Here is a 137,168-nt window from a genome sequence, read left to right as displayed (position 1 = left end):
CCATCTGACGGTTATAAATATGCAGAAGCTGTACCAATACTGTAAGAAAAAATTGGAATCAGACTCGCCGTTTTCAAAAAGGACATTTCATTTAGTGAAATTAGGGGAAATAGACAGAGAGAGACCTGGTATAATGAAAGCGCAGACTGTGCAGGACACTAGAAAAATCCACCAAGTATTGAATCTTCAAACCAGCAACACTTTCAAGGCTCGAAATCTGTCGTGTTTTTGCATAAAGTGTGAAGCTGGCAACCATGATTGTTTGAATTCAAAGTATGTGAACTCGTATAAAGAGACGACCCTCGTAGAACAAACAAAGTCAAGTAAAACTCAAGCAGGTGATGAATCAAAGAAGTCCACACCAGAGAAACCAAAGGCAGGTAAAACAAGAATGTCGAACGACACATATACCCCCCTTTCTAGCCATTGACTCACATAATTGGTAATTTTATTAAAAAAACTTGCCAAAAATGGGTACATGGAAGTGTTCAATTATGGAAAAATCAACGGAAACCATTTTGACATTTAAGGCCCATGTGACATTGACCTTTGACCTAATGACCCCTAAATCAATAGAGGTCATCTAATACTTATGACCAATAACTAGGTGAAATATGAAGACTTTGTGATGAATACTTTTCAAGATAATCAGCGGAAACCCTTTTGACATTTAAGGCCCCTGTGACCTTGACCTTTGACCTAGTGACCCCAAAATCAATAGGGGTCATCTACTATGATGACCAATCACTATGTGAAATATGAAGACTTTGTGATGAATACTTTTCAAGATAATCAGCGGAAACCATTTTCACATTTTAGGTCCCTGTGACCTTGACCTTTGACCTAGTGACCCCAAAATCAATAGGGGTCATCTACTAGTGATGACCAAGCACTTGTGAAATATGAAAACTTTTGATACATACTTTTCAAGATAATCAGCGGAAACCATTTTGACATTTAAGGCCCCTGTGACCTTGACCTTTGACCTAGTGACCCCAAAATCAATAGGAGTCATCTACTAGTTATGAACAATCACTATGTGAAATATGAAGACTTTGTGATGAATTCTTTTTAAGATAATCAGCAGAAATTATTTTCACATTTTAAGGTTCCTGTGACCTTGACCTTTGACCTAATGACCCCAAAATCAATAGGGGTCATCTACTAGTTATGACCAATCACTGTGTGAAATATGAAGACTTTGTGATACATACTTTTTAAGATAATCAGCGGAAATCATTTTGACATTTAAGGTCCCTGTGACCTTAACCTTTGACCTAGTGACCCCAAAATCAATAGGGGTCATCTACTAGTTATGACCAATCACTGTGTGAAATATGAAGACTTTTGTGATACATACTTTTCAAGATAATCAGCGGAAACCATTTTGACATTTAAGGTCCCTGTGACCTTGACCTAGTGACCCCAAAATCAATAGGGGTCATCTACTAGTGATGACCAATCACTGTGTGAAATATGAAGACTTTGTGATACATACTTTTTAAGATAATCAGCGGAAACCATTTTGACATTTAAGGTCCCTGTGACCTTGACCTTCGACCTAGTGACCCCAAAATCAATAGGGGTAATCTACTAGTTATGACCAATCACTGTGTGAAATATGAAGACTTTGTGATACATACTTTTTAAGATAATCAGCGGAAAAAATTTTGACATTTAAGGTCCCTGTGACCTTGACCTTCGACCTAGTGACCCCAAAATCAGTAGGGGTAATCTACTAGTTATGACCAATCACTGTGTGAAATATGAAGACTTTGTGATACATACTTTTTAAGATAATCAGCGGAAACCATTTTGACATTTAAGGTCCCTGTGACCTTGACCTTTGACCTAGTGACCCCAAAATCAATAGGGGTCATCTACTAGTTATGACCAATCACTATGTAAAATATGAAGACTTTGTGATAAATACTTTTCAAGATAATCAGCGGAAACCATGTGGTCTACCGACGGACAGACCGACAGACCGACAGACAGACAGACCGACATTAGCAAAACAATATACCCCCTCTTCTTCGAAGGGGGGCATAACAAGACAATCAGAAGAAAACCCAAAGCAAGGTCAAACAGTGAAACAATCAGAAGAAAAACCACAGACAGGTAAAACAAGACAATCAGAAGAAAAACCAAAGAAAAGTGAAACAGTGAAACAATCAGAAGAAAAACCACAGACAGGTAAAACAAGACAATCAGAAGAAAAACCAAAGAAAGGTAAAACAGTGAAACAATCAGACGAAAAACAACAGACAGGTAAAACAAGAGGACGATCAGAAACATCAAATGCAGAAAATGAACGTCAGCAGTATTTCAGTTCATTATTAACCATAATGGAACTATCAGGATCAGAAGGATTTGCAAAACTGAAAGAAGTAAGCTCAGCCTTTCATACTGAAACAAGATATGTTTGTAAAACATGTATGCCCCCTATCGGCAGCCAATTAGTCATGTGATCAGGTTATTATGCATGACTTCTGACCCAGTGAACAAACAAATTAATAAGGTTATCTAGTATCTATGGTCATGACTAGTCACAAGGTAATACTTATTATGACCCCATAGGTTGTGTGCAGCAATTTAAGTTATTTCAAATCTTACCAAATAATATATGCATAAATTTTATGAATCATGACAGCCAAGTTTATATTACATAAGACTTCAAATGTGTATACCAAAAGCATTTTAGTTTAATATAAAAATATCAACCAAGGCAACTTGAGTTGTTGAGTTATTGGTCAGAAACCGTCATTAAGTACAAGGTCAATGTGACCTTGACCTTGGAACCCTTGACCCCAAAATCAATAGGGGTCATCTGCTGGCAATGACCAATCAGCATACAAAGTTTGAAGTTTCTAGGCCTAAGCATTCTTTAGTTATTAATCCGAAACCGTTTTTACCTACAAGGTCAATGTGACCTTTGACCCCTTGACCCAAAATCAATAGGGGTCATCTGCTGGTCATGACCAATCACCATACCAAGTTTGAAGTGCCTAGGTTTAGCCTTCTTTAGTTATTGATCAGAAACCGTTTTTACTTACAAGGTCAATGTGACCTTGACCTTTGACCCCTTGACCCAAAACTCAATAGGGGTCATCTGCTGGTCACGACCAATCATCATACAAAGTTTGAAGTTCCTTGGCCTAAGCGTTTTTAGTTAATTGATTGAAAACCGTTTTTACCTACAAGGTCAATGTGACCTTGACCTTTGACCCCTTGACCCCAAAATCAATAGGGGTCATCTGCTGGTCATGACCAATCACCATACCAAGTTTGAAGTTCCTAGGCCTACGGGTTCTTAAGTTATTGATCGGAAACCGTTTTTACCTACAAGGCCAATGTGACCTTTGCCTTTGACCCCTTAACCCCAAAATCAATAAGGGTCATCTACTGGTCATGACCAATCACCATACCAAGTTTGAAGTTCCTAGGCCTAAGAGTTCTTTAGTTATCACTCGGAAACCATTTGGTCAACGGACCGACGGACGGGACGGACCTACAAGTGCAAAGCAATATACCCCCTCTTCTTCGAAGTGGGGGCATAATAAATGAGAAGTATCCATTGGAAACAGTCGACGGTCATTTCAGTTTTGCAGACGGGAAATACACAGCCGATCAGATAGCTCTGACACTTATTCCGGAAGAAATACGCACTGGAGGGATGTTGCCAGTAAATGTTACGGCGGACGGCAACTGTTTGCCTAGAACAGGTAGCATATTGTTATTTGGCAATGAAAGCGCACAAGAAGAAATGAGAGTGAGAATAGCCATTGAACAGTGTCTGAACTCGGACTTGTACATTGATAACAATTATTTGAACAGAGGCATATATGCTTTGGACAAAAATGTAGGACGGATGGAAGGAGACTATTTCTATTAATTAATAAATTTTCAATGATAAGGCCATCCTTAAAAAAAATGTTTGTTTGCAGTAACCCGACCCAGAATTTTCAAGGTGGGTAGGTAGGTCGATTTTTTTTTTTATTGAACTGTACTCACAAATAAACATGGAATTTCAAAATGCTGGACAATATATGCTTTGATAATCTGGTAACAATTAATAAATTGATAACTGAATTCTAATTTAATAACATTTTTATTTCTTCTATTAACCTTTAAAAGAACGAAACAAAGCACAAGACATAATTTTCTGATTCAAAAGAAAATTTTATTATCCAGACCATGAAAAAAAAATTTGAGTAGGGGCAAATTTTGTGAGTCGGTAGCGTTACTGCAAACAAACATTTTTTTAAGGATGGCCTAACCAATTTTGTTTCTGTGTTACCCAATTGTGTCAAGTCCAGGGGTACATACCCAATTAACATAAAAGCTTATCTCAGTGATTTTTTTTCCAATTTTCAAAACAACCTGTGGCTTTCTGAAGGGGAAAATATAGCGCCATAAAACAAACAAGAGGGCCATGATGGCCCTGAGGTCGCTCACCTGTATATAGGCCCCCACCCCCGGGCCAATTTTTACCCAAGGGCTTTTATTTGTTTATTTGAACAGACTTGGTAGACACCCATAAGAAGATGTTTCATGCTAAACATCTAAGTTCTAGCTCATTGGCTTTTTTTAACCTTTTCCCTGATACAGCCCCCTTAATTTACTGCTTTACACCCCATAATACAGTAGCCAGATAGATAATCAATAATCAATATCCTACTGATAAGGAGTCACACACTATCTCCATAAAGGGTATGATAAATTATAGGTAAAATTGGTCAAATTAGATACCTATATACTTTAACTGGAAAATAAAGTATTAAGTTGTGTTTTGACAATTTTTGTATCAATAAAAAGTTTGTAGAGAATTGAAATACCTTTCCAATGGTATAAATATCATATTTGTTGGGTTTATACAAATATGTCTACATGAGTTATAAAGTAATAAACTATATACTTGATGGTGTTTTTTTCTCCATTGTTTCAGATAGATTAGGCTACTTATGTGTTTTAACTAATGTGAAATGGTTTAATTACAAGTTTGACAATATATATGTCAAAGTAAGATTTGTAGAGATTTTGAATGATCTTCCAGTGGTATAAATTTTATATTTGTGGCTTTATAACAGTATAATTACAGTAGTTATAAACAATAAATGATGTATAATTTTTCTCTCTCTTTTACAGGGATTAGGGAAATATGGCTAATTTATTATTAATTTTTTTGGTTTATGCAGCATTCATTTTTAGTGAAATAAATAACAGTCAAGTTCTTTTTTTTACCTTTTTTTATACCAGTAAAAAGAAATCTCACTTTGTTTTTTTTATTTATTTTATAAGTTTTTTTTATAATTTATTTCATAATAGTAACTGTCATTTCTGTAATACATGTATATAACTGTTGAATGAAATATTTCAGAATTTCTGCTGTCATGGTCACATATTTTCTTCATGAATTATGAATTTAATTAAATTTTATCATTTATAGATCTAATTTGATCAAATGATGATAAAGGAAAGACATCCTCGAGTTCCACGGCCTTTTCGGCATTTTCATGTTGCCGACATCAAAGATGATATATGGGATATGATTTTATCATGTCGTATAATACACGGCCCCATGCTGTGTCTGTTATGAAAACAATAGCGCACATGAAAGAATTTAAACTATTAAACATTTCTTTGTCGGTCATTTTCTTAAAAAAATCGCCGCTGCTACCGGAAATATTTTATTGCAGGGGCCAGAGAGATACCCTAGTCAGGACGTTAATTAATCTGTGTATATACACATGTCAGCTATCATAAACCAAAACAAACATCAAATCCATTATACCATGCCTGCACGTGAACGACCCGTGATCATATAAATACTATTTATTCATTAGTTGCTATTTTTAGACACTTTTGTTCCTGTCTTACGATACGTTCTATATTTATTTCATTGACCCGCGCACTCATTAACTGCGTGACGTAAGGAAAACCCCTCACCTGTTGGTCGCTAATTATACAAAAACTTTAAATAGTAACACCATAATTTTATGCACGGAATCCCTCATAAAATGTTGATCTTTACGATAACACAATTTACAGGTCTATTATTCGGGAAAATTGTTGATTTTTGGACAGGTAAATATTGAAGTCGGCGAAAGTCGCTTCCATTGAGATCATGCATGTCGGCGATTCTCGCTTACATGCGGTAATCGATAAAGCCGTCGATTCTCGCTTCTATCAGGGAATGGTAAAAGACGGCTATTCTCGCTTCTATAAGGGAAAAGGTTAAAGAAGATTTTTAAAGTTTTTACTATACACATATAGTTAAAAACAATGTCACCCCTGGGGCAGGGCCAGTTTTGACCCCCGGATGTTAATTTGAACAAACTTTGTAGATATTTACTAAAAGATGTTTCATGCTTAATATCTAAACTCTAGCTATTTGGGTTTTTCCAAAGAAGATTTTTAAGTTTTTGCTATACACATATAAGGAAAATCAATGACCCCCCCCCCGGGCGGGGCCAGTTTTGGACCCCAGGGCTTTTATTTGAACATACTTGGTAGACACCCATTAGAACATGTTTCATGCTAAATATCTAAGCTCTAGCTCTTTGAGTTCTTTAAAAGAAGATTTTTTAAGTTTTTACTATATGCATATAGGGAAAATCAATGACCCCCTGGGGCGGGGCCAATTTTGACCCCAGAGCTTTTATTTGAACAAACTTGGTAGACACTCATTAGAAGATGTTTCATGCTAAATATCTTAGCTCTAGCTCTTATGGTTCTTTAAAAGAAGATTTTTTTAAGTTTTTACCATATGCATATAGGGAAAATCAATGACCCCCGGGGCGGGGCCAATTTTGACTCCAGGGCTTTCATTTGAACAAACTTGGTAGACACTCACTAGAAGATGTTTCATGCTTAATATCTTAGCTCTAGCTCTTTGGGTTCTTTAAAAGAAGATTTTTTAAGTTTTTACTATATGCATATTGGGAAAATCAATGACCCCCTGGGTCGGGGCCAATTTTGACCCCAGGGCTTTTATTTGAACAAACTTGGTAGACATTCACTAGAAGATGTTTCATGCCAAATATCTAAGCTCTAGCTCTTACGGTTCTTTAAAAGAAGATTTTTTAAGTTTTTACTATATGCATATAGGGAAAATCAATGACCCCCAGGGGCGGGGCCAATTTTGACCCCAGGGCTTTTATTTGAACAAACTTGGTAGACACTCACTAGAAGATGTTTCATGCCGAAATATCTAAGCTGTAGCTCTTATGGTTTTTTAAAAGAAGATATTTAAAGTTTTTTCTTTTGGTTGCCATGGCAACCAGAGTTCTGCATGGAATTAAATTCTTTGAACAATTTTTAAAGGTGACCACCAAAGGAACATTCCTGTGAAGTTTGGATGAAATTGGCTCAGTGGTTTATGAGGAGATGTCATTTAAAGCAAAAGTTTACGGACGGACGGACGCCGGAAGAAAAGCGATCACAAAAGCTCACCCTGTCACTTTGTGACAGGTGAGCTAAAAAGGGGGAAACCTGAAATCAAATTCCAAAAACTGAAAATGAAATTTTCCCAAACATTTTATGAAAAAATAATAATTTCAATTCAATTTAACATGCATTGTACATAGCAGAGGCTGTCTATAGGGACAAATTTCTGTCTTCTAGCTGATATATTAGTCAGCTGCTGTTAAGTCATCATTCTTGTTAGGAAGAGCACGAGGCATTTTAGGGGAAAATATTAGCATTTTCAGGGGAAAATATATCTATTTTGGGCTAGGGGAAACAGCCTTTATTCGGCTGTAAAATACAGTGAAAAAAATCACTGTATCTGTAGCTCTGAATTAATGAATAGTTTACTTGATAAGGATAATCATTAGACATTATAAGTTAATGATAAACAACGCTTAAAATTCTTAACTTTATTAAATTCAGAAGAGGATTGAAAACAAGTCCAAGACTTATGAAACTATTGACTCGTACAATATAAATAATTTCAGGGCTTCCACTAGTGGAAGTTTGGGGAGTCATTTCCTCCTTCATTTTGGCTTGTGACTTCCAAAATCTAATACTTTCCTACTTTACCTATATAATGTGACTTCCAATATCAGAGATTTTAAAGTCTTTGAATTGACTTCCAAATTTTGAAAATGAAAGCCCTGATAATTTTGCTGCTTATCTAAATTGAGTTCCAGTATACTCTGGAAGTCTGACTTAACAGATCATGTTTTGTATTGTTTCACACTGAGTAAGTATTTATTTGTAAAGTTTTTTCTAAAACAAGAGGCCATGATGGCCCTGAGGTCGCTCACCTGTAAGCCACCACCCCCACCCACCCCCTCCTTGGCAGGGCCAATTTTAGTCCAAGGGCTTTTATTTGAACAAACTTGGTAGACACTCATAAGAAGATGTTTCATGCTAAACATCTAAGCTCTGAGCTCATTGGGTTTTTTCAAAGAAGATTTTTAAAGTTTTTACTATACACATATAGTTTAAAACAATGACACCACAAGGGCGATGCAAGTTTTGAACCCAGGGCTTCTATTTGAACAAACTTTGTAGACACTAACTAGAAGATGTTTCATACTTATATCTAAACTCTACCTATTTCGGTTTTTTCACAGAGTTTTAAGTTTTTGCTATACACAAATAAGAAAATCAATGACCCCCGGGCCGGGCCAATTTTGACCCCAGGGTTTTATTGAACAAACTTTGTAGACACTCACTAGAAGATGTTTCATGCTTAATATCTAAACTGTAGCTATTTGGCTTTTTTCAAAAGAGATTTTTAAGTTTTGCTTTATACATATAAAAATCAATGACCCCCTGGGGCGGGCGGGGCCAATTTTGACCCCAGGGCTTTCATTTGAACAAACTTGGAAGACACCCATTAGAACATGTTTCATGATTAATATCTTAGCTCTAGCTCTTTGAGTTCTTTAAAAGAAGATTTTTTAAGTTTTTACTATGTGCATATAAGGACAATCAATGACCCCTGGGGCGGGACCAATTTTGACCCCAGGGCTTTTTTAAAGAAGATATTTAAAGTTTTTCTTTCCGTTGCAATGGCAACCAGAGTTCTGCATGGAATAAATTCTTTGAACAATTTTTAAAGGTGACCACCAAAGAACATTCCTGATGAAATTGGCATAGTGGTTTATGAGGAGATGTTATTTAAAGTAAAAGTTTACGGACGCCGAACGGACGGACGGACACCGGACTAAAAGCGATCACAAAAGCTCACCCTGTCACTTTGTAATTATGTGGCTACTCTATTGTTCTTTTTAGCCACACAAAGAAAATAGCCATATAAAAGCATTATGAAATGAATGACATCAAAGTGAAAGAACATTATATTGTTCCTCTAGCCACATAATTACTGTCCTGTGAGAACGTCCGTCCTTCCTCTTTTTAGGCCTTATTACGATGGCGCTACGCCAGGCAAAAAACGTTAACTATCTAATGCAGAAAAATAAAATGATGGCGCTACGCCTGGCAAAAAACGTTAACTATCTAATGCAGAAAAATAAAGCGAAACAAAAGGAATACGAGTCCAGGCGCCCGCCCAGAAAATTTGTGGGTATATGGAAAAATGGCTGCTCATGGTGAATGATGATGATGATTTTGATCATGAATGTTTCGATTTCCAGACAGAGTCCATTAATCTGGATAAACTGATGTTTTATATAAGAGAATAAAATTGTGTTGCAAATCTTTAAAAGTTGCTATGTCTTAAAAAAAAACATAAAGGTATTACCATATACATATATTTGGGGGAAAAATCCGGTCAGACAAAAGTTCTTTCGGTCAGACAAGAATTGAAAGTTTGTCTGACCGAATGTCAGGCAAAATTTTCAGCAGTTTCCCAAAGCCTGTCGTTCAGCCTGACTTTCTGGCGAAACATGCTATGGGTTTTTGAGCAATTTCGATATGACGTTGATTTGCTCAGAAGCAAAAATATCTCAAAGCGATATCATATTTATAACTCTAGTAATGGAGAGAATTAGCAACCCCAGCTAAAATTTTTGTTTGTGAAATGTCATGATTTTCTGGAACATTGTACCGATATATTATATAGAAAAATGATGCGAATTTGCGGACCCGAACAAAGCAAAATTTTTTTATTCAAAATTTCACAACTTTTTTAATTTTTAAGATAGTGTATTCAAACTTGGCAATCTTATAGAATTTTTGGTGTAGATTCCATTTCTGTTCTCTGTTTTAATGTGTGAAAAACACTATTGACTCAAACTGATAGAAATATTCATAATGAAAAAATAAATTTTTTTTCAATTTTATTGTTATTTTTATGCGCGGATGTGACATACTTATCGTAGGTGCAGAATAATGATTTATATATCAAATTAATCTTTAGAAAGTGAAGAATATTAATATATTTTTATATTCAACATTTTCCTAAGTTAGGTGCATAAATTACATTGACTTTAGCAGACTATTTCTCGGCACAGAGAGGTCATATGTTAAATATAAAAATAGCACCAGCAAGCTTAACCAATCATCTTTCGATTGATGCGTGATTCATTCATGTCAAACGAGTGTATATAGGTCGCATATAGAATGTAAACACATGACCATTTTACAATTAGCAGCCCTGTTAATCATCGGCCGTATTTGTGAAAATTACCAATTTTCTAGACTTCAGATTAGGAATCTGATTGATAAGTTAAACCATAAAAAACAATTTTAATATGATTTTAAAGAGAATTTATAATGCTTTCTTTTGAAGTAAAGTTTTAAAAAATCTTTCAAGAAAAACATTTTTAATGTTTAAAAGAGTGCAGACAGGTGGTGGATTTCTCCATAATTCCAGCTGATAAGCCATTGATTTATCTATCGATCGGGGTTGCTAAGAGAATATTCTGTCATTCAATCAATGCCCCGGAACCTGTCAAATAACTGTATTGGTCGAGCAATGGGCTGGTCGTTTTCTTTCTTTTTTTAAGCATATGGAAATTAAAAACAATATTTCAAGATTTTATTCAAAACCAAGGCATATAATATGCATAACACTCATTTAATTGCACGAGATCAAACGATTTGTTGTTGTTGTTTTTTCCCAACATTTGTAACGATTTTGCGACGAGCATTGCCATTGGTCGTCCGTAATTTGGTACCATCCCAAATTTTGTAAATGATGTCATATTCAAAGGCTAATTATCACTTTTTACCAATTTAACATTAATTCTAAACAAGTACAAATCTTTATGAATAAACTTACTGAAGATTCTTTATCAATTGCTTTTATCGCAGACAGCACGTGAATTTACCGCCAAACGTCTGATGCTGCTGGCTTGATTACTTTAGAACATATTCTTTTTTAATTGACCGTTTGTCTAATCGAATGTAAGAAACATTGATCAACATCGGTTCTAAAGATAGAATCTAGGAGGGTTTCAGCACGATTATTAAGGTAGGTAAACCATCATTTGTTGAACCGTTGACAAATTTTGCTAAACTTTGTTTAGTCTTGGAAGGGGTAACCTCAGATACAGTATCTGTAGAATCCGGCGTCCCACAGGGCTCAGTCCTTGGCCCGAGTCTGTTCCTCTTCTACATAAATGACATCCCAGAGGGTCTCAACGCAGTCGTCCGACTATTTGCAGACGATACGCTGGCCTATCTTGCCATCACAAACAAGTCTGACTGTTCCACCCTACAAGCTGACCTCGACAAACTAGCTGTTTGGGAAGAGAAATGGAAAATGTCATTCCATCCAGACAAATGCCAAGTCCTCACCATCTCCAAGAAAAGAAGCCCCATCTGCCATAACTACACTCTTCATGGTCATACTTTAGAACACGTCACATCAGCTAAATACCTTGGATGCACCCTGAATAACAACCTAGACTGGGGCCAACATATACACAACATTTGTAACAAAGCCAACCGCACCACCAGCTTCTTGCGAAGAAACCTCAACATCGCCTCTACTTCCACCAAAGAAACAGCCTACAAAGCTCTAGTCCGCCCCACAGTAGAGTATACGAGCACTGTCTGGGACCCCCACGAGAAGGGAGACATACACCGTCTAGACATGGTCCAACGACGTGCTGCACGGTTTGTTAAAAACAAGTACCACAACAGGTCCAGCGTCACAGACATGCTTGCAGATCTTGAATGGAAACCATTACAAGAACGTCGAAAGGAGGCCAGACTGATCATGCTCTACAAAGTCATCAACAACAAGGTCGCTCTAGACAATTCACAACTCATACCCTCCAACTCCACATCTACAAGAAATTCACACAACCTAACCTTCAAGATACCCTACTGCCGTACACAATACCGTCAACAATCTTTCTTCCCACGTACCATCAAAGACTGGAACAGCCTACCTCCAGACACTACGTCAGCCGGTACAGTTGAGTCATTCCGTACTCATCTGTCCCAACTCTATATCTAAACCACACTCTTGTCCGTTTTTAACCTGCACTGTATATATTTCTCACTATTTTTACTCTTTCTTTCCGTCTTGCGCATTAACCTGGCAGTAAACTTCAGTTAGTTGAAAGTGGCCAGTATATTGGAAGAAGAAGAAGAAGACAAATCTTATTAACATCTTGTTACGAGCCAGGCGTAACGAGAAAGAAAAGCCAGCAACAAACTTGTAACAAAAACAAATTTATTACAGAAAAATAATTAAAGAAAATTAAAATAACAAATTATGTTTACAAATACCTGAAGTCCAAATAAAAATGAAATCTTAAATGTCTAGTATGATCCTGGAATGATTCCTTTTTGAATAGCACAGTTAAATCAAAGAAAATCCAAGAACACTTTAGAATAAATTCCCACAATAAAATCCACAAGAATAATTTTAACTATTTTAAAAATAATCCAAGCTCCAAAAAATCACTTAATATCCAAGTTGAATAATACTTAAAAGGTAAATGATGACTTAAAAGATCACTGATGACTTGAAAGATAATCGAAAGAAAAATGTCTCCTATATATATTAAGTTAAGAAGTTTCTAGAATAGTCTTCCATTTTCTACAGTAATCATAATCTAGCAACTTCAACAATAAAGATCATTCCGGAAATTTCTATCTAATTATAATGCATGAGTTTTCTACAACAGTTAAGAAAGTTCTAGTACATACATGTAGTTTATGTTCTAAAAATAGAACAATGATAATATTGGAAATACCAACTGGTCAGATATAGATTATATACATGTAATATGTTGCATACATAACAATCTCAATTAAATCAAATGCATTTCCTGCTAAACTTAAACAAGCACAAGTAAAACCACTGTTAAAAAAATGACGCTCTGACCAAATCTAACTACAGACCAGTATGTTTATTACCTATTCCTTCTAAACTTTTTTGATGATATATTTGACAATTGTTTGTGTGCTTTTAGGAAAGGCAATGGATGTCAAACTACTCTTTTAAGACTGCTCGAGGACTAGAGACAGGCCCTGGACAACAATGAATATACATGTGGCAGCAATTTTGATGAACTTATCTACTTAAGGCATTTGGAGCTAGTATCCAAAGATGTCTCTCAAGGATCAATCCTTGGCCCTCTTCTGTTTTATATTTTTATAAATGACATTTTTTTTCTTTATAAATAAATGTACTTTACATACCTATGCAAATGACAACACCCTTTCTTTTCGTACTAAACATTTTGATGAACTTATATGTACTTTAGAACAAGAAAGTAACTATCTTATAAATTGGCTTCACTTTAATAAAATGCAAGCTAACCCTGATAAATTTCAAGCTATTGCTGTAGGGAAGAAAACGTTCACTAAATCTCCAGCTTCCAAAATTATCTCAAGTGAAATAACACGTGACGAAACATTAAAACTCCTTGGTATTGACATAGACCAACAATTGAATTTTAATTTTCATATAAGCAATATACATGTATGTAGCTAATCAGTTAAACATCCCCAAAAGAATAGGTCACATCTTAAACCAAACAAATACAAAATAGGTTAACAGTCTTTCATACTTTTATATATTTTATTGTCTAGCTTTAATTTTTGTCTCATGGCATTTTTGTACAGAAAATAATATCAAAAGATAGAAAAACTGCAGGAAAGAGCTCTTATACCTGTCTATAATAATTTTGATTCTACTTATGAAGATATGTTGATAAAGTTTAATATACCAACTCTAAAAAACAAGAAGGATGAGGGCTATGGCTATTGAAACTTTTAAGATCTTTCATGATATGTCTCCCGCTGTCATAACTGACCTTATTGTCAAGAAAACATCTGGTGTAAATTTCAAATATACTGAGAAATATGCTGAGAAATATATTATGTCCCAGGTTAGATCTTGCAAAACCTTTTTCAAAAAAAACTTTACTGTGACAGCCGAATATTGGTGAACGTTATGTTCAATCAATTATTTGGTTAGTGAGCGTAATAAAAATAATTTTTAAGTAATCACGATTTTTTGTTCGGGAGCTTGCATGCCAGTATATTAAATCAAAGCCCAGAAGGCGCTGAATTTGTTTGGGTCTCAGAATATCAGAAAGGTGAAGGTTGTGAGATTACATGTATAAACCAATTTGCTTGTATAGTGTCACAAATGCTGTTTCCAGTGTTATAACTATAGTAAATTGGCTATAAGACTAATTGCAACACTGCACTGATATTCAATTCAATGTTTATTTGGCTTGCCTGAACTGGGATTTGAACTCCAGACCTCTAGCTTTCAAAAAGAGTGTGTAAACCCCTCGACCACGGGGAGTTATAAGATAACAGCCTGTAGAATACCATATATTATTCTATAATAAAAGTTTGTAACCCTTAATAATTTCGATTTTTTTTTCACGGTAAACCTTTTGCACTGAAGTAAATAATAATGGAGCTGAATATAAGCATGTATATCTATAAAAATAACACAATGTTAGAAATCTTCGACCAATCGGTTACAAAAATTAATGCGCCTGTCATTTGACAATCTTTACGCAGTGATCTCCCCTTAATCTTTTCGCGTTAATGTACATATGAAGGGAAGTAACCGCTTCGAGGAGTTTGGACACTCGGTATTTGCAAATAAGAACATCAGGGCCTGAAATTTCGCTACCATTATTTGTTTGGTCTGACAACCAAAACAAATAAAAATCAAAGCATACTGTACATTACACTTGCAGCGCAAAGGAATTTAAGCGGGCGTTCATCTATGAGGCTGTCACTGAAAGACTGGGTCTGTATAGTACCGCTGGGCTGATAGTCCAAAAGTCAAAGGCCCCACTATTCTCGGTGTCCGATGTATTAAGATTCATCAGTTTAACTTTTTTATTTGAAGTAATAGATACAGTGAGAGATCTAGATCTATATAATATTCCTTTGTAAGGTCTCTTTTCATCACAAAATTTGATACCTAAATAATTTTCCTAATTATAGTTACATGCGTTAATAGAAATATTTAAGAGAAGATCTAGATCTCCCTTAACCCATTACTTCATATACACGCCTTTTAACGCCTTTTTCCCCCCCCCCCCCTTTTTGTTGTCTCAAATGGTGAAAAAATGCCTTATTTAGGCCCCCAACACTTGTTTTCGTTTGAGAAATGTTGTTAAAAAAAGTGACCACTTTTTCGGCGCGGCCCCCCAACCTAAAGATACATCAGGGGGTTGCCAGAAGGGGGATTTGCCCCCTTCTGTTTGGGGGTTTGAAGTCCCCCTCATCGCCAAGAAAATTTTGGACTTGTGAGAGGCTAAAAATGACCTCAGATTGATCATAAGGTAACGTGTAACCAACGCTGAAAAGCATTTGACTCTATCTCAATCCATTGAGAAGTTGCAGCACTTTGAAATCAATTATGATGGAAAAAATCAACGCAAAATAGTGATTTTTGGCAATTTTGAGATGTCCCCTCGTTGCCATGGTAACAGAAAATTTAAGCCTGAGCATGTTGTTGCAAGGGCAATGGTCCAGTCAACAATTGTGCCAAGTTTGATTAGTGTTGAAGCAGTTTTTATATAGTATTATAGCAATTTGAACTTGTAACGGGAGACTTTTCAATGAAAACAGCCATTTTTCACAAAATGCTCATGAAGTAATGGGTTAAAACAACGAAAATCGTTGATAAAACATATATCAATAGAAAATTGAGAGTCAGCAGTAGCAGTTGTATTATTGCCGGAAATGGGTCATATATTTCTTTAATAAGTGTAAATTTAATGAAGGTATTTGTTCACCTGCTGAACATTTATTTTATGTATTTACAATTTCTCACCCTCCTCATTAAACAAAATTCATGTGATGCCCGTTTTTTGTTGTTGTTCCTGCTTTTTGTATATACTCGTATTATGATTTTATCAACACACCGACTAACTATCTGGTAAATTTCACCTATGATATTCAGATGATAATAGTATTATTAATTTATATATTATTAATTTTGTGTCCATTAAAAAAAGGCAATCATCACAGGTCATAAATTGCGCAACAGGGGGTCTGGCCCTTTTTTGTTCATGAAATCAGTTCTGTTTTATTACCCTTTAATACAGGTGCATGATTGTATTTCACATTGAGAAAGACACGCTGAGATATTCCTACGTATTAAGTGTGAAAGGCGGCCGAAATTACCAATCGCGATATAAAAAGTCCAAATTATTTCACCTAAGTTAAAGAATGATAACATTTTTTTTTATCAAACTGGACTTATTATTAATAGTTACTCATTCATTGTGGAAAAGTTTATGATGATGAACGTAATTCTTTTAATGCTTGTACTTCTATCAACCATAATTCTTTCTTTTATGAAATTTAGCTATTACATGACAAATGTTTATGTATATATTTATAAAAGATGTACATCTGTTTATAATGCGACGAAAACCTCTTTAATATATTGTTTCTGTTTAACTAAAGTGTCTATATATATTATGCAATTTCATTTTGATAAATTACCTTTTCATAGCTTTGTTAATGTTCTATGTTAATGTTTCTGTCTTCAAGATACTAAGGCTTTAAATAAAATCTGAAATCTCGTACAAATATACACTCAGGAAAATGAATGACCTATCTGAACTATCTGGAAACCTTGACCTCTGTCTAAGTCCTTAAAACAATGACAATACTGATCAGTTTATGTCCGTGATGCATTAATATGATAATAAATATATCTAATATATACATTTACATACCAGCGTTTATGATAGAAGTGTCACAACTTTATAATATACATTCACTTAATGTAAGCATAAAAACATTTTGAATGATATACAGTTAGATATCTTAATTGCATGACCTACTTTTTCGACATAAACACAACTTCAGGCGCGAGTACATGATAAATTTAAACATTAAGTGTAATAATCGATGCAGGTTTAAATACAGAGTGGCCCCTACATCATGGGCTATCTCTGAAAAGTATTTGTTTTGGTAAAACTTGTTTACGCACTTTTACTCAGCAACCCCATTACCCTTGCAAAATGGATCACATTGTTTACAAGCGACACTTTGGCTATCGTCATATCAGTCTATTCACCCCTTACTATTTGAGCATTTGTCTATTGCTTTTTTTATCTTATTTTTACTTCCTTAAATATACATACCAGTCGAAGAATTGTATTATTTTCAAATTTCATTGTCTTGTGATATAGAAATAGCCACTTCTCATATTACAGATCATCCACTTCATAAAGATGTTGAGCGGGTCCGTTAATTCTTCACGATCTCAAAACAATGGTAATTTTATTAATGGGGTTCTAGAATATATATCAGCTTTGCTCAAGTCTCAATGCAACAAGGTTACAAAATTAATGGTTGATATGAGCTTTTATTTAAGTGTTATTGCACATTAAGAATTTGTATATCAGGACTATTTCTTCATGCTTAAGCCTTTCAGTTAAATATGGAAAAAGATAATGCTCAATATCTCCAATATGAGCAACCTTAGTTCAAAGTTCTAATGTGAATTTCCTGTCTATTTTCATATGTTGCTTTAAGTATATTAACTTATGATATATTTACTATATTTGGTAAAAAAACGATAAACAGAATCTCTAAAGAACGCTCAAAACGTCAAAATTGAAATGTTGCTCGGTTGGATTGAGCCTGTTCATAGACGGTACTGGAAATGCAAGTTACTGTCCACGCCACCTAGCACCGGCTTAACCAGAATATAACATTTAAACACGAAAATGGTGAAATTTTGAATTTAGATCATCTACGGCAGTTATCATGGAACCTTCAATTCGACACTAAGTTTTTCTGAACAAACTTTTCAGATTTTTTCTTCACTTCATCAAAGGACGAAATTGTAAAGAAGTAAGTAAAGTAATACAACGCCTTTTATAAGGTTACATGTACATTTATGTTTTTGACATTGTAAACTATGTAAAAAAATTAAAATAATATATGAATAACATTGGTTTTATTACATTAGGATATAAATTTTAAAATGTTAATATACTATGTTATGTTTCATATTAAATATACATTTTTCCATTGCCCCGAAAGTTATGAATTTGCTTCATTAATGTATAGATTAGCTTCATTACAAGACTATAATAGCGTTATGCGCGTTTTCAGTTAAAACACGTATATTCAGAAGTCCTTAGATTTATGTACTGTAGTACATTTTCCGTTATATCACATTAATATAAGAGATATATGATGAATGAAAATAATGACTTATTCGAAACGTAAAACAAAGCCAACATACTATCTTAAAAACAACAAACAGGAGCTGGAAATAAATCACCATTTTTGTTAGTTTATACAAATTTATTTTGGTTCGATTGTGTTGGAAGCTCTAAGCTTATTGAAACACTATCGAATCCGTTCCTGGAACCAACCAACCATTTTTGTCCATTTGTAGGTCATAGAAAAAAACGAGATACAAATGGTTATATTGGCAGTTGTAAAACGCTCTTCAAATATCCTGTGACGAGATATCGTGCTCGTATTGCTATAAATGTCATAGTTATAAAGTTGACTTGACATGGATTGCAGATGATCAAATACATAGTTAGAGATATCACTGCCAAATAAAAATGTTATAGATTTTTTTCTTTTAAACTATTCATAGACAGCATATTACAACTCCCTCCTGCCGGTTTAAGTATAATTCAATAATATAAATTAAATAAATTGAGTTGATAATGAACTTCGGATTAGTACATATCGACGGTTGCTGGGAACACTGTAGTAACTTCATTGTTTTGTGTTTTTAAAGTGTTCAGGAGGTGCAAAACATGCCAATTTAAGAAATAACAAAGTTTTCATCCAAAAATTGATTTGGTATTTTTGTTCAAATGGAGTGGCACACAAACGAATCTTTTCTTTTATGTCTAGAGTAATTTCATTTTATATACTTGTACAACTTTTTCTTACAAAAGTTTAAATGTATCTTATTTTCTTGTTTTCGCATCTAAGTGATTTCCGCATAAGTGTACGAATTTTTGCAGGCTGATATAAAGATTTGATGTTTACTGACTCCAGTAAAATACGGTAAGTTATAACTAGGCGTTCCTATGGATCTCAGTAACTTCAATTTGCATAGTAGATAAACATTAAGAATGGTATTTTTTGAATATTATTTTGAATTCACCGTTTTAATTTATGTTTATATACTCGTAGGATGATAAGAGTTAGTATAGTTAGTTAACACAAGTCTAGTAAGGCAATACAATTAACTGTACAGTCATCAATATTAATTGTTACTCTTTTAAAAAAAAAGATCCAAGATATACACTTGCGTATCTCCAATATAAAGCCAGATACGCTGTGTATAATAGAAACAGAATGGCTTAAACTGGTGATAAGCTGACCAGTATATAGGATGATAGGTTAAAACACCAAGGAGTGGGGCCTTGTGAGCCATTTTATTATCTATAATTATGAGCCAAAAACAGCCCTATCAGAAATCAGACAGTAATGCGATTTGCACCAAACTTACCCTCAAAGGTATAAGCGAGAGGTATATGAAGCCTCAATTTGATTAAATTATATTAAAAAGTAACATTGATTCATAACATGATAAATAATACATTTGTATGGGACCAAAAGACATTCAATTTAGTTTTGAAAAAAATAATGTTAAAACCGCTTGATCAAAGCTATAAAAGTTTAAATAAATGTTTTATTTCACCCATCTTTGAAAACGCATAATAATGTTTTGTTTAGATAGTGAAATATAGAAAATATCTCAATTTAGTCTTTTTTTTCACCAAAAGCGTCTCAAAGTGTTTCATTACTTACATGACTTATATTAAGGCTGTCTTGAACATTTTGAGATACCAGTTACATCTCTTGGTTTTGATCTCACATGATTCTATTAAAAGTACCCAATTATTCAGCCTGCCAATGAAATAAAATATAGACATAATTTCAAAGGTTGTTTTTTTCCGCTCATATAGGACTTTTTTTACTATACATATAACAAAACGAGAAATAACGATCATTGAGCGTGATGACGAAGCAACTATTGCTGTCAATGTTTTGCGGTCACTGCATGTCCACTGATTGACAGCTGCGTGATGAACGCAAGATTGATAACCTTTGCTTCCCAGTTAACCTTATTTAATTTTTCAGATGGTGAGTTTGGTAATAAATCACAATCATATTGTTCTACTAATCTACTATTTCTGATGTATTAATACATTTCTGTTATATGAAGGATTATGTGACATCGGGACAAAAACACAGACGGTACTTTTGATATGCGTCTTATTGCGAGATTTTTTAACAATAAAAAACGCGTATCATAAGATAAATACATTTGGTAATAAAAGAGGCCACCCGCAAAATGAAACAAACACCTTTTAACGCCCATTAACAAGGTAACAACTGCTAAACACATAAAACTAATATAAAATTCAATAATATTCGCTTGTAATTTGTGCTTTTTACGACATACTTCAAAATATTGTCCTTCAACATTATTTGACAATTGTAATGTCTCTATTTGGTAACTATTGTTGTTGCACTATTTACCTAAGTTTATAGCCGTTTGAGATGATGTAGTAGTTTTAAGTAGCAATAAGACATTTTCAGTACATGTATTGATAATGAATTATGCACACTGCACTGTTTGCCTAACTGATCTTTAACAAAGCTCTATTAGCTTTACTGGGGTATAATACACGAACATATTAGTGACACCATATTTACTGTTCTATTGTTGATTAATACTATGCCATTTTGATAAATTTAGTGATTATAATACTCTGTTGCTTCATTTAACCTCTTACATGTTCTCAGAAAACGTTTATAAAATATTTTCTGAATATGTCTGGTATGTATTTTGCAACTTAGTCGAAAATAAACTGATGAAAAGTATGCAAAAAGTAAAAACAAAAGAAATGCAAAAGCGTGATCGTTTGAACACAAAGGAGTAAAGACATGTACATTTCATAAATATATAGCAACAATCTGTTTAAAAAAACGCAGTTATAACTTTATCCACTCTTTGTGTAATCGTTAAAATATTTTTGTTCATAACAAAAGACTAAAGTTTTTCCCGAACATCTTAACATTTTTTAATGTAAATTCAAGTCAATATAGATATGCACATTGTTTTTTATTGTATTTATACTAAAATATTGATGATAGTGTATAGTATAATAATAACTTCATGTGAACTATTATTAATGTATATACATGTATAAATTATTTATATCCGTTATATGTTATCTGCCGTACACATGTCACTATGATAAAATAATTATTAATTATTTACTTAACAAAAGATATAAACAATTTTAGCAACTGCTTGAAGCTGTCTTATTTTATTTGTTAGGTGTTGAGACATGCTATTTCAATAAGTAATTATAAAATAATTCTTTATAATGAAACATTAACTTTTCAATTGGTCCGAGTGCTTGTAGTGTCACAGACAGATTACGACTTAAGAACTTACATTTTTAAAAATTTGATTTAGATAGGAAGAGTAATACATCACACAAGCATCAATTCTAGATAAATTTTATACATATCACTTCTCTGATTTCTTCACACATTTACCAAATTAAAACACCTTATAAGTCTCATCTTTACTGTTGAATTTATAACTTGAAAGGAATGTATACATCTCTTTTTGCTTGTTATTTGTGCAATATCATCATTTCATTATTGGCACACACTTACGGTGATGGCCATATCTCGTAGTAAAGATTTATAATAGTACTATAGTTTTCATTAATGTATGTACATGTACAGTTATATATAAATAAATACAATTAAACTCATGGACGTAAATGACATTAATGATATATTTTGTTTATAAGTGTAATAAATATAACAATTGAACAATAGTTTTCCCGCCTAGCAATCATTTCGATGTCATAAAATGACCATATACCTGTCCAAGTATATAGAAGTCACCTCATGGTCACTGGCCGAAGCCCTATGATCTGACCATATAAAAGCTGCCAACTTCCTCCCAACTGCAAGTTGAGCGTTTAGGACTTCCCGCCGCATAAAGGTAAGAGTGCTTTTTCCCTTTAATATATATATTTTTTCTTTTTTTTCTTTGGATTCTTTTTTTTTTCTCTTCTTTTTGTCCAAACTTTTTTTAAAAATTTTACATCATGAATTTACACATGTCAAAAATGTAAGTATACTATGAGACTTTACATTAAAAATTAAAAATAAAAATATTCACAACTTGTATATTTACTTTAGGATCTTTAGAATTATAACATAAATATTTATTTGAAACAGCGTATATATATGAATAACTTGAAATACTTTTTAAATGTTAAAATTGATTATAACGGTTAGTTTACCAATCTGACTAAGATATAATTTTTACACTTACACAATTGCTACATTCTTGAAGAGCTGATGCTCCGGTACACCAAACTCTTAAATTCATAAAATGTTGTTGTTTCTTCTTAAAAGTATGGACATTTTAGTAATTTCGGAAAAGAAATGAAAAAAAGTTTTCCCCTATCCTGCTGGCAGCTTCAAAATCTACTCATGTGACCAATGCAAAGCTGCCGGCACATACGCGCCATTTGGTCTTCGTCTGCACTGCTATTATTATTCAAATAGTATTACATAAGCTGAAGAATGATTTTGTCCTAAATGAAACGCAGACAAGTCCATTTAAGATATTTAGCGGGAAAGAAATAAACAAATTCTTGAACAGTCAAATAGGCTTGAAATGAACTTGGGTTTTCTGATCTTTTTAAAGTACAAGTATTAAATATATGACACAAATACTAGAAACATTTCTGTTTATCCATGTTTCCTGATCCCTTAACACATACCTTTAATGAGGTACCGACTTTAAGCTAATTTAACCAAAGCTGTTTTGGCGTTTATTTGTATAGCAAACATTTGCAACCATACAACCTGTCAGAAGTCTATTATCAATTTTGAAATACTGCTTTCTTTAAATAAAATTAAAATACTGTGTCTATGTATAGATGATATAAATATAATGTATAGATGGAATGAACACAACTTTTGTTAATAAAAACCAGCATTTCAAACGCGAATTTTACACTGGCAAATTCATGTATAATCATTTTTACTTGATTTCCAAATCTAATTATCTATGACAATAACATTTTTTACATTTTGTGATATTTTAAGACGATGATGAAGATCCTAGTCCTCTTAGCAGTTAGCTTTGCCGCTACTGAAGCGTACTACAAAAAGTCATATGGTAAAGGTGGTAATATAGGCGGTTTCGTCGGAGGTTTTGGAGGTAGAGCAGGTGGATATGGTTATGGCAAAGGTGGTAAAGGTGGTTACTGGGGAGGAAATTTTGGCGGAGGGTATGGTGGCTACGGTGGCTATGGCGGATGGGGTGGAAATGTTGGTGGTTATGGTGGATACGGAAAGGGAGGAAACATGTGGGGAGGAAACTATGGTGGATATGGTAAATATGGTGGCAACGTAGGCGGTTACGGAAAAGGCGGACGGGGTGGTTACATGGGCGGATATGGCGGATATGGCAACGGTAGATGGGGCGGTAACGTAGGTGGATATGGTAAATATGGTGGCAACGTAGGCGGTTACGGAAAAGGCGGATGGGGTGGTTACATGGGCGGATATGGCGGATATGGCAACGGTGGATGGGGCGGTAACGTAGGTGGATATGGTAAAGGCAGATGGGGAGGCAATATGGGCGGCTATGGCAAAGGCAAAGGCGGATATGGAGGTATGATTGGTGGATATGGTAAATATGGTGGCAACGTAGGCGGTTACGGAAAAGGCGGACGGGGTGGTTACATGGGCGGATATGGCGGATATGGCAACGGTAGATGGGGCGGTAACGTAGGTGGATATGGTAAATATGGTGGCAACGTAGGCGGTTACGGAAAAAGCGGATGGGGTGGTTACATGGGCGGATATGGCGGATATGGCAACGGTGGATGGGGCGGTAACGTAGGTGGATATGTTAAAGGCAGAGGGGGAGGCAATATGGGCGGCTATGGCAAAGGCAAAGGCGGATATGGAGGTATGATTGGTGGATATGGTAAATATGGTGGCAACGTAGGCGGTTACGGAAAAGGCGGACGGGGTGGTTACATGGGCGGATATGGCGGATATGGCAACGGTAGATGGGGCGGTAACGTAGGTGGATATGGTAAATATGGTGGCAACGTAGGCGGTTACGGAAAAAGCGGATGGGGTGGTTACATGGGCGGATATGGCGGATATGGCAACGGTGGATGGGGAGGCAACTACGGTGGATATGGCAAAGGCAGATGGGGAGGAAATATGGGAGGATACGGCAAAGGCGGATGGGGTGGAAATATGGGAGGATGGGGAAAGGGAAGAAAAGGAGGCTATTGAGCATGGTTAGTTTTTTTCCTTATAACAGTTTGGAGGTTTCTAAAACTGAAGTAGATTTACTTGACAAATATTTGAAGATTATTTAGTAAATAGTACATATAAATTGAAATAAATTGAAATAAAAATACTATAATTGTAACTATTTCTTATCACATTTAAAGTAATGTCATATTTTTTTTCTTTTATTTCAGAACTATTGTGGATAAAGAATCGTTTAACGACCCAGAATGGACACTGGACCACGAATACAATTGTTGTTATCTTTCTAGTTATTTATATTAATTGTGATAATACACTTTGCCATTGAACAGTATGATTTGTTATATTTTTTTTCTTTTATGGCTCCTTAAAGTAGGTGTTAAAACTACTGTGGACACGTTTGTAATTCAACCTTACATCTAATAACATAACACAAGCTTTTCTATCTCAGTATTAAAAATTCTTTAAATCAAACAAAAAAATTTTTCAAATACAATTCTAGATTTTCCTTCTAAACCGTTCATGCTCAAGTAAACAACTGTTTCTCCCTGGCGGGATTTGAACTCATGCGACTAGCAATCCGTAGATACCAGTCCGATGCGTTAAACAATCGACCATGCTGACAAATGGTAAATATTCTATATTTTACATACTACTACTTACCTGAAATGATTGACAGTATTGTATTAACTCCAAATATCAAAAATACACCCTAAGGACACGGTTAAGATAGTGCCTGATTGTTTTCTACATGTTAATTTAAGCTTGATTTTGAAACAAATGATAGCAACTTATATTAATCACTTTCCTGTAAGCTTACTGGGTGTATCAAGTACTGGTCGGGATCTGGGTAGGATTCGAACACATATTCTTTTGGTTGAGCGACATACACAGTAATCAATTGGCCACTGCTTCTCCTACTGAAATCATAAACGAACATATCATTTTCATACAACATTATTATTTGTAAAGTTTTCAAATCAATTTATACAAAGTTTGCTATTTTTGACATACGAGGAGCAGAACATGATATTATTACAGTATCATATAACATGAATAACTTACATATCCGGTTAATATTCAATAGTCAAGTTCAGTAACTACTGGAGTTCCTCAGGGCTCAGTGCTAGGTCCTATACTGTTTTTAATCTATATCAATGATCTGCCTTTGTCTATGGAAAAAACAGAAACTGATATTTTTGCTGATGACACCACCCTTTCAACCTCTGATGTATCCCTAAACAGAGTAGTTGAATCTCTTACTCATGATCTTTTAAATGCCAACAAATGGTGTGATTTGAATCGCATGTCTATCAATGTTAACAAAACTAAGGTCATGTATATTTCCTCAAAACACAAGCAAAATTATATTCATGGAAGTAATCCTTGTATTTTATATAAAACTGAGCAAATTTTTTGTAGCTCTGAAGAAAAATTATTGGGTATTACAATTAATAACACCTTGTCTTGGCAAAGCCATATTGATAATGTTCTTAAAAAGTGTAACTCATTGTTACATTTATTATCACGTATAAAATTATTCATATCTATCCTGTACGTAAAATGTTTTACAATGCATATATTTTACCACATCTTGATTATTGTTGCATAATTTACGGTAAATGTACGTCTTTTCTAGAAGATAAACTCATTAAGTTCCAAAAGAGAGCTGCAAGACTAATTCTAGACAAAGATTATGACACTCCTGTCCATCTGCTGAACTTTTTTCTGAACTCCGCTGGATGACCTTTTCACAGAGGGTTGTTTTTCAAAAAGCTATTATGATGTTTAAAATAATGAATAATCAGGCGCCTTCCTATTTATTGAATAATTTCATTTTATCGTCAGATGTTCATACTCGCATTTTGCGTTCATCATCTGATTTTCAACTTTATACCCCTAGACCAAATACTGAACAATTTCGTAAGTCTTTTGTTTATTCTGGATCTTGTATTTGGAACGGCCTTCCTTATTATATTAAGTATGCTACATCTGTAAACCATTTTAAAACGTTATACTTGAGGTTTTATCACACATTGATGTATACAAATTGATAATCTCCTGTATGTTTTTAAATTTATGTATTTTAATAGTTTGAATATGTTAAATTTATATTGTTCCTTGTTGAGGGCTTCATGGAAGATTGATATGTTGTTCAAATGAGTTCTCTCGTTAAATAAAGTCTTTATTATTATTATTATTATTATTATTATTATTATTATTATTATTATTATTATTATTAAGGAAATTAAATTAACTTACGTTTCATAACCTTTCTAACAGGTTAGAAAAAGCAATAATGACGTTTGCTTACGTGTTATTTATGATTCATTCATGAGTCAAATATTTAGTGTTAAAATATACCTAACAAATGATATAATAATTAAAGATCCTAAAGAATGGTATCATAACCTAAAAGCCTCGAAAATAGTACCAAAGCCGCAATAAATGAGCCACAGTCAAATAACTTTAGAAATGATACCGTGCACAACCAAATAAGAAAAGAAGTGATATAATATGCAATTAACCTGTAAAAAGTGATACCACAATCACATAACTAATAAGTATCACAACCAAAGAATATAGGAAATACTGAAACAACCATAACAAATTTTTAAAGAAAAAATGGAGGTAAATGGTAAAATAACCAAAGATTGTAAGAATAGAAATAGTATAATAACAAACTAATGGTATCACAATCAAATTACTAATAAGTATCACAACCAAAGAACCTATGAAATATTACAAGAACCATAAACAAAAGAAAGAAATGGGGAAAAAGTGGTAAAATAACTAAATATCCTAAAGATGATATCACAACCAAATAACTAACGAAATGGTATTATAACAAGTTAACTTACGGCATTGTCAAAATGACACCAGAAATGGTATCACTGTCCAAAAACCTATTCAACTCAAATAGCTTATTCTCGTCTCATCATATGTACATCAAATACATCACAATCAACTCAAAAACTCAACTCAAATAATTTTATTGGCATAAAACAAATAGCAAGTTTATAGCCATACAAAATATAACCAGTTCAGTGACAATAGAAAGACATGCATGTTATATCATTTACAGAAGAGTACTGTAAAGACAAATACATAATATTTTTTCTAAACATTTTACGAAGTACGATTTTATGTGATAACATAAACAAATACAATACTATACGGCGACACTGTGTTAAATTTAAACTATACAGTATAATGATGTGTATTGATGTATATCTCTGTTTACCTATAAAAAAAGCATTTCATATACATAAAGTTATGATTGATGATAGGAGACACGTAATTTTGTTGCAAAATATATAAATTTCGATAAACTTATAATAGTTGCGTTTGATGTAGAAGACATAAGATTTTTAAATTTCGTTAACGTAGGCCAGTGACAATAATAGTTCTTCAAATATTTACGCCTTAGTTCTCTATATTTGGGGCAAACTAACAGAAAATGGTATTCATTCTCTAATATATTCATGTTGCATGATAAACATACCCTTTGATCTCGCGGCACATTGTTATATCTTCCGATTTCTATATTAAGTCTATGAGAAGAGGTTCTGAAGCGGGCTAAAGCGTTCTTAAACCTTTGGTCAGTTATAACTTCCAAATACCGTTCTCTTTCGAAAGCGTGTTTAAATAAACTATATGTTTCTAAACGTCTAGAATTAACCACCTCTGAATACCATCTTTGGAGAAAATTATCAATTATTCGTTGTTTAATCTCCAAAAAGGGTATTTGTGTGTACATATCGGATTGTTGCAACCACACATAGAGAAACCCGTGTTCTTGCAAAATACTCTTTATTTGAAACGCCCAGTTACCGTCGTTAACATTACCTAGCTCGCAATCAGTTTTCAACATAATGTAAACCTTTTTCTGAAGTGACGACTCATCTTGATTTAATATTTTCACGCAGTATTTAATCATATTAATCTTACGAATTACGGACATAGGTATTCTAGCTAATTCTCCATAGAGTGCATTTAAGTTTGTAGATTTTTTTTACACTTAACATACGGCGCAGGAATTTCGTGTGAACATGCTCAATATCGTTAGCAGGGTGCATACCCCATATTTCCGATCCAAAATTTAAGATGGGCGATACCAATGAATCAAATAGCTTACATTTCTGATATATTGGCAGTTCTACGTTATTTAATATTGTAAAAAAGATTGTGTAGCGCATAGCCAGCATGCTGCGCAATATTTTTCTGTGATCGATACCAATTTCCATTTTTAAAAAAAGTTAAGCCAAGATATTTAAAAGAATTAACTATTTCTATAACTTCATTATTTACATAAAAATTATAAGTAGTATGTCTCCCCTTTTCAAATATCATAGCCTTTGTTTTAGATGTGTTTATTTTTAACCCCCACGTTGCGCAATAATTTTCTATATCGTTTAAAATGGATTGAATTGTTTCCGGCGACGTCGCAAAAATGGCCTGGTCATCAGCATACAGTAGTATAAATAATTTAAGTTCATTTACAGTAAAAATTCCTTCAAGATTTGCATTTATATTTTCGACTACATCGTTTACGAAGAGCATGAACAAAAGAGGCGAACTCGGGTCACCTTGTTTCAGACCTATGTTCGAGTCGAAAAAGCCCGAAAGTTGAAAGTTATACCTTACACATGATCTCACTACGGTGTACATCGCTTTAATTGCTTTAACCATTTTACAACTAACATTTTCAGCCAAAAGTTTGTGCATTAGATAGGACCTATCAATTTTATCGAAAGCCTTCTCATAATCGATAAATATAGTGTACAATTTTTGACCAGCGTTAAGCGTCTTTGATATGACAGATTGAAGAATAAACATACAATCAGTTATAGATTTCTGTTTTTGAAACCCAAATTGATTTGGTACTAATTTATCATACTTTTTGCTCCAGTCTGTTATACGATTAAGTAATAACTGTGAATAGATTTTAGCTACAATATTTATCAAATTTATAGCACGATAATTTGATGCATCGTTAGCATCACCTTTTTTAAAAATGGGTGTTATTATTCCATCACCCCAAGATGTAGGGTACTCACCACTACTATAAATTCTGTTGTAAAGTGCAAGTAAAAACGGTGAAATATATTCATATGACGCCTTAAAAACCTCACCGGGCAAGTTATCAATTCCCGGGGTTTTATTATTATTTTGAGAGAAAACAGCTGACCGAATTTCACTTTCGGAAAAGTCCTTGTCCAAATCATGACATAATATATTTTGCGAGAAATCTGGTTGATCGTTATTATTTAAATGACTTTCACCAAACAGAGTCTTGAAATGATCATACAGATTGTCTGTAGTTAATGTGTCCGCCTGTGGAGATATTTTCTTTACACTCTTTTTTATCTTTTTCCAGAATTTTCTAGGTTCCTTTTTTGCTAAATCGTTAATTTTTTTACCTTCCCTTACCCTGAAATTATATTTAGCCCTTCTCTTAATTTTATTATATCGTGTCCTACAACGCACGAAATTGCACCGAGATTCATTATCTCTACTTCTATTGAATAAATTTCGCGCTGTTTTAAATTCCCTTTTTGAATTATAACAACTTTGATCAAACCATTTTTTATTTTCTTTATAATTATGGTTTGGCGTTTTGTTTACAACGACCCTTCCAAAGATATCGAAAGTAGTTCTATACATTATATCGGTAAACTCGTCAACTACACGCTGGACTGACTCGCTCGACGCCTGATTGGCTAACCGATTTAAGTCGTCATGAATATTAATGAGCCGTGCGCGAAACTCGTCCAGTTTACTGTCGTCCCAGACTATTTTCGTGTAACTATCATCGTATTCTTGCGCAGTGGGCGTCTGCCTACAATCATATGATTTCCTATACAGGCTAAACAAAAGCGGATTATGATCGGAATGTTCATTTTGTTCTAAAATCTCAAAATTCGACAAAGTATCGAAGTCATTGAAATTAAGTAATAAATAATCAACAGTACTTTGACCATTTTTTGAACAAAAGGTATATTCGCCTTTTCCATAATCATTTAACAAACGACCATTTGCAAGAAGTAGTCCTGTAATTTGACATATATCTAATAATCGCCTACCGTTGAAATCGAGCACGTGATCTTTGTTTACACGCGGTGGTATGTCACATGTATTTACCATAGACAAATCATTATCAATATATCTATCAAAGGAAAAATAGTCTAAATAATCGGACGTTCGACTATTTAAGTCTCCAGTAACATATATTTTTCCTAAATTGTTATACTTAATAATATCTAACTCTAATTGATCAAAAATATCAAAATCTACAGAAGGCAATACTTTAGAATAAACAGGTGGTATATATACATGACAGAGATATACATCTTCATTAAAGGGAAATAACTGTTCTGATACCTTAATCCATAATATTCCATATTGATTTTTATCAACAATCTTAATATATTGTTTAAGATAAGTCTTATAATAAAAACTAATACCTCCACTATAGCGTCCTTTTTTTGTATTCACTGATTTATTTCCAAATAAATGTTCACAACTATAATTATTTATTTCCAAGTTAATATTTTCATTTTTTGATAACCACGTTTCATTTAAAAACACTAGATCATATATTTGAATGAACTCTAAAAAGTCCGAATCACATAATTTCCTTCTTAAACCGTTTATGTTCCAACACAAGATATTCAAAGAAGACTCTTCTCGACTTCCCTATTCCATCGGAATGTCTGGTATGTACTCTTCTCCCTCAATGAAAAGTTTTTTCCCAATGAATTTTACGTTTTTGTGTTCATCCCTGGCGCGTTTCATGACTGGATACAGTGGCTTTCGTGCCTCCCTGACACTTCTAGGTAGTTGGGCCCCGACGCCCCTTTTTGCTGATTTCATAGCGTCGGCGATATCCCGTTCAAAGGACGATTTCCGGACAGCTTCACGTTCCTCTAAGTAATGAAATCTGACCACCACGGGTCTGGGTTTCGAACCTTTTTTCTCCCCAATTCTATGTGCGTTGTCGAACACAAATTCATTAGCGGATGAGATTTTCAATATATTTTTGCAGAAGTCTTTTGCTAGCTGCTTACAGTTTTCATCGGTGCCCTCCTCTGGTATTCCGTAGAATAATAAATTGTTACGCATTGATCGCGATTCTAAGTCCACTAACTGTTCGTCTAATTTCTCCGTTTTATCAAATAACTTATCCGAGTTTTTTTCTAAACCTTGAACAGATTTGTGCATTTTTTTCAAATCTTCTTTTGTTTTTTTCACATCTAATTTCGACTTATCCAATTCTGACGACATAAAATCACACGATTTCTCGTTTTCCTCTAGTCGGGAATCCATGGATTTCATCTTTTTTTCAACTTCTGACAATTTTTGATTAATAGAAGTTACCTGTTTTTCAATGTTTTTTATGGATTCCAACTGGAGTTTAATCTGTTTAACCTCGTCCATTAATTCCACTGCCCATGGTGGGGCCGCCGACGGAAACCCAAAACTAGGACCAAAAGTCTGTTGCGTGGGCGAACCTTGCAATTGTTGTATAAAACCACCTGGTTGCCCATATTGTCCAGGAAACGCCATATCTGAGTATAAATAATTACACTGTCCACTATTTGTTAGCACAATACCTGATGTGTAATCCGTTTTATATTTTTTTGATAAATCAGTCACATGGCTATCTCCACCCAAGCGTTGAGTGAGTAATGGCGCGTCAGTTTTTTCCAATGGCGAAGTCGCCTGCCTTTTATTTTTCTTCTTTTTCTTAGTTTCTGCCTTTGAATATGGCGGATTTTTCTGCGCAGACATTAGTATTCCAGTTTATACACGTTTTAAAACACTTCATATCTACTAATTCCTCTTGTAAACACTAAAATTTTAACATTTTATACGGAGCTCGAAAAACAGCATGTCTTCACTGAACTTGACCTTGACAACAATCAAAATGAATAAAACTACAAATTTTACATATGTAAATACATATATTCAATACGCGTCTTGCTTTAAATGTATTGCTGTATTATAAATGCTGTGGTTCTATCATTTTTCAAAGCTTACTTGCAATAAACTAGAAAACGTCTATGTTTTAAAATATTAAAGCAGGCTTTGGCAGTAAACTTAGTCATACATGGATTAACTAAAACGGTATGCATTTTGCCAACTTTAAATAAGTTGTCAAAATTATTATCAATTGTTCTTTCTTCGTTGAACTGTATTTTGAGTGGACATGTAACGTAACATGTATCTCATCTTTATGAAATAATTTCACAACCAACTGAAGGACATGAGTGTGATCAGTCATCCATATATAACATATTTGATGAACAATTCAATACAAACATTTATTGAAATGTAGATCAGCATCAACCATTTTTTGTAGCATTTCAATGAATGTAATGATTTGATTGGTACAAAGTAATGAAATGTTCTTTGCTCCTCCCCTTTTTACAATCACAGTAGAATATTTACGAATATAAACATTTATTTATTCGTATAATAAAATAAAGTTTTACGACATCTTATCGTCGTGTTTTGAAGTGTGCCGCACGCGTGTCTTATTGTGTTAATAAAGAAAACATCAAAGTGTATTAATAGTCAATATCACAACGAAATTATATGTATTTACACGTTATGAATAAGAAACACTATTACCTGTAATAAAATGTTTATGTAGATTACTTTATTATTTAATCAGTAGGCAAATCATTTCGTTTTCATGACCATAACTTTACTGTTTATTCTTCTTTAATGACATTGTATTTAAATTAGAAAAAATACATATTGCAAGTAATAATTTTTATGATTTCGATATTACATTTATTAAAGAGATTAATGTTGTTTTAGAACCTTCTATAGTATTTTAGGCTCTACAGGAATGTGGTCTTAAAATATCAGTGACTCATACGTATAGGTACTTCAAAGAAATATTTTTGACAAAGTATACAAGTACATTCCCACGATAATAATCAATATTCGTTAGAAATATGGAAATTAATGACAATAATAAAATTTTGAGCCGCGCCATGACAAACCCAACGTAATGGGTTTACGACCACCATGGATCCAGACCAGCCTGCACATCCGCGCAGTCTGATCAGGATCAATGCTGTTCGCTTACAAACCCTATTACAAGTAGAGAAACCGATAGCGAACAGCATGCATCCTGATCAGACTGTGCGGAGGCGCAGGCTGGTCTGGATCCATGCTGGTCGCAAACCCACTATGTTGGTTTTGTCATGACGCGGCTCATATAACAAGTAATATAGCAAATATTTCCCTAAATAATCATTAAACCTTATACCTTTATGAGTAAATTTCACATTTAGAATCATTCCGTTAAGACAATTAGTTTCGCAACAGATCAATGAAATACATTGAGTCAGACGCATTTTAGATTTCACAGCGTTTGAAAATATAGTATAATTCAAATGTAGTACATATGTATACAGATTAAATGTAAGAAATACATTTCATATGCCAATTATGACAAACTTGCGCCTGTAGTAAACAGACATTAAGTGTCGTATATTTATATACATGTATGTTTCATGGTTACACAGAATTTTGGTTTTTATCTAAAGACGGTGTTTAAGATTAAATAATCGAGAAAAGACGTAATTAAAGGCCTGACCAAAACGGCCCAATGATACAATTATTAAGGGTTATGTGACAGCCATTCAAAGTGTCCTTGAATTAATTCTCTAAACTCTTCACTTTCCTAGGATTCCGGGATCATTGATGATTCAAGTACATGTATCTATAATTCTTTGTACAACATGAACATGCTTAAAGCGGTTATTGCGGACAGTGTACTATGTTAAGTTACCAATTAAATGTACATTGTATCTTACGATCCAACATGAACCAAGTATACAGCATTCAGCAAGCATTGCTCCCTTTGGGACACCCATCCACTCAGAGTATTTTATTACTAATTTATAGATTTACCAATTTTTTTTCTGAAAAATACCGAAACCTCAAAGTTTCCTTTCTTCTCAAATGGCGACACTCTCGGGATATTAAGATTTATATCGGTAAATCAATATTTTGTTGACAAAAATATTAAATTGAAAATTGTTGAAATGATTAATTATATTAATCTATTGATTGACACGAATTTATCGGTATGTTACTGGCTTGTTAGAACTGACACTTCGAGTCGGTTACAAATTCGTAACCAGAAATCATAAATAAAATTCAGTGTTAACGTAACATTGTGTGACGCACCGGTAAACATTATTTTAATCGATATGTCGGTATTCAGAGAAATTTGGTTCCCATGCAAATATCATCTGTTGCTGGCGTTCTTTTTTGCCCACCTGTTGATACCATCTTAACTTGTCAACAATATTTTAATAGCTTCACAAAAAATCCGAGTATTTGTTGCTGATTATAACGGTGCTAATCATGCCTTGGTTTAAACTGGAGCATAAAGTATCTATCGATCTGTCGTCTGATACACAGAAATTCCCCAGTACCGAGAAAAAATAATTGCATTTTCATATGACATTTTATGGTGTGCGAGTCGATACAAGTACTTACGATGCTTAATTCACTGATGCAAATCGAGCATTGAAATATTTATTTACTAAAAGAAACGATGCACGACCGTTTTCCAATCTTTCCGCATCATTGGTTATACTACGCAGAATTATTAACGTTGTGTTTCAAAATGAACGTGTCCTATAAAACTAAAACAAACATCGACTTTATTCCCCATTAATTACAACACTGATTCATATATTTTAATGTAAAATTTGTCATTTGAATCAGATATAATTATTGAGTAATGTACGTGAAAATAACAATATTGTTATACAAGGGCATTGTAGGAACATGACCGCATTTGAATACTTTAATGATATAATCAGCAGAGATAAGAGCAAGATGTGCTAGTCTTGTCAGAATAAAATGAGCCGGGTCACGACAAAACCAACATAATGGGTTTGCTACCGGCATGGATCCAGACCAGCCTGCGCATCCGCGCAGTCTGATCAGGATCCATGCTGTTCGCTATCAGTTTCACTACGTGTTATAGGGTTTGTAAGCGAACAGCATGGATCCTGATCAGACTGCGCGGATGCGCATGCTGGTCTGGATCCATGCTGGTCGCAAACCCATTATGTTGGTTTTGTCGTGACGCGGCTCAAATGAAGACAACTCTAACATTTTACATGCATTTACGCTTTGCCATGATACTTTTATATTAAAGAGTCAAAGCTTTCGAAGACTTAGTTCCAAACAATGCATCGTAAACAATCAATGACTATTATATTCCGTTTCTGTCAGGGATTAACAGTTATAAAAGTCAAGAGTATTGTGAAAAAATAAGCTGATGTGAGATTTGAAATTGAACGGTCTTGGCATATATACATCGGTCACCTGTTTCACTATCGTTCACTTTTATAACTTAGCTGCTAAGGGAGAGTAAGTCACAGAAAGTAGATGAATTGATGACCGAAAATCTTCTATATCAACTGAAGAAGGTAGAATATAGCGAAATATGTCATGAAAATTGTTTGGTTTTATGAACCATTTCATCATATACAATGTATGAAGTTAATTGTTTGTTGAATGCCTATCTCACCATGATCTAAAAATAAGATTACCGGTAAAAAGTAATGTTTCAATGTCTCCTCGCCTTCTGCTCCTTGGTGACAGCACCTGTAAGTGTACCGCTCAAGCTGGTGCTAGGGGACGTAAGGGATGTTGCACTTTATCACTATCCCTCATGTACTGACTCGATCAAACCGAGTCTGCAATTTTATTTACAGTAATTTCATGAATTATAAGTGGTACCGGTAAGTTGTTGCCTTTCAAATTTGTATACATTGGTAAGAAAATTGCATCATGCGATAAAAGTGACCGAGTGTCCAAGGTCGTTGACCTCTAACCACTTGCGCCACACTTCTGTAGGTTTGAATCCCGTTACAAACTTTGAATTATTTCATATGGTGAAGCTACCCAGCTTGCCGAAATATTGAATTTCTTCATTGGCGAATTGAAATTTTGTTGTAAACTTTTTGAACATGTAAAACAGCGATCTTTATAATGACAATAACTTGCTATAATAGCCCACTGATAGTCATCCTTACATGCATGTGTACATTTATCTATAAAGTATAAATAAACTTTCCAAATGAAAGTATGAGTAATGAGTGACTTGCAGTTTATATCTATATTTTAGTTTATATTTCTTTTTATATTTCTTTTGATTTTGCCAAAAAACGTTTAAATGTTTTATCTGATAAACACTGTATTTGTCAATATACATTTTCTCGGCAAAAAAGGGGGGATCTGATTTATTAGTTGTACTAAATATTATTATAACAACTGTTTCATTGATTTAATTGACTAGTACATAAACATGTATAATTAAGTGTGATTATTTTTTATTTACTTTTAATAAAAAATCCATATAAAGTTATGTTATAGACCTAAATACAATAATATTTTTAATGAAACGTTTATTTATAACTGTATAAGCCGCTTAATTAATAAACCATGACAAATAATAAAAAAGTTACAGGTTTTCATCACCAAGTGTGCTTTAACAGAAGTTTAACAAATGAGGTCCATTTCACCATTGCATAGGATTATTGATGAGATATATATAACAGGATTACAGTAATAGAAAATGTTCATTATTGTGTTACATGCGTAACATTTACATTTATCTTTAATTATGCATGAAATCTTTTTTCTTTAACAGTTGAGTGGCAATATTTAATTCCTAATTTGATATTAATATCTTGGTGTTAGGGATGAACTGTTAAACTGGTATTTAATGTTAATAGAATAACGCTTGTTAAATGATGCATTTTAGCTATGGTGTCAAACTTTACTTGAAATACATCAATTATCAAATGAACGGTTCTTACACCTTTAATGTTACATTTCATTAAATGTAAACTGTCATATTGAAAATGATATTTTCTCTCTCTTCAATCACTGTTTTATTACAAATATGACATAAACATGGAATTGAATCATATTGCTTTGCCACTTTAATAATTGCAATATCGTATAATTAAATAACGGTGTAGTTTTGAAGGTTTCTCCGGTAACCGTCCAATATTCAAATGAGCTGTAGCTCCATCACCTGCCTGTCTCACTAATGTAGTGCTAGCTACGTCTCCCTATACAATTTAGTAATCTTTTACTAAGACGTTGCATTTTATCTGTATGTACCCTATTACATTTAATTGAGTCCAGACATAATCTAGATTTAATTACCGTAAATGTGCAAACATGTGCAGTGAGCCAGGAAAACATGTGCAGGTGACATACGAGTTGTCATAGAAACTCATTTTGACTCTGAAATCTTAACAGAATATAGTTTTTTGAACGCTACACATTCCTACTGTTTGACATCTATACTGGTAAACGGTATAACACAAAGCCAATTTAAAGTTTATAAAAAATGCAATAGCATGATTACCTTGAAATGCCTTTTGAAAGGTTTGTTAAAAGCTTTAAAAAGGTTTTCAATGTGATCCTGAGATAATTCTATATATTTTATTTTGTCTTTGTCGGAGACCAATCTTGAAATAATAGAACATTACATTACTGTTTTGTGTAATTCAACATTCAAAACAAGCCACATGAAATATTGTTGATGTCAGTTTTGTGCAAAGCATGCCTTTTTCATTCTAATGAATACGTACGTAATCAATCTACTTTAAGAGGAAATTCTATATAAAAAAAACAACAACAACAACAAAACAAACAAAATTGCTAGATATAGCTATACAGTTATTCTGTATATCAATATGTAATGTACATAATATGAGCCGCGTCACGACAAAACCAACAAAGTGCGTTTGCGACCAGCATGGATCCAGACCAGCCTGCGCATCCGCGCAGTCTGATCAGGATCCACACTGTTCGTACAAGTAGATAAACTGATAGCGAACAGCATGGATCCTGATCAGACTGCGCGGATGCGCAGGCTGGTCTGGATCCATGCTGGTCGCAAACGCACTATGCTGGTTTTGTTGTGACGCGGCTCATATTATGTGTCTGATAGAAAAACTTCTACCTACAGACACAACGGTCAGAAGTTGCCAACAAATGATTTCCAGGGCGGCACGGTCAACGTATTGTAATATTAGAGTGTTACACACATGCATAATAACCACACTGCAACATAACCGCAGTATAAATAAATAAATAAATAAATAAATAAATCTTAATAAATCTTAATAAATAAATAAATAAACATATAAATGAAAATTTCAAGCTGAAATATCGCATGGCTTGTAAAGAGAATGTAATTGGTAAATGCACAGGTGTGTCACAATTCCCTACACATGCATTATTGAGCTATTGTTTATTGCGTTACTTTTTACATTAATTTCATTTTTAAACAGCTGTATTAGATATTGTAATTAGTTAAACAGAGCTCTGTTTTGTTAAAAAAAAAAGAATGAAAAAAGAAATTAAAAAGATAATTTTTTTTATAAAGGTGTAAATTGCATCGCCAACTTGCATAAATTCTCATTTGTTTGTTCTGCATTTTTATATCTAATTTTAGACACGACACTGTTTGAAACGTCCGGATTAATCAAATATTTATTCTATAATCCTGCTCTATTTGATTACAGAAAAATCTTTAAGTATTCATTCATTATTTGTCAAAAGTGCACATGGAATTTAGGTAGTTGTATTGCCTCATATATTTATTAGTGGCTGGTATTATTATTATTATTTGCTTCTCAAATCAAAATAAATCCTGTGTTTCCTTCCAAAAGTGGAAGTGGTAATCAATAACGCGCTGATCATTAAAAAGCCTCGTCTACCCAGATAAAAGACAGACAGTCAAACCTGCGAGCAAAGGTCGCCTAATGGTGGGACAGAATATGGTCTCTTTAAACAAGTGGTCTTTACTTAAGGGTTACTCTATTTTATCTAACAAATGGTTGGTTGTTGAAAATTGGACCTTTATTAACAGGGTGGTCTTTATTTGGAGGCATTTTTAACACATGTTTGACTAAATATACTTTTAATCGATCTGTAAAGGCAAAGTGGCCTAAGCATTTAGTTAAGAAACTAGGAAATTGATATTTTTCAATATATCACAAATAAAAGCCGGATGCAGTGGCATTTATCTAATAAAGACTCAAGAGTTTATACTCCGTGACACTGCCGATCACTCATGGCTTTGTATTTAACAGATATATTATCTACGTCTGTTGACTGATGATTATGTTCACGAATAGATAAACTTAACATTCTGTTATGATATATTATTAACGATCATTTATAATTAATTCATTAAAACACCTCCTATAAACTGTCGTTAAATGTTCAATACAAGCAGAATATACTTTGATAAGAGTAATGTATCATTCATTTTAAGCTCGATCCACAGTAAAATCCTTGCGAATTTCCGAACATTGCATGTTTAGTTTATTCACGGATCTTAATTGCTAATTTAAACCGTGGTTTATTCTATGCTATTTTGGCGCCAAACAACCGCCGTTTTTACCCGACAGTGTGGGTAGCAGGAAGGTAAAGGACGACTGCTGCACTATCTTAAAATTTTCATTTCTTGTGAAGAAATAGCATGTTCATTTTGATTAAATGTAAGTTTATAAATCTAAAAATATTAATTATGTCAACTACAGCTAAAATGTTACACATGTGTACAAATCCATTTGTGCCGAGCCGGCATTACGGTAGGATTTTACTGAGAAACAACCTAAAACTCCGAAGCCATCCAAAAATTTAATCGAAGCTTGGCTTCCAGCTTTCTACAAAATTTATCTATCAGGGCTAGGATCCAAAATTATTTAGCCAATCAAATTTAATCTTACATAGCGTCAAAAAACCTTCAATTTTCACGCCATTTTTAAAAATCAGCCAGTATTGTGTTGAGCGCAAAGATATAATGATGATTAAAATGTTTGTCTTTATGAATTCTTTTCAATAAATCATATTTACACTGACTTCTGGTTTCGCGATTTCACCTGTTTTCTCTGTAGTAAGTTTTCGTTTGGTTAATTAACATAAGTGTACATCTGGTTCTGTGCATTTTTTATTTTTTTATTTTTTTTCCGGTCATTTTATCCTTTCCGGTATTTAGTGTATGTATTTACTAGCCGGGATCCGGGACGCCCGGGATCCGGGATCGTATAAGATATGGAGGAAAAACCTAATGAACTATATTTGTGTTGATTGTTGTCGTAATGAAAGGCCATTAAACGTTAATTTTTTTTTATTGTATATAATGAACGTTAAATTAATTTAACTTAGAATATAGATATATTTAGAGCTATTTATTAACAAACTTAAAATGCGGAAATCACAATACTTATATATAATTATATGCCTAATTAATTGGAAAAATCAAAGACTATTTTCTTGAATTGGCCAAATCCCGTGATCCCTATATGTTTTAAAACGATCCCAGCTTTTCTGAAAACTATATATTTGAACTGGCCAATCCGTGAGATCTATTTACATTTTAATACGATCCCGGCTTTTCTGAAAACTATATTCTTGAACAGGTCAATTCCCGGGATCCCTATATGTTTTAATAGGATGCCGGCTTATCTGAAAAACATCTTCTTAGACTGGTCAATTTCCGGGATCCCTATATTTTTTAATAGGATCCCGGCTTTTCTGGCTGAATTGATTGACAACTGGTGTTTACTTTAGGACTTGTGCCTCTCATTCCAATACTAAATAACATACATGTATTACAACTTAATTTTGTATAAAGAGACATCTTTATGAAATCTACCTATCTAACATTTTGTGGTCAAGGTCAACAGGCCATATAGTAAATGTGCATAGACATAGGTTCTTCATTCTATCTGTTTACATGCACCTTCATATATACTCATACTCATCTTGGTTAAACTGAGAGAACTTTATATGTCACTTTCAGTCAATGAGTTTAAGATTTTGAATTTACTGGCCCGAATTCCAGTTTTGAATTTATTTACTAAATAATTAACAAAATTTTCTTAAATTTACACTGGCCTGAACTTATATACACTGGCCATCGGGCACCGGGCCAGTGTTGACTTCACTTTTATTTTGATGTTCGCTGAAGTCTCTTCAGCTAAAAGAACTCATTTTTACATTTAAACACACCCCTTGAAAAAAATTACGAAGCGAGTCGCTACTAGCTTTTTTAAAAGCTAACCTTGTTTTTATATAAAATATATGGCGATTATGTGTCGAGTCGTCACTGAACTCCCTTTGAACCATACATTTTACAGTGCCGATATAAGCTTCTGCATTTGATAAACTCTTTGTTTGATTTGGATATATGAATATGACAAATAACTGCCGTATGAAAATATACAAAATCTGTTATTCACGAAGTTGGTATTACATTGATTATGTGTTTGAATATTTTAATATCAAATCATTGATTTATACATGAGCATATACGAATATGAAACTGTATGGCTATTCATAATAAAATGGTTCGTAAAATATTATCAACTATAGTCTGCAGCAACAAACGGCTGTTCAGTTGTAGGAATATGTAGAATAAATCGTGAACATAGTGGGGACGAGAGCATTACGTAATTTTTTTCTTTTGTTATCAAATGACAAGGGGAGCGATGGTTTGTGGTTAAGGTGTCTGCCTCTCAGACTATTGTAAATACGATATGACATCAGACACAAATACTGGTTATATCCAGGAAGATAAATATAAGCGGCAAGCACTTGTTTCACAGTCGAGTTTAGATAAATAATAATATAAAAAAACCAACCCGATTGTCGGTAATCAATACAGCAGGTGACGTGATTTGTATACGGTTGCTATAGTCTCTTCTATCATAACAATTAGTATGTTAAATTAGAATGATTAGATTAAACGCAAGAATAGAATTTAATTGAGTGTACTAATCTGTGTCTCTGTGGCAGTTAATATCGTCGGTACGACGGTTGTAATAGTGGTAGTAAACAACGGCAGGAAGAAGCATTCATGGTGATAATTGCAGTCATACTATTATGAAAGAAAGGTTTTGTTATGAATTTTAAATACACACAACTGTATCCTAAGAATGTCAATTATTTTTTGTTTCTTTTTTTTTTCAGAGCTTTATCCGCTTGACATTACGATTTAAACAATCTATTCTAGCACTTAATACGTGCAAACTTAAAGTTATTACTGTCTGCTTACCATTTAACATTTTACGTACCTCCCGTCATAAAAACTTATGTTTCTAGCAACCCATGTAATTTTCTAACGAAACAATGAATTTGTATTAAACAAATTAATTAAGCGTGTGTTTGTTAAATTTTGAATAATTTTATACATACGATAAGATTATAATAGTTCAGCTTTATCCTAGTGTGTGTGTGTGTGTGGGGGGGGGGGGGGGGGGGGTGAGCAGTTGTGTATGTCATTAATATTAAACTTGGCGGGTAAGGAATTACTCCGGTTCCACTTTGTGCCTTACTTCGGGACACCCAAAAATAATATATTTGAATAATTTCCTGGTGCAAGAATATATTCCATGCAGGTAAGAAAAGCCGTTGAAAGTCAAAGATCTTACCACTCCGGCACGGCGGTCCCCATTGTTGTCTAAAGTATTAGTAATAACTTATATCAGTTGCAATGGCATAACAAAAGAAGAACATACTGTTCATCTTTTAGTGTGATTACAATTTTACTGACATTTACCTTTACGTTGCATTATCATCACATTTTATTTCAGAGTTTTTTCTGGTCGATGTGTGTTTGCACTTATTGAAAATGATTTTGTACTTTTTTTAGATCATATTAAATTAGAACCATTATCAATATATGCAGGTATTTCTTTTTTCATGTTGTCGTGTAAAATACTGTATATTTGAACTAAACTGGGTGACGTATTTTAAACATGCAGATTAATCCAGAGCAAAATACTGTACAATGTAAAATGTAGGCCTATACTTCAGAATTATATTGCTCTTTTTGTCTTTGTCAATAAGTTATATAGTATGTTTATAACATCTTGAACATGATTTTATATATTTAACGTACCCATAATATTCATTAAAGTAACACAAACATTGGCATATCTTTCTTTTTTAAAAAGTAGCAAAATATATGTATAATGCTTGGAAACATGATGATCTCTGTGCTTTAAGAAAATAACTTGAAAATTATATGTCGTATCACTGTGTTTATCGCTTATGCAAGTTCCTCTAGTCTTTTGTATGAATAATGATGATTCTCGAACATACAATAGTTAAGAATCTTCAAGGTTCGAGATATTAAAACCAATAAAATCAAAGAATAAGAACAATGAACAATACAACATCATACTTATGTTTCATTTTCAAACAAAGACGTTTACCTCATCCATAACGCTACTCATTTTGTTTATTCGTTTATTTTGTTTTGTATTATTTATTTTCGATGTTTTTATAATTATTAATATTGTGTATGGCATTTTTTCCTTAAAATTAAAAACTTTTACTGCTTGCTTCTCCGTGATATTTGTTTTTATCTGAGAATCAGCAAACGTGAAAACATTTTTTAAGACGGTTGTTTAATCCCGAGTAACATTGCAAGTTAAAGTTGTAATTCACCATGCACAACTCAGTGCCGTTTAAAATAAAATCATTGACTTTGATTGATAAGACCCTCGCTGTGGAGACCTTTCAATGTTTACAAACTAGCGATAAACTGCAACAATGAAACTTCAGATACTTCATAATTTACAGTACCCCATATTGTAAGTAAATTTAAACAGAAATTGAACGTAAAATAACGATGTTTAAAGACCCGTTAATCCAGAAAATGATATCTTTTTTTTTCAAAAGCCTTTTATATATTGTGTCCATAAAGTTACTCATTTGACAATATACCTGAGCTACCTTTCGCTTCTTTTGGCAACCAGCACACTCATAGGGATTTACTATTTTGTATGGTAGTCAAAATACAACTTTGTTGGCATTGTGCTACTTTTATCTCAAATAATTTCACATTGAACGCTATTCCTTCAGTGATAGCATCTCACACATTCTAAATCTATTATATCAACATTATGTATGACCTTTCTAAAGGAAAACAAATATTTCTGAGGATGAATGTGTCTTTAAGTCGGAATTTTCACTTTAACATAATACATTGCATAATTTCAGATAATCTGAGTAGCATATGGACAAAAGAAACAACGAAAACACGGCAAATTCAGTATCATAATCTACTTTCATCTTATATACATATAAAAATAAACATATCTACATTTATCACACACCCGTGCCGATTTTTCGACTCCGTAAATATGGTATTGCACGGCCGTGCATATATTTTGACGTGACGTCACTAGCGTTTTACAAACATAGTGTAAAGACGCGCTAAATGTTAGCGTTATACTATAGGCGCGTCAATGAAAAAAGAATCTTATTTCACTTTAAACGGTCTTTATTTGGGGTATGTGATAAATAGAATATTAAATTTGTGTAAGGTCATAACTGAATTTATTGCACTCGTTGAATAAAATAATATTATGCTCGCCAGAGGCTCGCATAATATAATTTTATTCAACTCGTGCAATAAATTCAGTATTGAACTTACACTCATTCAATATCATCTATATCTGGAATTATCATTCCTTGTATATACAAAAATGGAAAAGGGATCTTTAACAATGTATGAAATATGATGTATATATAAGGAATATGGCTGAAAATTTATAAAACTGTCAATAATTAATTTTATAGTTACCGCATCTGATGAAATCGTATTTAATTAGTTTACAAATATTAAAACGTTTTGGTAAGCTTGATGCTGGTAAATACAAAACTATTTCAATATTTCTTTAAGAAGTATTTTATTTTTTGATGATCGTTCGTGTGTCTGTTTGAATGTCAAACATTATATCTGCATATATCATTTGTGTTATTATCTAAGCAGATCGAGTCATTTATCTCCCGTAATTGAAATAACCTGAATAAAACCACATACATTTGATACCCGATTCTCTTATGAGAATTAATGAAACATCGTAAACATATCAACTTAAATGAATACCGCAAATATCCGGGATATATTCAAGGACATTTATAACAGATAAATGCTATAAATAATTTTTAGGATAAAAAAAAACAAAACCCAAAAATATTTGGATTTCCCGGATATCGACTAAAATTACATAATAAGAACGTCCATAAATCAATGAACACAGTTATTTGAAATGTAGAACATATTTCAAGAGACATTGTCAAAGTTAGGAACACATTGGATATTGTGAACACAGTTACACGTGATATGTTCGGTTGAACACAGGTTGGCGTGAAATTTTAAATGACTTACATGTTCATGTTTAGGCAGATAACTATATGTATTGCTCATAATGCAAAAGTAATGATCACTTTAAAAACAATTCTATAAAAGATATTAAAAAATATCACACGATAAATGTTGAGCACTCCGCAGTAAAGAAAATGTTGCACGTCATCACAATAAATCTTTTAAAGCAGCAATGTAAGTCTGTGCCATTTGTAATGTTTCATACTTTGATAGTTTTGTATCGTCTCCAAAAGAAGGAATAACTGATCGCAATTTGTCAAATGCAACATTTAAACTTTCCATTCTCCGACGTTCCCTCGCGTTTGCAGCAACTCTTCTTTTACGTAAAATGTCTTTTGATGGCGGTTCATGACGTTTACGTCGGTTTGGAAGAACTCTTTTATGAAGAGGGGAGTCACCTTGCGTTATCTTTATTCCTGTAGACAAAGATGAAATGTTCGTAAAAGTAAAATGTGTGGAGTCGCACTTTGATGATGGACTGATTGGTGTGTTGGGCGTCACGTTAGGTGTAGCGTCACTATCCGTTAACGTATAAGAACTTAATGATTCCGTCTCATCGTAATCACTCAAACTGTTTAAATATAGTCGAGGAGAATGTGCTGCGTTATTCGTTTCCTTCAAATCTATGCTTTCTTTGAGTATATCACCTGGAACATCCATGGGAAACGGTACAAGTTCAGCTAAATTGCACTCCATGATTTTAATTTTAAACTTAGTTGAAATATGACATATTAAGCACAAAGAATGAACGCAGTGTTATGTATCGACAAAGATGTACAAAATTCTTTTTCCCTCCTCACTACTTCAGAACAGGCAATTCAGTAAAAGTATTTGAAATTTTACTATCATATTATTCTTATATTTCTACTTGAATGTTCACAACATTATGAATATCTTAACAACTGCGATTTAAGCTTCATTCCTGAGTTACGGGTAGTTGCTTTTTTATTACTAGCCAATGAAAAGGCGGCTCTTTCAACCGTACATTTGACTCAAAGTGATATATGAATAATATAATTTTAAACTCGGTTTTCCAGTTGCCGTAGCTTTACAACCCGGAGATGTGATTGGATTAATTCGAAGATATTTTATTACGCTACCTGTCAATCAATATTGAGGTTTTTTATAAACTGTGCGATAGCAAATTTGCAAATGCGTGTTTTAATAATATAATAACCTTCGATTTAAAATGTCAGAATGATATTTCATACGCTTTCACTGCAAAAATATGGGTCTTTGCCTTAATTACTTCACTGACATTTTAATTGGCTGAAAAAGTGCAAGATTACAACCATTTAAAATATGAAAAATGAAATGTCAAAAATACAGCAAAAAGTGTTTGTTTTCTTTATCATTTCAGTGACATGTCCTGAGGTTATTCTCCTCCTTAGTATGATATAAGATTTTTGTTTTTCAGTAACCGAACAATTAATAAGAACCAATATACTAGTAATAATGAGCCCTTTCGTTACAAATTCTATCAAACATTTCTGTTCTTAAATATTTGATATGATTTCGAATGTACTTATATAATTAAAACTGATACTAGTAGTATATAAATAACAATTTCTTTATCTTCTAAAAATAGAATGGAATTAAAATCATGTGAGTTTAATAAATTCAATTAATATACAATTATCGATGTAGATAAAAGAGACAGGAAAACGAGCTACATTTATGCAATTTTTTATAAGCAGTTAAATATTGAACTTGACAAAAATGAAAATAACAAGATGATGGAATAGAATTACAGAATTAAATCTTTTATACTCTTAGGCAGCTTTAATTTCAAGATAAGGTCTGGCTAATTAAACCAATCGACAGTCTTTTAACCTGATACGCATTTGATTGTGAATAGGACCTGGAAGCACGCGAGTTTTAAGGTCTTTATTGCCATCAATGAAGGAATGTTATAATGGTATATCAGGTAATTCACCCGTGAAGTGAACTTCAAAGGCAGGAAAACGAGCATCCAATTTATGAATCTCAGATCAGATATTTTCATCTTTCATTGTGATAACATCATGTAGCTATTGTATGTTAAGGTATAGACTTTTATTTGAGATTACCGAATTACATGGACGCCACGCGACCGACACGAACGCGCGCACTACCTTGCACGCGCTGAAACTATCATTGCATTTCTTGTACATTGAACATCAAATAACACTGTTATTTGAGAATTGAATAATATCTCTATTGAAGAGCGGTCGTAGTGGTCTGATTTTTTCAGATATTTAATTTTGATAAATCTTCTATCAATCTAGATTATCTTAAAGAAATAAACAACAAATGGTTAAATAATTAAAGGTCTGTCAACAAAATGGTCAGATTGTCTAATGTCGTTGAATGATCCATTTCTCCTCTTGTTCTGATTACAAAATATTGGTGCTAGAGTTATGAACCTTGTCACATAAGATGGGGGTGACGATAACGTAAATATATTTGAAGTATGAGGTTGATCCCTTAAGAAATAAAGAAGAAACAGTAAGAAATAGTATTTTTTGAGGAAAATTCTAAGTTCAAGGGGAGATAAATCTGAAAATATTGGTGCTAGAGTTATGAACCTTGTCACATAAGATGTGGTTGATGATAAGGAACATATATTTGAAGTTTGAAGTTGATACCTTAAGAAATGACAAAGTTATAGTGAAAAATAATTTACTGCACCAAAACTTTAATCTAAAATCTGGACGCGGACGCCGACGCCGACGCCGGGGCGAGTAGGACAACACTCCATATACTTCGTATAGTCGAGCTAAAAATGTATTTCCTTTTATTCTATTATTTCTTTTCTTTAATAGTTTTGCTCGAGTAAAATAATTATGATCATTTATAATAAGATTTCACAAACAAAATCAATAGAAAACTACAAAGTATGCTTGATTGAAAAGAAAAGTAATCTATATATTTTATAAGTAAAAGTCAACCTTAAAATATAATAGAAGATATTCAATATAAAAGGAAGAAAATATGGAAAATCTTGTTTATTTTTATTCATGGAAAGAAAACGAAAAGCACTGACTTAAGAAACAAAATATGATATTTTATCAGAAATTGAGAAAGGGAGTAGATCTAAAACTAAAATAACAAAGGATTTTTAAATTCCAAAATGTACGCTCTCGGGTATTGTGTCTAAAAAAGAAATAAATGACAAATTATTCTTAATCAAATGCTCTTCAAAATGGCGGACGATGTTTAACAATTAGTTCGTTATATGTAAATCTGTTCGCTATAAAAACTACTGATACAAGGAACTAATTCGCTATATGCTTACAAGGAACTCCGGATATAAGGAACAGATTTTGAATGTCCCAATGAGTTCGTTATAAGCGGAGTTTACTGTATTTCAGAACAACGCAATAAATTCATGAGAAAATTCCATTGAACTTTTATGACAGCTAAATAACACAATGACCATAGTTACATAATGTAAATGTATTGTCTTTCATTAACGGGTATCATCATTATAAAGGTAACAAATATGACACAAGGAACAAAGCAATAACGTTAAGCGTAGTTGTAAAGTCCGTGGAATGATCACGACATTTTTAGACCCAGGTATCAGAGGTGTGTGATTTATATCAAAGAGTTTAAGATCTACATTTAAATTATCACACACACACGTATATGTTGTATTTTATTTTTTAAGTAAAACAATTGCACTTTTAGAAGTGCATATCTTGTGTTTCCAAAATCAATTTTGTATAAAATCAAATAATGAAAAAATATACAAATAGTACAATATATATAATACTAGTGCAGTAGTACGCTACGAATAGTTCTCCTGAATAAACTCCTGACAGTATTTTAGTTAAACTGGCTTAATACAATTAATATATTAATTAGGATAGACTTGTAACCATAGTCAATCTTGGAATATATGACGTTTTGTAACATCACACTCGATGTAAATCATTTTAAGCTGGAAGACAGCACACATGAACCTTTACCATGAAACATGCCATATAAAACCACAACATTTGATTTCTTTGTGTTATCTTTAAGGTATCATGATTATTAAAGATAACAACATTTATAAGATAACGACGTCTATAACACAGCTAAATAGATTGACGGCACACGCCACTCACGCGCCATTTCTTCAAAGAGGGGCAACTGCAACCGATGTCATGAAAAATAGAATAACGGTGTACTTTTTATCTTATTCACAATAATCTTTGAACACACGTTTAAAGAATCTTTAAATTGGATTTTCCGCTTAACGCTCTGCAATTGAGGGCGTGAAATAAAATGACGACTTTAGAATTAAACTCGAACGGTGTTAGAATTTTAACTATGATCCCGTCCCCTGAATCCTTTATGGCTATAATTATGCCAAATTGGGAACTGAAGATAGCCTGACCTCATAATCCAAAAGTGCACATGGAATTATGCGGTTTGAATACCAAATGCCTAAAAGACGATTTTAATGATGGTTTTTCTTTTGAAGATTGAAAGTTTATTTGAAAGTTTACCAGGTCCAACTTCTTTTTTAATATTTCTCTATCCCAACATTAATAGTAAAATATATTCCAAAGGAACTAACTTTGATGGCATGCTGCTATACCTTCTTACCTCATTATCACCTTATATCACCTGAGTGGTTTAACAAAGATACATTATATGTTAATAACTTACACTATATTAACAGTGATGACGGAGCAAATATAGAACAAATGCTTAGCCTCATATTTTAATACTTGACTTTTATGAAACATACAGCAATATTTTTTAATATAAAAAATGTGTTCAGGATATCAATGTTTCCAACTTTGGGAACTTGACAAGTAAAAGGAAGTCTGATAGAGCTAGAACAGGCGAGTGAAGAATGTTGAGTCATTTTAAAGCTGCGCGTTTTGTGGCTTTTTTTAATAAAAGCAGACGCTATAGCTGGAACACTGTTCCGTAGAAAATGCTTAACCATTATAGAGTTTTCTACATTCTGTGCATACATTTCGTCCGGAATGTCAAATTGTTTCAGTTTTAGTGCTCCTACTTAACTTCGGATGCCAAACGAGCTGAAGTTTCATATTTCTGCACAGCACTGCACCTCCCCTATTGCCCAAAACAAAATAGGTAATTCAACTTGCAGTCTGATCAGGATCCATGCTGTTCGCTATCAGTTTTTCTACTTGTTATAGGGTTTGTAAGCGAACAGCATGGATCCTGATCAGACTGCGCGGATGCGCAGGCTGGTATGGATCCATGCTGGTCGCAAACCCATTATGTTGGTTTTGTCGTGACACGGCTCATATTATAATCAAGTGGTGCTCCTTGACTTTCAAGTACATTTGAAATTGATTGTTACATTCACTCATCTTTTTTTAACAATGACAGTCTTCAATAATTAGTTTACTTTTATTCATGTATGTTGATAAAATAAAAACTGATCGCATACTTCTTTTAAAACATGTGTTGTGTTACAATGTATTGACTTTGTGAAAAAGAAAATCACTGTCACCTCAAGTAGATTAATACAAACCAAGGAGGTGATCGTGCACAAAAATGTTATCTTTTTATTTATTCTAAGTTTTCTCATATAAAGATATCTTTGACGTATTTAACACAATAAGGGAGAAACCCAGTTGTTGTCAACCAGAAATAAAAAAATGTTGAATAATTTAGTTTGTTTCCTAAATTGTGCATTAAGAATTAGGCATAATCTTTTACAATAAATAATTAATAAATATATAATAAATAAATAAATAAATGCTCAATTTATTTTCATGTACGTTAAGAATCTCATGTTAAATGATACTGATATATATTCTATACCTTCTTTTGTCATATGTACCACAGATATTTTCAATATTGTATTATATCATTATATTGTTTGACTTTGACATAATAATGTATAATTATGTTATGGATGAGGAGCGAAATGCTCAAATCTAAAATAAAATTCATGTTCTGTTCTGTTCTGTTATCATTATCTGTAAAAAAGATACCATTAATAACAAAAATATCACACGGTTTCTAATTAATCTTATATCAAAATAGATACTACATTTCCGATGTGTATAGAACTTAATTAAAATTGAAATGATATCAATCACAAACTGCTTGCAAGCCGCCGTACAGTTTGATGAAATATAAAATCTTACTGTTATTACTTAGACACCGTAACTAACTTCTATGTTATCACACTTGTTGAAACGGGTGATTTCTTTGTATTTTCAATATTTTTTATGTATTTTCATATTTCTCATTACTCTAATGAAGAAGAAATTAAAATTAGTTCGATGTGCAGCTATAAATGTTGCAGACACAATTTTATGCTTCGTTGTCACACATGATTTAGAGAAAAAAATGAAATACATTTAAATGTGCACGTGCATTTTAACTAATCTAAATGATTGTACTTAAATTGTACAGTGTCAATAGTACGGTATATGGCTGATGGAAATACATAAAAAAAATCGCAAATCCAGGGTGGGGGCATGTTACACCCACCCCCACCCCTTTGGGATTTGACTGGTGATCTTACGAAAACTAGAAGTAAGTTGTTTTTTAAGAAAAAAAGTTATTTAGAATCTCAAAAAAAACTTCTTTTATCAAAGAAGTTGATGATTTTCAATTGGAAATTAAAACATTTTATCGATAAAGAAATATTATGTCAGGATAAAACTTTTATTGAAATTGATAAAAAAGATAAATGTCCACCTAGAACGTGATTTTAACATCAACCATACGCGACATATTCCAGATAACATTTTATAAAATGTTAAATTGTAAAGAATATTGATATGATCAAGTTAAAAACAAACTTGTGATTGCATAACAGTATAAACCTACTCCACCCCCTCCCAAATCAAAACCTAAAAAAATCCGTGAAAGCTTTGAAATAAAAATGAAATACTCCAGTCTTTGTATAATTGATGAGCCGTTTATTTTATCCTTTAATCTTGATACCAAGCTACAAGGCAAAGACTTGTGTTATTGAATCTTTATTGGTTAATTTTTCATGCATGCCATTTGCATACAAGCCATATAATTCAGGTAGTGCAATACTTGTATTTAAAGTGCACTCCAGATTGCACACACATTCTAGAGCCACTTTGTCAAACAGTAAACATTAGAATACTGTAACATTATTAAATAATAAATTACAAGATCACATTCACCATGCATCAAACAGACTGTAATTATTTTCAACAATCTATAGAACATGGATATTAGGTTCTTCCAAATAATTGTTGAGTTTAGCCATATCATTGTACACTTATATGCTAGGTTTTTCTTTTAATATTAGTATCATTATATATCAAGTAATTAATTAATTAATTAATCGATCGATCGATCGATCGATTAATCGATTGATCGATCGATCGATTGATTGATTGATATTAACTATTGAGACATGCAAGTCATATAATGCACTAACTGTAAAGAAAGCAAAAATTGAGTTTATAAACGATCACCTGGCCCTCCTAAACACAGTCTACAGTTACATAACCGGCATGAGTTATTTCTAACAAAACTGTACTGGCTGAAAATGTCAAGTGTTGAATTACTCTAAACAGATTAGGTTTCATTTATCCGGCAGACAAATTAATGATTTGTCCTGGGATGCACTGACAGTATATACATCATGTGAACAATGTATTGTGAGAATATCCACACTGTATTTGCAATGTCCAGTGCAGGTTTATAAACTACAGGGGGTTTTTACGATCTGTTGAGTATGTTAAGAGATGACGTGCCGACTGCAAGTTTTCGCCACATTAAGCATAACTTGTTATGACAAGTAAATCTAGTTGTATAGTAACCCCCACATGTCAGGGTATTGTGCTGGTGCATAGTGGTGAAAATGACGCGTGTTGTCGCACGCGCTGATGTTCGTCTCTCAGTAGGAAAGTCACCAACACTGATAATAGTGGCAAAAGGCTATTGTTGTTATGAATAGAGGGAGGTAATTTTCTCTCTTACGGTTCACTGTGCCATTATGCATAGATTAACACGATGATAGTAGTTAAGGATAATGTTCTCTTTACGGCTTAACTTTATTCATGTTTATTTTTTCATGGAGGTGAAAACCCCATTTAGTTTTTGGTACATTTGATTTAACAGTAGTGAAATTAAATTAAAATGAAATCAAATTCAATTTATGCTTGTAATAATGATGTTATCATTGTGACTTTTATGATAGAGATTTCTTGTTCAATTGCTCAACACGACTATTATATATTTAAACGACTTTACGTCTCCTTAAGTCAAACGAGGCGTGTGCCGTTGCGACAGTTATAGACCTGATATCAATATGAAGTGTTTTTTTCTCATCGTAGATTTAACAATCATATTTGTACATTGTATATCTATTGACAAAATGATTGCAAGTCTTGTTAACCACAAAATTGATTTTACTAGTTTTCCCGGTGAAACAGAAGTCGTTACTCTGCCATTTCGTCTTATGATGTAGAAAGGGCAGACTGGTAATGACTTTACAGAAGAAATCCGAGAAATATGTGGGATGGAGAATGTGTACAAAGACCAATATCAAAACTTACCGCGTCATGTGGGATATATAACCTGCCTCCGCAACAAGAACAGGTGTGTAGCGGTAAACGTCTATCACTTCAAACTGCAGTACGATTCTTTAAAGACACCCTAACGCGGAGTAATTCAAGAGTCTTACTGTCACGGTTTAGCGACAAAACAGGACATTGATAGAGTCTAGCACACCTTTTTAAAAACAATTAACAACTCAAATCACATCAGCTTCAAAGCTTGCAGAGTTAATTAATGATTTCTAAATCAATCTTAAATTTTATCAGAAAATCTCATAACCAGCAACTTTAATTATGCCACATCAAATAAATTAAAGAACTTATTTTTTGACATTTTCCTTTTTGTCAATGAGGCCAACTTCTTTTTATCACCAGGTCAAATACAGGATATAAAATTTCAAAGAACAAAAGTTGAATGCAAAACGCAGTTTTATATTTGGGACATAACACTTTTGTATACCAGCAGATGGAACGACCGTTTTAAACAAAAGTAGGAGCATGCATGCACATAAACATTTCAGATTATTTCTCTTCAACGACATGTGTGTCTTAAACATGGAAATTTACTGCATTTATTGTATTGTTGCGAATGTATACTGCACATCATACAGAATTATTCATTAACAAAAGTATTGTGTCCATGGTAATAACCCGATTATTTAATATTTAATTATTCCTTTTTGAATGAGGATGATACGATACACTTAAAAATATCTAACATAATATCAATCAACTGAAAAATATTAAAAAAAAAACAAATAAAAGAGTAATAAATAATGCGTTTTTTTCTTAAACAGTATAAATTTACATCTATATCTATTATCACATCCTTTCACAAAAATTACTAAAACATAATTGTACATAAGAACGTTAGAGTCGCTGAAAGACAATGATTTGAATTTGTATGTGGTATCTAGTTGGTGCGTTCTAATGATGTGTTTCCTGTACAAACAAATTAACAAATCACTGGTTTTTCACCCGCTTATCCAGTGTATCAAAATATTTTTAAACAAAATGAAACCGGCGAACAGAAGAAATATACTACAACTTTACAATGATTTGTTTTTGTAAGAATAAACATTTTCTAAAATATCAGAAACAGGATCTAAATAAGAAGTATTCTATAGTACATAATTTCGTTTGATAACATATCAAGGATTATCTGAATTATACAATAAGATAATAAATGATAGGCTCACTCGAAGTTGATTGTGCTGCAAGTATTTTTCAACTAATAATAATAAATCAGTACATGTTAGCGTAATGTTAATTACGAAAAGGAAACTGGTGCGATACATATGCGCATAGAATTATGGAATACCTGTTTAATCAGTGATATCATTCAATGAAGCATATCGAGGTATAACATTTGGTACACGAGCAAATCAGCTCATGATTTTATCATGAACCTGCTATTGTATCTTTCTAACTCAGTCAATACTTCTAACTGCTAAAAAACCCTCCGCCGCATCAATATTTTATTACAGGCAAATTAATAGGCATATTTGTATAAGTGTCGTGGGAATTACGCTCCTTATTTTTCTGAAATAGTTAATAATTTAGACAATTCAACTGTTCTGATACACGTATTTCGTAATTCAATACCATTCAGTATCAGTAACCGCAATGTTTTAACCGTATTAAAGGAAACACAAACATAAGAAAATCTCATCAATTTAGAGCCTTAATACTCCTCTTAACACAAATCAATCACTAAACATTTTTCTATTCAATCACAGATATAGCAATCGTATGCGAAAGGAAACTGGCAATAATTGACAGTAAGAACCTTAGACAAAATACGGTACCGATGTATTCGCAAAACTGTTATACCACTTATGTTACCAATGAATTTACCTTATATAAATTTTGTATATATAAAATTTTGATACTTTTAATGGTTTTATTTAAGAAATAGATCTATTATTCAATGTATTAAAAAAGTATAAAATAAGTATCTGCGTTTATTTATTAATGCCGCATGAAGCGATTTGCAAAGATCATGTTATTTCTTGTTTACTTCGATGAAAATTTAAAACTGACAATATATCATTATACCTTTCAAATTCAAGGAGGGACTATATGTAGAAAAGTATATGATTATGTTATGATCGTTTTATTTTGAAATTGAAGTAGCAAAACAAAAACAGTATAATTATATTAGTGACACAAATAAAATTTAAAATCATTTTTCGGGTTTTATGTGCGAATATCAGTTTAGATAATAAATTAATTTGTTCATGAATTGTTAAAATTGATTCAGAATATTGCATGCCCTTGCTAACAGGGTCATTAGTACATACAATATTTTTGGAACAATGTGCTTTGTTACCTAATAATACCATGTCTACTTGGTCATCGTCTGTTAAAAAACAACTTGATAGTCTTGGATATAGCTACTTATGGAATTCTCTAAACCTTGATATGAATTATTTGCCAATGTTAAAACAAAGGCTGCGTGATCAGTACGTTCAAACATGGAATGATACAATAATGAATCAATCTAAGTTATATTATTATAGAAAATTCAAATGTGAGTTTAAATATGAAAAGTATCTAGATATTGTTACAAACGAGCATCAAAGAAAAGAATTGTCTCGTTTTAGACTCTGTTCCCATCTTCTTGAAATTGAAAGTGGTAGATTTGCAGGTATTGATCGAAACCTACGAACTTGTAAACTTTGTTCACTTAATGTTGAATCTGAATATCATTTTTTGTTATGCTGTCCACTCTATAGAAACCTTCGTCGAAAATATAATGTTAATTATTCTTTTCCATGCATTAGTAAATTTACTAGATTATTGTCTTCAAGTAATAACAGAACTATTAGGAATATTGCCAAATTTGTATTTTATGCTATGCATTTGAGAAATGAAAAACTTGCAATTATTGCTGCTTCTTAGGTTCTTGTATTATAACTGTATTGTATTACATGTATTGTATTTATGTTAAATGTAAATTGTATTATCTTGGCCATCCTTTTGTATATTGTAAATGGCCAAAGGTATATTGTATATGCCGATTTGCCAATAAACTGAAACTGAAACTGAAACTGCTAACTTTTTATGATATGTGATTATGTATTTACCTTTGTTATGATTCACGACATAACACAACGTTGTTCTCTTTAAAATTTAGCTTCACATACATCAGACATGGTGTTATTTGTATTAGTTTCGTATTAAGCAGATCTATTTAATTGTTTAAAATTAATTTATTGAACTTAATTAGAAATATTCAGGTTAGATAATTTCACCCAAAATTGTCCTGTATTTACCCATTATATTTGCATTTTTACGGCTACGTTTTAATTGACGCTATACGTTATAAACGAACAAATGTCATATCTTCTGGGACCTTATAATTTGATTATAAATAGATAGAATGGAATAAAAAAGTGGATTTGTTTAAACCAGGGTCTTTCAAATAGATAGACCCTGTTTAAACCTTTTTCCTTCAATGCATTGTGTTGTAGCCAGGATAAATGTTTCGTACTAATTATTTCCATATGTAGAAAATTATTTACTTTTTGTATGATAAACTAACTTACTCGATCTGTCAATGTCGGTGTATTTGGTAACATAATAATTATATAGATAAAACAACTTAAAATTGACAAAAATTAAGATAATTTCAATCTTAATATTTCTGTACCATTGTCTAAGACAAGTAGCTTGTCTAAGGAAAATGGTGGACTTTGCAGGCATCTAAGCGTGGAATTGATAAAAATAGCTGATTGGCTTATCTCTGTGGCCCCTGCCAGTTTGATTGACAGGCGGCGTAATGTCAATTGGGAACGAAGAGGCCTCGATTCACGACAAAACCAACATAATGGGTTTTCGACCAGCATGGATCCAGACCAGCCTGTGCATCCGCGCAGTCTGGTCAGGATCCATGCTGTTCGCTTACAAACCCTATAACAAGTAGAGAAACTGACAGCAAACAGCATGGTTCCTGATCAGACTGCGCAGATGCGCAGGCTGGTCATTATCCATGCTGGTCACAAACGTATTATGTTGGTTTTGTCGTGACGCGGCTTATTTGAATTTTGAAAAAAAAAATCAAAGTACCTGTATGAAACAAATATGTTTGCATATTTCCTTAACAGGTGCTTGATGCTTAAACAAAGTCAGGAATTGCAACATTACAGTACGTTCTGGAAAATGTTATTCTGTTTACGCATACAAGATTTATGTTTGTTAAATAGCAGGTATGTTAAACTTTCTCGAAAGTCGACCATAAAGTTATGAAAAAAACATATAGCTTTACCTGTTATTAATTTTATAAAAATTTTGCATTAGATATAGCTTTATTTATACTCTTGAAGTTCTTTGACAGGGATGTGTACCTGTTCATTTGTTATTCTATATTTCATCATACTACATTTAACTAAATAACTATTGCATAAGGCTACTTTTCATATCACTCAAGACATTGCTGTGATGTACTGGTGTTTGTACACAAAATATTACATGCAAGCTAATATTACTATGGAGAACAAGTTATGGTTTTTATATGTGTCACACAGCGTTGTCTCGAAGTTTTATGATTTTATTTTTAAATTGTTAAACATTGAACTGTTAAAAGCTCTACTATCAATTTATCTTGTCACATGATATCACATAAAAATCATTTGAATTATTTATGAAGTTACAGAGTGTTGTTAATTTTAAGTTGGCACAAAATTTAGAAGGATTTTGAGTCATTCAAAAATATTCATTAATTCAAGTTTTTATTATTATTTTATATTATGTAAGAGGCTTTGATATTAAACTTTCTTTTTATTTTTGCTTGTTACGTATTTTTTATGCCCCTATATGTAATATAAAAATTTGTTTTTTTTTCACGATTTCTACACCCTAATGATAATGTTTACAATATTCAAATGTTGACTTTTCAAGAAAGTAATACTTCACTTCAAAAGTAGGTTTATTATAACTTGTTACAAGATTTCACCTGAAGATGGTCCGATACAAAATAGCAGATTTTGTTGTTAGAGCGTCTGGTGCTTGGCTTCGCGTCCATCAATATACATTTGGTATCTTATCTTTATGCATACACCCCCTTTTAGTTAACATTACAGACCTTTTAGCTGATTTTTAGAAATGATCTACACTTGAAAATACCGGTATTATTTTCTATATTTATTCTGTTAACAAGTGTTATTCCAAGAACTGTAAATGTTGAACCTTTTTCCCCCGGTATCTGGCAACGTTTCTTATTTTTATGATTTGATTAAAAAAAATAGTAAAAAATAATAAAAAACGTTGGTATTTCTTTTTTTATTTCGTGTTCAAGAAATTTCAATAATTCAACGTTAGTATTATTCGGTTAATTTTAGACAAATATTTATTGATCAAATCACTCTTACATCTTTGAAATATAATATACTATTTCTTATCTACAAATGAGATATTATTAAAAATATACAAAGTATGTGACAAAAGGTCAACCTCATACCAAAATGATATTATCAACTTCCCGATGGACAGGTATAGCAATCAAATGTCTCGTGCCCATCAAAAGCGAATATCAAATACAGCAACTACAAAGTAATTGCAAATATAATTGGCATTTAAGGAGGTGAAAGAACCAATAAATTAATGACATCTGTGAGTAATGACTAGGACATTTATAACCTTATATATGTACTTTTAGTGACCATAACAAATGTTAAAACTACTTACAGTAACATTCTGTCTACTGTCCACAGCATACTTATAAATCTAATAATAAGTATCCACTGCATACATATGATTATAATACAATCATGGGGAAAGGTTTCATGCTATACAAACTAAAAGAAATATATATTTTTGGTTATAAATAGAACAGAACAGAACAGAACAGAACAGAAATTTTATTAAAGACTTAAGCATACAGCTCATCGTCATAACATACAATAATACACACAAATCATATAAATTATAAATAAACTTTACAACAAATATTTGTCTAAATTCAACAGTTGAGAGTGATCTGAGTAAGCATGTTATTAGAGTACATATATCTTTCATAGGAATATTATGACGTTGTTATAATAATAACAAAAAAGATTTATAAGTTATTTAATTGGTCAGTTCTCTGTCTAAAGCATTTAATACAATAAATTGCAAGATTATGTAGAGTCTTTTTACATTTTGAATTTAGCAGTTCTATAAATTTAAACATACTTGGACGTGTATAGTAGAATCTAGGAATATATTTTCTCCTGTTTTCATGATAAAAAGGGCAAACTAAAACAAAGTGGAATTCGTCCTCGATATCATTTGAATTGCAAATTACACAATAACGACGATTTCTTTCAATATTGTTATGTCGACCAGTTTCAATATGCAGGTTGTGTGAATTTAGTCTTAATCTAGCAATAGCATTTCTGTATCTAGGAATATCAACAATAGTGAGGTATTCAGAACGATTAAAAATAGACTTAATATGTCTATACAAAAATAACGAACTGCATGTCTGAACACTCGCATGCCAATTAGTCATATAAATATCCCTAAGGCGATTATTAAACACTGGTATAAATACATCTATATTAACTGATTCTGGAAATTCCCAGACATCACAAAATCCGGCATTTTGTAATAAAACACGTATTTTCGACGACCAATTAACAGTAGCAGTATTATGAAAAATGTCTAGTCTTTGATCTGTAACAATAGTTCTGATTATACAGTTTTCCATTTTTCGACCATACAATTTTAAAAAATATTTAACAATTCGAACATATCTATTAATGTACAATGGGAATCATGGAAAATAATATCGGGGAAGTTATCTCCCCTTGCAAAAGTCCTAAGTTACATTCGAAAAAATCTGATAGAGAATTCATATGACTTACACATAACTTGACACTGTCATACATTGATCGTAAAATAACAAACAATTTGCCATCAATGCCTGAGTTAATAAGCTTATACCATAAACAGCTTCTATCAATCAGGTCGTATGCCTTTTTATAATCAACAAAACAACACATTAAAAAGGATTTATTTTTCATCTGCTTTTCAATAAGTGAATTCAATATAAAAACAGCATCAACTGTGCTAAAGTGAGATCTAAAACCAAATTGTGCATCCGTTAGAATATCATAATCCGTGGCCCATTTCTTTAATCTATTATTCAAAATAGCAGTAAATAGCTTCGCAAAACAACTGATAAGGGTAATACCTCTATAATTATTCGGGTCACTTGTGTCACCTTTCTTATATAGTGGTATTATAACCCCCTTTGACCAACTAGGTGGAAATTTACCCTGCTCTAAGATATAATTAAATAACAACTGAATAGGACGTACTAATACATCAATAAATGATGCATCAAATTTGAATTTTAAATATAGGTAGTAAAGGTTCTTGGAATTTTGAAATACATGATGGCAATATGGCCATGACAACACAACGATATCTCGTACATATACATGTTTATAAAAAAATACTATTTGACAATATCAATGTGCATATACTACCATGTATACATGTACATTATTTTAATAGACACTTAAATACTATATAAAATCAATGTGTCTAATGACATATTCAGAACTAATTGTCTCGTCTTGTGTTATTCAGATCTTTTGCCGCTTTTTAAGCTAAAGTCATTTTAATTTAAAGACACATAATACACTAAGCAGATCGGTACAGCAGACAGAAATTGCTTTTACGAACCCACTAATACATAATGTTGATAAACCTAAGCATATATTACTGATAATAATGTATATTAATTTGAAACGATCGTATTTCCATTGGAGATAGTTCAATGTTTAAATCATTGTCCATATGATTAATGACATTTTGTAGTCGGTCACCTGAAAATATACAACATATGGTATTGAGATTACGAAAGTCATATCAAGACTGTCAACTTTCTTTTCTGATCTTCTTTCATCGGCGTTGTATAATTGCTCCCTGTCACTTCAAAGACACGTGTTAATGCAAAGATTTATCTTCGATCATTACTTATAAAATTATATCTTCGTTTTTTTTAAACCATATCTACGTTGTATAGCAAAATTCATGACATAAAAAATATGTGCTTTATTTAAATTTATTTCAAGTTATAAGATTAATTTTTAATATATTCTTATCAATTTATCATTTACATACAATGTACAAATTTATCACTATAACTTATTTATATTTTTGTATGTGCTGTTAAATAATTTAAATTCTATAATATACAGAAAAAATCTTACCTTTTGTTTTCCATTTGAATCTGGCCATATCCTCTTTCTTCATGTTAGCACCGAGAGACAATTCTATAGCCTCGATTATACTAAATGGTCGAAACAAAGTCTAAAATATTATAAAAAAGTAACATTCGTTTATTGAAACACCATAATAAATTATATTTCATGTTCAATTAAAAACTCATTATGCCTCAAAAATGCTACCATTTTTTTAACCAAATATTTATCAGTTTACCATATACATAAACTATCTTTTACCACTTTGTTATGTTGGCAACATGTATAATTATGGTGAATAAGTTTACATTGGGCTACATAAACAACATATTAATCCATGTTTAGCGCTACTTCTTCCATTGTTAAACATCTTACATGCTCTTAATCCATTATCAACACATTATCAACACATTATCAACACATTATCAACACATTATCAAACACATGTCTGTCATTTCAAATGAATTGAAAAATATAGATTTTTAAGGAATAATTTGCCTTTAATGATATATGATAAACCTAGAACAATGCATAGATCCCTAACCTGTCTAAATCTTATCAGATTAGTGGGTTACAATAAAAAAAATCACCACAAAACATTTTCTTTTAAAAAGTGCACATGACCATGTTTTGTGGTTAAATATATTTTTAAAATGTAAGGTCAAAGTAAGGATCTATCAATAACCTATTTAAATTAACAAAGTTTATTTTGGTATTTAATTCTCAGTTTTTAAGTTAAAAGGACAAAAGAAAAGCAATGGACAATTAAGGGTAGTCTTTCTTTACTGTATGTTTAATTGCGCATATTTACGGACCTACGAATAAATCAAGGTAAATTAGTGTCATTATGAATCAAAATGATAACAGACTATTACCTTTAAGTTAACCGTTTCAGGGCTTGACATCCTCGTGTCCTCTAGTTTTTCAAATATATGTTCTAGTCGCAGTAGCAAAGGTGTGTAGGGTGTTTCTACGATGGGCTCACTCAAAACATCAAGCGTTAACAAATTAATATTTCCTGGTAATTCTGCAGTAACGCCTGACCACTAAAGAAAATAAACGATTTTAAATACATGGTATGAAATCCTCAGACATTGCTGCTAGATAAAGAAATGTAATAGCAATGCAATTAGAAGCGGCATGACCGAGTGGTTGATATTTCGGACAAGTAATGTAATGATCGCTAGCTGCATGGGTTCAAACCCCGTCAGAGGCAAGTCGTTGTTTCCTTTAGCAAGAAACTTTACACTCACTCGCTCAGTACTGATTGGTTCCAGGAACGGATTCGACATTGTGTCTGTCAGTTTATAGCTTCCTGCACAATCAAAATAAAATAAATTCTGTATAAACCAAAAGCAATTCAAGTATAACTCATCATCAACACATCACTTGTTTGATTAAGCAGAACAGACGGACAGGCAAAGTGGACCTGACAGTGTATATTTGTTTTCCAAGGAATTGCAAAAGATGTTAAAAAGATGTTGTCACTGTCATTAGTGCATGCAGATTCTAGTGATTTTGTCGCTTATACATATATAATTATGTAAATGTAAACAGATTTATAAATACACAAAATAATTTTCAAAGTAACCAATAGCCTCTATTGAATATCTATGAAAATTAAAATATGAAGAAAAAAAACAACACAAAATGAAATGTATATGATAAAATTATGTACGAGATTTATATTTCATACAGCATTAAAAGTAATTGTAAGCCATTGCTATTTTGCATTTAAGAATTTGAGCCACACATGATGAATGGTACGAAAAAAAAGTTATTTTCAACCATAAAAAAGAATTAATGATAGTTTTTGTATGAAATATAATCTGAACGTTATTTGTGGATTTAAATACAAATTCGAATATAAATCCATGAGTGTAATTATTTATTTGCATATTTAATGCGACAACATAAAGTAAAAGTGAAATAAAGTGACATGTACTCATATTTCAATAAGTCATCTTTTGTTGAGAAATTCTTTAAACATCCAATAATTTGATTTAACGTTGAAAACAACCTAAATTATTTCATGATAATGGCACCAAACCATGCAACATATTGAGAAGAGTAAATCACTTTAATACAAACGAACCTTACAAATACAAATACAACTCAGTAAGACGACTATACAAGGGAATACATTTTTTAGATTTCTTTACATGCATACTTTTTTCTAAACAAAACGAGGCCAAACATATTAATCCTATTTACCATATATTTGTTTCAAATTAACCACCACTGTTTAAGTTTTTTAATTTACATGACGAGTTTAACAGTGAACAATTAATGGTACCGAGTTTTTTACATAACATTCTGGTTACATTGATATCATATCATGTCAGAATTATAACCATAATTTACCTTCCCATACTTTTTTCAATACTGAAATTAAGCGACTTTTATTTCAAACCGCATTGAGATAATAATGGTTTGCACCCCGTAGATACGGTTATTGATTGTACTCGAATTTCTTTCACAGATTTGTCATCCTTTCACAGATTGAAGTTCGCAAAGTTAAACATTAATCTATAAATGTACTTTTTGCATTATATATGCCGATTGATATTTTTCAAGGTGAATGAATAAAATACAAGTTATTCAAACCAAGGATAAGTTGAACTACCGCGGTACTGTCTTCATCACACTGGTGGCTTAACGGTCCAGTGAAAAGGAAAAACGTTATTCAACACCTATTGTAATCCCTGGTGATGCTTCAACACATTCGTTATAAACTGGATCAATATTTGGTTTTCAAACAGGTTTTACATAAATTAATCAAGTTACTCAAAATACGAAATTTTACCCATTTAAATTGGGGGAAAACAACTTTGTAATGCTATCAGAGAGTTTTACCATAAACATTAGTTGTAATCAAATATTAGCATTTACCTCTTTGAAGGTTTATCTCACAATTTGTTTGAAACCACAAAGAATGATGTTGGTCATTGTCAATGTAAAATATTTATATCAATAAAATTTTATTTTGTATATTTTTTCTTCTTCTTAGACATAATCTATCTTACAACGAGGTTGTAGATATGCGATACTAATAAGAAAAAAATAGTATTGTAAAACTGTCTAATTACTTTCTTATTAAAACAATTAAACGACAAAAGCATTTATATTGGCAATACTAATGTCGGTTTGATATTAAACTGGAGATATACATAATTATAAAATTCTTGTTTCACATTGTCAACCATGATAATTTAAGAGGGAAAATGTATTGGTGTAATCTTAAACTCACTAATGTATTTCGAACGTTTGTCCAGTCGCTGTAATGTGGCTGCCCAGTAGCAAATGCAATAAATGGTTGTAGGTAAACATTCTGGTACAATGGTCGATACACGGATGCTGCATTCGATATCTTGTTGAGCATAATATAATGTTTCCCTATAGTTGAAACATTAAACAGTGTACATATACTAATATCAAAACTAGTGTAACTTATTTATATATATTTGAAAACATGACCATGGCGATTACAATAAGTTCAAAAGTAAATAATTTCAATGAAGTAAAAATGTCGTTTTAATATTTTACAAAGTGCATTAATCATGGTCTGGCTTGTATTGTTTTGAATGATTTTCAGTTGAGGATTCAAGAGCAATGAAATCATGTTTATGCTCAAATTATCACAATCATTATATATGATATAAATATTAACTCTTATTAATTTGGTAATATATATCATCATATATTATCACAATTTATTGAAGATTTTATAAACAGAGTCTTTGACTTACTGTTAATATCCTAACACATTTATAACAATGACATATAGTACAGATTCATCGTATTGACTTTAAGATATGCTCTGGACAAAACTGACTATGAAAACCTTAAAACAGTAATAAATTGTATGAAAAGAAAACAATCAACTAATGTATTTCTTTTATGAGATCTATCAATCTATCAAGTTTCAAGTTGATATCTCTAATACTTCTTCAGTTTTGCTCCCAATAATTATTACATGTAAAAGCTATAATAATTCCAAAATGATATACAAGAGAGCTAAAGTTTTGTGTTTCTGAGATCAATGAGAGCTGTGAAATTTCAAGCTGATTTTTCCATTTTTTTAGTTATACCCAGATTCAAGAGCAATTCCGGACGACCCATTTATGTCAAGTTATTTCCAAAATATTTCAGGGATTTAAAAGTTATGGAACGGACACGAAATGTAGTTTTTTTAATACTTGACCTTTAAGTGTGAACTTGACCTTGGGGTCTCATAACGGTGATCAATTGTACAAAGTTGTTTCAAATTTTTTTTAGCGATTAAAGGTTATGGAGCAGTCACAAAAGTGTTACGGACAGACGGACGGGCGGACTGACCGACGGAGGCAAAATTCTATAACCCCCTCCCGCTTTGTAGAAGGGGGTTAAAAGTACAAAGGTCAATAACTTCAAAGGTTTACAAAAAAGAGTAATGATTCATGCGCACTGCACTTGGGTCTTTTACAGTTTTATACTAAAGTAAAATTGTGAAGGACGCACGGCTGTTGGATAGACTGAACGACGGTAGACGAACGTCCAGACATCATAAAATGATACGGTAACGTGTATGTTTATATTGAATATAACACAACAAAACTATTTTATAAGGTAAAGGCATAATGTTGTATCGAGGAAATAATTATAATCACGTTGTAATGTTTTGTGAGTTTTTATCTAGTTTTTGGTACTCATTTATCACCTGATGTAATTTTTGTAGGCACGTATCAGCTGATGTCATTATTCACAAACAGGTAATACTTCATACACGAACTAAACAGTCTACATATATATAACTGCATTTATGAGCTAATATCTGATTATGATATAACAATATGAAAACGCTTGCTCACCTCTTACAACAATACCTTTTCCACTAGCTCCGTACTCGGTAAGCGGCTCTGTGACACCCAGAGAGTCATCATAAAAAGTTCGCCGATGTATCTTAAAGTAACATAATCATATTATAATCACCAAGATACCCGAGATGTATGCTTAGAAATGGTTTGAAATACAGCACGCTGTCACCTCCGTAAATAATATGATGAAAATGAAAACATATATGTTACAGTGTGTAAATGCGTTGAAAAAGATATATTAAAATGTGGTATAAAATTTATATCAATCACTGATTTGTTGAGAGAGCAGCTAATAAACAGGAAATATTCAACATCAAAATATATTTACTCATTAAACACTTATCTAAAACGTACATTTCCTGTCAATGCCTTTTTTTAAATTTAATTTAGATATTTGTCTCTTTTGAATGCTTCATATGTATCAAATTGAAATGAAGATTATTGCTCTGTCAACTCACAGCAAGTTTGAATATTAATTTGATCTAACTCTAGATATAAACTCAATCACTCAGATTTAATTTTCTCTGAATTTAAATTTAAGTCACCATTAACAAATGTCTGAAATGTACATTTGCAGCACCTGGAAATTTGACAAAGAAACAATATTAATCGGATTAATATATAATGTTTGTAATGTGGCGGTCTTTTACAGAGCACCATCTTTCATCATAATTTATGTATCATGAACTTCATTTGTATCATTAATTTTGCATTTCCATAATCCGTGCATGTACTGCTAGAATTGATACGGATAGAAAATTGTTCATCAATCAGATCAGAAATTACAAATTTGATACAATCGCACAATTTTTTTATGCGGTTAAACGCGGTGACAAAATGATTAATTGTTATAACATGGCTTAGATGCGCATTTCTTTGATGACAGAAATAGATAAGCCTCTCACAATTAATGTTCGTTCAGATATTAACGAATTGTTAATTAAAATCTTACTTAAAGATGAACATGGCCACGTTCACACAAAACAATTAACAAAAGTCGTTGCATGTTTCTGCAATTTATCGCTTCATTGAAACTGTTCGTGCGCCAACGTTTCAAGCAATACAAATTTCAGAAAAAAAGGTAACAGAAATCTAGCGCCAAATTCTAGTACGTTATCACACAGTATTGGTGGAAGGAAGCATCATGCCGGTTTACGTACAGATCAGTAGTTCAAATATAATGTTACATTCAATCAGAAGTTCTTATTAGACTTCAATTATAAATGATTTTATTTGAATGGTGAGAGCTTTTAAATTTGCAAAATGTGTATACACACAAACTTCAACTAAAATGGATTAAAATTAAAATATTCTTTGGTGATATAGTTAAGAATTATATTTCTTCAATGTTTATAAAGGTGTATGCATATATGTAAATGCTCTTGATTATTTAATATTTTTATATATGGTGTAGAGAGAAATTACCATAATTTCAAGGTTACCATCCTGAATGCTTGCTGCACCTTCAGATCTGTCTACTAATATAGTCAGTTGTTTCTCGGCTCTTTCATCCTGATGAAATCAACAAATATCTTACCATTACATAGATAACTTCTAAAATCACATTATCGAGATACTTGGTCTATGTACCAGTATCATAAATATATGTTCTTTGATGAAAAATCTTAATATGTTCATTTCATGCGAAACATGAAACATATATCAAGTATATAAAACAGTTATTACATAGAAATACTTCACAATTAATAATTATAATGAAGAAAATGGTATTTTGTTTGATGAACTAAAATTTAATAATTTACTTTCACATTTAACAACTTTATATTTGAACAATGTATTGAGATTTTCTTGTGTAATTTAATTAACAAAAATTCTAAAGCGATATCTAGCGGCAAGATTAAGGCAGTATAAATACCATGATAGACGCGCGCGAGGTTATAGGATAGTAGTTTCCTGCTACAGGTTCGGATTGATAGAACTGCCATGTGCCTCTCTCATCTCGCCTGCAGGATATATATAATCAACCAAGTAAGAGATTTATCAATTATGTAAAAGGCAACAAACAGTCTGTGAGATACAGACAACTGATACGACATCTTTAGGCGATGCAGCTTTGTAAACAAATAGTATTCCTATTTCGAATTTGATATCATTTTATGTTGGAAATTATGATAAAAAGGAATAATTGAAATCCAGTTTTGTATTGTAGAACTTTATTTAACAAGTAGCAAAAATTCATACTTTCGTTTTAATGTTTCTCTGCCGTTTAAATCGGTATACAGCGTTCCTTCTGTGTTAAGATCTGTCATATACTTTGAAATAATCTCCCTGCCTTCACTACCAGATCTAGATTAGAGACATTTCTAATTAAATTGATATTATAATTTAATTTCAAGTTGGAAAAGGAAAATTCTCAAAGGACCGATACTTAAGAATAATTGATTTTAGTAAAAAAGGGGAAAATAATAAGTTGTATTGATAATACAATTACAATACATCGGACTGTCACGAGGTACAGATGCTTCTGATTTTTTATTAATTATGACCGTAAGAAATACAAAGAAAAACAAACACGTAACCTCTGCTTAATCTAGTGCTACAAAGAGTGGACTGAAGCTTGCTTTACACATTGCCGTCAATGAATGATATCCATCCCACGATATTATAAATGTTGACGTTTTGGGCGGGCTTTAAATTCTAACTTCTTTTGAGTTTTATAATCAGTTGATTACTCAATGAAATTGGACTTATAAAAGACAGCGACTGTCAAAACTATTAGATGTTTAAACCATAAATTGAGTAGCTCGTGTTGATATAATACCATTTGTGATAATAAAATAATAACTTTTGAAATGAATTTTTTTAATATTCATATGACATATGTTTAAATCTGTAGAATATTAACTCACTTTATTCATCACTATTGATGTTGTCGATAAAAACTTACATTGGATTATTTGAATGTTTAGCCAATCTTTCCTCTGACAGCAATAATACATACAGTGATTTCTGACCAGAAGACCTCTACACTGACACAGATTTTACCAGTTCGACAACAATACTTCAAACTGAGGTCAACTGATGTAATCTTAGGTTCAACAATGCTCTTTATATCATTCAGTTTAAATACATTATACTAAATACTAATTTTGTGACTCTTGATTTTACATCAAAAGTAGAGTATATATAAACGTACATCTAGAGACGACGACCAATGCTCAATAAGCTCCGATTACTTTTACTTATGATATATTTATTACTTACAAAGTAATTTAGAGAGTTTACAATCTGTTTGTAGTAATTTTATAGTTGACATCAGTTCCTTTCAAGAACGTAAGACTTACCCTGATGGTATCGGCCCGACAGTCCACTCAATTTCTATATGACTCTGATTGTCATAAAGTCTGATCACTTGTGATGCCCATGAACAGAATTCTTGCCTTATTTCTTGGACTAGACTGCCCTAAATAATATTTTCATTTCATTTAACACAGATGGTCTATTAAAGATTATTTCTCAAATTTACAAAAATAATACACATAATTCATATACATTTTATATACACGTAAGACTAATCAACTGAGATTATTAAGAGGCCTATATAATCATTATCACATGAATATCTGACTATTTACGTATAAAACAGATGAGAACTAGAATACTCTTGATAATCTGATTTATTTCTAAATTGCTATGAAAGAAATAAAAGAAAAAGAAGTGAAATAATTTTGCAATATACTCCACGATACAAAATGGCTGTAAAATAATGATATATGTTTGATAATTTGATTAACAAGTGTATTTTAGCAATTGGGTAAGACAGTTTAACCGTTGATTAAACAAGGGTTAATTTACAGGATTAAAACTATTATACATATCATCTACTTAAAAAACAAATGTCTACGTTGTAATGTCAGAAAGTATCTTACACAACATTACATCAACATTCGTAAAGATGAAAATAAATTTCTCATCCTCTGTCAAACTAGGAAGATCATTATTTAATATAGTAACTTATACATGTATAAATTACTCATTTTTATATCATCAAATAATGAAAACTTGAAAAGGGTAATGAAACTCATTACACAAAACAGACAAAATCTAAGGGTAGACCCTCATAACGGTTAGTTGTCTCGACTCTCAGCTCTAAATTTGGCGGACGATTCAGACATTAAAATCTTACAATATGTTTCCGTACAGTAAAATTGTAGTACTAGTAACTTATAAATTTCTCAACTTTACCACCTCTACTATTTTTATTAACATCTCTATTAACATTTTCTCAAAATTATTCATCAGGTAAGTATGTACTTTATCATTTCAAAGCTTTCTTGTCAATAACTGTACCTATATGATAAACAAATTCATCTAAAAACATCCTTCTAATTTGTGTTTTAATTCTAAAATTGCAATTTCTACTTCTGTAATTACTTATTATTCAAATGCATATAAACTATTTCATTCAATTTATTGTTATCCTTACAATAAAATTATAAGCATATTTCCACTGCAATACAGAAAAGCCGTAAAGCTCTGTCTTGTACAGCATCAATACAAGAATATGACTTTTCTCCACAAATTACTGCGCCATATGCACTATGTGATCACATCACGTTATCATATAGTTTTGAAAATGCATTGTGTGGCATGCCATCCATTAAAAAAATCTAGCAATTAGTAACGAATGCATATGTACTTACATATGACAACAATATTCAAATCAGTTAAACATACGCGATTTGAATTTGTACTTTATGCCTTTCAAAATAAGTTGAAATTGTTGGCAATTATTTTTGACCATCCCTCATATAAAATGACCGCATGGATAAATTGTTTAAACGTTAAAACCCGTATATCTATCTCCTGATCAGCAAAACGTGTATATGTACTATAACTTAAGATACATGCAATACGACAAAACAGTTGATGATTAAATTACTAAATGATATAGAGTACCATCATAAAGTTAATATTCCCTTTACCATTATGTTTGGACATTGGTGCGAACAACACTGACTGCCCCTTGACACTATCTGTCTTGTTCATCTTTCGTGATCAACACATTGGATTGAAACAGTATATCACTGTCACGTATTTTATTAAGAATAAACGTAATGTACTATTCAAGCAATCTTATAATTCTAAATATCACTGTATGTGATTTGAGTTAAAGTAGTGATTCATGTGAAATAACTTAGAAAACACACAATTAAAACACCCAGAAAAACTCATTTATTAGAAATGTTTTATAAAGTGCCATTTACATTTGCACAATTGGTTAAATTAGTGATGATTGTTTAACGACGTCAACAGCGCAACCCTTATCACGGAAATTTACTTACCTTAAATGAAACTATACGGACAGCTGCGTTTTGCCTTATAGGTATAGGCTTGTTAGATTCTGGCCTGAAGATATAGGCTCCTGATGCTTGCGAATCACTGTTATAGTTGTATCCTGTATGTCCCACGTAATACAAAAGGTTTTGTTTAAGTTTGATAGCCACGTCCTCATGTTTATTCCAGATACGTGAGATCAGGCCCGTTTTGCGATCAACAGTGACTGTATAATACTGAAATAAATTAAAATGTCACATTAGTAATACAGTATGTGTACTAATGTTAGGTCGCATAACACTTCCAAATGAACATTGTCCAAGTTCGGTTTGGACTGAGCCTGTTTATGGACGCAAGCAGTATATAAAAGATACCGCGAAAGGCCCAAAGTTCCGACTGAAACAGTGGGAACATTTAAGCCACAAAATGGTGTTCAACTAAGACTTTAGAAACATTAGCAGATGAAGCAGGTGTCAGTATAAAATTCGACTCATATATATGTCGCCTAATACCTGATTTTCAATCATTTCTACGGCATTTTTATAGGGCTCCGAACCAGATGATTGCTCTACCAGATCTATAACCTTTTCCTCCAGCCAGTCCTGCATTTCTAAACATAGAATTAAATAAGTTAATACTTGTAAAACAACATTTCGGTCACAAAAAGGAAAGAAAAAAAAGGGAAAAATACTTATGTAAGACCTGAACAGAGGAAATAAGATAATGACCATTCATTCTTATGTTTCAATTAGACAGAAAGAATGAGAAGAGAAATAAGCAAAAAACTTATTTAATATGAATATACATATGAAAAAAAAAATTAAAAAATAACTTCCCGATTCCTTACCATCTTCTTTAATGTCTTGTTTCTCTATTGCTTCTTTCTTCTGAATGAAAAACGTGCTTATTGCAAGTGGAGATAAATTTGCTTTAAATAACAAATCATTTTTTGCCGTAGACGCTGGCCTTTCAGGTATATTTTTAGTTGTATTTGAGACAGGAAGTATCTGAAAAAAATATATTTTAGGCACTTTTATAAAGTTGTAATATTATTCAAAGCTGGTGAACATAGATGATCAAGTAATATATTGAGAAAATGAATGTTTAGAAACATAAAAAAGGATTTATATTGTAATTTGTAAAAATAGTATTATTCTACAGAGAGCAAATAATTTATTAAAATGAATGCACATTTAGTATAGTTAAATGTATTGAGATAAAAATTGGCAATTCTAGAAATATGCTTCATTCAGTCGAACTCCTTTTCTTTTTAACATAGGTTTTGCATTCACATTTTCAGGAAGTCAATATCTAAAACAATAAATCAGTTTTATACCTATATAAACGATATATGTCTAAATTTACCTGATGTTCAATTTCCGCTCCGTCATGATTGGTCACTTCGTACTTAGAATCCGACACGGGTAATCGGACAAAAAAAATACGTTTTCTTGCAAGTGGGTTGTAAATAACAACTGAAAACTACAAATACAACAGCAGCTTTACAACAATAACTGAAAATTGCTCAAGGAATTTGTTTTTTTTGGTAAACGTCAGTTAATTATTAATAGACAGGTGCAATTTAGAAATGAGCGGACCTTTTTTGCCGAAACTTTTGTTATAAGCTTTATTATCACTGATTAATTATTTTGGAACGTCCCTCTTTTTGATAATGCCTATTTATTTATGACCTTTGTGTTTGAATAATTCATTAAAGCGGCAAAGATAAGATATGAGTATCAAAATATATTTCCATCTTAACATTATATCTGTCTTTCGTTTCACTACCACACGCGCCGGAGACAATAAAGGGAAAATCTTATGTTTGCCGGATTACTATATAACATGTAACAGGGTATCTCACTTACAGAAAGATTGGCGTGGAGTCGTGTGATGATAGATATTCTACGTATAATGTTTCATTCATGATACGATGCGCTTTAAATTATATTGTAAGAATGAGACATAAATTAGTGATTACTTTATTAGTGACATTTCAGCGAGCAAAAGCTGTCTTACTGAAAAACTACTGATATATTTATTACACCAAGGCAGACATGACCTTTCTAAAATATAGGGTGAACTTAAAATTAATAAATGACAATGCAGAAATAAGAAGAAAGAAAAACATTAAGATACAGATTGAAATTTTTGAAATGCGATTTCTTTAACATCTCTTTTTTACTCTTTAGATTAGAAAATAATGCTTCGGGATACTTAATGACAATAATTCTAATAGTTGTTATCAGATTTCAGATATTTAATTATAATAATTCAAATAAATTTTTCGATTCAAATGACATGACTTATTTAAAAAAAAAATTAAAACTTACACCGCTGTGATGAAATTATACTTCAATTATTTTGTATTGCGCATCGTTTTAATTTACGTGTTTTTTTTCCTGCGCTTCTTTGAAAAAACGGTCTAAAGTTGTTGGATCTTATAATTGTGTCGTTAATAATTTGCATGATTGTAAATTGGTTCGGATCATATTTATCTCATTCATCTTCCGTATATTTCGTCAGCTACTTGTATTGATTATAATATAATTAATAGTTCTTACTAATATAATAGAACTAAAAGCTTAAAATGAAAGAAGTTTATTGCCAAATTTTACAGAAAATACCTAAATTTTCAGTTGAATTTATCGAGCTTTTATAAATGATTCAAATTTTTCGGCATTCAACAATTTTTTTTATAACCATACAAAGAACTCAGTAAGTAAAAGAAAATTATATAACTAACCTTAGTTTGGTATTCAGTCAGTGCGCATGCTTGTAGTGATAAATGATCACAGAAATGTAGTTGTAAAGACGGAGTCGTTTCATCTTTAGTTAAAAGTTTGCTTACTGCAGAGTAAATCACGTCCTGAAATTATACACATTATTGAGGCAAACAATTTTGCTAATTCGCAACTGTAAAAATTGATGATAAGAGGGTGAAGAAAACGGTGCCGGAATGAATATAAATAATTACTAAATGTTTGTGTTTGTCTTTTAAATATAGACATTCATTTGAATAGCGCAAGAGAAACTGACAGTTCAGCAGACTGTTAGATACATACCTTACAATAGTGTATACCATTTTGAAGCAGTCTAACATAATCGTCTGCTACATATTGCTTCTCAGTTCCACTGAAAAATAGTCCCAGTTATTTACATATATGTTAATACGCACTTAAATAAGCTATATGTCTGCTTGCTGTTGTTTGTATGAAGGAAATATGTTAGTATAGGGAGCGAATAATAAAATATTCAAGAACAAAAAATTATTAATCCTAATGATCATTTTACATCTATTAGAACATTATCGACATTTCTTCTTCAAGCAATATTTCATAAATATTTCCAAAATGATAAATTTTATTTCCCTAACCAATATTTGAAACAATTATGGAAATGTGCCCATTGCGGACCCATTCTCTTTAAAACACAACTCAAATACAGCATAATATTATTTTGTTCCGAAACATTTTATTCCGTTTTCTTACAATATCAACATGTATAAAATAAAAGAGACATTTTTTATTACAGGCAATGTTTACTTACGATACACCATCATGATGCTGAACAACAGCCATTGCTTCCCCTGTAACGGAAGAACTAAGCTGAAACATCATGTAATGATTCTAACTTGATAATATTGCTCTCAGATAATTCGTTGTCAGAAAACCCGATTGATGGGTAAAGCAGTAAATTAAATATAACAGCACTTGTTATCAAAACTATTTACATACACATGTACATGTTTACATTTTAGTGATATTAATGTATGTGCAATAGTAGTTACGGCGTGTTCAAGTACATGTACATGGTTAAATTTGCTTACTGAGGTAATTGATATCTTGTTCTGTGTCTGTTAATCCTGCCAGAGCATTTAATTGTTTACATGTCTGTAATTACAAATTTAGATATCTTATGTACAAATTTACTATTCTAATACAATGATAGTTTACTTTCTATTGTCGATGCAAATACATGTACAATGTATTTTAGGGTAACAGAAAAAAGCTGATAATGCCAATAAAATAATGCTTGGTTTTATTTGATTATATATTTTAAAGCTTTCATTAATAAAATACATGTATGATATCTATATTCATGCATTTAAGCAAAACAGTCAAATCTGTCACATTAATTACACACGTTGTAATTAAGAATTTTTAGTAAAAAGTAATGGATAAACAAGATCACCTGTAGTAAAGCACCGCTCGTTCTCACAAATCGTTTCAGAGTTGGTCTACTTGTAAAGTAACCAGTCCAAAATGAGTTTTCTCTGTGAGCATAGGGAAAGAAGTCGTCTTGTTTAACAGGCCATGTTCTATTTGAGCGGTGTAGTTGATACAGATAACACGATGGTGTTGAATATAGAAGGTTGATTTTGAATTCTTCATTCTCCTTTTGCTTGAAATCAAATAGATTAATCATCTCATACACATTGATATGAAAAACGTGTTTAACATTTAACCAAATGAATTTTTGGTGCATTTTATAAAAGGAAATCAAATATATATCAAAACGACCAACACTTTGTTGCTTTGATTAGTGACGATGGCGGTACAGCAAACAATTCCAAATGTTTACGGCTACATTATACATTTGAACGGAAAACTGAAAAATGTTATCAATATTAAACAACATATATTATAAAACGAATATTTTTTCTTTACATAACATAATTCTTTTAGTTAAAAAAATTGTAAACTTAGAAATTATTAATATAGCTTCTCATTAGAGTCATAAGTTTCTGTAAGGAGTTGATGTATTTATTTTGTGTGATAACTTACTCTCTGGTTTACCAGCTTTATAAGCTCGTCAAGATTCTCGTACCATTTATCTGCCCATCTGTACTGAAAGTCACTTCCCATTTCAACCATCACGTGATTTGTAGCGTAATTGTCAGACTTAAAGACAACGATGTGATAAATTTCCATTTGATTGTCCCATTTTTGTAACAAATTTACGATAGATGAATATTTCACACGATATTTTTCATCAACAAGATAAGCATTTTGTTAATACGATGAGTATGATTTTGTTGAAAATCAATTGGTCAAATTCTAGTATGGCATTCATATCGTTGAACTTAATCTAATCAGAACCCAGCCTAATGAAATGAATTAGCTTAATAAAAACCCGCTTATTATGAACATATGAGAAAACTTTAGGCTGTAACAAATAATAAAGGCATTTAATGCAAAGCTCTGCAATGTTACCTCATCTTTTATAATTCGGAGGAACTCATCCACCTTTGCTCTATTGAAATCTTCTGAACTAAAATATTTGTGTAAAATTCTATACAGGCTTAGTATTAACAAACCATGCATTTAGAATTTTATAAAACATAAACTCAAGTCGAAAATTCACATAACACGGTAATTCTGTTTGATCGTTAAATATACGTTATTAGATTAGGTATATTCTACTAACGTAAATACATGAAAGGAAAAATTAATAAGCGTAGTTTACAACTAATATAGGAAAAAAATTACATCGAAATCGAAAGAAATATTCCAAAAGCTTTAGTTTCTGAACACAGTTCCTAATCATCATTTATAGATATTAGTTGCTAAATATTGTGGCAGTAAATAAGGTATAATAAGAATTCACTTATATATACCTATTAACAAGTTCCGGATCCGAGCACCAATAGTCCCAGCAGAAACCTTTTGGTGGCCAATAAACATTGTCCAATACTCCAACGAAAATATCAGATGCTGCTCTACCTGTGAGTATGAAAAGAAAGGACAAGGCGTGAGTTCATAAATGTGCCATGAACGTTGATTTAGTCAAAAAAGATACAATTATGATTGTGTAAATTAAGAATATTTGTGTGCCTCAGCACGAATATCAACATTGTAAGCATAAACAAAATAAACATGATCAGTTTCGTACTTTTTCTCATCATGGACCATTTCAAACTATCAATAGTTCAAACAATATGAAACCAATTATGCTAAAACTTAAATTGTATAATTAAAGGCAGACTCAGTACCATTTAAAACCTGCCAAGAACAATTAATATCGTCTGTTCAAAAGATAAGAGAAAAGATTTTACTCAGAGACTCGCTGGACCTCCAAATCATTTCCATTGTCTTCGTTCTTTCTCTCTGACGTTTGTCTTGATAATCAATCCTACCAACAAACATTCCATCGAAACCAAACTGAAGCAAAACATTCTTTTGTGCACAATGTACGTTTTCTCTTTACAAAAATCTTACTTTCAATGCAAGATAAAAGTGTTACTACCTTAAACGTAATTAGGAATTTGCTGATAATTGATATTTGATTTTTTGTTAGATTTAAATTGCGATATCATATTTACACCAAAACGAAACAGACACTTAGCAAATACTTATCGCTGTACTTTAGATATTTCTAAATATTCAACTCTGTAAAATATTGGGTAAAATGCCAAGGAAATGTGAGTGAACCTGAGCGAAAAGGGAGGCAACTTCTCTAGAATGTCCAAACGGATCTATTTGCCAACCAATTTTTGGCCGGCCACATTCCCCGAAGTTATTCCTGATGAATTGAAAGCCGAGAGTATGTTGATCAATGATGTCTATATAGTATGGTGTAGCCTCGTCATTCATACACCATCCTCCTAGAATAATCTCCAGGCGACCTGAAATACACATTGAATTGTACGTGACAAAATAATCATCCTCCTAGAATAATCTCCAGGCGACCTGAAAAACATATTGAATTGTACGTGACAAAATAACCATCCTCTTAGAATAATCTCCAGGCGACCTGAAAAACATATTGAATTGTACGTGACAAAATAACCATCCTCTTAGAATAATCTCCAGGCGACCTGAAATACACATTGAATTGTACGTGACAAAATAACCATCCTCCTAGAATAAATACACAAGGCGACCTGAAATATACATTTAATTGTACGTGACAAAATAACCATCCTGCGAGAATAATCACCAGGCGACCTGAAATATACATTTGATATTACGTGACAAAATAACCATCCTCCTAGAATAATTTCCAGGCGACCTGAAATATACATTTAATTGTACGTGACAAAATAACCATCCTCCTAGAATAATTTCCAGGCGGCCTGAAATACACATTCAATTGTACGTGACAAAAAAACATACTCCTAGAATAATTTCCAGGCGGCCTGAAATACACATTCAATTGTACGTGACAAAATAACCATCCTCCTAGAATAATCGCCAGACGACCTGAAATATCTTTAATCGTACGTGACAAAATAACCATCCTCCTAGAATAATCGCCAGGCGGCCTGAAATATACATTGAATGCATAACAATATCACCATACCTAAAAATAATCTCCAGGTGACCTGAAGCACAAATTCAGTTGTAAGTGGCAACAATAAGATATAAAAGCTACAAAAAAGTATTGTTTTAAACAGAAAAGCCGTCATAGGACCTTACAGAGTCTCTATTTAATTTTACATCTTACCAAAATACAAAAGCAACTGGACATATCTTTCTTTTCAATATGTCGAATTGTTGGACAAACATTCATATTTTATTTTAACTGATTAACATAAAGAAATGATAGCAAAGCACACAGTGATCAAGGAGACTGTCTGTTTTAATAATTGCACGCGGTTGTCAATTTGCAATTTTAAAGCATCATAAAGGACAGAGCTGAAAATTATACTGTTTTTGTTGTTGTTGTGTTTTTTTAATATCATTCAGAATCTTTTAACATGATCAGAAATAACTATAACTTTTTTTTGCTTTCTTTTTTAAATTAATATTTTGAAAATTTTAATACTTTAAATGTGTATTTTGAATGTCAAATCGATACAGGATCTTCATGGAGCGTAAAATGCGTTCATGGCAGGTTATTACCATTTTGTAACAGTTCAATTATTGTCACTAATTGGTGTTAATTACAACGTTAGCGTTTACAAAACATAATTTAGATTCTTAAATCTTTTCTCGTAATCTTCTTTTACGTAATTTTATGCTTTGAATTTTGACGTTTCCAGTATTAATCAGAAGAGACAGACTGATACAATCATAATGTAACAACTAGTGGAAAGGCTGGTGTAACAAATGCTAGATTTATGGTAATTCTTAGGATCTGTATCACAACTCTATTTGTTTCGACCGCCAAACCGTCTCTCATCAAAGTAAATCGTTCGTTACACAATTATAGGTGATTATGTCATAAAATGTCGCGTACAATAGTTTTATGTTTATATCGATCAACGATTAATGCAAAGGTTATTATAGGTGGGGTTTATATGTTTGTTGTTAATATTTCCACAGTCCCCTATCATAACAACATTTAAAGATAATCAAAATATATCAGTTCATTTCACATAAAGACAATAATAACAAATCTCTCCAAAAAGCGTGCAGTTATTTTGGGGGAGGAGTTCCACAAAAAAAGCGTGTAAAATAGTAGAATTTGAATCTTTAAAATGTGTCACTATCTTAACATTCATCGAAATGATTTTAGGCCTATATTTTATGCATATACATTGTATTATTGCTTTAAACAATTGTGACGATGGCCTCTGATGCAAAGATTTTCAACGACATTGATATGGTCTGAGCTATGTTTGAATTATAAATCTTATATACAGTCGAAGGATTTATTTCATGAGATCATTGAATGTGTTCCTGATGTCAGACTAGATAAGATTATTGTAATTTATACGCATTAGCTTACTGTAGATTATTATATCCTTATTGAGATCATGTTTGCAATGTTATGTTGTATCAATATACAATCATAATAGACTTTTTCTTATTAAACTATTCAATGAGATACTTTTTCAGAGGGATTTTCTTTTGTTTTAAGCATAAAACATTTCAATTGTCTAAACTTCTTAAATGAAACATAAAATGTAATTTGCTTTTAAAGAATCTGCTCTTGTACTGGCTACATTTAAATGATATATGCATGTTTCAGGACAAGCATTAAATTACGTACCTTCATTGACCAGATTTCTTACTACATCCTTTATTGTATCATTTTGTTCCTGCCACCAGAGTTTCAGGAACGCCATCTCAACGTATATAAAACGTTTGTTTCCACCTGCTTTACGGTCACGCTCTAGATTGTCTACAACAGATGATATTATCGTCCGCACATCTGCAACATTGGAACGACTATTTAGTTGTATCAGTTAGTTCATTCATTAGACAAATTCAAGTACGGTACTGCACGGTACATGTACTTAGGAAGACACGACTCATATAGACGTATATATCCATTAAAATCAGATACTTGTTAACAGATGACATACATTAAACCCAACAATGTCACCATATACAAACTCATCTACTTTCAACAATAATTTTACTAAAGAATGTTATGCTATTTCATATTTGCCTCTGTATAATGGACATGGACATTACCTACCTTGTCTGTAGTACTCGTCATAAGTCTTGACCCAACCAACATCGTCATGTGTATGTGGAACAATATGTACGTTTAGCATATCGTCCTTTACTGGATTACAACTCTGTCAACATATACATACATTTGGTAAATGTTAACATGAGACTCATGGTTAAGAATGATTTTATTACTTTCAGTTTACTTTACATTCTTTAATGAAGGATAATTAAAATTGGCATGTCACACTGCTTGTATATAAATACATCTTTTAATGCATATTAAGCAAATTTCCGTTCCCTTCAAACAAATGGGATGGGTTATTTAACGTAACGAAAAATAATAATAGTTTTAACAGAATAAATAGAAGTTATTCAACAAAATTGCAGACATTGGTTATCGTCATAACGCATATACGAGTAGAGATACATACACGAATCATCTCACGGAAGAACTTACGAGACATTGTCTTAGTGAAAAATTAAGGCAAGTAAATAAAAATGTAGAACAAAAAAAATAGTGTAATGCTTTTATTGATTTCAATTGGCATTTAAAAAACATTTGAAGGATATGGTAAAAATGAGAGATTAATCAGCCTAATAATTGCAAACAACGTATTGAGAAAAAAATGAACGAAAAGAAAGAAAAAACTCTGAATGTATTTTAATGAACGTTCAATGTATATATGAAAGAGTTTTACTATCTTTAAACATATTGAAATACATACCTCATAACCACATGTTTTTGTCGACTCTTGTATTTGTAAGGAGGTAACACCGTAGAAATTAATACTTAATGTCACACTTATTAATATTTCACTCAAAAGCATGTTTTCTTTTAAAGTTTTTTTCTTCATTTGATTACCAATTATATAGTTCTTTATAAACTATGAGTATCCAAATAGATGTTATATTTGTAACATTTAGCTAATATTGGTTAACAAAAAACGGATCATGTTATGCAGTAAGCCGTATTTAGGAAGTTACAATTCTTGTTTCTTGTCCTTCAAAAAACTTTTTTCTATTTTTCAAAAAATTACTGTCTACTGATATGACGACCACAAATAGTTCATACAACATATGCTAAAGGTTATAAAGGTCTAACATTAGCCAACCTTAAAGCCACTATAGCGTGTGATCTTATTATATGCGGTTAATGGCAATAACAAGAAAATTATATTGGCCTAAATAGACAAAATTTGCCAGCTATAAGAGGATGTGGAAGTGACGAATAATTAGGATAATCCTAATGTAACACGTGTGGCATATATCCCTATAAGCTGAACGTTACTGCGCTCCTTGAACTATAAAATCAGAAATTAACTCTTGTTGCTTGTTTCAATTGAGTCAGAATGATCCGCATTTATTGATGTAGTATATTTATACGCTCATAACCAGTATGTAATATGTATCAAATTTATAAAAGAACAGTGACGTTGAAATTGTTTGAATGATATCAACAGTCAGCCTTTTCAAGAATAGAATTTACTTGAACAGCAAACATTCAAGACAATATCGTTATTTTTTCACGCATGAATTAGAATACGTTTGTTAAGGACCATCAAAATTCCAACAATCAGATGTTGTCCTTTCAAAAGCTGGTGACAAATTTACCTGACATACTTTTAGACTTCCAGAAACCTTTGGCAAATTATGCCTGAGAAAGAAGTAAATATTTCCTTCTTAAGAAGGGGTAAACATGAATTTTATAACGTTAATATAATGATTTAAGAATACATTGAATTCTTATCACTGAAGAAAGTAGCGGCGAATTACGTGAAGTTTTAACTTTATTTATTCATTTGAGTGTATTCATTGTAATTCTTTCAACTGAAATCATCTGCTTATGCTGAAGGAACTCTAATGAGGCCTACAAACATAAAATTTGAATTTCTAACATAGATCAACCGAGACACTTCAAACGGAAAAAAATGCATAAGATCATAAGACATATTTTGGGTGATTTTGCTCAGTTAGAATAATTATAAGCAAAACACGGAGTGAGTGAATGATCCGCCATTAAAGCAAATCAGGAAAACGAAAATGGTTTGTTCCTGAAATGTTAATCAACTAAATAAAAACAACGAAGCGATTCTGAAACTAAACTTTTATTTTTCCAAATAATAACCAATAACAATATTATGTAAACTAATAAGTTTCTTTTTTTAAATTTTCATCAAAATATACAAATGGAATTTGAAAGTTCATATCAAAGGAAACTAGATGTATTTTGAAAGTGTTATGATAAGTCAAAGTTATCTTTTTTTAAGGGGAGAGTTTCTAAAAAACAATTCTAGTTTTCTAATCAATCCTTTTTTGCATTTAATTGAAATTATATTGTGTATATATGTTTGATGTTTAAATTAATGTTATCTTTTTTTATGGTACATTGTTTTAATGTTGCTGTGGATACGTTTTAAAGTGTTATTTATTTACCAAAACATTTCTGTACATATTTATTGAAAATTTCCGATTTCATATCAAATTCTTTTTTCGGTTGTAATTTAAGAGTCCTAATTAATGACTTAATAAATGTTACAAACAGTGTTGATATTGATGCGTTTGAATCGGTCTAACATGTTTTTCTTCTCGAAATTGATAATATTCGATTTTAATATACCGGTGACATTGGTAGTTTCTCGCGCCAAAATAATGAAATTTAGTGTAAACCTAGGTGAATGTGGCATTTGTTGCGTTATAAATACAGGGATGTGTATTAAGTGTCGATAATAAACATGATACCTGATTATAAATTACTAGGTGAAATAAAATGTTGAGCAAAAAAATGAAATATTAAAAAAATCGAAAGACTAGTGAGAACGATGCGTTATATAAGTTTTAAAGTTTTATTCCAGGTCATAGATATATATTACCCGGTCGTCAATGAAATCCAGATGAAGAAAGAAAAATGCATGCTACTGTGCTAGCATGAATAAGTATCTGTGTGTTCATAAAATGAGTTGATCTATATGTTTAAATGTATTTTAATAAAAATTTAAAATAATACTAAATTTTCTCAATCAAATTTTTTGATAAAATAAATCATTTGAAAAAAACATCACTATAAAATAAGTAATATGAACATTCTAGTGTATATATGATCAAATATGCAAATGATTACTAGTATCTAATTAACAAGAAAATGGACGGATTCATGAATAATATAAATGTGCCTTCATTCAATTATGGTGGTATTATTAAATAGACACAATGTGAAACAAGGGTACAACATAATAAATACTCGTACGAATATTATATAAAGGTTATTTCTTAAATCAGTTTTCCATTTGAATCGAAGTCTATCAAAACGATTTTCATAATTCAATTTTAGTTATCAAATATCAAATATAGCCCGTGTTATTTAGTGATCTTAAAACAGGTTTTTCCTTCTTTATAGCATTGTCCAAATAATCTATAGACTGTTCATTTTCATCTTCACTATTTCAAGCTACTTGACTCCTATTATTCCTTTAAATTTCCTCCAAACAAAGTCCAACATTTCGTATTCGTTCTGTGCATTCTGTGTTTGCTCCTTTACGGTAGTGAAAGCGTCGGCAATGATGGTCAAGAAGATGCTCATTAAGCCCACGTAGATCACCATGATAAACAAGAAGAAGAATATCGGACCGAGGAACTTGTGAGCATCACTCATTGCTTCAAAGTCGAATGCGCCAAGAGTAAACGCGAAGGTTGACTCGGCCGATGAAACGAATCCGTTGTAGCCAATCATATACTTGCCAAACAGGAGGTAAGCAGTGAATGCGAATGCAAAGAAGTACAGCAAAAATGCAATAGAGAAGACCTTTAGATCTTTAGTGGCAAGTTTGACCGTGTCGCCAAGCATGTTCATCTTTTTGTTGAACTGGAGAAGTTTAAGGAACTGAATAGACGCAAGGAATACAACGATAGCTGTCATATACCCGTAAAACTCATCATACATTGCGAGAGACTGGAAGTTGATGAACTCCGCTGTAAAATACATGAAATGTGTCTGTAAATTTGTATCTTATTGATGAACATATTTTGGCATCATGTATATATATGTAATTTATTACCGTTCTTATATCAGTATTTCATGTATTTTATAACAAATACTTTAATGATATGATAAACCTTTTTTCTTTATTACTTGCACAGCTCAAATTAATTTTATGTTTGGTGAAATTAACTGATTACATTACATGATGACAAAATTGAAATATATATTTCCACATTAACAAAAACATGAAAAGTTATTAAGAATTCCAATGGATATCTTACGTTGTGCCTGTTTCTTTAAGTAATGGAACGCCACTTCTGTAAGCATATGTTTGAATATGTACATCGCAATACAGGCAACAGCAAAACACAACATACAGAATTCGAGAATATCCCAGAATGTCTTGAAGTATTTACATCTATCTTTCTTGACTTTCTTAACGCAGCGAACAAAGAAGAATATGGTGAAGCAGCAATAGATGACCTCAAAGAAGATTACAACTATAGCAAATCCTCCAACATAACTCTGAAGCCGGAAAATCTGTAAATATATGAAACACTCTTGTCATAAGGGAAACTTCACCCTTTCACTTAAAAATGAAACAACAGACAATGCTTATCAATATGCTTAACACATAGATGTGATATTATACTAAATGTAATATACAGTCGGTTATAAAAGCTTTTACAGCTTCTGTTGTACTGTTGTATACTTGTCGACTTGAAATAAAACTTATTTTATCTTATCGTATGTTGTCTAGAAAAATGATTGTTATGATTGCATCTTTGACAGGTGTTCGAATATTGTTTGTGTGAAAAGGAAGCAAACGATGTAGGTACAATAGCAGAAGAAAACATTATATCCAAAAAAAGAAGTATATTGGCCTCAGGCATTGAACGTTTGCTAAAATTAGAATAATATTCTAAACATTGTACCTTGAATTCACTGCGAGCCATTGCAGCTCCAAATGAAGGGAACTCAGTTGTCATCACGGCCGAAGCAAATAAATTAGAGTTTGGATTATACACAGTAAACTCGAGTATGACAGCTCTGGTTCTAAGGTCTAGCCAATCCTCTTGTCTAAGTCTAGTAAGATTGCGAACTGTTCTCCGGTAACTCCGTTCAAAGTTTATCACATATCCACCACCTTTATACGTCTGTAGAGTGGCGACATATGGCGCGCTTTTTAACCTGTAATTAAAATAGGATAGAAATGTCCAGTAAATATTCATAAGATACAGTCTACATAAACATGCATTGCGTAAAAAATATATATACGCTGTAATATATTTGAAAAAAAAACAACAACATAATTACACAAGGACTTGTTACGAAATGATATTTTTTCAAACATTTTCAAACTTATCCATACAATTAACTTGAAATCTTTGTCAAAATACAAAGAACATAAATGCGTTGTTTCCCTAAAACGAAACTATACATTCGGTTTTAGCATGGTGATAATCGTTCTGATTTTATGATGTACCTTAATGAGTTTTGGTAAACAAATGGGTCGTCTCGTCTTTCGTCTAGTATGGTCCTGTTTTCCTCGCTTGTTGGTTTCCAGGCTGGTAGATACGCAGTCGTGTCATCGTCGTACCAGTTATAATCGTTGCGACAATGATTGATCGTACCACGCATCGTTCCGTGAATCTTGCATGAATCTGTAATGAAAACAATTGTATATACTAGGTTAAAGCAGCATACAACCAGATTCGTGTCATTTTTAGTGTTGTTTTTATTTTAATGTATGAAAGTAGAATATTGCCAAGTGAACAAAGAAAGTAATTTACTCATAGCTTAAAAACATTTAAAATCTACGTAAATTGCAAAAAGCAGACCAGACTGTACAAAAATAAAAATAAGAAATATGGTGATAAATACTGCAAAACAGCCCTTCAAGGAACTCCACCGAGGTTCAAAAGCCTAAAATCATAATTTTTTACACAGATCAGCTGGGGCACGTAAAACAGGACGACACGCAAATAATAATTAAGAAATATACTCAGAAATGAACTGAAAAGGGTATTTTTGTGCTGTTTTTGATACGATTTGAGTGATTTTGGGTCATTTTTCAAAATTCGAATTATTATCCTGGTTAAACTGCAAGAGAGAATGATCTAAAATTTTGCACACAAGTTACTGATCTATATCTACATCAAACATTAATCTCGAAAAAATATTTTCAATCTCGTCATTTCAAAAAACCTCAGTGGAGTCCCTTTAATTGCATATAACATGTATATTATTTCTTAAATCGTTGATATTTTGACTTTTCTTAAAATCTTAGTACATTTTCTCAAGATCTATTTTATCTAAAACAGCATAAATTAATCATAAATATACTAACACGCAATTCTGGAAATAAATAGGCAGTTTTTAAATGTCAGTCACAGTATACTAAAAAGTAAATTTGGGTGTTCGACTTTATGCAATAATCACACATTTTTAATACTTAACAAGATGGGTATGCAGAGCGGTTAAAAAGGGTTAAAGCTGTATCTTTAAAAAAAGGTAAAAGTCAAAAACACAAGACAACTGTGCTTCAATAGAGGTGCCATTTTTTTCAAAGATTCAAACAAAAATTTGTAAACTGCAGTCAGCAGAGATATAGCTTTAATATACACTTTAAATTCGTTGTCTTTTTAAGGTAGTATTTCACTGTGAACGTACTTTGAACGCTTTTACTGATTTTAAATGGTTTACAAAGAACAGAAAATTACGCGTCTCCTTTAAACATGCTTGCGGTTTTTATCGTATTAGTTCCCTGAGAGTTCCATTAGCAATTTTGGCGGTGTTTATGATGTCCTGGTACTCTTTGAAAAAAATCATAATTAGTTAATTGTTTGCATGACGCGACTTTTTTCTGTTAAACAAACACTTTACGGACTTTGAAAGACAGAAGCGGAGAAATGGCAAAAGTGAGATTACGAATAGAGCATATCAAGAATAAACACGTTGAACAATATTAATTGCATGAAATAACTCTAATTGACCGTTTATGCCAATCAGTTACAGTGTTATGCTGAAAATATGTAACAGTTACAATATGGCGTCTTCAAAAGCATTTGATTGTTTTTTAAAGATGAAGTCAATTACGCGATTGCTCCGCGCAACTGCACTTTTGTACGAGTAAGAGAATAATCAATACAAAGGATTTCAAGTAATGGTTCCGTTTCTAGTGCGCCATACCGAAAGTGCACGTGCTGCAACTTATATACTGTATTTTTTACGAAACCCATGTTGTTTAATTGGTGGGCATTCGTGCCATTTCTGATCAGAAGGAGATGGTTATGTACGAGTGTAACTGTGAGTGTAAGCTGTGAAGTCATTATTATTTGTCATGTTTTCGTCGCACAAACACAGTATAGGTCATACGGTAACTTTCCAGCTTTACTGGTGGAGGAAAACCTCAGGTGCCTCTCTGTACGGCACTTCAGGCACAAACGGGCACCTGTGAAGTCATATGGACTTCCTGTGTACTGAATAAAATTATTACCTTCAATGAACATTCTAATTTGAAGTAAAAGCCACGTTACTACATAGTAAGCAATCATATTTATTATATATTGACAACAACAAGAAGTATCTAAATTAATAATCAACATGATGACAAAGCACGTTCTGTTACCTTCTTTAATTCTGAACTGTCTCATTCGGGCTATTCCCATCCTTCTAGATTCAAAGTCGTTGAGGCATCTTCTGTCCCACCATTTATATAAATTTGTGCCATTGTGGTACTTTGCTGCATATAGTGTCGGAAGAAAGTACGTTTCCAACCAAACCCAATAGTCTAGAACTGTTGAGACCTTTGAGAACAATGCAAAATGTAAACATTAATTTGCATATCTAACGTACAATATATGAATAAAATATCAACAAAGAGTGGAGACATATAAAATATAGATTTATGCAATTTTCAAAATAAATCATGTATATTCATCACTTTATTGTTGTTTTTGTTGTGTTGTTGTTGTTGTTTGTGCTTATTTTTAATGTGCATAAAACAATAGTCATCTTATATTTATTTTGTTTAGTAATTAAAGTAATTTGATAAAATGTATAAATAAACATTTAAAACAAAGGCAATACCCCTTCAAATTTTCCGAGGAACATGTTTTTCATATTTTCGGTATAGTAGAAAGACTGGAGATCCCTCTGTTGGTAGGACAGAAAGAATAAAATAAGAACAAAGAATCCATATATTAAGATTTCCTTCAATATTTCTTCCATTTTCATTTCTTTCAGGCGAGCCAGTCTCTGTTCCTCAAGCTTCTTTGTGTCGGGAGGTTCCAAAGTCTCGTTTGCTTCTCTTCGTCGCTTAGCAATCTCTGTAGAATCAATAAGTAAACATTTTATTTTTTAATTTGAAGGTAGTTTTCCCCCGTTGTGAAATGATTTTTTTCTTCATTTAAATAATTATCGTGCAAAAACATGCAAAATCACTTTGATAGTATTTTGTATTCATTAAACATTAAAGCTTCTATTTTTTAATTAATATGGAGAAAAGAGTTTAGTCTACTTTGATTATTTTAATCAATCGTGGAAACGTATGAAATACAAAAATGGTAAATAAATATATTCATGTATGTAAAATGACAATATTATGTAAATGACAACTTTTTGTGCTATCTGTATAAGTGATTCAGTTCATGACACTCATCTTAATGATACTAGTAGATCAAAGCAAATATGAAACTATTCATTTCATCAACTTTTAGCAAACAATGCATTTGATTAAATAAGATTAAAGCATGTGTTTCTTTTAATTTGTATTTATATAAAAAAGGGGTTCTAATAAAAGAAATCAGAGATTATGTAAACAATATTAACCATCTATTGCGCTTGCCCCTTTAGCATAGACTTCCTCCTCATGTCTACTAATGGCGTTGTTCAACTCAGCTGTACAGTCTCCCTCCTCACCAAGGTCAGGCTTCTTTAACACACACGCAATAAATGCAACTAGACAAAGAACCTGCACAAATAAAGTCAAACGTTATTCTTAGAAATGTTGGATTTTGAATAATAAAAAAACGAGCATGTAAAGAATTAATTTATTAAACAAGCCTGATTTGTCTTTAAGAAACATTTATATGTTCGCGTGATTTCTAAAAACTTGTTCTGGATATCATTACTATTTGATTCTTTGGTTAACGAATTTTAGACTTGTCGCTAATGCAATGCAAGAGACATTCCTTTTCCAGATGTCGTGACCAATCCAATTATCATACAAATAACCTTCAAATTATGTAATCATTAGCCGTCTACTGAATTCCAATAAATGACATTAACAATGATCAATCGTTTTCCAGGCGAAATAAATCTCTTTTATACAGTATAGTCTGCATCACTTTTATTTCCTTTAATCGAGCGTATTTTTTTAAACATTAATATAATTTGCTTAGATTTCTTTCTGAAAAAATATTGTCTTTATGCGTTTTCTTTTATGTTTCTTCAACTTATTTTTCTTCAAATGAAATCAAAATTCAGGTGCAGATCCCTTCAATTTTACGAGTTTACATTCTTGATTCTCATTAATTTAAGTTGGTCGTCTTTTTAAAGAGTTTTATAATGATGTGCATTATAACACAACTATTACAGTGAGTACCTTAATTGGTTGAACGACAATCACTGATTGGAAGAAAGAGAGAACGAATGTGATCAACCACTCGTTTGCTTTTTCTTTTCCCCACTGCATACTGTACAAGATGGTGAAGAATGCCGGGGTTATTATGCTGAAGAAACACACTGAAAAAAGGACATATCGTTAACAGCGATAAAAATTCGTGACTTCTAAAGTTCATCAATCATTTATAAAAAAAATGGATAAAACTGATGATTATTAAGTTCAACCTGTAAAATCTTTAATAATTTGGTATCATTAAAACGAAGAAATACATGTAAACTTTAATAGCAAATGACAGAAAAAATAACAAATACTCATCAAAATTGTTGACACTTACACACCCAAGCAATATAGTTAAACCAGTGAGGAAACATGAATGGTTTCTTCTTTTTCTTTTGAGCATTTTTCTTCGCGTCCCGATCTCCTGCTATCGTCGGTGCCGGGATATTGTCGAATTCCTCTTCGTCATCGGCGTCATACTTGCTCTTACTGTTCCCATTACCACGGACAAGTTTCTGTAGGCTATCTGTAAATCTTTTAAACCTTGATGTTTTTGGCTCATCTTCAGCACTCCACATATTTGACCTTGAAACTGTTCCGAGATTTTTCCACTTTCCTCTCTTCGGTTTACGCTGGTGCTGCTGCATCACGGCATTTTTCTTCTGTTTAGTCCGCCGGAAAAATGTGATCAGTAGGAAACTTGGTGGGAACACTATGATGGTACTAGCCAAACTTATAAACACCTGCAAATGCAATAAAATAACCCAGACCTAAATCGATTTTGAAATTAAGTTTAAGACTCAAATTTGTAACATTTATAGTAAAATTTTAAGCCGCAGATAATTTTGTTTATTTGTCCGAACCTTACTTCAAACGATAATTAAAACCGTCTGCAAATTTCCTAGGATATAAACATTAAGTTAGATAAAAAAAACCTTTATATTATTAACACCAATCATCTAGAATAATTTCATATTGATGTGGTTTAAGTAGAATTTTATTGACTGTAGCTGTTCACCCACCTGTTGAAGGGTAAATGAGATTGGTCCTATTTTTAACGACACGGTTTGCTTTCCAGAGTTCTGGGCTTGCTCTGCTTCACCATCTGATTTAAACCACATAGCGTTTGTAATCATAGTAAGAAACAGCAACGACATACAGCACGATATTCTCTGTACTCGAGTGAAGGAGCTCCTTGTCGGTCTAGTAAACACAGACAACCAGAGATGGTCACTGGTCAGCTTCTTCCTAACGGATGATGAGAAAAGTTGTTTGAACGCTACAAGATCTTCTATACCAGCCACAGGAAGAATACGATCCACCATTCCATCATCTTCTTCACATGCTAGCCACCGGTTACACAGGAAATAATATCTAAAAATGTTTATAAAATAGATAGCCATTGATAATAAACTAACTACATGGGTACAATGTATTATTTTAAGCTTGAATAAATATTTCTCATTTTATAAGTTTGGTTAAGAGTCTCCAGTTGGAAAGCTAAAAGCAGTTATTAAAGAGCTGTCAGTCCTGAACACATGAACGCGCAATCACGTGCAATTGCAAGCACAAACACACTAAAGCACACGCAGACTTATGTGTGTCTTTATGACGATGCGAATTGTTTTGACTAAAAGAAATATATCGTACCTTTCTCCTGTCTGTAGATCAGACATCTCTATCTGATCGAGAAACCATGACCTATGCTTTCCCTCTCCAGAGTTATCGTGCCAAATTCTACAAAAGCTGAGAGGTCCTAATTTCTCTTCCACACTAAGAATATAGTTCATGATGCTTCCTTTTTCGTGAGTCTGTGAATATAATAACTTAACTTAATCTGTAGCCTAATTAAAAATAGTCTTATTAACTAATTGATCCGGTTTATTTTGAAACTGAACACTTATTTTATGTTAAGTTTACATGAATGGTTATTAGGATTTCGAACCGGTTATAAGTTCTTACAAAATGCAGTTAATTCCTTTTTACAATACTTGATCTCACGCATGATTTACTTCAATTCGATATTTAAACTCATATACAAAAGTCAAATCCTTATTTATGTAAGCTTGACACATGTTTACTTACTGGATTTCAGTTTGCTGTAAAAAGTTAATTATCACCAACTTAAGAGATACATATTCAAAAGAAAATATACTTCTTGCGCTAAGTTATATGGTTCAACTAGAGTAGAACAGTCTTGGAATGCATGATTTTGGACAAACCTTTCGTTTCCCATCAAACATACGCCGTACACCTGTATCCCTGTCTTCGCCAGAAATAATAAAACTGATGTTAGACTTGGTTCCAGCACCTTTTTTCATGCCGGTATATACAGAGAGTTGGTAGTGATATTGGTCAGTCGGCAAATTATCTTCAAGAGGTGTTGCTCCCCACTGGTAATACATAATATAATCACCTTAATATTTATAAATGTTATAAAATAATATTGACCATAATTAAATTAATAAAACTTCAATTAATGCTAAACAGTACTATATAATTGAGTGAGTTGTACTAAGCTTTCAAATATAAGTAAGATTTTAAAAATAATTTTAGAAGTAATTTCTCACCAAACACATATCTATCATTTATTAGAAATAGTAGGAAATCATTTTACACACCTTGACCAAATCTTTTTTATCCATGTACCTTGCCCAAATCAAACCAAACACATAGAGACCGAGGAGCGAGATTATAGTACTGAATACCGCAGCGTTCTCATTTAAATCTTTGAACTTGGCCCATACATTATTGAAATCTATTGTATTGGGTGGCACCACCATTTCACCTCCAAACGAAGTCAAGTGACTACACAGGCATTGTGTGGCATTTACCGTAGTTAGATTACCAACCTTTAAGAGAAAAATGTAACACATATACGCACGATGTACTCAGACTAAAGTTATATCTAAAACTTTAGTCAGAAAAATGTTTAGTTACTATATATAAACATTCGTAAAGACAGAATACAAAGTGGCAGCGATTTCAAGAATGCTAAGGAATATGAATATAAATCTTTGTCATACGGCTAAATTTGTATTTGAGCACAATAATTTAAATTAAACAAAATACTCACTAAATTGGTTAAAATCACATGCTACAAATCATATGCTTAAGGCCAAATCAAATTCTGTTCCCCATTCTAATCATAAATCCGCACCTGATACTAATTGTAAGGATCATCATTATTGTTATTCAAAATTGCTGTGTTGTGTGTGTTTTTATACCCCCACAAACGAAGTTTAGGGGGGGTATATAGGAGTCAGCTTGTCGGTCGGTCGGTCGGTCGGTTGGTCGGTCGGTCGGTCCGTCGGTCGGTCCACATCATGGTTTCCGGACGATAACTTGAGTTTGGAATGAGGTATTGTAATCAAACTTGGTATATAGCAACCTTATGTGGAAACTCCGGTTGGTATTGCATTTTGACCCCCTGGGGTCAAGGTCAAGGTCACTGTTACTAAAAATAGAAAAATGGTTTCCGGACAATAACTAGAGATAGGAATGAGATATTGTTATTAAACTTGGTGTATAACAAGCTTATATGAAGACCTGGGTTGGTATTTCATTTGGACCCCCTAGGGTCAAGGTCAAGGTCACCGTTTCTAAAAATAGAAAAATGGTTTCCGGACAATAACTAGAGTTAGGAATGAGATATTGTTATCAAACTTGGTGTATAGAAAGCTTATATGAAGACCTGGGTTGGTATTGCATTTGGACCCCCTGGGGTCAAGGTCAAGGTCACAGTTAATAAAAATAGAAAAATGGTTTCCGGACAATAACTAGAGTTAGGAATGAGATATTGTTATCAAACTTGGAGTATAGCAAGCTTACATGAAGACCTGGGTTGGTATTGTATTTGGACCCCCTGGGGTCAAGGTCAAGGTCACCATTACTAAAAATAGAAAAATGGTTTCCGGACAATAACTAGAGTTGGGAATGAGATATTGTTATCAAACTTCGGGTATAGCAAGCTTACATGAAGAACTGGGTTGGTATTGCATTTGGACCCCCTGGGGTCAAGGTCACCGTTACTAAATATAGAAAAATGGTTTCCGGACAATAACTACAGTTAGGAAAGAGATATTGTTATCAAACTTGGTGTTTTTGCTTGGATCCCCTGGGTTCAAGGTCAAGGTCACTGTTACTAAAAATAGAAAAATGGTTTTCGGGCAATAACTTGAGTTAGGAATGAGATATTATATTTAAACTTGGTGTATAGCAAGCTAATATGAAGACCTTGGTTGGTATTGCATTTGGACCCCCTAGGGTCAAGGTCACCGTAACAGTGTTACTAAAAATAGAAAAATGGTTTCCGGACAATAACTAGAGTTAGGAATGAGATATTGTAATCAAACTTTGTGAAAAGCAAGCTTATTTGGAGACCCCAGTTGGGATTACAATTAATTGAAATATTTATTTGTACACAGTTGATAGTTTGTGTTCAAATTTTTCTTTAGACTACTTTTTTTCAAAAAATAAAAGTTGCTGGTGGGGGTATTAATCACCTTCAGTGATAGGTCTAGTTTTTACTAATTTTTCCTATAAATGTTGCATGGTTAAGTCCAGACTGATTTAATATATTTAGAATGGTGAAGATAAGTAAAACATAACATATTTCCCTATTTCTATATACGGAAACTTCAAAATTAGCGGTCTAATCTTGACTAAAACATAGAGTTTTTTTTATTCACTCGCTACTCCGAGAATTCGTAAAGAAAAAAATATCTTTCTCTATTTATATTCCTTTTTTTGCTCGCTTGTTCATCAAAATTATGAGGGTTTTCTCTGTAAGTATCCGTGGAACAAGAAATCAACTTGGTGTGGCCTAAATTTACATTTTTAAACGTACCACACAACCGTCCGAGTCCCATGTTTCATTCTCATGGTTCCAGAATCGACAACCACCAATAAACATCTGCCAGGTGTAGTTAAATATTGACTGTTCCTGTTGCAGATCGAACTTACCCTCTAAAAACAAAAAAAGAATATATATTGCGTAACTTTTATATTACAGTGATAAAAAACCACACTAAATAAAAATCTAAAACCATGCCTTAAACTGTTGCAATTTCGGTTTGATTAAGCCTATTCATGGACTGTAAAGTAGGTGCAAGCTACCATCCACACATTTCTGTTTGAACGAGGTCAGTAAGTTAATATGTTTAAATTGTATTTCAGGAAAGAGTCAGCTGCCATTTATACTATTTGCATATATCATGTACATGTAACATTTATACTTGTATCAAAAGCTAATTGCATATATCATGTACATGTAATGTGGGGTTCAATGCTTATGGCAAGTACTACAGATAATATAGTGTACGGCACGTAAGAATCATGGAACTAAAGATAAGATGAACATCTCGAGGTCTACTTTAGATAAAACACAGGTGAAATTGGGCTACAAAGGAGATAATTTTTTTCTTTTTTTTTAATCTTTGTTCTATATCATTCAATATTTCTTCTGTTGTATACCAATTTAAACAAGATTTAAAAGATGATGATATCTATGTTCATATTGATTAACTGTTTAATACTAAGCGCTAAAAGTGAACTTAATGAAAATATGGTATTATCTGATATTCTCGAGGAAATACAATTAGAAAATAACCGAATGAAAACCGAATTGCATATGCTACAACATGATATTGCAATTCTTAAAAGTGAAAATAAAGAACTTAAAAGAAAAATTACGCTTCTTCAAAAGAATGGATCGAAGTGAGCGACACAGAGAACAACAAAATTACTGTTCCACCGTACCTAGATAATCAGAAACGGTGTAAGTTAAACCATTTATTTGTAACATTCTACGTTTTATATAAAAAGTAACAAAAATGTCTTTTTAAAATGCCAGGTCAATTTAAGTTATCAGAAAAACAATAAACAACAAATTCTGTTTTGAAAATATATCTAAAAATTTTGCTTTTTATGTTTCAGTTTTAATACAAACAATGGAAACTACTAAGAAACCGAATCCAACGTTTGTTTCAACACCATTATCAACAACTGACTCAACAATTAAAACATCAACAATTGCATTTTCGGCTTCCTTTAACAAACCCATTGATTGGACACATTCAGAAGGAGAGTTTATCGCAAAATTTGATAAAATAACAACAAACAAGGCCCATCAATATGATCCTCTTACAGGATTATTCACTGCACCAGTAAGTGGGACATACTATTTCTACACGAGTTTAAAGTGTGACCATTCATTTATCAATGAAATTCGTTTTGTTAGAAACAATGACAGTGTCTTTAGCTGGGATAAAGGTTTAGATGACAGTGGCTCGATAGCCATGGTGATGAATTTAGATGCTGATGACCATGCATGTGCATGTTGAACATTATCTATGGAAAAAGGATTATACTTACATACCGTATGCGGGGTCATTTTCCGGTTTTAAGATTTGATAGAAATTATTTGTTAATAATGGTAAATCAAATAGCAAAACTAAATTGATATAATGACATTAAGTAACTAAATTTACAGACATTCTATACCTCTGAGTTTTACACCAACTCTATATATCCCCGCTACTTTTGTTAGCTCCGGGTCAGGATAGAATGTGTGTCGCAATGTGTCTTCTTTTTCCCATGTGAGATTCAGCGCAAAACTGTCCTCCGGGTGAGGTAAAGTTGTCCGATCGAGATAGTGGGTCTCATTCGGATACCCTTCGTACTAAATTAAGTGTAAAGCACAAAGATACACATTTTAACAATCTTCACTCGAGCTCAACAACTAACTATATACAGCTCGAATTTCGCTATTCCTTTCATTTTCTGTTTACAACAATATTGACAAATAGGGGTGTCGATAATTCTTTTATAAAAGTATCCTTTTTATCGCCTTAATCTTTAACTATGAAAACAATAATTCAATTATACGTTCAGCGTAATAGCGTAGTGGTTGAGTGTTGGCTTCGTCAGTATAGAGACCCTGGTTCGATTCACTGAAAAGTCATTTTTTCTTTTCTTATTTTTTGTTTTTAGATATTTTTCAACGAACTTGACTTTTGTTCCTCGTGAGTTTATTTCACGCAATACTATTTGAGAACATATAGTTTTACACACATTCGCCTTTAACATGAACTCTTCAAAATCTGAACTCTCTAACCACTAGGCTACTCGGATTTATGTATCCATCCTCAATATTGCAAAATAAAAAGCAAAATGTAATAACTGAATAACACGAGCGATTAATGTAAACGTTATTGTGTTCGACTTATATACAATGTATGTTTGATTGTTCGGTAATTAAACTGCTTGCATGTTAGTATTTATATCACAACCTGCATCTTTGTACAAATGCGCGGTAGGGTAGCGATTAACGTGTCTGTCTAGGGATCATGGGTTCGAACTTTGCTTGAATCCCGACCAAAAATCTTCATATGACACCAGTACTGAGAGTGTCCAAGCTTTCATCAAAATGAGGTAAAATGAATACACGTATGTTTAATCTAAACTAGGCTGTTTTTTTATAAGTTAAGTTATATATATGCCAGTAGTATGATACATAGGTATGAAATGATTTAAAGTAAGTTACACAAGCTGTCACTAAATTTGGCATATGTCACCGGATTATGTTATTAAAACTATTCATAATGGCCATAACAACGACTCAATTAATCGGATCTCAAACACAAATGAAATAACGATATTGAATTATGCACTATATACATGTTTTTCCATTTGCGGACATTCGTCAGCACGTCAAATATGACTTGATCATATCTTACCTGCAGTAAAACATCAAACAGATCCTCGCTATTAGAAAATTCTGGTCTTACAATCACGTGTAATGTTGTGTCATTCTTAGTTATGTTTATCATGTGATAATTCATGGAGCTTCCGGTGTCTCCTTTTTTCCATATTAACGTGTTCAACATTGGTTGTTGAACTTTGTCAGGGTTACCTACAATGTTAGAAATTGTTGAATATTAAAGCCCATTTTTAAGATTTTAATCTTATTAAGAACCGAGGATTATTGCAGCTACAACATTTATGTTAAGAAAAAAGAACGAAACAAATAAAACTTACCAGCAAGATATATTTGGATGGGCTCGGTCGTGTTTGAAACTGGTACCTCATCCTTGGCGCCGGGAGTAGAAAGTTTAAATGTTACTACAGCAGTTCCAACTTCAGTTGTGTCATTTTCATTTGCATATGTGAAAGGTGATTGGTCGTTCACAATCAACTTTAAAACAAACAAATAACATGTAAACACATAATTATGACACTTTAATTTTTTTGTGAGTAGTTTAAAAAATAAATCACCGTGATAAATGTAAGCATTGGGGTAAAGAAAATTGCCATGAAGCTATAATGAAGTTAAAAAAGGATTTCACTGACCGTTTGGCCCACTTCAGAACTATTTCCTGAGGAAGAAAGTACTCCCATTGGCATTTTGACTCCAGCATCGTCACCCATACTGTCGTCTTCTGAAAAAAAGAAAACAGAAATGTGTTGACACAGTACAGCAGATAAATTGTCAAATATATTTATCATAAGGTCGATGACTTCAAATCAATTGCCCCTCACTGTTGTAGGTTCGAATTCCGCAAGAGACTTAAAATTCTTTTCTTGAGGAGGCTGTTCAGCTAGCTCAATGAACATCGGTGGTTTAACGCAGGTGCCCGCTCGTCCCTTAAATAATGCACGGAGGGGCACCTGAGGTCTTCATCCATCAGTAAAGCTGGTAAGTCATATGCCCGTTACTGTGATGGCGACTTAAAACCCAGCTAAAGTATAATCTTAAACATATCAGCATATCTTTCAATAATATAAACAGATACGGCATTACCATTTTAAAATAAATGACATTAGTAAACAGCGTTTCGTATTAAATTTTTTATCTTCAATATTTTCAATAATTTTAAACACAATAACATGCCTTCAGTTTCGTTGACAGAAACCTTTTTCATGGCAACCTTTAGACCTGGTGCACCAAGTTCAACTGTCTGATTTGCTTCAGTTTTGTTCAGCAGCACACTAGATACAGAGTCTATAGAACTCAAGAAAGATTTGCTAACATCTCGATCCTGTTAAAATATAAATAGTGTTATACTTTGGAATATATTTATTTGTGACTACTAAATACACAAACGTTATTTTCACTTATGTATGTTATCTGAACGAGTTGAAATGTGTTAAACTATATTTTATTAAAATTAACAAAGTGCCCGTTTCACACTGTTATTTTAAGTACCAAATTACATTTAAATACTACACAATAATATCCCTTTACACAGTGATTTTTGAGTTCCATATTACTTGTTTTAATTTATTTTATGTTGTATAAACATGTTGACTATAAAATCATTACCGCGTCTTTTCTTATTTTATCTCTGCGTCGTTTCTCCTCGTCCAGATACCTATTGTAATACCATTCAACATCTCCTGGTTCTTCTAATACTCCTATATAACAGAAGATATCGTTCCTAGACAATTTGAGAATCTCTGCATCGATCATGATCTCTACACTCTTGTTCTTCAGCACGTGCCTAAATGTATAGATTATGGCATATTTTTTATTCTTACTTCAGATGTAATTTGCTAATGGTAGGTTTTTGAAGTACAAAAACAATTTAAAACTTAGATGTACATGCAAATATTTATGTGTGAAGGCTACTTTTTTCGAATTCGTACAGCTTAATACTAGATTTACAGGATAAGACATGTTCTATCTCTAATATAGACCTCCCGCGACGACAAGTGACATATTTCCCAATTATCTCTGATAATGTGTTTAATGAATGAAATTCCAGAACAATAAGGATTAAAATGTAAACATAGTAGTAAGATAGAGTAAATGGGATGATGAGGCCTTAACTACAATTAAATTAGATATATGAGGTATCTGCAGCGATACAAAAGGAGTATGAAGAAATTTTGTACAATGTTACTAAAAATATAACATTTCTTAGATGCTTTAGATTGTTGAATGTTTCGAATATAAAGTTAAAATAAGAGTAGATTGTTAAACAGTTTGTTTCCCCGGCGTAAAATTAATAATGATGATACTCACGTATATTGTTAATCTTTAATTTTAGAATGGATTGTAGGATTCTGTAATTACTTTGAACATATACGACAAAAAGATGATAATAACCTGAAAATAGATTCGTAGAAGAACAGATACTTGTAGAGTCTGTCTAGGGGAGAACTATGCAGAAGATCACACTTTTTAAGCAGTTTATTGTAAGGCAATGGAGCATTTGATGCAAGATCCTCTTCAGTTAATTCTGTGAGTTCATCTGTATCGTCATCCAAGGTGATATCCGCTCTGTCATCATCCGGGTTCTCTAAAAGAGATTTAAATAAATTTGAAATAATCCAACATTTCAAGTTATCTCTAAGAAGCACAAATCACATGAAAATTACATAAAAGTTGCAAAATCAGTTTAATTGAGTCTGTTAAAAAAGTACTATATCCCCGTACCCCAAGGCACCGCTTTGAGTGGTAGTCAATTTACAACACTGAAAGTGTTGGCATCAATTATCCCACAAGATAAGAACTTTATATTATTTATATGCTACTTAAATTATGTTACATTAACATTGAAGAAACCTTTGAAATTGATAGCACATGGAACTGTCTATGCAAAACCATTTTGTTATATAACATAAAACAAATATTCTACCTTCTTCATCCTCCTCTCCGTCAAGTGGTCCCATAGCCGCCTTTGCGTCTTTCTCTGCTAGTGCGAGATTTTTCTCGTGTTCTGCTAGCTTCTTAGCGACCTCGTCTTCCTTAGGAAGCACGTTACTCACACCAGATACCACCTCTTAAATATAAAAATAAGTATTATGATTCTCCAATGTCCTTTCTGAAAGAACGTTCTCATCATTAAAGGAAAACAAAAATATGGTAGCCAATATACGAGAGTGTGTCAATATGTAATGCAATATGGTCAATAAATTTAGCAAAAGAGCAAATATTTTACAATTTTCTATTTTAGCCCTTCTACATAAACTCCTCCAACAGAAATACAAAGTTTAAGACGTTTAATCTAATTCTAAATGCATCAACATAATAGTTCTCCTTAGGTATATCTTAAAAATTATCTTTAAATAACTGAAGAATGGCCGACTCAAGTCTTGTAGCGATGACCTGCAATATGTTTTTTTATTGTTTATTGTTATTTTTTTTCAGTCTAGAAAGTCAAATCCTTTTTTTTTTCGAAAGAAAAAATCATTTACAGTAGCTTCTTTGTGTTTGTCAAACAGAAAATACAGAGTTTTCATACCAGTCGAAGGAAGAACTTTATTGAATTGTTTTTTATCAATTTTTTTCTGTAATAAATAACATCTCTATAATACTTGGATGTGACAGAGAACGCCTTCTTGAATGAGGAATTTGGACAACAGTTCAACGGGAATTCAAAAACAAACGTACTTAACTTTTTACACTTGTCAATCGCTTAGCAATGCATGGTCGATGAACATTTTTGGTAACCCAAATCTTATTGTTACACTTGCGAACTGGCATAAATTGTGAAACCAGCTATCATCACCAGTCACAATATAACAAAATTTGATGAAACATATTCAGTAATAATTTTCTTGTGCATTTAACTCGCTCCTTCTTCTGGTAAGATGTTTACATATTTGGTATCCATCTGGCATTTATTCGACTTACTTTCAAGTGATTCTTCAGAATCGTATGAGTTGATCCTGTTTATATTCTTGCGATATGGGTAAACGAAAGTATGGTATCAATGATTTGATGCCTCTAAACTTGACTTCATGAGTTTTTTTGTCATTAACTATGGAGAGTTTTCTACCAGACTTTTAGCATCAGAATGTATGCATCCACCTCGAAAGAGTTGCATTAGATACTTCATTGTTGCCATAAATATTACAAATAACATTGTAAACGTTCCAAGCTGATTTTCCTAGTTTTAGTCCCCCATTTTTGTTAACCCCGATTTTCAGTTCTTCTAGCGTTTACCAACCATATTTTACATTATGTTATGAAATTCTTAATCGGTGGACTACACATATGATTTTAGTATCATTTAAAAGCAGGTGCACAAACAAGAATCACGAGCTAAATTAGAAAATATACTTCATATTGCATTACATATTGACCCACCCACGTACAATGTATCTATGGAAGAAAATAAGCCAATATCGTCATTACAATCGTCCTTCTGGACATAACCACTTGAAACACGCAAACTACAAGTTCATTACCTTAACTATAAAAAATGGTGTACAGATCAAGTGATTGTAATCTTAAAATTTAAATAACATTTCCCAAACTGCCAGGGATTTTAATTTATTCAGTTAGCTTTGAAATGTCTGTATGGTCTTAAAAATCTGCAAAATTTATAGCATGTCCAATATCAAGAATAAATAATCTGCATTTTATACCAGTTACTTTCCCCAAATATTGAATTTAATTATTTTATTAAAATTCTTACTTGATCCCACGTCTGTCAGTGTATCTAATGGCTCATCAGCGAACCCTTCGGTGACCTCGGCCGAGTTCTTGATGGCAGAAGTTGCTCCAACCTGTAGTACAAAATATGTACCAATGAAAGATATACAGATAGCTTTGTATTTATTACATCCGAATTGTTCTTTTAAGTTCATGGGTATGCAAGTATATGTTGCATATTTTATGATTTCGGCACATTGATGCGCTAAAGGGTTAAGTCTGTTTGTTTCGCAAGAGAATTTAACTCGTTATTTATAAAAAAATAATTTATTCCAATTTCGAGAACATAAGGCCCTATAGATAAACTTTAGTTAACATACTCTTGCATTATCCGAGACGCTACCAGAATCTTTAGTAAGGCCGTCGACCAGACCAATCATTCCACTAGCTTGATCAATATCTTTAACACCTTCTGATACAGAGTCCAGTGCACCAATCAACTTTGTTTTCAGCTGGAATACAAATAATATGCATTTGATAAATATACTTATCAAGTTTATAGTTGCAGTCATAGACCGGCAAATATCACCAAAGCATATGTTATATATAAGATGTTGTAATTGTATTCAAATTTATTTTGAGTTTCGCTAGCATGTCTCAAAACAGTTCCCATCGCCTATAGTTGGCCATCGTATCTAAAAATAATGAATTTGATCTCTGGCATAAAAGTTCGCATTTTAAATATTTAAAACTGAGTATTGAGGTCGGCCTATAAAATGATGGTAATTCAAAAATAAACTTTAAAGTTTACACGCAATAAATAAATGCAGTATCTAGCCGAAGCTTTAAAAATAAGAATTTGAAATACATAGATGTTAAAATATATTTGATAAGGCCGGCTACACTTGGCTATCGCCCCCAAAAATAATTAATTTAACCACGGTAAAAATATTTAAGGTCCAGCAAAAATATTAATTATTGACAAAAACAGCCACATTTTATCTATTTTTTTACCGCGCCTAATATAAAGTGTAACATTTCTGTCGGAGCTAAAATCGTATTTTTACAGAAGCTTAAATATTTTAACCGCGGCTGAACTACTTTTTATCGGAGCTTAACTATTTAAACATCGGCTAAAACAATTATTTTTGGTGATGTTAACCAGCTTAAAATCATATTCTTGCAGGAGCTTAAATATTTTAGCTGCGGCTAAAATCGTATTTACGCCGCGGCATAAATCGTATTTATGCCGGAGCTGAAATATTTATACGGCGGCTAAATCAATTATTTTTGGTGACGATGGCCAACGATGGTAGTTTCCTGTAACACCAATGCACAAAGCACAAGAGGGCTGTTGCCAGTTTATTCTATAAGATTTTATACTCGTATGCTCTCCCTATTTTCCGGATTACTCCATTTTATTGCAAACATATGCATCGACCGATGTGCAATTAGCAAATTACGGTTCCTACAGAAAACCACCTACAGGCAACGGATAATGACCTCCAGTTTTAAAAGTACTAAATAAATGCTGCTCTATTGGCCCTAAACGTATTTTTGTAAGATAGTAATTCATATATGTCATATAAATGTGTTCAGTGTGTACAGTGTGATCCTTTTTTTTCTCTAAACCTGAAATATTTACCAGTATGATACTATCTAAAAAAAAAAGAAAAATACTGACTAATGACCATATACTATTAGATATCAGTAGTCTTGCCGACTTTGAAAAGCGCACACGACTGAACTATATGAGTTTTATAGTGTGTCTCTGCTTTAAATCACTAATTATACAAGTAAATGTAAGTGTTCCCATATAATTTTAGTGAAAAACAATATGACTGACCTCTGTCATGGCTTCTTTGGCCTCAAATTCTTCCTCTTCTGAACTGTTTGTCTATAAATATATGCAATACAAGTACATGTATCATGGTATAAAATACATTAAAACTTCTAAAATACATTTCCGAACTTTACATGCTTCACCATATGTTTATTTTAATACACATAAGAAACGTATTAACCTGTTTTATGTTTCTTGTTTTAATAAAAGTTTCTGTAATTTGTTTCTGTTATTTGCAAAATGGTATATAACGGTTTACTTTATGTAATAAAGACACGTGTTAAAAAGATAGTTGTTTGTCGTAATCTCTAATTGTATCAATATCGAATGCTTAGCACAAGGCTGTCGTTTTTTAAGATGACTTAAAATTACAATGAAATAAGTGACGAAATGGCGTGTGATTCATAAATAAAATTCTTAGAATATCTATATAGAACGTACCGGGCTGACAACAAAGGTTGCAGATAAAGCTTCCACCGCTCTCATAACGCCAGTTGTATCCTTAGAGGCCAGAAGGTCGTCCAGTTGGTCGAGTAAGTTAGAAGCGTTACTCAGTCGAATCTCAAAGGTTACATGGGCTGATGTTGTAATATTGTTTTTAGTCACGAACAATATCATAGCAAATGAGTTTACATCACTCACAAAATATTCTGATGGAAGGTTGAACTCTCCTGCCGGAAAACGCATATCCTTGGTAAGATTTCCAGACCGTAAGAAACACGGTGTGTATTCATAAACTGACACTGGGTTCTTTGATTTATATTTATGTGTAATACCTGTAACTACTAGAGACGATTTATTGAGCATTGGTTCACGAGGCTCGCTTTTTTACGTCAGAGTATTTCGTCTCCTCCATAAATACAAGATCGTATACAATACCATCATGTGTATGAAAGTCCGGGTCAATGGATTTGGGGAACTTAAGCATGGTAGTACCATATACAAGGAACCAGAGGTGCTCGTCATTATTTTCTATCACAGCATGAGGAGGAGACGGATTAACGTTCATGAAAAATTCGTGCACACTTGTTTTAAGAGGATGATCAGAAGGAGAAACCACTAGCGTTACTACGTATGAACCAAATGGAAGTGACGCCATTGGATACTGGAAAATTTTCTCTCTTGTTTCCTGAATACATATTCCTGTGTCATGGTACGGACGTCGTATTTGTTTACCATCCTCCATAATAAGTTTGTCCGTCCTCCACGAAAATGTTGGGGTAGATGAAACACATCCAGTCAAAGCAACAGATGCCGTAAGATTGATTTTATCAGATCTGAAGTACTGTAAAGGATTACGCATGGACGATGCATATTTCGAGATAACAGTTAAAACGGGCGTTTTGCATGTTGTATTCTGTTCATCTGCAATAACTACAACTGGACACAGATTATCCCAAGCCCAATTAAAATGGTTTACAGCTTTTACTTTTATGGAAAACGTACCAACATCTTGATATCTATGAGTGACTTCAATAGTTCCGTCTCGCCTACGCCGGGCAAATGAATTATTCGTTGTGTAAGGGTTGGTTGCGTCATCAGGTATTGGCTCCATTGTTGTAATATACATCGTTGTCGTTGTCGGAATTTCTGTGTTGTTGTTGTGACTATCGAAGTTGTTGTTCCATTACTTTCGTGATATGAGTAGTTTCCAGTGGAGGAAATTGTTGTATTTGCGGTGTTATTATATGATGATGTAAAGGTTGTCCAAGATTCCGTTATTTGTTTCACAGTTGACGTCGTCGATGATTCAAAATTAGCATTGTCCGTGCTTTCAGCATTAAGATTTGTATCATTTGCTGCCCGCCGACGACGATTATTTATAGTTTGAGTTGAACTTTCGAAACTTACAGTAGATGGAAAAGTAGTTTGGTCCGTAACTTTATTAGTGATTTCATTCGTGTAACTGAGTGAGGAAGAATTTTCGAAGTTCCCACTAGTTGTATTATTAAGAGACGTTGTATCGTTACTAGTCTCAAACGATGTTGTGGGAGCAACAGTAGACGTAGTGGTGCTTGTGGTTGTTGTCGTAACTTCGAAATTTTCAGTCTGTTTCAAGTACCTGTCTGTGATCACAAATGTTTCACCGTCACCAAAATCTATTATAAATGTCTTATCAGAACCTTTAGGACATCTGATAATAGATTTTGTGGTCTCGTTCCTTCTAAATCTACCAGCAGATGGCATTGTGATGTCAACATATTTGATTCTCTCGCCAACTTGCACAGTGATGCACTCTATCACGGAGCTAATTTTGTTAAATGCACGGACACAAATGTCATATATTCCCCAATTTGAATACTTGTATTTATGGTGGTATGTAGGAAAGAATGTTTTTTCATTGAAATGGAAGTAAGTGTCGACATACCCATTTCCTTGATCTATCTGAAAGTTAACTTTCATGGGACCTCTCATTCCTTCATTTATGTCTATCAGTAACTCAACGGGGACTTCTTTATCTGTTATATTTGTTAAAGACAGGCTAATTGAACGAATAGGTACTTCCACGGAAACTAACATGTCTGCTGTATTGTAACTGATATCATTCGAGATATTTGCATGAATGGGATAGTACCCTAGCACAGGAAAAGTTATTTCAAACACTATGTCGCTTGGTTTCCGTAGATAATGAATATAAAAGATTTGATCCTCACCGGCACCAAAGCTGACATTAAGGAACATGTCGTTTCCCGCAGGAACTTGTACTGTGATGTTTGTTGTCAAGTTCCAGGCTCCGTCGATTTTAGGTGACGAGATTTCAGGCTTTTCTATAATATTTTGTACGCTTATTATACGTCTATCTACAATAACTTCTTCATACTTGTAGGTGAGGTAATTTTCATGGAGACGGAAGAATGTAGGCTGAATTTCAAATTCGGAATAATTGGATTCGTTTAGAGTGACAGTCATGTTTTTATCATTGTGTTCAATGCCAACATTTCGGAGAAACTCAAGCTTGCCAGCAAATGGTGTAGAAAAACTTTCATCTTTATCCTGAAAATGATATGTGGTTTCTAACTTTTGAGAAGTAAAATATGTTCTGTTTTCAATCAGTCCGTATGGATTAACACATTTTACGTTGAGTTTATAATGGCCGATTAGCGGATAAACATGGGTCATATGAGCTGTTTCTACATAACCATCCAGACTTATTTTCTCTACATCGGTTACATTAGTATCACCATACTGAATATGACACCTCCCTGTGGCATAATCGATGTTAGTAAAATCAACGTTCGCCAGTCGACTTTTATCTCCGTGGAAAGTATCCAACATAACAAAGTCTCCGGGATATCCTTCATCCACATCTTTGACAGTTACGTACGTTGAACCACTTACTGTTGCTATACCAATGTGAGCAATTACAGTAATGTCGTATTTACTAGCTTCCGTCCAGTAGTAGGATACTTCTTTACTGTAAATATCTGTGACAGTACCATCACCAAAATCAATCGTGAATGGAACGTCGACAATAAAGTTAGTTGCTATTTGAATTTTGATGGACTCAAGTGGTATGACATATTCTTTATTTCCTAACTTCTCTGCAGTGACGACAATTGAATAGTCAGAATCCGTACTACCGAGACCGGAAGCTGAGAAAAAGTCCCAGAAGGCCTCATCTGCGCACTGCGATATTTCAGTGAAGATAGTGTCGGCTGCTGTTGAATCTACGCATGCGCATTCCTGATGTTTGATGGCTGCAACAGTTTTCGTCGCTGACGAGCAAATGGCGCGGCATTCTTGTACTGCAGATTCAGCAGTTAACGGGTATGGCGTCTCGTCGGATTCTAGTGGCCCACATCCGATCCATAGCATGTTCTCGTCTGAAACATTGTTAATAAAGTATTTTATCACAGTCAATTTTCCACAACGTGTGTATCAACCTCACAACACTATAAAAAGGACGATATAAGATATTTACATGTTTATTGAATGCAAAAGGCAATTTTCATTCAATAAAGAAAGTTATAAAATGCGATGTGATTTAAATTGAACTGAACTCAGTTCTGTGATGTTTTTAAAATAAATTTGTAACTTTATATACCGGTAGGTCTAAATCTATTTAAGAATTTTTATGTATGTACTCATTTTTCATATATTTATATAAATCACACACCTTAATTGTCAATTAAGATCCGTGTATAAATATAGGTCGGCGAGGGCTGAAACAATTATAAACTTATACCTATCACATTAAGAAGGTCATTTATTGTCCAATCATAAACGCTCAGTTTTGCTATTTCAAACCGGTTCTCGTGCAGAAGTTCCGTGCCATCGGCATTAAGTCCAACAACGACGTCCATGAAGGCGTCGAACGCGAGCTGTTGGTAATCTCTCGTCACTGACTCCTGGTTCGAGTGCTGAGCTCCATTCACCATCAATGTTAGACCGTCTGACAAAGGATCCCAATTGGCAAAGATGTTGACCCACAACCCTGGTCGAACACGAAAATGGGCCGTCCATAATTGGTCGTCATAGGCAACACCAAACTCGTACTCATCACCATAACGCTTAGAAAAAGTAACAAAAAATAGTTCATCAAGAAAGTGCAAATAACGTTTAAAAATATATAATATATTTAACTATGACTGTGCAAATCAGAACATGAAAATATAAAAAAACAACATATTTTACCAAGCTTGTGTACAAACTAAGAAACTAGAAATTTTACCAAGATCAAGTAAATAAATATCTAAATATATCACCAAGATGAAGGTATAATTCTGATTATAATCTTAATATATATTTTAGCAGTAATATTTTAAGTTACAAAATCAGAGAATGATTATGGAATTATTTATACAGTAAAAGAGTATCGAGTATTTATTTTTGATACTTGTTTACTTGGGAATTGGTTTATTTCTTACTTTCCGCGGAGTGGGATCAAGGCCGCGAACTTCTTATCAATAATAACAGAATTAAAAGTCAGAAGTATCTAATTATCATTTAATATCAGTTCGATGACGACAGCCGTCAAATATAAAAACACAAGAATAACAAATGGTGTAGCTGCAGGTAACTTACTGCTTTTCAAAAAATGATATCATACATATCTTTACTTATTTTTATCAAAACATTTGTTCACGTTTCACTCAGAGATTTCCGATTCACACAACATTATTGTTGTGTTTGTGAGATTTTTTAGTTTCAACTATTTGGCTTTTTTCGATTTGGATGGTTCCAATATTACTACATTGTACTTGAATAATGTTGCATCACCCTAACGATATGTTGCCTGCTTTGTAACTTTGTCTTTTAACGTCTTATCTGTAATATGCAGGCTTCATAACTTCTGATCCCCTTTCAAAATTCCATTTTATTTAGTTCCGCCGATTGTTTTCTCGTTTAGGACATACGTTTTCTATCACTTGGGGACCATACGTCGCTTTTCATGGAATCGCACAGAAGTGTCACATTAAAGGTTGCATGATAACCGTCGTTTGAACACATCTGTGGATGTTTCTAAATTCAAAATTTTGACGTTTCATGTTTAAATGAGCCGGCGCTAGGGGGCGTGGACGGTAGTTTGCACATGACAGTACCGTCCATGAACAGGCTCAATCAAACCGAGCCTGCAACATTTTGCCGTTTTGGACTTTCTTTAGATGTTCTTATTTTCTCTATTTTAATATTTTTAAGCTTTTATGTATTAAGATTTTCACAACGTGCATGTACATCATTCGATTAATTAAAAACGCTAATAAAAAACCCAGCTAGCTTTCGGTCTTTCAGCCTTCTTCAGTAACAGTTATTATATATGTTCGTACTTATATAAGTTTGTATCTACATGTGTATTTGTGTGTATAGTATTATGCTGGTGAAGCAGGTCAAAAGATGGGAAACTACGTCAATGTGACTGAAGCGTTTTTTTGTTGTTTTTTGTTGTTGTTTTTTTTAAATATACGGCATACAAGGGATTTTATTTTATTATTTGATTAAATATATATAAGACTGAAACCTTAAACGTGATCTATATAATATCGCATGATTCCTGTATGTGACAAAGATAATCATGATGAAAAACTCTGTTTTATGGTTATATTGTATCTGGGACATAATATGATAAAGTTATAATAAAAATAGTTCGTATTAGATATATAAGGAATATTAATGGTGTATATCCAACAAGAAATAGTTTTGTTTTAACCTTGTTTATGAAATTTCATACATCCAACACGTATTTAATCTATATATTATTGTAACCATAAAAATTATAGTGTGTTTCCTCACACTTAACATTTGTCACACGCCGGAAAAAAGCCAGCGCATGTATATAATACCATAATACCAGCTAAAAGCTAGAGATGAAATAAGTGAGGGTATAATGTATATACCAGGGCATTTTTATTTTCATTACACTTACCTACCAATTATTAATTTTGCGTTGACGATTTTTGTTTTTGTTTTTTTATTTGTTTGTTTGTGTTTTTTTTTGCATTTAACCAATCTAAGTTCCTCTTTATAGTTTACATGACATGACATGAAGAAGAAAAGTTTATTTCCAACTTGTACAAATAGAGTACCTCGTTGTTTCAAGTACATATAAAATATTATGAAATTAACAATGTCACAATGATAAGGAGCATATGTCAGCTAATTCAACATAGAAAATAACAAAGTGTGCAAATGTATAGAATGCATTATGCATACGCTGTACAAATAATTTAAACAATCATTAATGTACTTTTAACAAATATTTGAATTTATCAACACTCCTAACAAAGATCCGAAGTATATTTGACTTTATTACTTAAATTAACTGAAAATACTAAATAGCTTTATTTATTGTAGTTCATATATCACTATTGATTAACCTGTACTATTTAAGACACATGCTTGGAGAATGGAAAAAAAAAATTTCTTATAGCAATGTATTTATAAGTCCGATACGAATTCGACCAGCAAGGTAAATGTATTTAGAAAGGTTTTTTTAAGTGACGTTATTTTTCGAATTAAGTAGCTGTGTAAATTTGTACATGCTAGCACGCCTATAAAAATAAGGTTTGATGTACTGTAGACGCAAAGTTCGATAAGCGTTACATTTAAGAATAAAATGGTACTCATCCTCAATGTCGGATGTTCCACATATATTGTCACATTTTGTAAAAATATACATGTATATATAATTTAATATAATTAATTTACCTGTAACAAATAAACGCCGTTTGAATACCAGGTATGACCCCCAGTGCTGAATACAATAATGTCCGATGCGTCTTCGGCAATTTCTGCAAATTTGATCCATAAATCAACTGTTAAACCATTTGTACAACGGGACATGTTGCCGAGGCACCAATGTGGCCATTCCCCTAAACTTGCATATGACCCGTTGAGAGTCACGGTGAAAGCGGCTATGTCAATTGGGGCCGTTTCCGTGCCATTTTTTTCTTTGTACACAAATTCAAACTCGCTACCAGTACATATCACAAAACCTGAAAGAGTGGTAAAATAAGTAGGATTTTTCTATGTAAATACCATTCTGCAAAAATAAAAGTTAATTAGTATTTTCTCGCCGAGAAATATATCTACAATTTTGTTATCTAATCAGAAGAAAAGGGTACAAACAGGACTATAATTTCAACAAAAAAATAATAACATAAAAAATATAATAAAACATGAATCTATTAAAAATATCAAACTTACTTCAACTGGACCATCTGATAACTTATACAGTAGTGAAAATAAATGTACTTTTTGTAAAAAGAAGATAAAAACGATATTAAGATTATTCAAGTAGATTCATTTTAAACAAATAAGCTTTTGATTGTGTACAAGACACATTTTTATGACGATAGATTATTTAAAGAGCGATTTCGGAACTTTTCTTGACAGAAAAAAATATGTTAATATTTATATTTAACAGGAAAGTGAAAAAGTAATTTCATAAACCAAACTTACACAACACAAGTGATAGTATAAAGACTAAACTCCGTAATTCCATAACCATGTACACTTTTTTTTATTTATATATATATATATATTTTCTGTATAAAAATATCATATGTGGAACGTGTTAGACATATTGTAGCCACGACTACCGGAACTTTGTTAAGATTTCTTGCACAATCAGAGAATCTCGACCGAAGTTCTCTTCTTCTTCAGGGAGTTATAAATTTTTGATGAATCAAGACTTTATTCTATTAATTAACAGTGGGGTTCTTACCTGGCCAGATACATAAAACAAGAAGAAAGCAATAAGTCAACAATGTAATTACTGGTATCAATTGAGAAAACGTGAATAATTGAACGATCCGCGTGCTGGGCCCAACATCTAGTCATAAACATGTTTGCCGACCAAAAATTGTTTTACCGATACAGTGTTCCTAATTTGGTTGTATTGCGGATCACGACATATATTTGTAATAAACCAGGTATCTTATAGGTAATTCACGTCATCCAACAAGACTAGATTATGATTAAGGTTATTCAGATAAAAAAATCTATACCATACACAAGATCTAGTCTATACCAGAAACACCATTAACCAACAACTTTACAGATGAATTGAATTATTCATTAGAATACCTAAATGTCAATATTAATGCAATTATTTTTATCTGGTGATGTTAATATTGTAGTTATTTATGAAAGACTACCCGAAAATGTAAAGTCGGTCGAATGCTAACAAACCGCTTCTAAACAAACATTTTTAGATAATGCTTAATGAAAATACGATTTTGGATGCTGCTTAAAGCATTTTTAAATGAATACAATAAACATGATTTTTTTTAACTTGTTAACTTGATAATGTTATAAGTAAAATTATGATGGTTTACTTAGAATGAAGAATGTATTAATATGTTGAATCATATTTCAAGTAATAGCTAATCCTAGTATAAATATTTCGTTCAACATATTATTTATAAATATCTGATTTATATGAAATTCAAAATTGACAATTTGAATGCTAAAAGTGTCTGTTTGACGTTTGTTTTTTCTTCTTCAAAACACATCCTATTTTGTATATTAAAAACACAAAAGCATGAGTTGAAAGACACGGTTTAATGTTTAGTTCAAATAAAATTGCATTAGGACATTTTTCTGGATAGCGTAGTAACGGTGAGAGGAAATTAACAAAATTTTATTTTAGAGAGTGGGTTGAACCAACTCATATAATCAAGAGTAAAAAAAATCAAGTAAATTGTACCTACATTGTATTAGTGGTATATGTGAACCATAAAAGGATCAGTTTCTACAATATGGGAACGTATCAAATGAATATACATACCTACTATACAAAATATTGGGAAAAAATAAATAATCGTTAATTTAATTATGACAGGGTATCACGGCTACTCTCCATTATGTTATCGTGCTGCAGGGTAGTTTATAATTATCTCAACAATATATTATAGTTCGTTTAAAGTAGATAAATCTAACACTTTGGTACGGTCCTTAATCACACGCGCATTACCAAACACTTATATCGTGACTTTTATTGGCATATTAAATGAAAAACGGGCATGTCAATTGTGGCGTCGGATGTGACTTTTATGGCATCCCCGCTTTATTCTTGTTAACATGTGGGGCAGGTCAGGTAAATAGTGTAACAATGTTGAAGAAGATTATCATCTTAAATTAACAATGTAGTAAAGATATCTGGAAATGAAATGATGTGTAGAATTACTTGATCTAACAGATTTATATCTAAATCAACTTTTCGATTGTATCAATTTGCATTTTAATTACCGCTGTAAACTAAGGCTAACAAGGGAGCAATATCGTTATATAAGCACATTAGTCACTTTAGGACCACATGTTATCAAAATATTATATTAATACATATATACTGGCGAAAGTATAAATAAAGTTGAATTCGCGCACCATATTCCTTTCTTTCCCTTTTTTGCTCTTTTTATAGGATACAACTCTTTCTATTTCAAAGCTTATTTATTATTTAATTATTCATGGGGACAGCTGGCATTACGAGGACTGTGAGGGTGTAGGGGGCATGTAGGGGTGTTAGGGTATGTAGGGGGCATGTAGGGGTGTGAGGGTATGTAGGGGTGTAGGGGCATGTAGTGATGTGAGGGTATGTAGGGGTGTAGGGGGCATGTAGGGATGTGAGGGTATGGGTATGTAGGGGTGTAGGGGCATGTAGGGATGTGAGGGTATGTAGGGGTGTTGGGGGCATGTAGGGATGTGAGGGTATGTAGGGGTGTGAGGGTATGTAGGGGTGTAGGGGGCATGTAGGGATGTGAGGGTATGTAGGGGCGTAGGGGGCATGTAGGGATGTGAGGGTATGTAGGGGTGTAGGGGGCATGTAGGGATGTGAGGGTATGTAGGGGCGTAGGGGGCATGTAGGGATGTGAGGGTATGTAGGGGTGTAGGGGGCATGTAGGGATGTGAGGGTATGTAGGGGTGTGAGGGGGCATGTAGGGGTGTGAGGGTATGTAGGGGTGTAGGGGGCATGTAGGGATGTGAGGGTATGTAGGGATGTAGGGGGCATGTAGGGATGTGAAGGGTATGTAGGGGTGTAGGGGGCATGTAGGGGTGTGAGGGTATGTAGGGGTGTGTAGGGGGCATGTAGGGGTGTGAGGGTATGTAGGGGTGTAGGGGGCATGTAGGGATGTGAGGGTATGTAGGGGGCGTATGGGGCATGTAGGGATGTGAGGGTATGTAGGGGTGTAGGGGGCATGTAGGGATGTGAGGGTATGTAGGGGTGTAGGGGCATGTAGGGGTGTGAGGGTATGTAGGGGTGTAGGGGGCATGTAGGGATGTGAGGGTATGTAGGGGTGTAGGGGGCATGTAGGGATGTGAGGGTATGTAGGGGTGTAGGGGGCATGTAGGGGTGTGATGGTATGTAGGGGGTGTAGGGGGCATGTAGGGGTGTGAGGGTATGTCGGGGGGTGTAAGGGGGCATGTAGGGGTGTGAGGGTATGTAGGGGGCATGTATGCCATGTGACGGGGTCATGTAGGGGTATGTAGGGTGCCGGAAAACGTATCGTAAGACATAAGTGGTATTTTTCTGATACTTCCTACAAAACAGGACTGCAATACAAACTCTTTTTGAAGGCTTTATTGAGTTTAAGGAACTACTAAAGAAGAGTGAATGGTTTTCAATGTAACCGTTTTGTTAATTTTGATACTTAATTTTAGGGATTTATGCCACCCTTCATTTCCTAAATAAGCGTAAATCAATTTTTACTCAATCGTGTTGAATAAAAGAGCTTTGGGTGTAGATTTACAGAAGTATTTACATAATTAGAATTTTAAAAAAGAAAAGTGCATGAGCAAGCCTCTCAACATTATGTTAATTATTGTTGTAATTACAGTTTACTGTAACCCGGCTTGTCGATACGCGTCACCTGCAACACGTAAACTCAGAAGAGGAGCAGATTTTCGGCTGGACTAATTAGAGCGTTCCGAATGTGTCAGGATACAAATTTGACGACGTTTTTGTCATGTAGTGACATCATTGACTTTGATGTATTTACCGAGATATTTTTAATATCTAATTAACAATTAAATTATTTAACAACTATACAAAGTTATGCCAATGTCAACATTATATAACACACATATAAGTGCTCTGCTAATATTTATTTAATATTTCTTTTTCTCCTGTCAGTGTTAATTTCACTTTTAATGCTGATTTACCGCACAATGAAATTGGCCTGCTGGCATACACTATACGGTAACTTGATAAAAGACCAAAGCCCTAAAGATGGTATTGTAAATAGTGTAATATTAAAGTATATATAGATATCTGCTGCAATTTAAAAAAAAAAGAATACATTTTTGTACTTCCATTGGTTGTATGAAAGAAATTATGGTAGTACATGCATATTGCCTTAAAAGCGAATGTCGCATACTCGTAAGGGCTAAAAGGTTAAAACTCTACTTAAAACAGCAGCATATAACATTTTGTTCCGGTTTAATATTAAATTTTGACCCCGGTAAAAGACACTGGGTCATTTTTCAACTTTTACAATTGCCAACTTTTCAAATAAATTTTTATTTAAAACTAGTTGAAATCCGATCAGTCGTTAAATTTTGATCAAAATGTCATTTTTTACGGTTTGTAAAATTAAAATGTAAAGTTGTATGATATGTTAATAGTGGAGAAATACTTAGAAGAAGCAGAAACTCCCAGTCTTTATAAAAAGTTTTCAAAAGACCAAGCTCGGGCTCAAACTGCTACACAATGATTGTCGACGGATTGGTGTGTGCACAGTCACACGGGGGTCAGATCCTGGAGCAACTTTATCCGGCGTTACTTTAAACATGTTAACACAAGTGGGACATCTGTCTTAGTTGATTCAATTTTGTTTTAAAATAAGTTTTATTGAGAGGGATGCCATATTCTCGTTTTTGTATGATGTCAAAATGTATGGCTAGTGTAAAATCTTTTAAAGCTACATGCCTTCAGATGAGACAAAATATTTTTAAAAAATCAAACTTGAGAAAATTTTACTAAGATCTTAAAAGGACTCCACTGCGGTTTTTTTAACATGGTGGGACTGAAAATATTTTTCCCAGATAAATGTGCCATTTGATGTAGGTTTAGACCACTAATCTTTGTGCAAAATTTCAGATCAATCGCCCACTTCGTTTTTCCAGAATAGTTATTCAAATTGTAAAAAATGACTAAAAAATGAAAAAAATTATAACCTCAGTGGAGTCCCTTTAAAGGGTTAGGTAAAGTAAAAAGATTCAAGATTTGATTAATGGGCTATATATTTGCATATTATGACATCTTTTTGGAGCTTTGCGTGGATTCTGAATTCCGTTTGCGATGTGTTAATTACTTTCTTTGTTCACTACGCAATAGTTAACTTTAGAAAATAAGCAGATGTCTGGAGGCATGCTGCTTTAAATAGTCATGACCAGGGGCTGGTCCAGCTTTTCTGGTTAGGGTTTGTGCAAGAAAACATGATATCTAAGCTCTGTGCATTGTTCTTTCAAAGAAGATTTTTCATCTAAGTGACCCGAGGGGTTGACATATAACTTTTGTAGATGTCCACTAGCCAATGTTACATGCCACACATAGAGATTTAAATGTAATTTCTTATACACATCTATTCAAACTAAGTGACCCCTGGGGCAGAGACAATTTTGACCCTAGGGGCATAATTTATATAGCTTTTGTCGAGGACCACAAGGTGATGCTAAATGCAAAATATCTAAACTCTTGGAATTGTACTTTCAGAGAGAAAGAATTTAAAGACAGTTTTACTATACAAGTCTTAGTAAACTAAACAACCCCCAGGGTGGGGTCATTTTTAACCCCAGAGGCATGACTAACTAACCACTTGCAGTGGTTCACTGTGCAATGCTACTATATGCTAATTATCTAAGCTCTTCCATTAAAGTTTCACAAAAGAAGACTTCAATGTATTTTTCTATGCAAGTCAATATAAAGTAAGTGACCCCATGACGAGCCAGTATTGACCCCAGAGGCATGATTTACATAACTTTTGCTGAGAACCACAATGTGATGCTACATGCAAAATATCTAAACTCTGGTAATAAAATTTCAGAGAGAGATTTTTTAGACATCTTTACTTTACAAGTCTATGTTAATTAACAGTTAATTTTTAAATGAGGTTTTGTAAATGTTTAGTGTATATAATTGGTTTTACATTGTATGTATATGTTGTTATGCTACATTGTATGTATATGCTGAGGCCCACATGGAAGATCGGAAAACCGAATGTGCTAGCCTCAAGTCCTTGAAACCATTTATATAACTTTTGTGGAGGACAACTTATATAATTAAGGATCATTCCTGTAAAGTTTGGGCAAAATCCATTAAGTGGTTTAGGAGAATATTTTGTTTATAGAAATAATAGACAAGACAAACAACAGGAACCCTGCTATCACAAAAGATCAGGTCTGAGCATTTTGTGCTCAGGTGAGCTAATAAAAAGGTTGTTCAAATGTATATAAATGACAAAACTTATCATGCTTATATCGATTAAAGGGAGTTAAATCCATCGGTTATAATATATAAAACATTTAGACTGATATCCCTTACTAATTTTCACTTTTGCACTGGTATTTTGTCTGAATACATGTCAACATACATGTCAACATGTAATTTATTATTTATAAGACCAAGAGAGAACGAAAAATGTTTTGTACAAGTTGTGAAACTTTAATATAATTATAATAACGTTATATGTATAACTTGATAAAATCAAATGAAATGTATAAAAGCAACCAGAACATTATTAGAGAAGTATTAGCCTTCTTTACTTGGAATGATAAGCAGTGATGTTTGTCTAAACAGTATTATCATAATAATGTAAAAGTAATAACAGAGCCATTGTACATCTGTTTCTGATCACTTAGAAAAAACATAAATTCAGCAAACTTAGCTATCAAATGTTTGATCCTTCTGCAATAACAATTTGTTAGTAAACTATATACATGTATAATAAATTTATAATTTTCCATTACTTACTGTATACATATTATTCATGCACAGAAATGACAGAATAAAAATCATATTATAGTCTGTCCCATCAAATTTGAACATTCCATTTTTTATTTAACATAATAGTAAAATCATTTAAATTAATGTCATGTTAACCCTGACGTCAATATCTCTAGGCATGTTTTTCATTTTTTTCATAAAGTCAGTAATATGGTCAAAATGTTAAAATTATATTTTTCCCCGTTGACTTACTTTGTAAACTGACGTGACGTCCATTTCAAAATGGCGGCGCCCATATAGACGTCATTTAGGGTTCGTCTCACAATTAGCGTGAAATGAAATGTACTCGGTAATTATAAAAAAAATATTATATAGAGGATATTTGTTTAGTTCAGTGTAAGATCGGAATATATTTCACCGAGTGAGCACCAAAAGGTATATTTCACGAGTGGCGCAGCCACGAGTGAAATATGAACTTTTGGTGTTCACAAGGTGAAATATATTTCAATCTTACACTAAGATAAACAAATTTTCTTTTTATTACGTGCAAAGAAACGTTTTAAAAAGACATTAAACCTAATACTGAATGAAAAAGCGCGCCAAATAATAATACAACGTGACGTCATTAAAGGCGTCACGTCATTAAGTTGGTATTGAGTAAGTTTGAATTGGAGTGTTCAATAAGCGACATTAAGTGTTTTTCGTAGACTCAAAGTGTTACATATAATTATTTTGTTAATATGAAGGGTAGATCGAGTCAAAGAGAAACACCGTGTGACGTTCTTAATAATTTTAGCCTTCCTAAAATTTGAAAATATTAAGTGAAAAAACAATAGATCTAGCATATTTTTCGCGGGAGAAAAAATACCGCGTATTGTATATTTTGTAGCTAAAAGAGAAGGATTTACAGAGTCTTAAATAACGAGATTATATGTAGGGAAATTATTTCTGAGAAATATATAAAACAGATTATAAACATAAAATCAAAACGAATGGTACTGTATAATAATTATAATAAAACATTTGCCCAATCTCTAAATACAATAAAGCATAAATCACCACGTGAATTCTGGAAGACTTTTAAACAGAAATCGCCAGGAAATCGGGGTGAAGAAATAACAGTTGCCTCTTTTTATGAACATTTTAAAAATCTTTCTACAAATCATGATAAACGTGAAACTAATAATGATTGCGATGACTTTGTAAAAACTTTCTTAGAATCAGAAGGCAACAATGCTACATTTGAAGAACTTGATAAACCGATATCTGTGGAAGAGATTGTTCTAGCATCAAAAAGCTTAGGTAGTAATAAAGCTTGTTCTGCTGATAACATCTTATACGAGTACTTTACATCATGTATAAATGATATTGTGAATCCTTTACAATTGCTTTTTAATTATATTCTTGATAGTAGATCTTTCCCAAAATGTTGGTCATCCGGTATTATTATTCCTTTACATAAAAAGGGTGATTCAACAGACCCAAGTAATTATAGGGGAATTACGATAACAAGCTGTTTTGCTAAGTTTTTCACAGTGATTATAAATAACAGGCTGAAGAAATGGTCTGTAGAAAATGCCAAAATTACGGATGCCCAGTTTGGGTTTAAAGCAGATTATAGCACTGTAGATGCTATTTTTATATTACATTCTTTGATTGAAAGATTTATAAATGATAAGAAGAAACTATTTTGCTGTTTTATTGACTTTAAAAAAGCATACGATCTAATTGACAGGAACTGCCTATGGTATAAATTGATAAAATGTGGTATTGATGGCAAATTGTTTTCTGTAATATATTCAATGTATGAAGATGTTAAATTGTGTGTAAAACATGTAAATACGTTGTCTGAATTTTTCAGTAGTGAAATGGGTCTCTTTCAAGGTGAGATAACTTCACCAATAATGTTCAGTCTCTTTTTGAATGATTTAGAAAATTTATTACAAGAAAATTAAGATGATGGTATAACATTAGATCAAATATCGATTTATTTGCTATTATTTGCAGATGACGCCGTTATCTGTTCTGAATCTGCTCAAGGTTTACAAAATTCCTTAAATAGTTTAGAAAAATATTGTAACAAATGGCATCTTACTGTTATTTTAAACGTAGATAAGACTAAGACTGTTGTTTTTAGAAAGGGTGGAGTTTTCAATAAAAGTTATAAGTGGATATATGGAGGTATAAATATAGAAATTGTAAAGACGTTTAATTACCTAGGTATTGTTTTGTCTAGCGGAAGTTCGTTCATACCAGCTACTGGTCAACACACTAAAAGGCAAAGCACTACGGGCTATGAGCTCATTATTTAATGTAACACGAGATAAGCAAGTTCCCATTGACATTATGTTCAACCTGTTTGATGCATATGTTCTACCAATTCTAAATTATAGTTGTGAGGTATGGGGTAGCCTACCATCGGAAAATTTGGAAATTGTACATAGGAAGTTCTGTAAATGGTTGCTTAACGTGAAAATGTCAACAAATACTCTTTCACTGTTTGCAGAAGTAGGCCGATTTCCATTATATATTTCACGCCATGTAAGAATTGTTAAATATTTTATAAAAATATACCAAAATAAAACAAGCAACTGTATATTAAATTATATTGTTAATTGTCAGAGATTGGAGATAGAGTCAAAGTCTAATACTGTTAATTGGTTATCTAAAGTCAAAACACTTTTCAAAAGTGCTGGATTTAATGATGTGTGGATGTATCCAGAATCAGTTAAGCTAAATATATTAATACCAGTCCTACATGGTCGTTTAAAAGATATTTATATCACAAATTGGCATTCTAGTGTACATATTTGTTCTTCTTTGTATTTGTATAAACATATCAAAACCGATTTTAGCAGGTCCAAATACCTGGATATTGTTGACTCTATGAAATTAAGAAATATATTAGCAAAACTTAGATTATCATCTCACAATTTATTAATAGAAACAGGTAGACACAATAATATTGATAGAAATGACCGGAAATGTACTATTTGCAACAATAATGACATTGAAGATGAATATCACTTTGTATTGATTTGTACTTTGTATGATTCTCTTAGGAAACAGTATATATCAAACTATTTTACAAGAAACCCTAGTATGTTTAAATTTTTAGAATTGCTGAATTCAGAAAGGAAGTCAGTGTTAACAAAATTAGCTATATATTGTAACAAAGCTTTAAAATTAAGATTTGATTCATCGAATGCCGGATAATGCTATATAAGACCACCTTGTTGTATTGTTTAAAGTTATATAAGGATTGTAAATATTACATGTGTTGTATTACACTCTCACTAGGTTATTTCATTTATTGATATGCGTTTACCATTTTTCATATTCATGCATGTATATATTTGTTGTATATGAAGATGAGCTGTATATGCTTAATTCAAAATAAAATATATGTTCTGTTCTGTTCTGTTCTGCAAATTATGTAATTAATGAAAGAAGTATTGTAGGCCTACTGTTGTAGATTCATGTCATTAAGTGTGTTTAAAATTATTTTTAAATGTAATCAAAACTTTTATATTATTAATATATGAATTGAAGGTGTAATTTTTACAGTTAAGTTGCAAAAATCTGGGTATACAAAAATTATTTTAAATGCCATCAAGACAAATTTATCTCAACGCTTTAAATTAATTATCTGTTTGAGGTTACATGTGCCTAACCGCCCTCTGTCAATGCCGCAACTGGAATCATCCATAAAAAGCGAGTATATTACAGTATAATAGTTGATTTATAATCTCAGTTGTTTGTTGTTTTTTTGTATTCAAAAACAATGGAAAATCTTTAACAAATTATAATTGTTTACTAGATTAAATAATTTCTGTTTGGTTTCCAAAACTGTCATAAAAGGACTGTACACAAGAACTAGTGAAATCATGCCGCATTTAGCTTAATTCATGAGGTTGTCATTTCTTCAGCGTTTTTTTATTTTTTTATTTACTCCTTCTAGAATCACAATAACAATGAACAATTGACCTTAACTTGACAGACATTCAGTACTAGATCAATAGGTGTTAATTATAGATAATTGACTAAAGTTTTCTTGTTTATACTGATTAGTATTAGTTGATAACACTTTAAACATTACCTTGCTTAAGTTAGTATAAAAGCAACCTGATGTACAACTGTTGAAATATCATTATTTCTAACATCTTCAGCAATTTTTTAGCCTAGTATCCACAATTTTTTTTAAGAACTGGTCACTTTTGACTCTGAACATTAACTACTTCAAATAGTCTTGGGTTACATTTAACTTTTTATTCTTATCAAAATACAAATTACATAGTCTAGAATTCTCTGAAATTATTATTATGAAGTGTTTTCTTTTTAGGGAAAATTACATAGCTGTTGGTAAAAATATACCAAAGTTTCTATACCATTCCTTTAGCACTTGCACAATGACCCAGTAGGAGGTCAGCTACATATTATATCATTGGATTAAGGCTCAGCCTAGTTTGGTTGCAAGTTGCTTGAACTTGAAATTACCTAAAATTAGCAAAGAGATTTTTATTCACGGGCAGATAATGAAATTTTGAGATGGTTTAACTTCCATTTTTTGTTTTATTCTTTTGTTTCTTTTGAGTTTTCGTAAATCAAGTAAAAATTCTTTTAAAAAATAAATCTGAGCAATTTAATTATGAGCATGTTTCAATATGAATCGGATGATTTAAAACAGTTTCATAACTAAATGGGTTTTTGTCACAAAACATATGCATCAGGTCACTCATGTGAAGTTTCATTCACTTGACCCGTGAAAGCCGGGCATTATTTTTTTATTTATAGCTCTGACGACCATTTTGTGCAGCGAAGCGAAATGTGCTTGTGATGTGTGTGCACAACTAGGGATAGTTCTGCTCTCTCCTGTAAAGTTGGTTGATATTTCAACAGTGAAGCGGAATGTGACGGTGATGTCCACAACTTGGGATGGTACTGATTACTCCTGTAAAGTTGAAATCCCAGCTGTAGTTTGACCTGTGAAGGATGGGCAAGCTTAATGCGGACGAACGGACAGACAGACAGACGGCAAAGGCAGATACAATACGTCTCCTAAAAATTTTCTTCATGCTGATATGGTTAAAAAACATGTAATATAATGTATTTGTGCTATTTTAAACTAATTTGAAAATGATTACAGCTGGTAAGCTAACATATTCTGAAAATTTCAACATGGTGGCCATCTTGGATTTCGGCAACATGTTGGATATGCAAAACCTAGATCCAAGGCTTGAATATAAATAAATATGCAATACCATAAATTTAAATTGGTCTTATTTTATACTGTTCTGTAATGACGACAACAGCTGAAAACTATTACATTCTGAAATTTTTAATATGGCGGCCATCTTGGATTTTGGCAGCCATCTTGGATTTGCACAACCTGGATCCGAGGCTTGAATATATATAAATGTGTAATATAATAAAGTGGTGCTATTTCATACTGACCTGTAAAGAATACAGCTGAAAAACTTTAATATTTCGAAAAAAATAATAAATGGCGGCCATCTTGGATTTTGGCGGCCATTTTGGATTTGCACAACCTGGATCAGAGTCCTGAATATAAATTAATCTGTAATATAATGAACTGATGCTTTTTTATACTATTCTAGGTATGACTACAGCTGAAATACCCAAATATTCTGAAAATTTTAATATATGGCGGCCATCTTGGATTTTGGCGGCCATATTGGATTTTTAAAAAGTGGATCCCAGGCTAAAATAAATTGAAATACTATTTCCTACCACCATGCCAAGTTTCATGCTTTTCACAAGAGGTGCACAATTCACCCTTTTTTATGCACGGATTTCTTATACTACACTTTGGTACGGTCCTTAATCACACGCGCATTACCAAACACTTATATCGTGACTTTTTTGGCAAATTAAACGAAAAACGGGCATGTCAATTGTGGCGTCGAATGTGACTTTTATGGCATCCCCGCTTTATTCTTGTTAACATATGGGGCAGGTCAGGTTAATAGTGTAACAATGTTGAAGTGGAGAATCATCTTAAATTAACAATGTTGTAAAGATATCTGAAAATTAAATGATGTGTAGAATTACTTGATCTAACAGATTTATATCTAAATCAACTTTTCGATTGTATCATTTTGCATTTTAATTACCGCTGTAAACTAAGGTTAACAAGGGAGCAATATCATTAAATAAACAAATTAGTCGCTTTAGGATCACGTGTTATCAAAATATTATATACATACATATATACTGGCGAAAGTATAAATAAACTTGAATTCGCGCACCATATTTTTTTCTTTCCCTTTTTGCTCTTTTTATTTTTTAGACATCTTTACTTTACAAGTCCTATGTTAATTAACAGTTAATTTTTAAATGAGGTTTGTAAATGTTTAGTGTATATAATTGGTTTTACATTGTATGTATATGTTGTTATGCTACATTGTATGTATATGCTGAGGCCCACATGGAAGATCGGAAAACCGAATGTGCTAGCCTCAAGTCTTGAAACCATTTATATAACTTTTGTGGAGGACAACTTATATAATTAAGGATCATTCCTGTAAAGTTTGGGCAAAATCCATTAAGTGGTTTAGGAGAATATTTTTTGTTTATAGAAATAATAGACAAGACAAACAACAGGAACCCTGCTATCACAAAAGATCAGGATCTGAGCATTTTGTGCTCAGGTGAGCTAATAAAAAGGTTGTTAATGACAAAACTTATTATGCTTATATCGATTAAAGGGAGGTAAATCCATCGGTTATAACATATAAAACATTTAGACTGATATCCCTTACTAATTTTCACTTTTGCACAGGTATTTTGTCTGAAAACATAATGAAGTACACATGTACACATGTAATTTATTATTTATAAGACCAAGACAGAACGAAAAATGTTTTGTACAAGTTGTGAAACTTTAATATAATTATAATAACATTATATGTATAACTTGATAAAATCAAATGAAATGTATAAAAGCAACCAGAACATTATTAGAGAAGTATTAGCCTTCTTTACTTGGAATGATAAGCAGTGATGTTTGTCTAAACAGTATTATCATAATAATGTAAAAGTAATAACAGAGCCATTGTACATCTGTTTCTGATCACTTAGAAAAAACATAAATTCAGCAAACTTAGCTATCAAATGTTTGATCCTTCTGCAATAACAATTTGTTAGTAAACTATATACATGTATAATAAATTTATAATTTTTCCATTACTTACTGTATACATATTATTCATGCACAGAAATGACAGAATAAAAATCATATTATAGTCTGTCCCATCAAATTTGAACATTCCATTTTTTATTTAACATAATAGTAAAATCATTTAAATTAATGTCATGTTAACCCTGACGTCAATATATCTAGGCATGTTTTTTTATTTTTTTCATAAAGTCAGTAATATGGTCTGTTATGTTAAAATTACATATTTTTCCCGTTGTCTTACACTGTAACCTGACGTGACGTCCATTTCAAAATGGCGGCGCCCATATAGACGTCATTTAGGGTTCGTCTCACAATTAGCGTGAAATGAAATGTACTCGGTAATTTATAAAAAAAATATTATATAGAGGATATTTGTTTAGTTCAGTGTAAGTCGGAATATATTTCACCGAGTGAGCACCAAAAGGTATATTTCACGAGTGGCGCAGCCACGAGTGAAATATGAACTTTTGGTGTTCACAAGGTGAAATATATTTCAATCTTACACTAAGATAAACAAATTTTCTTTTTATTACGTGCAAAGAAACGTTTTAAAAAGACATTAACCTAATACTGAATGAAAAAGCGCGCCAAATAATAATACAACGTGACGTCATTAAAGGCGTCACGTCATTAAGTTGGTATTGAGTAAGTTTGAATTGGAGTGTTCAAAAAGCGACATTAAGTGTTTTTCGTAGACTCAAAGTGTTACATATAATTATTTTGTTAATATGAAGGGTAGATCGAGTCAAAGAGAAACACCGTGTGACGTTCTTAATAATTTTAGCCTTCCTAAAATTTGAAAATATTAAGTGAAAAAACAATAGATCTAGCATATTTTCGCGGGAGAAAAATACCGCGTATTGTATATTTTGTAGCTAAAAGAGAAGGATTTACAGAGTCTTAAATAACGAGATTATATGTAGGAAATTATTTCTGAGAAATATATAAAACAGATTATAAACATAAAATCAAACGAATGGTACTGTATAATAATTATAATAAAACATTTGCCCAATCTCTAAATACAATAAAGCATAAATCACCACGTGAATTCTGGAAGACTTTTAAACAGAAATCGCCAGGAAATCGGGGTGAAGAAATAACAGTTGCCTCTTTTTATGAACATTTTAAAAATCTTTCTACAAATCATGATAAACGTGAAACTAATAATGATTGCGATGACTTTGTAAAAACTTTCTTAGAATCAGAAGGCAACAATGCTACATTTGAAGAACTTGATAAACCGATATCTGTGGAAGAGATTGTTCTAGCATCAAAAAGCTTAGGTAGTAATAAAGCTTGTTCTGCTGATAACATCTTATACGAGTACTTTACATCATGTATAAATGATATTGTGAATCCTTTACAATTGCTTTTTTAATTATATTCTTGATAGTAGATCTTTCCCAAATGTTGGTCATCCGGTATTATATTATTCCTTTACATAAAAAGGGTGATTCAACAGACCCAAGTAATTATAGGGGAATTACGATAACAAGCTGTTTTGCTAAGTTTTTCACAGTGATTATAAATAACAGGCTGAAGAATGGTCTGTAGAAAAATGCCAAAATTACGGATGCCCAGTTTGGGGTTTAAAGCAGATTATAGCACTGTAGATGCTATTTTTATATTACATTCTTTGATTGAAAGATTTATAAATGATAAGAAGAAACTATTTTGCTTGTTTTATTGACTTTAAAAAAGCATACGATCTAATTGACAGGAACTGCCTATGGTATAAATTGATAAAAATGTGGTATTGATGGCAAATTGTTTTCTGTAAATATATTCAATGTATGAAGAATGTAAATTGTGTGTAAAACATGTAAATACGTTGTCTGAATTTTTCAGTAGTGAAATGGGTCTCTTTCAAGGTGAGATAACTTCACCAATAATGTTCAGTCTCTTTTTGAATGATTTAGAAAATTTATTACAAGAAAATTAAGATGATGGTATAACATTAGATCAAATATCGATTTATTTGCTATTATTTGCAGATGACGCCGTTATCTGTTCTGAATCTGCTCAAGGTTTACAAAATTCCTTAAAATAGTTTAGAAAAATATTGTAACAAATGGCATCTTACTGTTATTTTAAACGTAGATAAGACTAAGACTGTTGTTTTTAGAAAGGGTGGAGTTTTCAATAAAAGTTATAAGTGGATATATGGAGGTATAAATATAGAAATTGTAAAGACGTTTAATTACCTAGGTATTGTTTTGTCTAGCGGAAGTTCGTTCATACCAGCTACTGGTCAACACACTAAAAGGCAAAAGCACTACGGGCTATGAGCTCATTATTTAATGTAACACGAGATAAGCAAGTTCCCATTGACATTATGTTTCAACCTGTTTGATGCATATGTTCTACCAATTCTAAATTATAGTTGTGAGGTATGGGGTAGCCTACCATCGGAAAATTTGGAAATTGTACATAGGAAGTTCTGTAAATGGTTGGCTTAACGTGAAAATGTCAACAAATACTCTTTCACTGTTTGCAGAAGTAGGCCGATTTCCATTATATATTTCACGCCATGTAAGAATTGTTAAATATTTTTATAAAAATATACCAAAATAAAACAAGCAACTGTATATTAAATTATATTGTTAATTGTCAGAGATTGGAGATAGAGTCAAAGTCTAATACTGTTAATTGGTTATCTAAAGTCAAAACACTTTTCCAAAGTGCTGGATTAATGATGTGTGGATGTATCCAGAATCAGTTAAGCTAAAATATATAATACCAGTCCTACATGGTCGTTTAAAAGATATTTATATCACAAATTGGCATTCTAGTGTACATATTTGTTCTTCTTTGTATTTGTATAAACATATCAAAACCGATTTTTAGCAGGTCCAATACCCTGGATATTGTTGACTCTATGAAATTAAAAAATATATTAGCAAAACTTAGATTATCATCTCACAATTTATTAATAGAAACAGGTAGACACAATAATATTGATAGAAATGACCGGAAATGTACTATTTGCAACAATAATGACATTGAAGATGAATAATCACTTTGTATTGATTTGTACTTTGTATGATTCTCTTAGGAAACAGTATATATCAAAAACTATTTTACAAGAAACCCTAGTATGTTTAAATTTTTAGAATTGCTGAATTCAGAAAGGAAGTCAGTGTTAACAAAATTAGCTATATATTGTAACAAAGCTTTAAAATTAAGATTTGATTCATCGAATGCCGGATAATGCTATATAAAGACCACCTTGTTGTATTGTTTAAAGTTATATAAGGATTGTAAATATTACATGTGTTGTATTACACTCTCACTAGGTTATTTCATTTATTGATATGCGTTTACCATTTTTCATATTCATGCATGTATATATTTGTTGTATATGAAGATGAGCTGTATATGCTTAATTCAAAAAAAAATATATGTTCTGTTCTGTTCTGTTCTGCAAATTATGTAATTAATGAAAGAAGTATTGTAGGCCTACTGTTGTAGATTCATGTCATTAAGTGTGTTTAAAATTATTTTTTAAATGTAATCAAAAATTTTATATTATTAATATATGAATTGAAGGTGTAATTTTTTACAGTTAAGTTGCAAAAAACTGGGTATAACAAAAATTATTTAAATGCCATCAAGACAAATTTATCTCAACGCTTTAAATTAATTATCTGTTTGAGGTTACATGTGCCTAACCGCCCTCTGTCAATGCCGCAACTGGAATCATCCATAAAAAGCGAGGCATTTTTGTTACGTCATATATTTCGTAAATTGTTGTTGACGTAATAAAGTTTTTTTCGTCAGGAATCCATAAGCATTGTGATGTGGAATTACTAAATTTGTTCCAATAAAAAGAATAGGATCAAAAAAATCACTACCCTGGATAACAAAAGCAATTAAAAAACTCATGACAAAAAGAGACCATCTATACCAAAAACTAAAAAAAACATAAATCAAATCATGAACTTAGACAAAAATTCAAAAAATTGAAAGCACTTATCAAAACTCAAATCAAAACATCTTACGACCAACACTTAGAACACATATTAGAACTTGATGACAATGATCCCACAGACACCCAAACTAAGTTTTCTACTAAAAAACTGTACTCTCACTTAAAAAATTCCAAACAAGATTCCCAAAATGTAACAACTCTCAAAGACCAAACAACATCTATCTTAAATCAAACAACAGCGACAAGGCCAATATATTGAACAATCAGTTCCAATCAGTTTTCTCCAGTGCCTCTCCACTGTCTCTAAAACAAACTTGCATGCAAAAACTTTATTACCTTGACCCCAAAAAATACTGTAAATACCCTCAAATGGATGATATATCTGTCAGCAAAAATGGGGTGCTGAAACTTCTTGCCAACCTAAAGATAGATAAAGCTGCAGGCCCAGACCTTGTTCGGCCGGTTGTCCTCAAAGAACTGAGGAATGAAATCATAGATATCATCACAATTCTATTCCAAAAATCCTTATCTTCTGGTACAATTCCCTGTGACTGGACCAAAGCCTATGTTTGCCCTATTTACAAAAAAGGTGACAGTACAGATCCAGCCAATTATCGACCGATTTCATTAACATGTATCCTTTGCAAAACGCTCGAACACATTGTCGCCTCACATCTCTCTTCACACTTCAGTAACCACAACATTCTCTTCGACCTTCAACATGGCTTTAGGGAGAAACGCTCCTGTGAAACACAGCTTATTGAACTAACAGACTCCCTTGTCAACAACATCTCAGCAGGGAAACAAACAGATCAAGATTATTCTCCTTGACTTTAGTAAAGCCTTTGATAAAGTGAATCATCGTAAACTTCTCCTTACCCACCAAGAAAACGGTGTCTCCACACAAATTCTCAATTGGACACGTTCCTTCCTGATAGGTCGGAGCCAAACTGTTGTACTGGAAGATGAACACTCTACAGAAGTCCCTGTAAACTCTGGTGTCCCCCAAGGCTCCGTCCTCGGCCCACTCTGCTTTCTGATCTACAATAATGAACTTCCATCTTCTGTCTCCAAGTCCCAAATTCGCCTCTTTGCTGATGACACTGTGGTTTACATTACTATAAACTCGTCCTCAGACTCACAATCCCTCCAGGAGGATCTTGATAAGATGCAAATATGGGAAAAGGAGTGGGACATGGAATTCAACCCCTCAAAATGTCAAGTCCTTCACATCACTAAAAACAAAAAAGTCATCAACAACAAGTACTTCCTTCATGGCCAAGCTTTAACATCAGTTCCTAGCTCAAAATACCTTGGCCTTGACTTGTCCACAGACCTAAACTACAACACACATAACTCAAGAATTACATTAAATGCAAACAAAACCCTAGGATTCATAAAACAAAATATCACTACAAAAAATGAAAAAGTAAAACAACTAGCTTATAAATCCCTAGTAAGACCCCAGTTAGAATACGCATCAACTGTTTGGAGCCCCTACACACAATCAAACATCCAAAAAATAGAGATAGTCCAAAGACGAGCGATACGCATGGTAAAACAGGATTACTCCCCTTTGTCATTAGTTACAGCCATGCAGAAAGATCTTGGCTGGCGTTCTCTCGAGCATCGCAGACTAGACTTTAGACTTATTATGTTTTTTAAAATTTACCATAACCTAGTAGCCATTAGCCTTCCCATCTACATTAAAACTCCATCTAGGCTTACTAGACATATGCATCCCCTCTCTCTTAGGAAAATACAGGTTACATCAGACTACCATAAGTTCTCCTTCTTCCCCCACTGTATCACACATTGGAACCAGCTCCCAAGGAACATTGTCACCCTGCCTGATCTAGATAAATACAAACAGGCAGTGGTTAAGATACAGTATTAGTTGACTTTTTGTGTTTTTACTTTTAAATCTTCCTTTCACCCTTACTAATAAAAACATTTTAACAATGACTAGAAGTTTTCAATGTCTCTCACTGTCCTGATCATGTTCATTTTCAGGTTTTTACTTTCTCTCACACCTTTTACTAACACACCCGACGCGCACAATTTCCTGCCTATAACACTCGCGAGAGGGGTTGGCAGTACTCAGAGATAGAGATAGATGTTGACAACTAAAATTGATGGGCCGTTCTTGAATTATGGATTTGGAACATGCTGAATTATGATGTGTTTCATTTACATATTTCATTTGCTAACCCAGATATCTCCACAAATTGAACAATGTTTTAATAATGAGACGGATAATCGGATTATCAGTTTAAAAATCTGGGTCATCAAAAATGTAGGAGTCATTACATGTCATTCAGGATTTTTGAAGTAAAAAAGTGGGATCTACGGAACTGGATAGAAACTAGCAATGATGGAATCTTCAGAATGCGAATTTGTCGTGACGTTTATAAAGTCCATAAGGATTCTGTTCAGCTTAAAAGTAAGTGCAATTTCTAGATCTACTCCATGTGACTCGGTGTTCTTGTTGCTTATTTTTCATTTTTTAAAGTTTTCCATCATGCATTGCAACTAAACTGTTACATCTTGTAGATCCAGCTTTGTAAAATAATCATGAAACAACCCCGAGAACATCATGTATATTTTAGAAACATGACACGTGCTTTCTCCTGTTCATCTTCAAATGAAGAGTACTTCGGCAATGGCTACGGAAAATAAACAAGACAGATTTACCATAGAGAAATCAAAATTTGCTTTCACAAGAAAAGTAGACACTTTAGAGTAAAATCCTGAAAAATCTCGAGGGTGACTTTTTTTTAGTTTACAAAAAAGTTTTATTTTTTATTCAACGTCGTTTTGTTCATTCATACCAGGCAAATATTCATTTCCATTTTTAATGGCACAGACTATAACTTCATAATTCAGAGCGAGTAATTCAGTTATTTCCCATAAGTTCACTACAGGCAGTCTAAACAAGCACAATCAGGCTGTGGTATAACTAGGTAGCCTATAGTCTGTCCCATCAAATTTGAATATTCCATTTTTTATTTAATATACTAGTAAGATCATTTAAATTAATGTCATGATAACCCTGACGTCAATATCTCTAGGCATGTTTTTCATTTTTTCCATAAAGTCAGAAATATGGTCAAAATGTTAAAATTATATTTTTTCCCGTTGACTTACGTTGTAACCTGACGTGACGTCCATTTCAAAATGGCGGCGCCCATACAGACGTCATTTAGGGTTCGTCTCACAATTAGCGTGAACTGTACTAGGTTATTATAAAAAAATTGATTATTCTTATTTACTTACTGATCAATAGCTAAATGTTATCATTGAAATGAAAAATGAGAACAAAGTTGGTGTCAAAAAGGCAATTTTAATAACAAACCATTATTTAAAATAATCAATTTAAAATCCTTTGAAGTGAAATATCAGTAACCGCTTTTTAAATTATAACACACAAAGATTTATATAATTATATAATTACCATGATATTCTGTCGTATTTTATATCATTAAGAGAAGTGATTTGATTAGATGGCGTTTCAATCAAGCGAATACCGCAACGCGTCGTAGGGGAACGGGAACACTAACTAGAAGACTAAAAAAACTAGTTCTTCGCTTATTAATGTTTACTTTAAATAATTCTGTAGTTGTCTGAATTCTGTCCATTAGTATGTATCACGTCTATCTAAAAATAATTAAATTAACCAGGACTGATGGGATTCAAAAATTTGTTACCCTTCTTATTTCGGGTGCGATGCCCGTGCGCTAAAACTTTTCGTAGGTTTTAACTTTCAAAACAGAAACCTGACGTTAGAAATCGCCAATAAATACTACGTTATCATGAAAATCTGACAAGAAATATATAGAAAGGGGAATTGATTCACTATATGTTCAGTATTGGTTTGCACAGTGTCTACTTTAACTAGCTCATTTGCTAATGAGAGAACACAGACTCGCGTACGAGGAAAAATATAAATTATAAGAATATAAACATGATTTCTAGTTTGAGCAACCAAACGTAGGCCTATAAACTTTAAGCTCGTAAATACAGATTTAATATTCCGTCTCACAATTTAACAAAATGTCCAGAAATACAGGCAGTGATTTGATATTATCAAGAATAAGTTTGAATTGGAGCGTTCATTAAGGGACAAAAGTTTATTTTTTTTTATTTTTTAGATTCAAAGCGTTACATACTAAGTTAATATGAAGGGGAGATCGAGTCAAAGAGAAACACAGAGTGATGATCTCAATTATTTTAGCCTTCCTAAAATTTGAAAATGTTCAATGAAAAAACAACAGCTATATTTTTCGAGGGAGAAAAAATACCGCATATGGTATATTTTGCAGCTAAAAGGGTAGGATTTACAGAAGTCTTGAATAACGAGATAATATGTACTTTAGGAAAATCATTTCTGAGAAATATATAAAATAGTTTAAAAACATAAAATCAAAACGTAGGTTAACATGTGAATTAATGGAAGAAGTATTGTATTGTCATATAGATTCATGTCATTAAGTGTGTTTAAAATCATTTAAATGTTATCAAAAATTTTATTGTTAATATATGAATTGAAGGTGTAATTTTAACAATTACTGCAAAATCTGGGTATACAAAAATTATTTTAAATGCCATAAAGACAAATTTATCTCAACGCTTAAAATTATCAGTATGAGGTTACATATGCCTAACCGCCCTCTGTCAATGCCGCAACTGGAATCGTCCATAAAAAGCGCGAGTCATTTTGTTACGTCATATATTTCGTCAATTGTTGTTGACGTAATATTATAATGTTTATTTCGTCAGGAATCCATTTTCAAGAGTTATGAACTTTGTGATGTTGACAGCTAAAATTGATGGGCCGTTCTTGAATTATGAATTTGGAACATACTGAATCTTGATGTGTTTCATTTACATATTTCATTTGCTAACCCAGATAACTGCACAAATGGAACAATGTTTTAATAATGAGACGGATTAACAGTTTATAAAAAATCTGGATCATCATAAGTGTGGGAGTCAAAGTAAAAAAATGGGATCTACGGGCAATGAAGGAATCTTCAGAATGCGAATTTGTCGTGACGTTTATAAAGATCTATTTCGAAATTCAGGATTCTATTCAGCTTAAAAGTAAGTGCAAATTCTAGATCTATTCTATATGACTCGATGTTTTTGTTGCTTATTATTCATTTTTTAAAGTTTTCCATCATGCATTGCAACGAAACTGTTACATCTTATAGATCCAGCTTTGTAAAATAATCATGAAACGACCCCGAGAACATCATGTACATTTTAGAAACATGACACGTGCTTTCTCCCGTTCATCTTCAAATGAAGAGTACTTTGGCAATGGCTACGGAAAGTAAACAACAGAGACTTGCCATAGAGAAATGAAAATTTGCTTTTACAAGAAAAGTAGACACTTTAGAGAAAAATCCTGAAAAATCTCGAGGGTGACTTTTTTTTAGTTTACAAAAATAGTTTTATTTTTATTCAACCTCGTTCTGTTAATTCATACCAGGCAAAAGTTCATTTCCATTTTTAATGGGACAGGCTATAATTACTAGTCCTTAATATCCTGAATATTTTTACCACTCTAATATAAAAAACACTAAAAGACACATTTTGCCTCAGAAATCCCTATTTTTTTATTGTTTTTAGAAATGCAAAACTAGTGTTCGACACAGATATA

The 137,168-nt window shown here is 32.5% G+C and overlaps 5 protein-coding genes and 1 long non-coding RNA gene across 6 annotated transcripts; 1 reads left to right on the top strand and 5 right to left on the bottom strand.

The window, feature by feature from the left end:
* Nucleotides 1-22,278: 22,278 nt before the first annotated feature.
* On the top strand, nt 22,279-25,038 carry LOC132715821 (uncharacterized). Its single transcript, XM_060698898.1, has 3 exons — nt 22,279-22,384; nt 23,503-24,716; nt 24,903-25,038. The coding sequence occupies exon 2, from the start codon at nt 23,506-23,508 to the stop codon at nt 24,709-24,711; it is 1,206 nt and encodes a 401-aa protein (XP_060554881.1). The 5' UTR covers nt 22,279-22,384; nt 23,503-23,505; the 3' UTR covers nt 24,712-24,716; nt 24,903-25,038.
* A 20,062-nt stretch (nt 25,039-45,100) lies between these two features.
* On the bottom strand, nt 45,101-46,876 carry LOC132715824 (protein lin-32-like). The gene has a single exon (XM_060698901.1). It carries the CDS (start codon nt 46,640-46,642, stop codon nt 46,094-46,096), a length of 549 nt encoding a protein of 182 aa, XP_060554884.1. The 5' UTR covers nt 46,643-46,876; the 3' UTR covers nt 45,101-46,093.
* Nucleotides 46,877-61,776: 14,900 nt separating this feature from the next.
* Nucleotides 61,777-75,868, bottom strand: LOC132715826 (lysosomal alpha-mannosidase-like). The gene is made up of 15 exons (XM_060698903.1): nt 75,857-75,868; nt 75,552-75,674; nt 74,171-74,287; nt 73,653-73,812; nt 73,318-73,415; nt 72,814-73,041; nt 70,813-70,931; nt 69,710-69,814; nt 69,384-69,471; nt 68,933-69,019; nt 67,502-67,592; nt 65,902-66,047; nt 63,527-63,697; nt 62,661-62,760; nt 61,777-62,273 (listed from the first exon to the last, which is right to left on the bottom strand). Exons 1-15 carry the CDS (start codon nt 75,866-75,868, stop codon nt 62,167-62,169), a joined length of 1,752 nt encoding a protein of 583 aa, XP_060554886.1. The 3' UTR covers nt 61,777-62,166.
* Nucleotide 75,869: 1 nt separating this feature from the next.
* Nucleotides 75,870-76,703, bottom strand: LOC132715823 (uncharacterized). Its single transcript, XR_009623735.1, has 3 exons — nt 76,635-76,703; nt 76,355-76,394; nt 75,870-75,940 (listed from the first exon to the last, which is right to left on the bottom strand). It is a non-coding gene; the product is annotated as an uncharacterized LOC132715823 (long non-coding RNA).
* A 236-nt stretch (nt 76,704-76,939) lies between these two features.
* Nucleotides 76,940-82,982, bottom strand: LOC132715825 (lysosomal alpha-mannosidase-like). The gene is made up of 9 exons (XM_060698902.1): nt 82,881-82,982; nt 82,178-82,280; nt 81,746-81,907; nt 79,240-79,433; nt 78,864-78,969; nt 78,426-78,531; nt 78,022-78,079; nt 77,593-77,709; nt 76,940-77,209 (listed from the first exon to the last, which is right to left on the bottom strand). The coding sequence occupies exons 1-9, from the start codon at nt 82,980-82,982 to the stop codon at nt 76,940-76,942; spliced, it is 1,218 nt and encodes a 405-aa protein (XP_060554885.1).
* A 1,289-nt stretch (nt 82,983-84,271) lies between these two features.
* On the bottom strand, nt 84,272-114,019 carry LOC132715819 (uncharacterized). Its single transcript, XM_060698897.1, is given in 31 exon segments — nt 84,272-86,121; nt 86,413-86,671; nt 87,067-87,322; nt 87,618-87,795; nt 89,763-89,940; nt 90,224-90,462; nt 90,965-91,106; nt 91,740-91,879; nt 92,095-92,500; nt 92,780-93,131; nt 93,408-93,568; nt 93,980-94,150; nt 94,379-94,609; nt 96,607-96,725; nt 98,262-98,439; nt 99,497-99,672; nt 99,798-99,954; nt 100,110-100,198; nt 100,651-100,798; nt 101,083-101,260; nt 101,869-102,061; nt 102,401-102,544; nt 104,186-104,276; nt 104,523-104,654; nt 105,989-106,039; nt 106,427-106,797; nt 106,799-107,420; nt 107,423-109,809; nt 110,172-110,496; nt 113,132-113,418; nt 113,885-114,019. Coding segments are annotated over 31 exon segments (8,931 nt in total). The 5' UTR covers nt 113,934-114,019; the 3' UTR covers nt 84,272-85,600.
* Nucleotides 114,020-137,168: the final 23,149 nt, after the last annotated feature.

The sequence above is a fragment of the Ruditapes philippinarum genome, unplaced genomic scaffold (assembly GCF_026571515.1).
Source record: "Ruditapes philippinarum isolate M1 unplaced genomic scaffold, ASM2657151v2 ctg2059_1_1_1_1, whole genome shotgun sequence".
Taxonomy (NCBI): Eukaryota; Metazoa; Mollusca; class Bivalvia; order Venerida; family Veneridae; genus Ruditapes; species Ruditapes philippinarum.
The sequence above is the reverse complement of the archived record's forward strand: the minus strand, read 5'-3'. Positions and strand labels throughout refer to the sequence as shown.

What these genes read in the sequence shown, in the direction of transcription:
- LOC132715821 (XM_060698898.1), top strand. Translation starts at nt 23,506, where the DNA reads ATGATGAAGATCCTAGTCCTCTTAGCAGTTAGCTTTGCCGCTACTGAA.
- LOC132715825 (XM_060698902.1), bottom strand. Translation starts at nt 82,982, where the DNA reads ATGCTTTTGAGTGAAATATTAATAAGTGTGACATTAAGTATTAATTTC. An exon ending in AAGAAATCTGGTCAATGAAG is followed by an intron (nt 79,434 to 81,745) that starts GTACGTAATTTA and finishes TGTGTATTTCAG; the next exon opens with GTCGCCTGGAGATTATTCTA. An exon ending in TAAAGCTGGTAAACCAGAGA is followed by an intron (nt 77,210 to 77,592) that starts GTAAGTTATCAC and finishes TTTGATTTCAAG; the next exon opens with CAAAAGGAGAATGAAGAATT.
- LOC132715824 (XM_060698901.1), bottom strand. Translation starts at nt 46,642, where the DNA reads ATGGAGTGCAATTTAGCTGAACTTGTACCGTTTCCCATGGATGTTCCA.
- LOC132715826 (XM_060698903.1), bottom strand. An exon ending in ATGGTAACCTTGAAATTATG is followed by an intron (nt 67,593 to 68,932) that starts GTAATTTCTCTC and finishes TGTTACTTTAAG; the next exon opens with ATACATCGGCGAACTTTTTA. An exon ending in CAAACGTTCGAAATACATTA is followed by an intron (nt 63,698 to 65,901) that starts GTGAGTTTAAGA and finishes TATTTTCTTTAG; the next exon opens with TGGTCAGGCGTTACTGCAGA.